Genomic DNA, 144179 nt, shown 5'->3' with positions numbered 1-144179 from the left:
GTGCACTGCTCCGAAATAGACAAATGTGCTAGCAACCTGATGATCTGCTTTTACTGGTGTTGGTTTGGGGGCTAATATTTACCAGAAGTTAACCCGGAACTGGTCTAAACCTGAATCGCCTGTGCAATTTTTTTCCCCTTCTGTATTCTTCTTTTCAAAACACAAAAGCATTATTCACGGATGATTTATTGATGTCTTAGACAGTGTTGAATGCTTTGCACATGAATCAAAGCTGAAAGAATAGGATTGCACGCCTTGTATTTTCACCTCGCATTGTCTGTTCTGTACTACTTGGCGACATTGGAATGCATACTCACGGTGTTCTTGGTGAGCAATGTTTGTTGAGATCGACAGCGCCTCTGTAAAGCAATGTAAACAGTATCGGCTTCTCTTCCAAAAGCCAAGGCTTTTCTCAACCGATCAGAGATGCTGGAAATCTGACGGTTAATGCTGTGAAATTTTGAGTGACGGGCTTGTTGTTCTGATCTGTGACACACAATAAAAGTCATGAGCCAGCAAGCGAGCACAGTGGGCACCCAGGAGCGACAGTGATGAAGTAGCACTTTCCATTGTTCTCTTGTATCCTGGTGACTTAAACTGAGCAATAGCATAACACCATGCTACTATGCTCTGCAGACGGACAGAACCGCCACTTCATTTGACTACCATTTCCATAGAGTGACTCAGCGTGGGAGGAGGCTATTCAACCCATCATGCCTGCACTTTCAAAGAACTATTCAATTATTCTGCCCGTCCTGTTCTTTCCCTAAAGCATCTTTCATGACAGTGAGATGTCCCCAGAACACCCAATTTGGAAAGTACTATAGCTGTTGTACTTAGCATGCCTCATTCGTGCACAGCATTATACCCAAAACAAGCACATGAAAATTTATCAGATTAGGAGGAGATTGTTTGCATACTTTATCATGTGTTAGTAATCCAGAGGCCTGGCTAATGCATTGGGGTCATGGGTTCAAATCTCACCAAGGCAGCTGGGTAGAATTTAAATGCAATTGATACGTTTGGAATTGAAAGCAAATCTCGATCATGGTGGCCATCATCGACTGGCATTCAAAACCCATCTGGTTTACTCATGTCATGCTGGGAAGGAGATCTGCCCTCCTTATCTGGTTTAGCCCAAAGTGATGTCATTGACTCTTAGCTACCATATGAACTGGCCTCGCAAGCTGCTGAGCTCAATGGAATTGAGAGTTTGGCAAAAAAAGCAAACATGTCAAATCATGTTTGATACAACAGTGAGGTGAAATTCAGGGAAAAAAGGAATTCTGAAGCAATGAGTAATTGATGAAGAAAATGACTATTCTCAAGAAAGACGTAAATAGCTAAAACGCCTCCCAGAGGTCTGCCAGCATCTGTAGACAGATTGTGCAATTAATATTTCAGGTCCAGTGACCTTTCTTCCGAACTAGGACTGGAAACATTAACTCTGCTTTCTCTCCACAGATGCTGCCAGACCTGAGATTTTCCAGCAATTTGTGTTTACATTTCACATTTCCGGCATCCACAGTTTGTTATTTTGACCATTGAAAATTGTCAATTAGCAGAGCTGACTAGTAAATGATCTTGTTTTCACATTTTTGGGGAAAGCAGAGCTAGATAGAGAAAGTAAGTAGATTACCACCCATGTATACAGTATAATTCCTCTCACTTCCATTTCATAGTCATAGAGTCGTACAGCATGGAAACAGACCTTTTGGTCCAACCACTCCATGCCGACCATAATCCCAAACTAAACTGATCCCACCTGCACACACTTGACCCACATCCCTCCAAACATTTCTTATTCATATACTTATCCAAATGTCCTTTAAGCGTTGTAACTGCACCTGCATTCACCATATCCTCTGGAGGTTCATTCCACACACGAACCATTTTCTGTTTAAATGTATTGCCCCTCAAATACTTTTTAAATCTTTCTCTTTTCACCTGAAAAGTACATCCCATAATCTTGAAATCCACCTCCCTAGGGAAAAGGCTCCTGCCATTCACCTTATCAATATACCATATGATTTTAGAAACCTCTATTATAATGCCACCTTTCCAGCTCCTGCACTGCGGTGAAAAAAGTCCCAACCTATCTCGCCTCTCCTTATAACTCAACCCTGGCAATATCCTGATAAATATCTTCTGAACTCACTCCAGCCTAATAATATCCTTTCTATAACAGAACGACCAGAACTGGGCACAATACTTCACAAGAGGCCTCACTAACCTCCTGTACAACCTCAAAATTATGTCCCAACGCCTATATTCCTCCTTAACTACCCGATCTGTATGTGACGTAAACTTCAAAGAATTACGTACCTGAACTCCTAGGTGTCTCTGTTCTACAACATTACGCAAGGTCCTACTTTTAATTGTATTTGCCCTGTTGCTGTGTACTGCTGTTTAAGGTACTAGACATGGTATTTGTCTTTGCCAGTATTGACCAGCATAGCTGTGATATTATATAGCAGGAAATCCACTGTTTGAGAGCAGAGCCTGTTGATGTTTCTGCCAAGGTGTAGTAATTGTAATACGTTAGCTTGTGAGAAAATATTATCTTTTTAAAAAGGCATAGTACAAACAAAACTAATTCCAGAGGGATGATATTTTCTTTATTTATGATATGTTAGAGGAAGTATTTGAACAAAATTTCCCCTGTAATATTGATCAAATATATACCGATATCTTTGCATAGGTTGTTGGCTGCATATTACATTTAATGTGCAATGTCAATTCTGATCAGAAGTTGTAAAAGGCAGTTGATATACCAACAAACTACTACCGGTGGTTAACGTAAATTTCCTCTTGGCATTTCAGGAGTGTTGTCAGACAGGATTAGATACTGTATCATGAAAAGAAATATTAGGACAGTGAAATTTTTATCAAAGGGGTAGATTGTAAGCAACATCTTCAGAGTGGAGACAGAAGTAGGCAGAAAGGTTTAAGGAAGGACTTCTAGAGCTAAAGGCCTAGATGGCTGAAGTGATGGCCGCAAATAGTGGGGCAAGGAAAATGGGGGATGTGCAGAAGGCAGAGGACATCAACAACAAAAGACGAATTCTCAGTTATGAAGTAGGAGGAGGTTACAGAGATGTGGGAGTTCAGGGATTAAGATGTTAGAGGTTGGTGAGGTACAGGATAAGGGGAAATTGCAGGTGCTGGAAGAGGGTACAGAGATAGGATAGACTACAGGGGTTGGAGGATGGTTTCTGCTCAGAGAAGGTTATGGAAGTTGGATGTGGCTACTAAGATAAGGGGAGGATGTAGGGCCTGAAAGAGGGGGCAGTAGGACTGGAGAAAGTTGACATTGGAGGGAGACATGAGGCAATGGAGGAATTGGAAGTGGGATTTTGACGGCCCAAAATGCAACAGCACAAACAAGTGATGTAATGAATTGAGGATGGAGTAAGCAGCGTTTTGGATAAGCTGAAATGTTTACACAGAGTGGGAAGCCAAACAAGAGGCTTGAGGCATATAATCATTTGGGATGTGGCTGCTTAATTCCCATTCAGAGACTGTTGGTTGTATGTATGAGTTCCCATCACACTCAGTTCTTTCAGATGAACTTTGATCTCACCTGGTCGTAACGTTTAGTAGCCCTGGTATAGAAGTCGCATTCATTTCTTGAGGCAAAATGAAGAACAGCTGACTGAGCCCCTTTGTTTTGTTTGAGTTAAGGAATTATTGACAGTCAAAGGCATGGTCTGGAGTGAAGATAACCCTATTTTATAGATAGCCACTGAGAACATTGTGGTTCGGTCTGTTACTCCTTATTGTCTTATAGAATGTACAATAAGATGAAGGTGGTTAAGAGTGGGGCTGTGCGTTGGAGATGGAGAACGTAGATGTGTTTCTGCTCATAATTGCAAAAGCCCATTATCAACTTATTGAAGATTGCAGCTAGATTTTTACCAGTAGTCGATCCATAGATGTACCACCTCAAAAATCACCATTTTACTTTCTTTCATTACATTAGATTAGATTCCCTACAGTGTGGAAACAGGCCGTTCAGCCGAACAAGTCCACACTGCCCCTTGGAGCGACTCACCCAGACCCATCCCTCTATAACCTACACACCCCTGAACACTATAGGCAATTTAGCATGGCCGATCCACCTAGCCTACACATTTTGGACTGTGGGAGGAAACCGGAGCACCCGGAGGAAACCCACGCAGACACTGGGTGAATGTGCAAACTCCACACAGACGGTCGCCCAAGGCTGGAATTGAACCTAGGTCCCTGGCGCTGTGAGGCTGCAGTGCTAACCACTGAGCCACTGTGCTGCCCCGAATGGATGACTTTGTACGAGTGCAAGGCCAAAGTTAGTGCTACCCATTGTCTTCTGAGCTCCACCGAGATTAAATGTAGCACTTGTGAGGCTACTGAGTCATACAGAGCAGGAAGGTTACGTACAGCCTGACTTCCGGCATTGTTGTTAGGATCAGCTCCTTTATGGCGAGAGGTATTTTGTGTCGACCCGTGACTCCAACAGTGAAAATACAGCAGACATTAGGACAACACTGTGTGGAGAGGAAGCAATGTAGGATTGGACAGTGCAGGAGTCAGGGAGGTACTGTTGTGGCGGGGGTCGGTTGGGGGGTGGGGGCGCGGGGGAAGACAAGAGTACAGGGCAGGGGTGAGGGAAGAGGGTCAGGCAGATAGTGAGGGGGAGGGTGGAGACCTCAGGGGGACCTGATTGAGGTCTACAAAGTCATGAGAGATATAGACAGGGTGGATAGCAAGAAGCTTTTTCCCCAAGAGTGGGTGACTCCGTTACTAGGGGTCACGATTTCAAGATGAGAGGGGGAAAGTTTCAGGGGGATATGCGTGGAAAGTTTTTATATGCAGAGGGTGGTGGGTGCCTGGAACGCATTGCCAGCAGAGGTGGTAGAGGCAGGCACAATAGCGTCATTTAAGATGTATCTAGACGGTTACATGAATGGGCAGGGAGCAGAGGGATACAGATCCTTGGAAAGTAGGTGACAGGTTTAGATAGAGGATCTGGATCAGCGCAGGCTTGGCGGGCCAAAGGGCCTGTTCCTGTGCTGTAATTTCCTTTGTTCTTTGAGACGGTCAGGCAGATGCAGGGAGGGGGAGTGGGGAAACGGTCAGGTGGATACAGTGAGTGGGAGGGTGGAGACCGTTAGGCAGATACAGTATGGAGGAGCAGGGAGAGGGTCAGGCAGATAAAATGTGGAGGAGGGAGGTGTGGGTCGTGGATACAGTGTGGAGGAGCTGGGAGAGGGTCAGACAGATATAGTGGGGATGAAGAGGAGGGTCAGGAAGATAAAGTTGAGGGGAGTGGGGTAAAACTTGCTCTTTCCCAGCCAGTGCAGGGACGATTTCTACCAGGCCCAGTTTTGACATGGCCTGCTACAGCATGGTCCTGTTTTTGCATCCTGGGGCCTCTCTGATGTTCTTGGCCATTTGAGGCCTGGTGTTCAATGTCTGTCATAACTGACACTGATATTGGGCCCCTGCTGTAAAGCACTGTTTAAGAAGTGGGGTAGTTGGAAACAAACCTGCATTATTGCAGCCCCGGTTGGCGCTGGGCCCTTCGATGCAGCCTCTCAGCCTAGGCAACCACTTCCTGGTTTACTGTGAAATTTTCGTGTTGTTTTACCGAAGTTGTTCAAGGTTTTGAGTCTTTCCAGCGTATTCAGTGCTCCAACCAATCTTTGACGACATTTTAGTCACTAGTATCACGTGGTCTTTCACTCATCTTTCATTTCCTTCATTCCATCAGGTAGTGGCCTGGGCCCTCAGCTCTGGAGGTCCATTCCTTAAACCTGCCTGCCTACTTCAGGATACACCTTAAAGTTCATCCTTCCAACTTGACTTTAATCAGCAGTCCTGTTTACCAGGCATTCAAAATTAAGGTGACTGACCACTGAATTGTGGAAATATCAGACACTTGGAGCAACTATACTCCAGAATTTTCACCAGCCCCTGACCAACCTTTTCCAGTGTGGCTACACACTTGAATATATCCAGCATGTGAGATGTGAAAGAAAGGCCAACGTTCCATTTTCCCTCCATGTTGCCTGCTTGAGATTCATTGAGATTTTGCGATTCATAGGTGAGCATCCCGTAATCTCCCTATGCTGTAGCTTCCTGCAGTCTTTCTTTAAACATCTAAATAATATTTTGCTCCTCTCCTCTTCCTGCAAAAGAGAATACTGTCACATTTCTCCATATCATTAAATTCCATCTTTCTGCTTGCTTAACTGGACTGTACCCCTCTGTGTGTCAGCCTTATGACTTCCCTTCGCACCCTTTTTTTTATTCATTCACAGAATGTGGGGTTCAATGGCAAGGCTAGCATTCAGGTATCCATCCCTAATTGACCAGAGGACAGTTAAGAGTCAACCACAGTGCTGTGGGCTGGAGTCACATGCAGGCAAGACCAGGTAAGGATAGCAAATTTCCCTCCCTAAAGGACATTAGTTGCCCAGATGGGTTTTTCTGATAATCGGCCATAGTTTCATAGTCATCATTGGACTCTTACTCATTAAAGGATCTGGAATTATAAAAATGGCAATGTCTTGCTAAAACTAGACAAATGTAACAGTCCAACCAGAGTTGTGAACACTTTCCTTTATTTTTTGCCTAACTTGGCTACAGTAGATTCACTTATAGGCATGCTATAAGATACTGATTAGAAGACAACTAAATAAGGTAAGAGCCCATGGTGTCGGAGGTAGTATACTAATGGATTGACCTATTGTTACGTGTACCGAAATACAGTGAAAAGCTTTGTTTACGAGCGGTACAGGCAGATTACAGCAAGCAAGGATGTACAGATCAAAAAGACTTGGAGGCATACAGGTTACATTGCAGGTTCCGTTATTTGAGTCTAGAGTCCGTTCAGTAGTCTGATGACAACTGGAAAGAAACTGCTTGTGCATGCATTCAGACTTCTGTATCTTCTGCTTGACCGAATAGGTTGTAGGAGATCATTACCGGAGTGCAATGGGTCTTCCATCATGTTGGCCACCTTTCCACTGCGAGCTGTGTAAATAGCGTCTATGGATGGAAGGTTGGCTTCCATTACGTTCCAGGCTGTGAACGCCACCTTCCGTAGTTTCCTACAGTTCTAGGCACTGTAGTTGCCAAAGCAGGCAGTTATGCACCCAGACAGTGTGCTTTCAATGAAGCATCTGTAGAAGTTGGTGAGGCACCTAATGGACATGTCAAATTTCCTGAACCGCCTGAGGAAGAAGAGGTATCGTTGTGCCTTCTTGACTGCATCATCTATGTGGGAAACCCAGGGCAGGTCATTGGTTATTGTCACTTTGAGGAACTTGATGTTGTTTACTGCCTCACCCTCAGTTTGATTATTGTAGATCGCGGCGTGTTCTCCTCCTTTTCTTTTGGAAGTTCACAATTAGTTCTTTAGTTTTGCCGAGCCAAGCTCTCTATCTCCCTTCTGTATTTTGACTTGTTAGATATCTGTCCCAGTACGGTGCTGTCATCAGCAAACTTGTAGACAGTGTTCTTTTGGAATTTGGCAACACAGTCGTAGGTGTACAGAAAGTACAAGGCTGAAGACGCATCCCTGCAGGGGGCCCCAGTGTTGACTGTGATTTATAGAGAAGGTGCAGTTGCCTGTCTTCACTGATTGCAGCCTATGGATCAGGAAGCTGGGGATCCAGTTGCAGAGGGCAGAGCTGAGACCTGGAGGAATCTGACAGGGGTGCCGTTGTTGTCCAGATGTCCCAGGGATACGTGCGAGGCTAGGGATATGGCATCCTCCGGTGGACCTGAGGCTGGTTGGGAGACTGGAGTAGGCGTGGGCCACGACCAGCCCTTCGAAGCACTTCCTGATTATTGAAGTCAGAGCCACTGGACAGTAGCCATTAAAGCATACTGCTTGTGCTTTTTTGGGTTGGGGATAATGGTGGTCTTGAAGCAGGTGGGGACTTCAGCTTGTAGAAGGGAGAGGTTGAAGATATCACTGAATATCTCTACCAGTTGGTCCCTAACAGGACCTGAGTTCTCGGCTGGGGACACTGTCTGGGACTGTTGCTTTCCTTGGGAAGACTGATCCAACTTCTGAAGCGATGACAGCTCCAAACACACCTGTTCCCCCTATCAGGGCGGGTGTCACCGTGCCGGTGGTATTCTGCTCACAATGAGCATAGAAAGCATTGACATTGTCCAGGAGGGATGTGTCATTGTCTGCCATCTTACCCAATTTCGTTCTGCATCCTGTAATGTCATTTTGGCCTTGCTATAGACAGCAGGAGTCTGTTTGCTGGGTCTGGGCCTCTAACTTGTCCAGTACTGCCTCTTGGCCTCCCTGATGGTTTTGTGGACATCACATCTGGACTTTCTGTATTGGTCCGGGTCACCTGACTTGAATGTTGCACATCTGATCTTCAGTAAGGAATGGATTTCCTGGTTCACCCAAGGTTTATGGTTGGGGAACACTTAGATTGCCTTTTTTGGTACTTAGTTCTCTACACACTTGCTACATATTAGTATGGATTGAGGATTTGCAAACTATTAGAACACAGTTACGCTAAAGTTGCGGCGAGCGTGCATTTTCAGGATGGCAATCTCTAACTAATGATGTGTTACAGGGATTAATGCTGGGGCCACTATTATTTGTGATTAGATATAAATGACTTGAATGGCAAGGTGGTGAGGTCGAGACATCGAGAAATGCAGACAGGCTAAGCGAGCAGGCAAATTCTTGGTAGATGAAATCTAGTGTGGGAAAATGTACTTGATTTGGCACGAAGAATAGAGGCTGTGAATATTATTTAAAATGGAAAAATACTGCAGAAAACTACAGCACTCCAGTTTGGGAGTCCTTGTGCATGAATTACAAACAAAAACATGCATCCAGGTTCAGGGGTGATAAGGAAGGCAAATAGAATTGTTCCAAAGACAATGGAGTTTAAAAGTAGGCAAGTCTTTTGAAAACTACACAATGTAGTGGTTTGACCATAGCTGTGAATAGTTTTGGTCCCCTTGTCTAAGGAAAGATATCTCGGCATTGCAGAGAAGGTTAACTAGAATGATTTCAGATATCGAAGACTGAGAGGGACAAATTTGTAATCAGCAAGAGAATCCAGGATTATAGTGGAAAAGGCAGGAAAGTAGAACTGAAGATTATCAAGTTGAAGATAGCCATTTCAACACACCACCCTGTTTGCTGGCCAACGTTTCTGTCTCAAGCTTGCTGCAGTGTTCCAGCAAAATGCAGCGCAGGCTAGAAGAACAGCACCTCATTTTCCACTTGGAAACTCTACAGCCTTCTGGACTCAGTATTGAGATCAACAGTTTTAGGGCTTGAGGCACTTTCTCCCATGTCCTGGGCTGACCATTATCCACTCTCTTCTGTCTGTTCAACTGCTCTTCTCTGTCTTTTGGGCTCTATCTGCACCTATCATTTACTCCTTTCATCCCTCCCCATCCCACCCTGTCTTCTGCATAAACAACATCTTCCTAGCAACCATCATTCTGAGGAACGGTCACTGGACCCAAAATGTTAACTCTGATTTCTCTCCAAAATGTTGGCAAACCTGAGTTTTTCCAGCAATTTCTGTTTTTGTTTCTGATTTCCAGCATCCACAGTTCTTTTGTTGTTTTTAATTGAGCATTATCAAACAATCTAATATGTAATTCAGTAGTTCAGCAGGCTCAGTGGGCTGAATTGTCTACTTTCACTCTTTCATCTGGTGGCTATGGCCAGCAACCGTCCTTGCCCCTTCTCTCTCCTGCCTGTTGCATCAATTTTCTAAATATTTTGCCCAAACATTGTCTTTCACTCTGAAAGCCTGAACAAAATGCCCTATGTATAGTGTAAGCACACGTCGCATCTTTTGAGGATGGCATGTGGCTGTGTGTGGAAGGTCTGTTTGGATCGGTGGTTGCAATATTTGTTTTGTGGGCTTTGCTGGAAAAACAGTATTTCTGTCAAACAAACTTGGTCATGAGAAGTGCATCTAAACTCTCCACAAAAGGCTCACTGTGCCCCACTGAACATCCAAGCAGCTTTGCCCACGGAGTGCTGTGAATTACAGCCCAGTGGCTTGTGTAGCGAGCATTTTGTGTTTTGTTGCCCAGTCTTGTGGATTTTGGCTTTCACGTTTACAGGAAAAAGCCCAACCTCTTTCCCCCCACCACCAGCATTTCTGAATACTCCACAGAGGAGCCTGTGGTCCGTTATGACTGCTGTATAGTTTCCCTCTGAATATCTAGGCTGAGGCCATGGACAGTACCACTATTCAGTGTGGTGTGCTGGGTGGGACCCCCTGACTACTGAAGACGCTTGTTCCTTACCAAATGTTGAAGTCAGTTTCTCATAACTCAAATCCTCTAATTGCGAGGACTGTGGCTGGAGGTTAGTTGTGTAGAATGTATATCCTGTTGTGGATGGATTGAGAGTTTGTACAGTTTCCCTGGTGGTGAGGGGTACGTTCTTATTGCCACTATGTTTATTAGAATTCCCACCTGCTCTTGCTTCTATGTGCTACCCTTCAGTACGTATTGAACAGCGTGACAGTGTCGATCTGTACTGGCATCTAACTGAGTGTTTAGTTTTGATGAGCACTATATTAAGACCTCCGAGGGTTCTATGCTTCAAAATCTTGATCTAAGAAGCTGGCATTCACAAGTTAGGACTTATTTTCCATCTGCCAATCCCTGTCTGGGCTCATCTTGCCAACTTCTGTGTCTTGCGTTCAAAAAAACTCTTCTCCATGTTCCAACAGGCTGTTTTTACACCCGTCCTTGCCTTTCCTTTCTCTGTCTCCACTCCACTTTATCCTCTTAATCTTGTCTCACTCTCAGTCTCTGTCCATCTTTCTGCCTCCCTCTCTCTGTTTTCCTCTGCCTCCCTCCCATTCTCATCCTCCATCCCTTCCTCCCTCTTTCCTGCTGCTGCTTCTGTTCTCTCTCACTGACCCAGCCTTGATTCAGTGCTACCTGGTCATCCTAGCTGCCTACTCCTGGTTGGTTTTAGCTCCATCAAATACTCTCAAAGTTGTGACATCAAGTCTGTACAAATGCGAGACTTTGATGACTTTGCCATTTGTTTGATTGATGTTACCATTGGTGATGACAGAAACCCACAGTGCTTCTTAGCGTGAGATGGCAACTAGGTGAGGCACAAGACTCAATGGATCTTTGTTGAAATTTTTACCTGCCTTTCTCTCACTGGTAAAGAGCCCCTCATTTCACCAGGTAAAGACTACCTGTTGCCATAGGTATCAGAAAGCGCCAACACCAGTTACCTTCTTTCTAGAAGGAAATGACAAGTGGAGGGCTCTTGTGGCATGGTGGTAGTGTTCCTGCCTCTTGGCTAAGAGACCTAGCTACTAGGCACGGTGGCTCAGTGGTTAGCACTGCAGCCTCACAGCACCAGGGATCCAGGTTCGATTCCAGCCTCGGGTGACTGTCTGTGTGGAGTTTGCACATTCTCTCTGTGTCTGCGTGGGTTTCCTCCGGGTGCTCCGGTTTCCTCCCACAGTCCAAAGATGTGCAGGCTAGGTGGATTGGCCATGCTAAATTGCCCGTAGTGTTCAGGGTGTGTGGGTTATAGTGGGATGGGTCTGGGTGGGATGCTTCAAGGGGCGGTGTGGACTTGTTGGGCCGAAGGGCCTGTTTCCACACTGTAGGGAATCTAATCTAATCTAATCTAATCCCACCTGCACCAAAGCTGTACCATTACGTCTGACCTGGTTGGTAGAGAAAATATTAAATAAAATTGACAGGTAACTGGTAAAAGATGGCAATGCTAGCACTTCTATTACTTTGTACTTTTACCCGGTTCACTGGCATGGAACTGATAGGTCAAAAGGCTACTTTGTGTCTTGTTAAGATTCATAACTCCCTGGCCTGTTAGGGCTGAAGGATTGGCAGATGTTGGGACTGTATGAATGGACAGAGAAAGTTTACTCCAGTAATGCGCACAGTCCAGTGTCCAAAATGCACGGAGGCATGTGGCACATGACCGTCCCAGAGGAGAAACTGAAGTCTAAACAAAACATTTAAACTTGCAAATGATTGTATCAGTTGTACAGGTCCTCAAGTTTGAGTATACAAGTCAGACCACAATGTCTCATTCTCCGGTTTTACTTGTTTTTAGAACTCTGGAAAGCGTGAGATACCTGCTCTGAAATTAACACTGAAACTGATTTCCCTCTGCGACTCGCTGACCTGACAAGGAATGAGTTTGGTTGTTGGCAGTTTCTTATCCTTGACCGTGTTTCTTTCTCTATCTTGTGGGCTTTGGACTTTACATGACTTGCCAGGGGCCCTTCATGTAGTGGTTTCGGCCCTAACTTGACCAAAAGCAGCAGTTCCCTGTAACTGGCAGCTTTGAAATGGACACTGTGGCAAATGGTGACTGGCTATCATTTTTTGGGTGGCCTCAGCTACGATCTGATATAAAGGTAGACTTTTGAAGTGATGGGGATTGTGATTGTCGACTCCATGTTGCTTTGTTGAACATTTGTGAGTGATGGGCAGAAGTGTTACAGCACAGGAAGAGGCTATCAGTCTGCCTTTGTCTGAACTGGCTCTCTGAGTACCTCACCTCGTGCAAATCCTCCGTAACCTTGCACTTTGCTCTTATGGTTTCAAATAATGATTTAATCTCTTATTAGATTCATTAATTGAATTAAACAGGTTGAGCCAGCATTTACTGCCATTCCTAATTGCTGCTTGATTCGAGTATCTTGCTAGGGCCATTTCAGAGGGCAGTTTAGGAGTCAATGACATTGCCCTGGGTCTGGGGTCACATGGAGGTCTGACCGAGTAAGAACCGGTAGTGAACCGGATGAGTTTTTAACAACAATCGAAAGTGATTACACTGCCTCCATTAGGCCAGCTCCTTGTTCAGAATTAATATTTTATATTGAATTCATATTTCAACATCTGCAATGGTGGGACTTAAATCCATTTCCCCAAAGCATTGGCCTGAGTTTCTGGATTACTGACCTGGTGACATTACCACTACACCACCACTTATCCTTTAGAATACCTCACTTGAACTATAGTTCATTTCAGACCCAACCATACTTTGTCTGAAACATTTATCCTTATAAAATCTTGGCTCCGTTTACCACTTACTTTAAATCTGTGTCCCCTCACAATTCCAGAGCTTAGGACCTGGGACACTGAAGCTGTGACCACCAGTGGAGATGTTATGAAAACTGGACATATGCAAGAGGTCAGACTTGAAGGAGTAAGATGTTTAATACAGGTTGTTGCTGCTTCATTGGAAAATGTATGGAGTTTTGAGCAGATGCAAGTTAAACTATTAGAAGCTCAATGGGATCAATGCTAACAGAGGCAATTTGGTGACTGTCTCCAACTCTTCAAACTTCCTTTCAATCTCTCTCGCTCTGCCACACTTCTGACTTCAGTGGTTCATTCATTAGTGTGAATCGTTCTCGAGGAGGGACTGTTTTATGAGAAAGGTTAGGTAGATTAAGCCTGTATTCAATGGAATACAGAAGAATGAAAGGTGACCTTATCGAAACATGCAAGATTCATGGAGGACTTGACAGAGTAGATGTGGAAATGGCGTTTTCCTTCATGGGAGAATCTAGGAACAAAGACCATAATCTAAGAACGCAATTTAAGACAAAGATAAGGAGGAATTTCTTCTCTGAGGGTAGTGAATCTGTGGAAGTCTTGACCCTTAAAGGCAGTTGAGGGTGGGTCATTTCAAGGCTGAGTGGGACAGATTTTTAACCAATAACAGAATTGAGGGTTATGGGGAAAAGGCAGGAAAGTGGTGGATGATCAAATCAGATGTGATCTTGTGGGCAGAGCAGGCTCGATGGGTTGAAAGGCCTACTTTCATTCCTCCATCTTACCATTGGTTTGCTCCGTGGGAATCTCGATATCTGCATGGAAGGACAGTGCTGGTTAACGCTGAATGTCAGTCAGAGATAAAGATGTCTTCTCTGCTGGAGCCTGAGTTAATGGCAGAGTTCATTGTTTTGTAAAATGAAATAATAGTCTGAATATCTCAGACTCGGTCAGTTGGCCAGTCCTTGATCAGAAGATGAGAGCTGCCAAATCTATTAAATGTGGTTTGAAGCCGAGCCCCTGAGCTGTAGCTTAGCCTGCTCACTCATTGTTGACCAGTCCTGGCATCTTGTGTATCAGTTCAAGTTACACATGCAATTAGATAGAACCCTATATTATAATAGGATGTTCCAAATGCTTTATAGTCAAAGGAGTACTTTTGAAGTGCAGTTACTGTTGTAAATCAGGTATTTTGAGGTTTATTTACAACACTGATTATTTACAACATTTCAGCATCACAGACTTAAGTATACAGTCTTGGTCCTGTGCTTACTGTTGCTAGATAAAAATAACTGACTACAGATTCTTAGTTGAGCAGTTAAACCCATCAAATTGCATCAGGAACACAGTACCTTAGCAAGGAGTGCCTGAAGGCGAGATGACTAGCTTTATACTGGAACATCATCTTGTGATGCCATATCATTGTCTTCACGGCAGAGTTATGTCTGTTCTGGAATCCATGCCATAGTGCAGCAATAATCACCGGAGAATCTGGCGATGTTAGTTGAGGGGCCATTATTAGTTGAAATAGCTGCGAACTCTCTTGCTGTTCTTCTAACAGTGCCAAGGAATATGTCTTGTCCAGTTTCAATGTCCAGTGAGGCCTCAGTTTAATATCTTATCTGCAAAACAGCACCTCTGATAATTCATCACCCGCTCGAGTGTAGGTCTGTATCTTTGTTCTCAGGTCTCTGGAATGCACCTTGAACCCACAACTTTTTCACCAAGCTGAGTGTGTTACTGGCTGAGTTGGTACTTTAATCCCGAATGAACTTGTTCAAAATATCTTTGCTTGTTATGAACCAGACCAAACCCCCTCAAAATATATTAAGATAGTCTAAACTCTATACCTTTCAAATAAGAAAAAGTTAAATGTAAGATGTTGCACTTCCAATTCAATTCAATTGGTCAAACTATTTGATGTTAAGCAAAACACAATTTATTCATCCACTATAATTAAAAATGCAGTAAAAGAATTGGCTTAGCTGTAACTCTGTTGGAAAACCTAACAGAATAATAGTTTAGTTAGCTACTAAACAGTAACTTCTAATGTAGTAACATCCCATAAACACACACTTGGCAAATGGCAAATTCAATAAAATAGATTGTCTCTCATGCAACTTCAGCCCAGGAGTAAAAACATCAAGAGAACTCTCAGACGGTGTAGCAGGGAGAGATGTACTACAGCACCAATTGCTACTGAAAAATGAAGAAACTAAAAATCCTGGTTCTGTGGGAACTTGACCACACGCATTCGATCTGCTTATATTGTTCCAACTTATAAAAAAACCCAGAACCCCAGAACTGTTTGCTTTATTGACTTTCCAAGTAGATAACTCATCAGTTCTGTCTTAAAACCTCTCTCCTTTTTGGGGGGAAAAAAGAAGTCAAAATAATCTCTTAAAACCACTGTATCATCACGCTGTATAATGGGAAAGTTGATTGTTAAATGTGCCCTCGCCAAGCCCCTTTAATTTCCCTGTGCTGCTCACCCACTCTCTGAGGGAGAGATGGTCTTCTTCATCATTAAAATGGATTGCTCAGTCTGTTTTGTTTTGTTTGACTCCCAATCCACAAGTGAAGTAGCATTAGAGAAACTCTAGTCGCAATCTGCTATGGTTTAGAAGGCTAACCCCAGCAAAAAAACCCGTTGTGTCTGGTAAAAGTAGTGTGTAAATCTTTAATTGCTCTGAGCAGGGTATGACGGGCTGTCTGACAGTCAAACCTGTTCAACCCTCACTTGTTTCAAAGAGCTAATCACCAAACTATTTATGGCTGCTGGTAACATATTACAGTGCTTGGGGCTAGGAGCATGGAACATAGCAAAAGTGGACCATTGAACCTTTTGTGCCTACTTTACCATCAAACAACCATAGGAATTAGGAGCAGGAGTAGGCCATTTGGTCCTTCAAGCCGATCATTCAATATAATCATGGCTGACCTTGTATCTCAATGCCACTTCATGCCTTTTAAATGTGTGAAAAAAAACTTTATTAATAAATATGGATGCAAATGATTGATTATTTCCCATTCTGTCATTTCTTCCCAAATCCCCATATTCCTTAATGTCATTAGTCTTCAGAAATTATTAGGCTAGGCTGGGTCTTTGCTCACTGGAGTGTAGGAGGTTGAAAGTTGACCATATATATGCTCATAAAATCATGAGGGATATAGATAAGGTTAATGGTTATTTTCCCTAGAATGAGTGATTTCAAGACTTTAGGGCATATTTTTAAGGTGAAAGGAGAGAAATTTTAAAAAGGGCATGGCAATTCTTTTTACACAGAGGGTGTCTCGTGTGGAGTGAACTTTCAGAGGAAGTGGTGGATGTGGGCATAGTACAATGTTTAAAAGATACTTAAATAAGCATGTGAATAGGAAAGGTTTTGAGGGATATGGGCCAGGAGCAGACAGGTAGGACTAATTTAGTTTGGGATTATGTGTGGCATGTACTGTTTGGACTGTAGGGTCTGTTTCCATGTTGTATGACACTAACTCTATCCATTTCTGTCCTGTACTTGTTCAATGATTGAATTTCCAAAGCCCACTCTGGAATAGAGAATTCTAAAGATTCACCGGCCTCTGAATGAAAGAATTCTTCCTTTTTGCAGTCTGGAAAGGTTAGTGTCAGCAGAATATTCTGCATGGAAGTTTAAATACAAATTGAAATCCCTAATCTTGTCAGGGCTGCACTATGGAGAAATGGGGATAAAGCCTACAGATGGATTGAGAACGTGAGACTGTGAGCATGTCTCTATCTGTGAGTGGATTTGCTTTTGTATGTGTGAGAGGGAGACCCTAGCAATTTTCCCACATGCCTGGCATGCTTCAGAACATTAGGAAAGGCCTAGCAGATGGTCAGCAGCCTGCTCTCTGGTAGAGGACTGTTGGGTTTTGTAGGGTGAAAGGAAAGAAAGAAGCTAAGACATGGAGGAGGCAGAAAAAGCAACAGAAAATAACTTGTGTTGAACCAAGGCTGTAGAATACAATCCTCCCTATTGAGCTGCTAATTCAGATTGCTCTCTGCCAAAGACTGAGGACATTGTTGCAATAAGAAAACAAGCCTTGAAGTTTATTTTTGGTATTTAGTTTATCACAGCAGCTGCCAAGTGGCTAGAATATCGCTTGATAAATGGAGCACAGAGTGTATAGACTCGCTCATTAAAGAACTTCCATTGTGTAATCGCAGCAGGTTTATGGACTGGTTCTGAAAGCTCTTTTTAAACACTACAAGCTGCCTTATTCTGTACCTTTCCCTGTTCTCTGAAAACCACCTGTTCACCCAGAAATGAGCGAGAATAAAATAAGCCTTTTTCTGGAGTGAACGCGTTTGTCATTTCCGCTTTAAAATGTGGTTTCCTTGTGACATTCTTCAAAGAGGGACTGGAAAGTATTAACCAGTGAAATGATGTGCAAAAGAAAACATTCCAGTAATAGCTGTAAATCAGGAGGTGGAAGGGAGAGAGGAACTTTTTGAAATTGCAGTTATGTGGGAAGTGATACTGAGCAAACGGGTGGAGCAATGGGCTATCAAGACTCCAGATCGAGAACCTGTAACATTGGTTGTCAGAGTGAAGGGTGGTGAGTTCATCTGGGTCTGATAATCTGGGCTGGGGGCTCAAGGCAGACTGACTGACTGACTGACTTCAGCCAGGCAGCTGTTAGCGAGGAATAGCACCAGGAGTGGTGATTCCTGTCCATGACCCTATCCATTGACATCGTCAGTGGATTGGAATAAGTTTCATTAGCATCAGGAAAGGTTCTATCCAGGCTGGAAAATAGCAAAAATGACTCCTCTGTTCAGGAATGGAGGGAGGCAGATAACGGGCATTAATAAATCAGTTAGCTTGGGATCTGTTATCGGGAATCGGTCGTTAAACAGATCATAGAATTCTTCCTAAGAGTCCAACCATCAGGAAGGGTCCAAATGGAAAGGGATATCATGATTAACCTACTTATTGGAGTTCTTTGAAGGAGTAACATGCGGTGTTGTTAACAGGGAGCCTGTTGACATTCGTACTTGGATTTCCAGAAGGCATCTGTTTACAGTGCCATGTTAAGGGTTACTTTGCAAAGTAAGAGCTCATGATGCAGGGTGGAGCGTATGAAAATGGGTAGAAGATTGGCTGGTTTGCATAAAACAGCCTCCAGGCCAGGGCTACATCCAGAGAGATAAGACTTTAAAATCTAGGCTGTTTCCTTTTCTTTTGGATAAGGACTTCAAGATCTGAATGTTTTTCTTTTCGCTCTGTTTCTTTTATTTCTTCAATTTTTTAAAAAAGTTGTGGTTTTTGTACTTTAAGCTGGTACCAGAGAACAGCAACTTTTTACATTTTCACTGTACTACTGCACTTGAGTACATGTGACAATAAAATGATTCCCATAAATCCGTCTTTTTCTTAATGGCAGAATATGACGCATGGAGTCCCACAATAGTCTGTATTGAGGCCTCCGCTTTTTACAATTTGTATCAATAATTTTAGAAGAAAGAGTGAAGGTGTTGCAGCTAATTTTACAGATGACAACACATTAGGAAAGTATCAGTGATAACGGGAACTGCAGATGCTGGAGAATCCAAGATAATAAAATGTGAGGCTGGATGAACACAGCGGGTCCAGCAGCATCTCAGGAGCACAAAAGCTGACGTTTCGGGCCTAGACCCTTCATCAGAGAGCCTCTCTGATGAAGGGCCTAGGCCCGAAATGTCAGCTTTTGTGCTCCTGAGATGCTGCTGGGCCTGCTGTGTTCATCCAGCCTCACATTTTATTATCTTACATTAGGAAAGTATGTTGTGTAGAGGATATAAGGAAGTTGCAGACAGACATTGATAGGTTGAGTGATTGGTCTAAAGCCTGGCAGGTGGAGTACAGTATGGAAAAATATGAAGTTGTTGATTTAGGCAGGAAGAATGATAGAGATTTATTTAATGGAACGTGACTGACTGTGTAAATCCAAGGTACACTGGGATCTACGTGTTCCTGTTGATGATCCACAAAACATTTGTAGGTAAGGCCATTGCCACCCATATTTGAACCTGTAAAATCCCAGTTGCCCTTCAGCTCTGTGTTAGCTGATCTAAGTTGGCAACCCATGCCCATTCTGATCTTCCATCCCCATACATCCTCTCACCGAATTCCTCTGTTGGCATCCACTTGGATGTTCCTCCCTTTCCTTTGCCCCCATCCTACAGGGTGTTTAATCAGCTGCCTCCCATGGTTTGGAACTCTCTCTGTGAATCTGTCGGCTCTCCACTTCGTTCCAATCCTCTAAGATCCTCCTCAAATCACAAATCATTATCCCAAATTTTAATTCCAGCTTTGCGTGACATATGTTTTCCTTAAGCCTTTAAGTGCACCAAGGCTTTGGGAACTCTGAATGTTGCTGGGTCCACCTTTTGAAGAATGTTCGGGTTGACGCAGTTGTAGTTTCAGATGGTGCAGGGTTCTTCTCTATCACTTCCAGGAATGCTTTGGGCAACAAGATTGGAATTATCCTTCCAATTCCTCTTCACTATCTTTCCCAACTCCTCTGTTCTGAGGAAGGATCACCGGACCCGAAACGTTAACTCTGTTTTTTCCTGCACAGATGCTGCCAGACCTGCTGAGCTTTTCCAGCAGCTTTGTTTTCATTCCTGATTCTTTTGGACAGTTCTTTTGGGTTTTGTCCCCTGTGCTTTCCTTGGGATTCTTGAGGAAATTAATCAAATTTTTTTCTAAAAAGACAAATTACATCAGGATTATCTGTGCTAATAATTAAAATTTAAGCTGTCACCACCCAACAAGCCATTGGCAATTTCCTTTGGAATGGCTTGCTGTTGTTCGTATGTTCCTTCCCCTCCATTCCGTTGGCTGCCCATCCTGATCAAACTTCCTTATCAAGCCAAGCCTGCACTCCTCCCCCGCCACCCACCTCATCCCCCCCCCTTTGCCCCGCCACCCACCTCGTCCCTCCCCGACTCTATCTTGTACAGGTTTAGATCTGGGTGCAGACATCAGTCACCAACGGTTCCTGATCTTCTAATAGTTTTCACTCGATGGAGAATTCTTGACACGATCAGTTCCTGAAATGCAGCAACTGCTGAGTAGGGGGTGGAGAGAGGGAGGCAGCTGTACGAGTCTGGTTCCACTGTTAAACAGCTGATAGAGTCATAATGGGTGTGATATATTGGCTCAATGCATTATGCCAGCAAAATCGTGCAGTAATGCTATTCCTCAAAGTGTGTGCAGACTTTGTCACATCACATGTAGCAAAACTGGACATCAAATGCTATCTTGAAGATGAGATAATGGGAATTACAGATGCTGGAGAATCCAAGATAATAAAGTGTGAAGCTGGATGAACACGGCAGGCCAAGCAGCATCTCAGGAGCACAAAAGCTGATGTTTCGGGCCTAGACCCTCCTTCAGAGAGGGGGATGGGGTGAGGGTTCTGGAATAAATAGGGAGAGAGGGGGAGGCAGACCGAAGATGGAGAGAAAAGATGATAGGTGGAGAGGAGAGTATAGGTGGGAAGGTAGGGAGAGGATAGGTCAGTCCAGGGAAGACGACAGGTCAAGGAGGTGGGATGAGGTTAGTAGGTAGGAAATGGAGGAGCGGCTTGAGGTGGGAGGAAGGGATGGGTGAGAGGAAGAACAGGTTAGGGAGGCAGAGACAGGCTGGGCTGGTTTTGGGCTGCAGTGGGGGGAGGGGATGAGCTGGGCTGGTTGTGTGATGCAGCGGGGGGAGAGGGGACGAACTGGGCTGGTTTTGGGATGCAGTGGGGGGAGGGGATGAACTGGGCTGGTTTTGGGATGCGGTGGGGGAAGGGGAGATTTTGAACCTGTTGAAGTCCACATTGATACCATTGGGCTGCAGGGTTCCCAAGCGGAATACGAGTTGCTGTTCCTGCGACCTTCAGGTGGCATCATTGTGACACTACAGGAGGCCCATGATGGACATGTCATCTAAAGAATGGGAGGGGGAGTTGAAATGGTTCGCGACTGGGAGGTGCAGTTGTTTATTGCGAACCGAGCGGAGGTGTTCTGCAAAGCGGTCCCCAAGCCTCCGCTTGTTTTCCCCATGTGGAGGAAGCCACACCGGGTACAATGGATACAGTATACCACATTGGCAGATGTGCAGGTGAACATCTGCTTAATATGGAAAGTCATGTGGAGGAAGCCACACCGGGTACAATGGATACAGTATACCACATTGGCAGATGTGCAGGTGAACATCTGCTTAATATGGAAAGTCACATATGTGACTTTCCATATTAAGCAGATGTTCACCTGCACATCTGCCAATGTGGTATACTGTATCCGTTGTACCCGGTGTGGCTTCCTCCACATGGGGGAAACCAAGCGGAGGCTTGGGGACCGCTTTGCAGAACACCTCCGCTCGGTTCGCAATAAACAACTGCACCTCCCAGTCGCGAACCATTTCAACTCCCCCTCCCATTCTTTAGATGACATGTCCATCATGGGCCTCCTGCAGTGTCACAATGATGCCACCCGAAGGTCGCAGGAACAGCAACTCGTATTCCGCTTGGGAACCCTGCAGCCCAATGGTATCAATGTGGACTTCACCAGGTTCAAAATCTCCCCTTCCCCCACCGCATCCCAAAACCAGCCCAGCCTGTCTCTGCTTCCCTAACCTGTTCTTCCTCTCACCCATCCCTTCCTCCCACCTCAAGCCGCTCCTCCATTTCCTACCTACTAACCTCAACCCACCTCCTTGACCTATCCGTCTTCCCTGGACTGACCTATCCCCTCCCTACCTCCCCACCTATACTCTCCTCTCCACCTATCATCTTTTCTCTCCACCTTCGGTCTGCCTCCCCTTCTCTCCCTATTTATTCCAGAACCCTCACCCCATCCCCCTCTCTGATGAAGGGTCTAGGCCCAAAACGTCAGCTTTTGTGCTCCTGAGATGCTGCATGGCCTGCCGTGTTCGTCCAGCTTCCCACTTTACTATCTTTAAGATGTTTGTGATGTGGATCGGTTGACTTTCTAATCTGGAGCATTGGTATGGAATGGGAGAGGTGCAGTAATGGGGCAAGAACAAAACTAATCTGAAAATTTTGGAAATAAGCAGCAAGCTCTTTAACAGTTGCCAAGTGGAAAGGCAGGAAGTGTTTTGGGTTTGGATACGTCATTAGGACTGCAAGATAACAAATTGTTGTACCATACTAGTAATGGAGACTGACGGAAATTGCAAACAACTGATCAGAAAGATGGGAAGAGCTCATATTCACCTCCCTTTGTCAGCACTCACTACCCCCTTGTGGAAAAGAATGGTTACACTTTGCCTGAAGGAGAGGGTGAGGCTGATTCAAAAACTCTGGCTTGACAGTTTCAGCATGATGAAAGGGGGTGAACGCCTATCAGTACTATCATGTGGAGACTTGTTACAAGCACACAGAGTGCCAGACTGTAGTGTCACCGTGGCACATGATCTGGGAGTGCCGTCTCATCCCGTTTTGATAGAGATTGGTGTTTCCTACAATGTGCAATGTTTGTCTTTTTTGGAACCTTTAAATACATTCAGCCCCCAGACAGTCTCTGATGCCTTTCGTCTTTATCACACAGCACACATACCTTTTCCAACCCAACTTCCCTTCTTCACTAGTTAATCTTTGCCTCAATCGCTCACCATGCATTCTGTGACCTCATCGTTCTCTGGGAGAAGTTCCCCTTGCTCTGCCTTCTAGATCTCCCACCATGGCATTTGGACTTAACAGCAGGACAGTGATTACTTCTGTCTAATATTTCTCATTCTTATTATATCATTCTGTAATCTGTGTCATCCTAATGAAAGCAGGTTAGTTTATTCAAGTCCTTCATGTTATGCATTTCCTTTTACCATGTGACAGAATCTTCACTGGACCCTGCCTAAAACTACATCATCCTCATTTTCATTCATTAACAGGATGTGGTCAACACTAGCTGGGCCAGCACATACTCACTACCGCTAAAGGTGATGATGAGCTGCCTTCTTGAACCACTGCTATCCATGTGGTGCACTTCACTGGCAGAAGGGGGTTACCAGAACTTTAAGCCAGCAACTTGATAGAATGGTGAAATATTTCTAAGTCAGGAGGTGTGTGGCTTGGAGGGGAACTTTCAGGTGATGGTGCTTTCATAAAGCTTGTAATTGCCCTCATCATTTGAGGTGACGAAAGTCCCGGGTTTGAAAGGAGTCTTGAGAGTAGCTGCAGTGAGTGCATATTGCTGCCATTGTGCGTTGCTGGTGAAGGGAATGAACTTTGAAGGAATTTTAGTGCCGGTCAAGCAGCTGATTGTATACTGGATGGTGTTGAGCTTCTTGAATGTTGTTGGAGCTGCACCCACCCAGGCAAGAGGGGAGCATTCCATCACATTGTTGAATTATGCCTTGAAGATGGTGGACAGGCTTTGAGAGACAGGAAGTGAGCAGTTCTGGTCTCTGAGTGATAATGGAAACTACAGATGCTGGAGAATCCAAGATAACAAAGTGTGGAGCTGGATGAACACAGCAGACCAAGCAGCATCTTGGGAGCACAAAATCTGACGTTTCGGGCCTAGACCCCACTTCAGAGATGATGAAGGGTCTAGGCCCGAAATGTCAGCTTTTGTGCTCCTGAGATGCTGCTTGGCTTGCTGTGTTCATCCAGCTCCACACTTTGTTATTTCTAGTCTCTGACTTGCTTTTGCAACTACTGTTTTTCTAATGTAATCCAATTCAGTTTCTGGCCAATGATAACTCCTAGGATGGTGGATTCAGTGATATTAATAACTTTGAATGTCAAGGTGTGATGACTGGATTCCCTCTTGGTCCTATCGTGTGGAGGCGTTTATGTGGTTGATATATTTTTGAAAAGAAGACTTGATTGGTATTTAATTTCCAGGAATTGCAGATTACATATTTCAAGGCATGGCTTATAAAACTATTGGAGAGGGACTCCATAGGGTTAGTGATCAAAAATTAAGAACCCTTTTATATTCAAGTACAGATTTTACAATCACAAGTAATCCCTCAAATTTGCTCAGATCAGTATATGCACCTGCAGAATATGATCCCCCCCCCCCCCCCCAATATGCCACTGAAAGATCTTGCTTAGAAGTACAGACTTTTCCTTCCGACAGTCACTGTCAAGCAGTAGTGCTGCAAGAGTTGCGAGTCAGCAGTATTTCTTCTCCATTTCAGTGACTGTGCATTAGTCCTCAGCCCTGGAGGAAAAAGCTCACCAGTAACAACTAGACTTGTTTCACTTGTCCAGAAAGACCCTTCAGTTTCCCCAATTCTCCAAAGCCTCCTTATCCTACCAATTCCTCCTCAAACCCCCACCAGCTAATCCCTTTATTATGTTTTCCAGGATTTACATGCTGTGCAGTTCTGTTAACAAAGCAGATTGCCCTGGAGGGGAAAAGCTAATGATCGAAAAGTTCAAACTTTTTACAATGTGCTTTTTTCTTAGCTTTTTTCTTAAATGGCTTTTGGCTTCCTTAATTCTTGCATAATAAGGAAGCCCTATCACTGCAAGATGTCGCCTGTGGTTTGAACTGAAATTGATAGGTGTCCATAGCTGAGTGCCTCGTCCTGTGGCTAGTTCTACGTATTGATCTTATCTGTGTTATTTCAGTTTTATCTGGTTAAAATCAATATGGTGGGTAGTTAGTAAATCACTGAATGATGTACCTGGAGCTATAATCAAGGTGGGCCTGGGGCTGTGGGGGAGGGTCAGGAAAACTTGTGAAAATCATATCTGTTTCCTTGCCAAGGCCAGCATTTATTACCCTTGAGATGGTGGTGCTGAGTTCAAACTGCTGCGGTCTAAGTGGTGTAGGATCACTCACAGCACTGTTGGGAGGGAGTTTTGGGATTTTGACCCAGTGTTAGTGGAAGAATGGCAAAATATTTGCAAGTCATGGTGAAGCCTTCTCTACCATTTCGTGGGTGATCTAATCGTGGCTTTAACTCCTTTTTCCTGGCCGCGCTCCCCATAATCTCTTACCAATCAAAAATGTCGCTCAGCGCTGAATGAGTTCAATGATCCGGTCTCCAAAGCCGGATGGGTTGAATGATCTACTTGTGCTCATATTTCTTATGATCTTATATCTGCTTTGGAGAGGCATTAGGGGGATGTGACGTCTCCAAAAGTGCCCACATGGACTTGGCCTTTCAGCAAGTAGAGGCTGTGGCTTTAGGAGATATGGTAAATGTATGCAATCAGCAGCCGGTCAGTTTATCACACAGAGGAGCAAGTGTTAATGTTGCTGATTTTTTTTGTTAATCTGTTTGTCAGAATCACCGGGCAGACCCTGAGGGACTGTTTACCAAACTGGAGCGAATAGGAAAGGGGTCTTTTGGTGAAGTCTTCAAAGGAATTGATAACCGAACACAGCAAGTAGTTGCAATCAAAATCATTGACCTCGAAGAAGCTGAAGACGAAATTGAAGATATCCAGCAGGAAATAACTGTCTTAAGTCAATGTGACAGTCCATATGTAACAAAATATTTTGGATCATACTTAAAGGTAATGAACAACTTGATATATTTGATTACAGTGGAATTGTTGACATTAAGTATTAAAGGAGACGTTTTGATTCATCATGCTTTCAGACTGGACATACCTACTGTAAAACCATTTCCCTGTAACTTCTCATTCTTTTTTAAATAAATAAAAACTGGGAGTGGCAGTTTCCCAAGACTGCTCCACTATTTAATGATCTCCTGCTGACCTCATCTCAGCCTCAGTTCCACTTCCCTATCTGCTCTCCTAACCTTTCAACCCATTACTAATTTAAAAATCTGCCTATCTCATGTTTATGTTTACTCAGTGTCCCAGCATCCACCACATTCTACAGTAGTAAATTTCACAGATGCCTAATCCACTGAGAGAAGTAAGTTCTCCTTATCTCTGTTTTAAATCTGCCAACCCTTACCCTAAAATGGTGAGGCTTCATTGTAGATTGCCCCACATGAGGAAGTACCCTAACTGTGTATATTTTGTCAGTCCCCTTCAGCATGATATTTACGGTAATTAGATTTCCCCTCATTCATCTAAACTCCACAGAGGCTTAAAAAAACAATATTTCTTTTTGGAAATCGTGTTTTAGTCTTGGAAGTGAACCATAAGAGCAAAGGTAGACCATTTAGCCCATTGCGTTGGTTCTACCATTCAATGAGATCATCGCAGCCTGATTAATCCTCATCCCTACCTTCCTACTTTAACCCTTGATTCCCTTGCTGATTGAAAATCTGTCTTTCTCAGTCTTAAATATGCTTAAAAACCCAGCCTCAACAGCCCTCTGCAATAATGAATTCCATTGATTCACTGCCCTCCAAATGAAAAATTGCTCCTCATCTCTGTCTTAAATTGGCACCACCATTCTCAGAGATTGTGCCATCTGGTCCCAGGCTCTTGGACAAGGGGAAACAATTTCTCCACATCTACCCTGTCAAGTCTTCAAAGAATTTTGTGTTTCAACAGATTTTCAGCCATTCTTCTCAACTCCAATGAACACAAGCCCAATTCATTCAACTTCTCTTCATAAGAAAATCCCTCCATCCCTAGGATCATCATAGTCAACCTTCTTTGGATTGCCACCAATGCCAGTAACATCTTTCCTTAGATAAGGGAATCAAATGTGTTCACAGTAATCCAGCTATAGTCTCACTAGTGCTTTGTATAGTATGAGCAAGACCTCCCTATTTTCCAATACTTCATTCACTTTGAAATAAAACCAGCATTGGCTTTGCCTTGCCTATTACCTGCTGAAATTAGACATGGACTCCCAAATCCCTCTGTACTGTACCTTCCTGCAGTCTTTCTCCTTTATGCACTGTTCAGCTCCTGTACTCTTCCTGCCAAAGTTACCCTCACATTTTGCCATATTATATTCTATCTGCCAAGTTTTTGCCCACTTACCTAGCCTATCTATATCCCTTTGCTGATACTGCAGGTCATCCTCTCTGCTAGCCTTCCTACCTAGTTTTGTGTCATCAACAAACTTGATAGCAAGTTCACATCCGTCATCCAAGTCATTCATATATATTGTAAATAATTGTGGCCCAGCACTGATTCCTGTGACACTCCACTAGTTACAAATTATGATTCTGAAAATACCCCCTTTATCTGTACTCTGTCTCCTATTAGCTATCAATCCTCTATCCAGGCAATTTACTACCTCTAACTCCATGGGTTCTTATTTAGTAGTCTTTTGTACAGTACCTTATCAGATGCCTTTTGGAAATCAAATTATATTACATTAATTGGTTCACCTTTATCTATCCTCCTTGTTACTCCCTCAAAGAACTATGATAAATTTTACAGACGTGATTTTCCCTTCGTGAAGCCACACATGACTCTGCTTGATTATGTTGTGTTTCCAAATGCTCTGCTATTACATCCTTTGTGACAGAATGTAACATTTTCCAATGACTGATGTTAAGCTAACTCTCCTATGGTTACCTGGTTTTGTCTCCTTTTCTTTTTGGATAAGGATGTTACATTGGCAGTTTTCCAATCCTCGACTTTTCAGAATCTTAAAGATTTTTGGAAGATTACAACCAACAGGAGCAGGAGTGGGCCATTCAGTCCCTTGCATCTTGTCCGCCATTCAATAAGCTGATCTGTGTTTTGATTCCATGTACCTGCCTTTGGCTCATATCCCAAACATTTCTGCTTAAAAAAAATTAACCATCTCCGATTTAAAATTAACAATTGCTCTAGTATCCATGCCCTAAAAATCCTTGGATACAACCTATCAGACCCAGGAAACTTATCAGCTTTTAGCCCCATTAGTTTCTCTGGCACATTTTTTCTCCAGTGATAGTTGCTACGTTCATTTCCTTCCCCCCCTCTCTGTTCTCCCTCCCCCACTTTCTTTTAGCCTGTTGATTATATAGTACTTTTGCCATGTTATGAGTATCATTTATAATGATGACATTCAAAATATTTGTCCAACTCTTCTCTCATTTTTTGGTTCCCCATTATCATTTACTGTGCTTCATTTTCTAAGGAGTCTATGTTCCCTGTTGCCTCTAGTTTGCCCACATAGTTTATTTTTTTCTCTCTTTAGTATTATTTTGGTCATTTTTTATTGGCTTTTCAAGCTTTACCAATCCTTTGATTTATCACTAATCTTTGACATTTTTTATATTATCTTTCAATATCATACTGTCCTTTATTTCCCTGGTTTATTGTGGTTGGTTATACCCTTCCTAGAATGCTGCTTTGTCACAGGGATTTACCTTTGCTGTGAGTCATGAACAATGTTTTAAGCATCTGCCACTCTCCTCTTTTCTTCTATCACCATTCCCAGTCCAATCTCCAAACACCCTGCCCTCATTTAATAATAACACCCTTACTTAAGTTTAGCCAGTTACTTTTGACCAAAGTTTCTCCAAATCAAACTGAATTCTAAATTCTACAACGTTATTGCCACTGCTCCCTAGGGGACTTTTTATTCAGAAATAATTTATTAAACCTGCTTCTCTATGCATTACCAGATCCAAAATAGTCTGATCCCCGGTTGGATCCACAACACACTGTTCCAGGACATTATCCCGAATTCACTCTCTGACTTCTTCCTGATTACTTCTGCTGACTTGTTTTTCCTAATCTACATGAAAATTAAAGTCACTCAATCAAAGTACTACCTTTGTTTCATACCCCCAATTATCTCCTGATTTAGTCTCTATGCTAAAGAGCAGCTATTGCTAAGGGGCCAATAGAATACTCCAATCATGGTTGCCTTCGCCTTGTTATTTCTTGTTTCCATCCATACGGATTCAGCATGTTTCAAACCAAGACATTTCATGCTAATTAATTCTATCACATACTAACAAAGTCACCTCACCACCCTTCCCTTCCTGCCTGATCTTCTGAAAAGTCTCATGACCCTGCATTGATAATTCCCAGCTGCAATCTACTTGTAACTGTTGTCTCCATAATGGCTATAAGATCATACTTGTTAACCTCTCCTTGTGCTATTAATTCATTTATTTTGTTTTGAATATGATGTGCATTTAAATAATAAGCTGTTAGTTTTACCTTTATAGCTTGCTTGACCTTTGACCTGATCTCCAGTTTTTTAATCCTTGTACACTCTGTCTCTTCCTGTTGCACGCTGAGTATTGTCATCAAAATAGTGCTCAAATATGGAAGATCCTGTGCAGCAGATGTACAACTTTGAAACCATTTCTTCAATTACAATCATGCATGCTGATTTGGGCACCTGGTTGTCAGAAGGATGTTCCAATCACAGAAAGCAGACTATCAAAATTCACTGAAATATCATGAGGATCAAGGAATTAAAATTAAAAGTAAAGACTGAAAGGAATGGGAGTTTCTAGGAGGAGACAAGAAGGTCAAAGCGAATATCTTAATGGGAGGGCACATATTCATAGAATTCCTGCGGTGTGGAAACAGACATCCAGCCCATTGAGTCCACACTGACTCTCCAAAGACCATTCCACCCAGACCCGTTCCCCACCCTATCCCTGCACTTCCCACGGCTAATCCACATAGCCTGCATATCCCTGGGCATAATGGGCAATTAGCATGGCCAGTCCACCTTACTTTCCAATCTTCGGACTTTGGGAGGAAACGGAGCACCCAGAGGAAACCCACGCAGACACTGAGAATGTGCAAACTTACCACAGGAAGTCGCCTGAGGATGGAATCGAACCCGGGTGCCTGGTGCAGTGAAGCAGCAGCGCTAACCACCACGCCATCCATTCATTATGCCTACACTTCACCACAAGCTTTGGCTTAACTCATTAGACGTCAATATCATTACAGTAGCTTCATCTCTTTTGGAGATCTGGGACCTGTATGATGAGGGTAAACCGCTGAGTATCTCCTTCAACAATCAGAGAACCCTTTCTGAAACGAGTAAAAGCAAAATACTGTGGATGCTGGAAATCTGAAACAAAACTGTGAATACTATAGAAACTCAGCAGATCTGGCAGCATCTGAGGCGAGAGAAATGGAGTTCATGTCCAAAGATGTACAGGTTAGACAGATTGGCCGTGAGAAATCACCCATTGTGTCCAGAATGTGCACGTTGATGGTAGATTCATATTAGAGTTTTCAAATTTTTATAGGCTGCATCATGCTGTTTCCAGGAGTATCTGCGGGCTGCTCTTGGGTGCTTCAGCTACCATTTCTCACCAAGCGAAATAAAGGAAATTCCATTTTTGTAGCCCTCTTCACCATTTTGAGAGATGTTTTAGGTCTTTAAAGCCAATGAAGGGTTTTGAAATGTAGTTGCTGTTGTAAAGTAGGGGACATGGCAGCCTCTTTCAGCAATGTTGGCGAAGGAATAAGTATCCCCAGGACACTTGGACAATGTGAAGACATTGTCTAGCCAAGAGAGTAAACAGATTTAACTTCTCATTTGAAAGTCAGACAATGTAGCATTTCTTCAGTACTGCCCCAAAGTGTTGGTGGTCTCAATGATCTATTGAAGTGTCTGGCATAAGGTTTGAAACTTTTGATCTAAGAGGTGAGAGTGCTACATACCTACTGGGCTATAACTGATCCCAGCCTCCAGTTTTGTGGAGAGGCTAGATTCGGGGCAGAGAAGCTGAAGGGAGATTTATGGAAGTGCTTAAAGTATTAAAGCTTTTGACAGAGAGAATGTGTTCCACAGGCAGGAGGGCCAGTAAACTGGACACAGATTCAACGTCACGAGGAAAAAAGGTTTTGTAAATTGCGGAAGAAAAACAGTAATCTGAAATCCATTGTTTGAAACAGCAGCAGAAGCAGATTCAACACTGATTTTCGAAAGGGAATTGGATAGATTCTTGGAGATTTCAGGATCATGAGGAATATGCAAATGGCCTGAGACAAATTGGTCAGCTCTGTCAAAGAGCTGGCACAAATGCAATGTGTTGTGAGTTCCCTTCTGTGCTGTGTATGATGGTGTGGTATTCACTACATCACAAATTAGGGTGATTGCGTAATTAGCAGCATCAAACTTTTTGATTTTTGGGCTCCCTCCGTCTTCCTTCTTCACTTGGGCTTTGTGTCTTCAGTTTTTTATTTAAATGAGGAATTGGTGCAGAGGAAGTGTTTTACATTTCATCAGGTTGCCCTGAGTGTGAGACATACACAGCTATGAGCTCGTCATTGAACAAGTGTGTTGCAAAGCAAAGGAACTCTCACCTCCCATCTCCAGGATCCTGATCTGCAGTAAGATCATGGGAATGCCATCACCTCCAAGTTGCCCTGCAAACTTCACCATTCTGACTTGGAACATGATTCCTTCCTAGAAATCTCCCCTACCAGCACTGTGGATCTAGCATTCGCAACAGTGCTGTGGCTTTGTTTGTCAAAGCGCCTCCCTAGTTAGGAAGAGATCTTGTGTTCAAACCCCATCGGTGCCTGTACCTCACTTGAAAGACTCCCGATTAAACTTCCTAGGTATGCCATTTTAAGAGTGGCACAGTGGCTCAGTGGTTAGCACTGCTGCCTCACAACGCCAGGAATCCAGGTTTGATTCCACCCTCATATAACTACAAGTGGTGTTTACACGTTCTCCCCGTGTCTGCATGGGCTCCTCCCCAGATGTTCCAGTTTCCTCCCACAGTCCAAAGATGTACAAGTTAGACAGATTGGCCATGAGAAATCACCCATTGTGTCCAGAATGTGCAGGCCCAGTGGATTACCTGTGGGAAATGCAGGGCTACAGGGATAGGGTAGGGGAGTGGGTCTGGGTGATCTGATCTTCGGACAGTCAGTGTAGACTTGATGGGCTGAATGGCATGCATCGACACTGTAAGGATTCTGATTCATCAAGGCACCTCACCGCTACTTCCTTCAGGAATGTTATGGATGTCAATGAATGTTCTCCTTTCCTATAACGTTCATAGATCCCAAGAATGATTATTGTTTTGAAAACAGCTATTGGTTCTGTGTTCGGTATTGGGTTGTTGATGACTGTACAGTCATGCCATTGTTAGGATTAAATATGCTTCATATGGCTTGCAATTAACACTCTAGTACACATCTGAGTTTACATTCCTGTGCAATACTGACAAAGGTGTGGTCTTTCAGATTAAGCATTGAACTGAGGCACCATCTGTGTTCTGGCCAACATAACAATTCCAACAGCACTATTTTGGTGTAAATTGACAGAGGATAATTTGCAACAAGACCCGGGTGCCCTTATACACCAATCACTGCAAATAAGCAGCAAGTGGTGAAGAATGCAAAAGGTAGGTTAGCCTTCATTGGAAGAGGACCCAAATACAGCAACAACATCGTCTTTCTGCAGTTAAACAGGGCATTGGTGAGGCCGCTGTGCAATATTGTGAATTAATTTTATTGCCATGGGCACTTGAATGAGTATAGTGAAAAGTTTGCAGTGTCACTGCTTTTAGTGCCATCTTGGGCACAAGATACCTAGGTACAAATATATTAGTATTTGCTACATAAAGGAAAGAATAATAAATAATAGTTCAGCCTAAGAATATAAAGGAAAAAAACACTCAATTTACTGTCCTTTGACCCCAATCTGTGCCAGCAGCGAGCCTCCAGACTGCAGTGGGCCAAATCCACAGACATCACTGGGCTTCAGAACTCAAGACCTTGCCTCCAGTCTGCAAGCGACACACCACCTTGCAACAACCTCTGGTCTGGGATTCACCCCCTCCCTCGCGACAGCCTCCAGTCTGCAAGGGACCCAAGCCCGCACCCCCCCCCGCGATGGCCTCCAGTCGGGACCTGCCTTCCCGCGACAGCCTGTAGCCCGACAATGGCCTCCTCAATGACGGCCACCGGGTTTTGAGACTCACTCCCTCGTGATGGCCTCCAGTCTGGGACTCTCATTGCTGCCTCCACGGCCTCCAGTATTTAAAAAGCTACTTGAGAAAAGGAAAAGAGAAAAAGAAAAGGAACAAGAATGGGCAGAGCAGAGGAGGTCTGCCTAGAACATCCTAGGCTGCCGCCATCTTGGACTGATTATGTGCAGTTTTGGTCTCCTCAGCCAAGGAAGGATAGTCTGACGACAATGTTGGATGACGGCAGTGCCTGGAGGAGCAGAGAGGCTGAAATCTACAGTGGGAAAAACGAAATTTTGAAGCTGTTTCAGGTTTAATGATATAAATTTAACATTGATTTATTTAGCATTTTGCCATTTACATAATTTGTTCAGTAAAGTATTCTGCAATCCAAGATGGTGCCAGAATGTGGCGACATTATCCACCTATCACTACCTAGGTACAAGTGACAATGCTTTAAATAAATCAAGATAAATCTGAGATATTTTGCTATAGAGGGGTTTATCAGACTGGTTCCTGGAATAGCAGGACTTACATGTGAGGAACAGTTTAATCAGTTAGGATTATATTTGCTGGAGTTCAGAAAAATGAGGATAGAAACCTGTGGAATTTGTGCAGCACTCAACAGGATAGATGCAGAAAGGATGGTCCCTATGGCAGAGGGGTCTACAACTAAGGCGCTCAGTCTAAGGATATGGGGTATACCACTTAAGACTGTGAGGAGAAATTTCCTCACCCAGAGAATGGTAAGCCAGAAGAATTCACTACCACAGAAAACAGCCAAGGCCAAAACATTGTATAGTTTCAAGAAGGAGTTGGATGTAGCACTTGGAGCTAAAGAGATTAAAAGAACAGGTTATTGAGTTGGATGATCAGTCACGATCACATTGAATAGTGGAGCAGGCTCAAAAGGCCAAATGGCAGCCGCCTCCTAATTCCTGAACTACTATTTGTACTTGATCTGATGAGTTTTTTCTGTGGGTCCCCTGAGAATATTCTTTCCTCGTCCAACGTCATCACAGTTTCAACAATGGCCACCTGGCTCATTTCCCTGGGAAAAAGATGGTCATGCTTCAGAAAGAGTCCAGTGGACATCCTGAGATTGTGAGAGGTTACTCTGTGAATTTACGACCGTATGACATTGGAAAAGAAATAGACCACTCAGCCCAACAAGTCTGCTCTACCATTCAATGTGATCATGGCTGATTTGATAATCCTCAATTTCTGTTTCCTGTTTTATCCACATAACCTTTTAATTCCCTTCCTGATTAAAAAATCCATCTGTCTCAGCCTTGAATATACTGAATATCTCAGCCTCGACAGCCCACAGAGGTAAAGAATTCCACAGATTCACTGCCCTCTGAGAGAAGAAATTCCTCCTCATCTTTTTCTTAAATTGGCGAACTTATATTTCTGAGATTCTATGGTCCAAGTAATGCATTGTATGGTTTCAGCCAGACATTCTCGCTACCGTGCTTCAATAAAGAAATTAGAATTAGATCAGATTCCCCACAGTGTGAAAACAGGCCCTTCGGCCCAACAAGTCCACACCACCCCTTGCAGCATCCCACCCAGACCCATCCCCCTATAACCCACATACCCCTGAACACTACGGGTAATTTGGCATGGCCATTCCACCTAGCCTGCATATCTTTGGACTGTGGGAGGAAACGGGAACACCCGGAGGAAACCTACTCACTCACAGGGAGAACGTGCAAACTCCGCACAGACAGTTACCCGAGGCTGGGTTCGAACCCGGGTCCCTCGCGCTGTGGGCTGCAGTGCTAATCACTGAGCCACTGTGCCGCAAAGTGTCTAATGATGACCATGAAACCTTGGCTGGTTATCAGACAAACCCATCTGGCTCACTAACGTCCTTTAGGGAAGGGAACTGCCATCCTTACCCACTCTGGCCTACATGTGACGCCAGGCACGTTGTAATGTACTTGACTCTTAATTGCCCTCTGGTCAGTTAGGGATGGGCAATAAATGTTGGCCTAGCCAGAGAGGCCCACATCCTGTGAGTGAATAAAACAAAAATTTCATTTGAGGTAAAGGCCAGCATTGCATTTGCCTTCCCTGTTTCTGATGTGCTTGTATTGTTTTGTGACTTTTGCACAAGACCCCTCTGGGATGCAGTTTTCTGCAATCTGTCTCCATTTAAGTCATGTTCTGCTCCTCTTTCTTCCTGCCAAATTGCATAACCTCACATTTTCCTGCATAATCTTCAGTTGGCTTTTTGCCCACTCACTTAACCTGTTCCTAGCCTTGTACAGATTCTTTGTCAACCTCTGTTTAACTTCCCACCTATTTTTGTGTTGTATATGAACTACAAGGTTATTGTCCATTTACTTCCATCATCACTGCCATTAGTGTCTAATTGTACATTACTCCACTAGTTAGTTACAAGTTGCCAACCTGAAAATACCGGTCTAATCTCAACACTCTGATTTCTGTTAATAGCTGTGAAGCCTCTGTGTTATTCACCTGCAACTTATTCTGGAGACAGGGCGATTATATTGACAAAGTTGGGACCTTTTCAGTGCTGTGCCCATCTGTTAAAAGAACCCTGGAAAGAGCTGGCAGGGTGCAAATGAAACAAAAATAATTATTTGCAATGTAAAAGGTGAGAAGATGCATGTAAAGAGAACAGTATCTGATGAAAGGGAGTCACTTTGCAGTGTCTGCTAGCATTTGGAGCTGGGATACAAACTTGGGTGGCCAGCAGTTTGCTGGGAGCAAGGGGTGGGTCTCATGGACAAGCTGGACTCAAGAGCACAAGAGGGACATTGAGGGGGGAACTTACGAGTATATGAGGGGACTTAGGGAGAACTATGACTTAGGCTCAGAAAAGGGTGGGTGTGGCAGAGGAAGCTGAATTATTACAGCCATTGTTAGTTCCTTGTTTTATTTCTAAATTTGCATAAACTGAAGCAATCTAAAATGAGCAGAAGAACTGAGTGTCTATTTTTAAGGATGATGTAACGGCTGGGGGATGAAGGGACTCGGGGTGATGATTTTCACAGAATTTGATGAAGTTTCGGAGTTGAGACGTCTTGTTACGGCTGTACAGGACATTGGGTTAGGTCACTTTTGGAATACTGCATTCACTTCTTGTGTCCCTGCTATATATGTTGTGAAAATTTGCCAGGGTTGGAGAGCTTGAGATATAGGGAGAGGCTGAATAGGCTAGGGCTATTTTCCCAGGAGTGTCAGAAGCTGAGGGGGGAACCTTTATAGAGGTTTATAAAATCATGAGGGCCACGGATAGGGCGAGTAGTCAGGTCGTTTCCTCCGGGTAGGGGAGTCTGAAACTAGAGAGGAAAGGGTTAAGGGGGAGAGGGTAATTATTTAAAAGGGATCTAAGGAACAACTTTTTCACAGAGGTTGGTTTGTGTATGGAATATGAGGTGTGATGGTAGCTGGTGCAATTTCAATGTTCAAAAGGCATCTGGATTGATGTATGAATAGGAAGGATTTAGAGGAATATGAGCCAAACGCTGGCAAATGAGACTAGATTAATTTATGATATTTGGTCACCATGGACAAGTTGGACCAAAGGGTCTGTTTCCATGTTGTATGACTTTATCACTCCAAGTACCATGTAATAGACATGTAAATATGAGGTAGTGGCAGTGTGGAGCTGAAATTTGCAAACAGGGTTTTAGTGAAGAGTTGTTTATCAAACTAGAGGGAAGTATGTGGTGGCGTTCCCTGGTAATTGGTATTGGAGCCAGTGTTCTCTAGTATGTTTTAATGTAATACGTATACACCTGTCATTGACCTGGCATCAGACATGCCAACTTGTCCAGCTGAAAGTAGCCAGCTGGAAATATTCTATGAAAGTGTTTATGGGAACAAGCTGGGTTTGCATTGGCTGACGGTTCCTTTCCTTGTTTCAGTAACCCCCTTTAGATTACCTTGCATTCAGAAAAGGATCACCTGACAGAGTTCTCAAAATACATTGGAGAGGTGGGGTGGGAGACAAATGCGCTCTCAAGATGTCCAAAATGCGCAAAAACTTTACTCACTGTGGTAACTAATGGGGAAAAACTCAGTTCGTGTAGTAGAATGGAGAGAATGTCTGAATGATTTATTTACCTTCCTTCTGTAATGACAGGCTCATTGTCTCTCCCATTTGCTGCAGATAATTTCACTCTATTTATTATATGGTAATGTCAAGGAAAAAAGAACTTTCACAGTCATCCAAAGTGCGCTATAAACTCATGAGGTGCTTGTGAATAGTCACTTTTATAGTGTTGGAATCGTATAAGCACAGTAAGCTCCCACAAGCATTACTGCTGCAGTGAACAGATAAGCAGCATTAGTAATGGAATAAGAGCAAAGAATAATACAGCACAGGAACAGGCCCTTTGGCCCACAAAGTCTGTTCCAATTTCTCATCTTTAATTGGACCTGCTAATTATTGCCCATGCACAGTTTCTGTCCCTTCTTATGCCTCCTGTTCATATTGCCCGCTTTTGCCACCTTCACTGGCAGTGCATTCCAGACATCCCCCACCATTGGGTGAAGAATGTTCCCTGCACTTCTCCCTTAACTTTCCCCATGTTACCTTGAACATGTGCCCTCTTTCCACCCAGTAATACAGCTTGTGACTATCCATGTTCTGAGGAAGGGTCACTGAACTCGAAACGTTAACTCTGTTTTTTCTCTTCACAGATGCTGCCAGACCTGCTGACCTTTTCCAGCAACTTTTGTTTTTGTTCCTGTGACTATCCACTTTGTCTATGCCTCTCATAATTTTGTCGACCTCTATCAGGTCACTTCTCAACCCATGTCTTTAAATTGAAAACAGTCCAAGTTTATCCAACCTGTCCCATAACTGGAACCCTGCAGACTAGGCAACATCCTGGTAAACTGTCAGTGCACATTCTCCAAAGCTGGTAGTGTGGTGACCAGAACTTCTCTCAATATTCCCATTAGCCAGGCCAGCTGGAGAAATCCTTCTGTTCTTCCTGATAACGTGGACAGATCTTGGTGAGAGTTTTTCTGAGAATATAGATAAAGCGTCCATTTAATATCTCACTGAAAACCACTCCTCACTACTGCACTGAGATCACACATATAGATGATGTGGGTCCACCTACAGGACATGGACTGCAGCAGTTCAAGAAGGCAGCTCACCACATCACCTTCTCAAGGTCAGTTAGGGATGGGCAACAAAATGCTGACCCAGCCAGTGATGCCCAGATCCATGGTTTGAATAGAGAAGTGGCAGATGTAGGTACGTTTAGAACATTTAAAAGGCATTTGGACAGGTACACGAATAGGAAAGGTTTAAAGAGATATGGACCAAACACAGGCAAGTGGAACTAGTTTAATTTGGGAAACTTGGCCGACATGGATGAACTGGGCTGAAAGGTCTGTTTTTGTGCTGTATGACTCTGTAACCTTCTCGATCAGAAGCGAGATTGCAGGCCATTGAACATAAAAATAAGAATTAAGACCCAGATGGACCATTTGGCCCACCAAGCCTGCTCTATCAGTCAGTAACTGGTAGATGTTCTATTATTTCAGCTACACCCTCCCATAATAACCCTATGCCTTATCATTCTTTCAGGATACAAAAGTTAACTTCTGTCCATTTTGAATTAACTTTGATTGAGCTTCCCCAACTGAATTCCAAGATTTCAAACCTTTTAGTGAAGACAGCATCCTTCATCTAAGTCCTGAAGTGTCAGCAACTTATTAGAACTTAGAACATGGGACAGTACAACACAGGAATGGACCCTTTGACCCACAGTGTTGTGCCGAACATGACGCCAAATTAAATTAATCCCTTATGCCTGCCCTTGGTCCATATCCCTCCAATCCTTGCATGTTCAAGTGCATATCTAAAAGTTTCTTAAATGCCTCTATCGTATCTGCCTCCACTACCACTCTGTGTCAAAAAATACTTGCCCCTGACATCATCTTTGGACTTCCTCTCTTGCCCTATTCTGGTGCTATAACCTCAGTCCTAGACTGCCTGCCCGAGAAAGCTGCCCAGCATCGACCTCATTGAGGCTCTTAAACATTATGTTTGTGTTTCAGTCTGTTTTGAAAATAAATTTATGTTTCCAGTTAATTCCTGAGAAGGATAACGCAGCAAGATTTCTCATTTTGAAACATTTACTGTTTTTAGAAAAAACTGACTAAGAAGAAATTGACTAATGGTTTTGTATCTTTGAGAAACTTAAACTACCAAAAGAACCATTCTTTTCGTACTCAAAGGTCATGCTGTCCATGGAGGTGCTCCCCTTACAAGCAAGCAAGACTCCAGTGAGTTGATATTATTCCCATCTTCACCAAGTAGTAACATCACAAGCCTACCACTGAGTGTTCCACATGCTTTTCAGAAAGTTTCATAAATCTGCCTAGGGAAGGCAATGGCCTGGTGGTGTTATTGCTAGACTATTAATCCAGAGAACCAGGTAATATTCTGAGGACGTGTGCTCAAATCCCACTGTGGCAGATGGTGGAATTTGAATTCAGTGGAAAAAAAAAATCTGGAATTAAGAGTCTAATGATGATCATGAAACCATTTTCGATTGTTGGTTCACTGATATCCTATGGGGAAGGAAACTGTTGTCCTCACCTGGTCTGGCCTATATGTGTTTCCAGTCCCACAGCAAAGCGGTTGACTCTTAACTGCTCTCTGGGCAGTTGGGAAATGCAATAAATGCTGGTCCAGCCAGTGATGCCCACACCCATGGATAACAGATGAAAAAACTGTCCAAGTGCTTCTTCCTCATCTCTGGCTATATCAGAACTAATTCCTCAGAATCCTTAGATTGCTGTGACAATGTTACTTCTCCTATTCTACATTCAGATGTGATGGTTTACAAAGCCTTGCAGTCTTTTCTGTCTGCACTCCAGGCAAAAACTTTTGCCTCCCTGGCGCACGTACTGAGGGAGTATGAGAGTTTGTAGGGCGTATGTAACCTGATCGCAAAAATGGCTTTCATTATCCCCCTCTTCACAGCCACATGATACACGTTGGCCTTGCCTCCAAGTTGTACTGCCATTGTGTTATAGTTGACCCTAATGTGCTTTTATCTTCAAACTAAGTGGACTGTTCAGCCACAACACTGGGATTTTGGAGGATTGACTCTGCACTGGTAGCGCACAGGCTTCTGTTGTCATCTCTCAAGTGCAAGGCCCTCTCACCTTCTCCTCAGTAAAACAGCCTAAGTCTTATAATTTCTAACAATCAACCCATCCTAGTTTATTATCTGTCAGACTGAAATTAAAAAATGTGTCCCAAAACATTATCTGATTACACTGACGATTGTAGCACATGTTTCAACAGGAACATGTCATTTTCTTCTGGATTCTGGAGAGCATGGAAAATAATACAGGTGCAGAGAATCTAAGATAAACTGGAAAAAAAGGACTGAAAATGCTGGAAATGCTCAATGGCATCTGTGAAGAAAGAGAATCAGAGTTAATGTTTCAGTTCAGTATTTCTCAATTTCTCACTAATTTCTCCACATTCTGAGAATCGGTGCAATCTTTCTAAAGAAAATATATCCTCACAATAGGAGTTCAACATCTGTCATGGCATTCCATCTATGGTATTTCCAAAGCACTATACAATTGTAGTAAAATTATATTACTTCTGTACTCTAATGAATGAGCAGCCTTAATGTCTGGGAAGAATACAGCGACTTTTCCTTACTTAACCATCTTTACAGAGACACTTACCTTCCTAACTGTTAGCCTTCTGTGATTTGTGAATAGAACTGTTCAGGCCCCTTGAATGCTGGCAATGCCTACTCCCACACCTTTTTAAACAAAAAATACTGCTTTTTCTATCTGAAGTACAAAACTTCACAGTTCCTTACATTGTATTTCATCTGTCACATTTTCATTGATACCTGTAATCCCACAATATTTTTTTTTTGCAGCCTTCTTACATGTTAGCTTATCAAGCAAACACAGAATGCTGGAGAAACACAAGTGATCTGACATCATGTGTGCAGGGAAAGAGTTACTGTTTCAAGTCTGGTTATTACACTTCTTCGGACTTGAAAGGTGTTGAATATTGCTGTTTTCTAAAATTATATTTTTGACAGAGACAGAGGAGGAGCAAGAGAGCAGGTGGTATAGAGGTCTTGCAAATGAGCAATTTACTTAGCGTGGCATGGTGGCTCAGTGACTAGTATTGCCACCTCATAATGCCAAGGACCCAGGTTCGATTCCACCCTCATGCGACTATGTGGAGTTTGCATGTTCTCACCGTGTCTGTGTGGGTTTCCTCTGGGTGACCCATTTTTCCTTTTTCAGTTCAAAGATGTGCAGGTTAGGTAGAATGGCCATGCTATCCAGGGATGTGCAAGTTAGGTTGATTCACCCTGGGAAATGCAGGGACAGGGTAGGGGGATGAGTCTGGGTGAAATGCTGTTTGGAGGGATGATGTGGATTTGATGGGCCTATTGGCCTGCTTCCACAGTGTAGTGATCTGTGATTCTATGGAAAGACTCCAGAGTTGATTTGTTAATGGTGGAAAATAGAGAGATCTAAAATGGGTGTAAGTGAATGTGTGAAATGGAGAGAATGTGTCCTGCCTACTGAGTGCAGAGTAAACAAGGTGAGGGAAGTAGGAGGACAGGAAAATACAGAACAGACATAATGCAATCAGTTTCTGAAGTTAAATATTCCAATATGGAGACCTCAAGGCTTTGCAATGCTGAAGAGGAAAATGAGGTAATTCTCCTCGAGCTTGTGTTGTACTTCTTTGGAGACAAACCCAGCTGTGGTTTACCTGCCAATGTGAGGACTTCAAGCACAATTCAGATCCCAAGGCCAAAAGAGAAATGGTAACAGAAATATCATAGATCACAGCTTATAAGACAACTTTTTTTGTGACACCAAAATGCGTGCTTGGCATAATGAACAGTCTATAAGTCCATCCCCAAATTCAGCCAGTCAAAGCATCTTTGGTGTTATACATACATGGGAGTTGACTTCCATATTTGCAGCTCATAAATACATGTTTAGGGGTATTTTTGACCATAAGCCAGTGCATGGGATCAAGCACTGCGATTCAGGCCCTGTTTCCAGAAAGATGTGATGACGTGCAAGGCCCAGTGCGGAATGCTAATGATGACTGATAATCAGAAGTGTAACCTCCTGCATCAACACCTGATGGACCACAATTTATATTTTGTGCATCAGTCGATAGCCCCTCATTTTTGGAAGGATCATTTTGAAGGTACCAAGATTTCCCTCTATACTAAGATCTACAGTTGCCTTCTGAGGTAAAAGGATCAAAAACTGCAGTGCAACCAAATAAACGGCTCATAATGTCACTCACTGCTGGTAAAAAGGGGCAGAATGTGAACACCTGGACTCTAATATGTGTCCCACCTCTGATTCTTCCAGCTAATTATTTATGTACCTTTCTCTTTACAGGGGACAAAGTTATGGATCATCATGGAATATTTAGGAGGTGGTTCAGCTTTGGATTTGGTAAGTAATTTATTAATTATATTTGTTATAATTTATTAATTTTTCCATTGATCATCACGGAAGGTCTGTATTGGAAGTCGCACTGGATCTGATTAAAGCTACTCTGCATTTGGAGACAAGGGAGAATGGTACTAGAGGAACCTCTCATTTGGAGATTCAAGATTAATAGGCTGAAAGGTCTCCTTCTGTACGTATCAGTGCAGTAGCTTAGTTATCTCTGGCACCCTGGCTACATGCTAATTCCCCTCATGGCTTCTTTCCACCTAGTCAGTGCCCTCATTAAATCTGGGGGTTGCAAAATCATGGAATGTTTCGAAATTTGGAGAATGTTGATTATCTCAATGAGTGTAGATTGTTTGACTTGATTCAGAATTTTATTGTACCTGCTATGTTTTTTATTGCTGAGTATGACTCAAGTAAAAGTGCCTTGTATTGCCTTACCAACACTAGTTGGACCATTTTCCAGCAGGATTTATCACATGACCACCCATGATTCCCTCCTCCTTTGAGCTCCTAACATAGATGCTCAATTTATCAATCAACCAATAATGGATGCTTTATTGCCCACAATCCACTGCATTCCAGAACCAACTCTATCCAGCACACAGTGTGGGTGCAGCAACCAATTGTGCACCCTGGCATTGCAACAGCCCCTGAAATTTGAGTATCCTACTTGCTTACACCTCGCAGTGTCTGATAGCTAAATCATTAGTTGATTTGGTCACACTCTAGAACAAGCTAGGACGTTATGCGACCCAAGAGTCTCTGCATAAGATCAGGACAAATAAGTAGCTTGTGTTTAAGGTGACAACCTAAGGTTTTATTACACATTGGAAGTCAGAATAGATTGCACGTTGCTTCCCCGATACTGAAACCTAGTCTCCACACACTCTGGTATCAGTTCTGATGAATAGTTTGTGCTCCTTCCATTTTATTCCAATCTTCTGTTAGTGATTATGATCTGACTGCCTCCTGTCTTTAGCACATGATGGTTCCATGTTTCAGTTTGCTCTGCAGGATTATGAACATGACAGTGTGTTTTTCATAATCTCAGGCCCTCCTGCAGCCTTTACATCTATCCAAATCGTCCTGAAGTGCAGTCACTATTGTAATTGAATCCCAATGGTCAATGTTACACCCAACAAGGTGCCAAATGCGATGACAACTTAATAATCTGTTGAGTTGACTGAAAGGCAAACATTAGCCAGGACACAGGGAGTATGTCCTCTGTTCATTTAAGAAAATGTTGCTATACAGTCTATTACATCCATTCAGGGCCTCTGTTTAACCTTGCATCCAAAAGGCAGCACTTGTGACAGTGCTGTAGCCCTTTAGTGCTGCAGTGAGGCATCACTCCTGACTTTAGGCTCAGGCTTCAGGAAAGGGAGAGAGCATCATTGAGGGATGACTCCAGGAAGACATTTTCCACTGTTGAGAGAAGGCTCGGATCGCTGCATGAGCGAACTGTTTATCGTTCATCCTCCATACGTTCTGTCCCATTACCAACTCATTGGAGCTTGATGGTTGACCATGTTCTATATGAATAGAAATTGTTGTCATGAATATCCCCTTTGAAGTCAATGGTAGCAGTTTATCTCCCTTTCATCCCTCCTGTTGTTCTGCCTCAGTTTTTGATTGATACATGCAGGACTCAATGATGTTCTGGACATTGCCCTATTGTAGAGCACTTTTTACATTGTAAATGTGAGAAGTCTATAGGCTGATATTTCCTTTCAGGAGGAACCAGGACCCCGCTGATTAATCCCTCACAGAAATCTGTGAATGTAGAATGACGCACAATGTGACAGTATCACACGGTAAACCTCCAACTCACTGTGAGCAGCACAGCTCAGCCGCTAGCTTTTTATTTAAACAGTGAGAAGTGAAGCTGTCAGCAGGGAGTGGCTTGATGATGTGATAGAGCCTGTTCCTGTGAGGAAGACGAATTTAAGTGTAACACGGGTTTGTTTAAGTACATTCAGTGATGATGATTGTGTTCACACTGCTATCAGTGTTTCATCAGTTTCCCCAGACCCCAATGAATCCCATCTAACAGACAGGAGTGATAACCTGTCTGAGTTAATGGCTCATTTCCATTCTTTGTAGCTGTTAAATGGAGAGTGTGAAAGAGGGTTGCTGATGGCGAAATGAGAAAAAAGAACGAATGGTAAGACACCCTTTTAATTAATGGCGGTGTCCACCATATCAAGTGAAGAATTGTAAACCCTGAAGATATGAAACATGATTATCTCAATGCTCGTTTACCTTTGACCCTGTCTAGTTTGCCGTTATGCAGAAGGCTTTGTGTGTCATGCGCCAACTTGTGGTTTCTTTAGTTAGTGTGCAGTGGGCTGTGCTGGATTTACGTTGACAGTGACAGCAGCTTCTCTATTCTGTGTTGAAACCTGGCTTCACCGCAAAGTCCTGTTTTGGTCACACACTTGACTGCTCATTCAGCAATGATAACAAGTTCAAAGGAAAAGCTACTTGACACTTCCTGCCCTATTTTGGCCATTTGAGCTGTGCCTCCTGTTGAGCTTTTTAAACTGAAACTGTTAGTCTTTCTTCCTCTTTTTGCCTATTTGCATTTGAGTACTCGAATTGACATGAGTACAGACAGCTGCATGAAGACGGAATTGTCTGACATTTCATCTAACACCAAGGCAGTGGAAGCCAATATAAAAGTGAAGATAGTGTGTTCATGCACATTATCATTTATTTTGGCGTTAGCTGTACAATGCCCCAAGGTTTCTCCCCTTATAATTTGCAGGTCTCCGCACAACAGCGGAGCATTCAGATGTCTGCCAGAAAGAGATGACCTTAGGTTCCCTAACATGAAACAAAGAACTGCAGAAACAAAAGCATCATTTGCAGGAGAAGCTTAGCAGTTCTGGCAGTGTCTGTGGAGAGAGAAAGCAAAGTTAACATTTTGGACTTCATGATCCTTCATCTGTTCAGACTCTGCCTTCTCACCACAGATGATACTGAGTTTCTCCAGCAATTTATCTTTTGGTTTGGTTTAATCACTCTCCAGTATGTGTAACCCTATTTAGGAGTGAAATCTTTTGAACCAGGAATAAACCTCTCCAAGGAGTGTAGGTGCAGTCTTGCAGCAGTGCATCATCACCTGAGGAAATTAGACCTCTTGCAATGCAGGGTGGCGACGCATTTTAATTTACAGAGCAAACTGTGATTGTTAACCCTCTGAAACAACTTCAGGTTGCAGGTAGTGGCAGAAGCGCAGTTGATTTTGCTGTCCTGTGCAATTTGTTGCTCACTTAAACTGTGACAGGCCAAGTTTCAGACACTATCCAGAGAATGGCTAGAGAGGACCTCACTCCTATTTCCTTCTCAGAACCAAGTAAACATTGTTTTCCATTGCTCTGTAACACTGCATTTGAATTAATTTGGGGCTTTGTATATGTTGCTGGTCTGTTTTGTGGTCACAGGAGCTGAGGAAATGGCGTGGCCTGTTTCTAATGCATTGTGTAAATGATTGTACGGAAAGATGTTGAGTAATAAATGGAACCGTTGTGGTACTGCTGTTTAAAAGCTGCCCTGTGTTTCACTGGCTGTTTGAGGGTGACTGCAGGTTTGCCCCAGGGAAGTTAATTGAAGTCAACTCTCTCCCTTAGCAGTGCTGCAGTGCATTCCTAGTGTGCTGTGGTCTTTCAATTGCCTGTAGAGCTGAGTTTGAAATGTAACAGGAGCATCAGTGACTGTTTGTTTGAGCTGCTGAGTTAATTCTTTCTCACAATGCAGTGCTCAGTCCTTTGCTTGATTTTTACCAATGTGATTGTGAAGTTCCAAGCTAGAATCTTTGCATGCCCTCTAGCAGTGAGTTAGCATAGTGAAGCAATTGAACCAAATCACCCATAGTATTGGAACAAACTGGCACATGATGCTGAACCGTCAAGTAAATTTCCACTGAGACATTCAGAATTAATTTTATACTACTTTCCATTTCAATGCAGAAATTATGAGTGAATTATGCTTCAACGTTTGCTGATGACTTAAATGAGACCGTATTTGTGAATTCATTCCACTGCCACAATGCATTGAATTAGTGATATTAACTACTTAAGGTGCTCCTAATCATCTTTCCGAGTGGAGTGTAGCATCTAGAACTGTGGTTGAAGACTGAGAGTTTTATGGATGACTTGTTTCTTGACGTGGTCATTCTGCAGCTTAGTGATGTGCCGGCAGAGGGGGAATAGATGCTGACCAGAACAGGCAGTTAGTGCAGGACTCCCCAAAGTGTTGATGACTGTCCAACCTGTATTCAGTTTCTAATACTGCTGACCACAATGGTTCCTCCGGGCTCGGTTGTACAGTAGGGTGGATGTAGCAGCAAGATTGGATAGGCAACAGTCTCAGGAGATTCAGTAGCTAAATGAATGTTAATGTGCTGCAGACCTGTATCCAGGAGCTGTATTAACTACTGATCCTCGTGTGAGGACATCACGGAGTGGCTGCAGAACTCTTGAAGAGAGAAGTGCGATTAGCCAGAGATTGTGGTCTGTATCACTATCAATAATATGGACAGAAAGTGGGATGAGGGGTTGCAGGCAGGTTTAAGGGACCGTGGATGTCATATTTCCCATGCCATTTGTATGTATGTATAGAAGGATGTTGCTGGGACTGGAGGAGTTGAGTTATAAGGACAATCTGGTAGTTTCTCCCTGGAGTGTTAGAAGCTGAGGGGTGACCTCATACGTGTTTATAAAATCATAAGAGGCAGCGATAAGGTGAATAGCCAAAGTCTTTTCCCAGGCCAGGGGAGTCCGAAATTAGAGGACATAAGTTTAAGGTGAGAGGGGAAAGATATAGAAGGGATTTGAGGGGCAACATTTTCACACAGCTGTTGGTGGATATATGGAACGAGCTGCCAGAGGACATGGTAGATAGAGGCAGTTACAACATTTAAAAGGTCAGAAACACAAGGCACCAAGTTATAGTCCAACAGGTTTATTTGAAAACACAAGCTTTCGGAGCGCCTCGTCCTCCAGTTGTTAGTGAGAGAGATGGCATCAGACACAGGGTTTCTAAGCAAAAGATAGAGTTACAGAACTGATGAGGATGAATTGAGCAAACCTAATTTGCTGTTAAATCTTTAAATAGTTAGAATGTTTTAATTGATTAGCATATATATGTAAATCCCCAAATTTTTTTCAAGTCACTGCCCTGAGAGAACCCTAAAGGTTTTAAAGAACGTTTTAGGTCAGACAATGCATTTTAGGTATGAGGCCTTGTTCAGATTTATTCTATTTTGTTCAAAAAGCACACAATTTGTAGACAGTCAGTCAATGTGGTGTTTTATAAATTCCTAATTTAGAAATAAAATCTGCCTGACTCCAAACCAAAACACAGATTCTGAACAAGACCTCACACAAACCATAGAAATTACTAAAGGTTGAATAGTAACATAATTTGAGTACACGAAGCGTGCTAACTTTGGACAGCTGAGTGCATGACCACATCGAAGCTAATAAATTCTTGAAATTCTCTTTCCCAGAAAGTGAGGAGATTAGATTATTATACTTATTCATGACTAAATTAGATTTTGATAGACAAGAGCATCAAGAATAATGGGTTCCGAAAGGGAATTGAAGTTGGAGCAACAGCAGATCAGTCATGATCTTATTGAATGGTGGAACAGGTTTGAAGGTCAGAATGGCCAATCCTGCTCCAAAGTGCTATGTTGACGTATGTTTGTTGTGCAAGGTGTGACAGTGATGGTGTGAGAGAATATTTCCAGATCTCTGTGGTCCATTTCCAGTCATGAGATTTTTTTAGTGGCTAATCTGTTAAGCTAGTGAACAAGTGCCCTTCTCAGTTTTGTGAGCGCTTGGCTCCCGTCTCCCACTGTATGTACATTTTGAGCCCTGTATAATGTTTTGTGAAGACCATCCCATCAGATCTGCTGGGATTCCTTCAGTTGATGTTTCCACATTTGCCTCTGAATCTTGTAAAGGATTCTAACCCTTTCACAGTGAGATTCAGATAGATCTGCATATTTAAGCATTTTAGCGGGCAGGATTAAATTATTCAACAAGTTGCTGGTTTGTAATGAGTGTTTCTCTTTCAGCTCCAAGCTGGGCCCTTCGATGAATTCCAAATTGCAACCATGCTGAAGGAAATCCTCAAAGGCTTAGATTACCTGCACTCCGAGAAAAAGATCCACAGGGACATTAAAGGTAACACTGGGTTCACTCAGCTCTTGGTCCTACGTAATGTGCTGTGAAAGGTTTCTCAACCCTTCTATATGTTGTCTTTTGCTCATCCAGCTGCCAACGTCTTATTATCGGAGCAAGGTGACGTGAAGTTGGCGGATTTTGGTGTGGCTGGTCAGCTGACTGACACGCAGATTAAACGGGATACTTTTGTCGGTACTCCTTTCTGGATGGCACCAGAGGTCATTCAACAATCTGCTTATGACTCCAAGGTAAAGGTGGTCCAACAGCTCAACACCCCTAAATCAACAGACCCCTTGCATCTGTTATGGCGATTCAAAGCTGAATCCTGCTTTCTTGAGTTGCCCTTCGCTCCAAATATTGAACCATTTTGTCATTGTTCATTGCCAAATTTTGTTCACGCCTCTGCCCTCCAAACTCTGCTCATCGATCCACATTGAATTCAACAACTACTTTGTTTCAACATCCCCTTTTTTTTTCAAGTCCATTAATAGCCTGGCCCGTCGCTTCCTTAATAATGTTGTCCATCCCCACAGTCCTCCAACATCTCTGCAGTTGTTCAGTTCTGGCCCCTTGACTATCCCTGACTGTTGCTGCTTCACCACTGATGGCTGTAACTGCCGAGGCTCCAGGCTCTGGAAGTCTTTCCCTAAGCCTTGTTTCCTGTGTAGCTTATCTTCCTATTTTGAGGGTTTTTTTTTTGTTCAACAGCTAAATCATTCACCTTTCCTAATATCTGGGATGGCGTGGTGGCTCAGTGGTTAGCACTGCAGCCTCATAGCACCAGGGACCCAGGTTCGATTCCAGCCTCAGATGACTGTCTGAGTGGACTTTGCACGTTCTCCCCATGTCTGCGTGGGTTTCCTCCGGGCACCCTGGTTTCCTCCCACAGTCCAAAGATGTGCAGGCTAGGTGGATTGGCCATGCTATATTGCCCATAGTGTTCAGGGTATGTGGGTTATAGGGGGATGGGTCTGGTTGGGATGCTTCAAGGGGCGGTGTAGACTTGTTGGGCCGAAGGGCCTGTTTCCACGCTGTAGGGAATCTAATCTATCTAATCTCCTGATGTTATTCAGCATTGCATTCTTTTAATGATATTTCTGTAGTGCACCTTGGAATGATCTTGGAATTGTCAAAAGAAAGCACTGCTTCAGTACAATGGCCATTACAGGGTCTTCACCAATCACTTATTGTAGAAAAGCATTTCATGTCTTGAGAATCGTTGGCAAAATAGAATTTCTCTGAATTTCTGTTTCTCTGAATCGCAATTTTGGAAAATAACCTGTCTCGCCACTGATTCCAAGCCATTGGAAGTCATCCGACCTTTGTTCATTTTAAAATCTCCAAACCCCAACCTCCTCCAACTTCTGTTCTTGGAATGATTAGATACAAAAGGCCATTTCAGGACAAGTACCTATTGATTTCGCCGAGAAACTAATAACTCGAAATGAATGAATGAACTTGTCAGTACAACCTCAGGGAGCCTTATGTTGATTTATGAACAATTATGTTGTCTTGAAGCACAAGTCTCTGTTGTAATACAGTGGTCGATTGCACAGCAAGATTCCACAAAGATCAGTGAAATGAACAGCTTATTTTTCTGGTGGTGATATTAATTGAGGAGGAAGGAATTCAAACATTACCAGATTACTGATTGTGAAATTTCTATGCTCTCAAACGAAAGAATTAATACAGCAAGGAAGGAGGTCACTTGGCCCATTCGGTTTAGACAAGCTCTTTGGAACAGCCATATTCCACTCCTCAGCCTTTTCTCTTCTTCCTTCTAATTTAGTTTCCAGCCCAAAGGCAGGTCTGACCCATAGTGCCATGACCTTCACCATGGGCAGGATACGAAGGCAGATCTCAAACCGCCAAAGCGAGAATGGGGATTGAACCCCTCGGAATTTTTCCCAAACTGATCCACAACAGTCTTCCGACCAACTGAGCTGACTCGCCCACTAAGGAATCCGAGTTGCCTTGGCAACATAGACTTCCATGTGCATGTTGTACTTTGGAGCTATGCATATTGGTAGCAAAGGCTTCAATATCTTTCCATCATGTAACTAACCAGTAATCTCTTCCATTCTCCCCACCTGCCATTGTGCTTGTGTGTGTGTTTGTGTTGAAAAAATTTGTAAGGCGATACTGAACCTAGTATAAAAACCAAGTTGTGAGAGTATCTGAAAATCTGAAATTAAAACAGAAAACACTGAAGAAACTCAGTAGGTCTGACAGCATCTGTAGAGGGAGAAACAGCACTAATGTTTTAAGTGCAGTACGACCGATCTTCAGAAGCTTCTCCAGCACTTTCTATCTTGTATTTGATGTTATGAAAGCACCCTCAGTGACTTCAAAAGTTCTTCAGTGGTTGTAGCCAGTTCTTGGGATTCCAATTAATATCAGCTCTCTTTTTTTTCTATTTCTATCTTTCACATGTTTCCCTTTTCTGTCATTCTTGCAGTGCCTATTTCTCTGTGGCATGCTCTGCCTTTCGTTTGTTTTCACCCCTCCTCCTTTTTCTCTTCGTGCATTAGGGTTAGGCCAGCATGATCTCTGCATACCTCTGTCATTACATTGAGCCACAGTACTGCAGTGTCCTTATGTTATGTTGAATTGCTCAGCATATCAATGTCTCTCTTCCCACTTTTGCAGGCAGACATCTGGTCATTGGGAATCACAGCCATTGAACTGGCCAAGGGTGAGCCACCCAACTCAGACATGCATCCGATGAGGGTCCTGTTTCTTATACCCAAAAACAACCCGCCAACTCTCAGTGGAGAGTTCAGCAAGTCCTTTAAGGAATTTGTAGATGCCTGTTTGAATAAGGACCCTTCTTTTGTAAGTATCTAAGTCAGTGCTTCTCTCTCAAGATTCCCTGGGCACCTCTAAAGGATTCTGTGGATTTTTCATGTCGAGCTGAACGTTATACTAGATCTTTCAACATTTGTTTTTCTTACGTTGAATGTGTGCACTTTGCACACTGGATGCACTGTAAGAATTCTGTGATGTTTGCAGTGGGAGAAGAGGGGGTAGAGGGTGTTGGAATTCCATGATGTATTCCGGGGATCCTTACCCAAAGAAAGATTGGTAACTACTGATCTGAAGGCCTGGATTCACGATTGAGTGCTGCATTCCTGCAATGCCACATCTCTCTTTGGAGAAATACTGCCATTCCTGACAGACCTGTATCCTTCGTGTGCTCGGATATGCCTTGTGGATTTTGGCTGTTGCCTGGCTTAAAACTACAGAAAGCAGTAGATTTAAAACCCTGATTCTCACAGTCCCCTCAGAGCTGAGACTTTGTATTCTTTGCAATGGTGAAAACAATATAGGCATAATAATGCCCAGAATGAATGCTTGCATTTACATCTAGCTTTGTGCATAGACAGATTTTTTTTTTTTCTGAGGGGTTGCTTCACACAAAGCCATCAGGCTCTTAGTATGGGTCCTTGGAAGTGTTAGGCTCTGTCAGTACACGTTCCTAGGAAGTAGAGTCTGTTTAACCATCAATCTCTGTTTCCATATTTGTTCAGCGTCCAACAGCAAAGGAGCTGCTCAAACATAAGTTCATCATTAAAAACTGCAAGAAGACCTCATATTTAACAGAATTAATTGACGGGTACAAGAGGTGGAAAGCAGATGAACACAGTGATGATGACTCCAGTTCAGACGAGTCAGATTCGTAAGTGCTTTTCACATATCATAGTGTCATAGAGATATACTGCACAGAAACAGACCCTTGGATCCAACTTGCCCATGCCAACCAGATATCCCAAATTAGCATAGTTCTATTTACCAGCATTTGGCCCATATCCTTATAAATCCTTGCTACTCACGTACTCATCCAGATGCCTTTTAAATGTTGTAACTGTACCAGCCTCCTCTGGCAGCTCATTCCATACACACACCACCTTCTGTGTGAAAAAGTTGTCCCTTAGGTCCCTTTTAAGTCTTTCCCCTGTCATTTTAAACCTTTGCCCTCTAGTTTTGGACTCCCTTACCCTAGGAAAAAGACCTTGGCTATTCACCATAACCATGCCTGTCATGATTTTATTAACCTCTATAAGGTCACCCCACAGCCTCTGATGCTGCAGGGAAAATAGTTCCAGCCTATTTTAGCCTCTCCCTGTAGCTCAAATTCTCCAATCCCGGTAACATACTTGTAAATCTTATCTGAACACTTTGACGTTTGACAACATCTTTCCTATAGCAAGGAGAATAGAATTGAATGTAGTATTCCAAAAGTGGCCTTACCAATGTCCTGTACAGCCACAACATGGTGTGCCAACTCCTACACTCAGTGTTCTGACCAATGACGGCAAGTATATTGAATGCCTTCTTTACTAACCTGTCTACCTGCTCTCAAGGAGCTGGGAACCTGCACCCCAAGGTCACTTTGTTCAGCAACACTCCTCAGGACCTTACCATTGAGTGTATAAGTATTACGGGAAGTGCAGTGGTTACATTACTGAATTAGGAGCTCCGACTGATCAGTTAGCAAACAAAGATTTAAATCCCACCTGTCCCACAGTCTTAAGAATTTGAATTCAATTCAGAATTAACTCTGGAAACAAATGGTCACTCCTCGTAGCAGCGACTGTGACACTGTCAGGGCCTTTGTTAAAACCCAATGGTTTTGCAAACCACTGGTTGGGAGGGAGGCCTGTTGCCCTCAACTGTTCTCAGCCTGTAGGTAGCTCCAGACTCTCCACAATGTGACAAGTTGTTTCCTTAACCTGACTGAAAGAATCGCTTATTATCGCAAACTACTGCAAAGTAAGTGCCTCATGATGACTTCCTCTGGGCTGATTTAGGAATGACTTGGTCATTGACAGTCATTATCTGAGAATTATTTCCTTTTTAAATTGCCTCAGATCTGTTGGAGTCCTCATTCTAGAGTCCAGCACCACTTCTCACTCTCCCAACACCACCCAAAAGAATTGAGAACAAGCAAGCACCTAGGTTTAATCTGAGTTAGACCTCAGTGCTGTAATCGTTATCTGATGAGGTATGTTGCGTCTTGATGGTGATGGAGGATAGGGCTTTGCGGTGACTTTCTGCAAGGTGAATTAGCTGCTGATGCTGATGTGCACACCTCTGCAGGAATTGGAAAGGGAGCCATTGAATGCAAGGTTACTGGAGACTGCTGTGTCTTCTGGAATCAGGAGTTGAGTGAATCAGGAAATCCAAATGTATTGTTTGGAAGATCCACCCAGGCTCATTTCAATGACGCAGTAGGGAATTGTCAGGAGAAGCAAGCTTTAATTTTGTGTGGAGGTGGTGGCAAAGATATGGAGGCCTGCAGCTGGGAAAGGCTGGGCCAATTTGGAAAAGGACAGTACGGATTCAGGAATGAGCTGGTGCACTTGATTAAAGAAGGCTCATTTATTCAAGATAGAGCAAATAATGAATATTAAATCAGACTATTGTTTTAGCTGTAAAGTTGTTCTAGAATGGGATAGTGCTACTATTGCAGAAGAGGATATAAGGATTTTTTTTCACTAAGTCTTTGAATGTACCAAACTTCTGTACTAGAAACTATTTTACGGTTTAGTCAGTAGGAAATTAAATGATTACAAGCGTAAGATGCCTGGGAAGTTGAAACATAGTAAGATTGCAGAGTTTAGCAGTGGACTATGGGTGTGTGAGCTAATCCAGTGGAAAGTATCTGCAGCTGATGCTAACTCTCGGTAGTCAGATATGAGGAAATGGTAAAGCATTGAGATGTGACTTAAAGGCAATTTTCAATGCCACCCCTTCCCAGCTATGCCAGTAAATGTAGGATCTGGAATGATGACAGCAAATGAGAAGGCCAGTTGGCCCATCATTTCCATGGTGGCTGTCTCCAAAAGTGTCTCTGCCAGTCCCAGTCCTTGGCCATTTTCCTGTCTTACCTTTGGGAACAGGGTTGGGAAGGGGGTCGCCGAGAACAGCAATCCATAACTTGAGATACCAAAGTATAATAGGGCCCCAACCCAAAGCGGCAGCTTTCCTGCTCCTCTAATGCTGCCCGGCCTGCTGTGTTCCTTCAGCTGCACACTGTGTTGTGCCATACTCTGCCATGTCTTAGAAAAGAGGTACTGACTAAAAAGTCTTCCTGACACTGTTTAGCATCTTGAATTTGTGCGGTGATTCAGAGTTCTCAAAAAACACTTCTGTGCCATTTGTTAATGATGTTGCTTTGCCTGAATGTTGATGTGTTATCAATCCAGGTTAGATAGTTGGTGCAAGATAATAAAATGTGAGGCTGGATGAACACAGCAGGCCAAGCAGCATCTCAGGAGCACAAAAGCTGACGTTTCGGGCCTAGACCCTTCATCAGAGAGGGGGATGGGGAGAGGGAGCTGGAATAAATAGGGTGAGACGGGGAGGCGGACCGAAGATGGAGAGAAAAGAAGATAGGTAGAGAGGAGAGTATAGGTGAGGAGGTAGGGAGGGGATAGGTCAGTCCAGGGAAGATGGACAGGTCAAGGAGGCGGGATGAGCTGGTAGGTAGGAAATGGAGGTGGAGCTTGAGGTGGGAGGAAGGAATGGGTGAGAGGAAGAACAGGTTAGGGAAGCAGAGACAGGCTGGGCTGGTTTAGTGAAGCAGTGCGGGGAGGGGACGAGCTGGGCTGGTTTTGGGATGCAGTGGGGGGAGGGGAAGAACTGGGTTGGTTTTGGGATGCAGTGGTGGAAGGGGAGATTTTGAAGCTTGTGAAGTCCACATTGATACCATTGGGCTGCAGGGTTCACAAGCGGAATATGAGTTGCTGTTCTTGCAACCTTCGGGTGGCATCATTGTGGCACTGCAGGAGGCCCATGATGGACATGTCATCTGAGGAATGGGAGGGGGAGGTGAAATGGTTCGTGACTGGGAGGTGCAGTTGTTTGTTGCGAACCAAGTGGAGGTGTTCTGCAAAGTGGGCCCCAAGCCTCAGCTTGGTTTCCCCAATGTAGAGGAAGCCAAACCAGGTACAATGGATACAATATACCACATTGGCAGATGTGCAGGTGAACATCTCCTTGACATGGAAGGTCACTTTGTGGCCTGGGATGGGGGTGAGGGCGGAGGTGTGGGGGCAGGTGTAGCACTTCCTGTGGTTTCAGGGGAAGGTGTCGGGTGTAGTGAGGTTGGAGGGGAGTGTGGAGCGGACAAGGGAGTCGCGGAGAGAGTGGTCTCTCTGGAAGGCAGACAAGGGTGGTGATGAAAAAATAGCTTGGGTGGTGGGGTCGGATTGTAGATGGCGGAAGTGTCGGAGGATGATGCGTTGTATCCGGAGGTTGGTGGGGTGGTGTGAGAGAACGAGGGGGATCCTCTGGGGGCAGTTGTGGCGGGGGCGGGGTGTGATGGATGTGTTGCGGGAAATGCGGGAGACGCGGTCAAGGGCATCTTGACCACTGTGGGGGTAAAGTTGCGATCCTCGAAGAACGTGGACGTCTGGGATGTGCAGGAGTGGAATGTCTCATCCTGGGAGCAGATGCGGTGGAGGTGGACGAATTGAGAATAGGGGATGGAATTTTTGCGGGAGGGTGGGTGGGAGGAGGTGTATTCTAGGTAGCTGTGGAAGTCGGTGGGCTTGAAATGGACATCAGTTACAAGCTGGTTGCCTGAGATGGAGACTGAGAGGTCCAGGAAGGTGCCGCCATCTACAATCCGACCCCACCACCCAAGCTATTTTTTCATCACCACCCTTGTCTGCCTTCCAGAGAGACCACTCTCTCCGCGACTCCCTTGTCCGCTCCACACTCCCCTCCAACCTCACTACACCCGACACCTTCCCCTGAAACCGCAGGAAGTGCTACACCTGCCCCCACACCTCCGCCCTCACCCCCATCCCAGGCCACAAAGTGACCTTCCATGTCAAGGAGATGTTCACCTGCACATCTGCCAATGTGGTATATTGTATCCATTGTACCTGGTTTGGCTGCCTCTACATTGGGGAAACCAAGCTGAGGCTTGGGGCCCACTTTGCAGAACACCTCCACTTGGTTCGCAACAAACAACTGCACCTCCCAGTCACGAACCATTTCACCTCCCCCTCCCATTCCTCAGATGACATGTCCATCATGGGCCTCCTGCAGTGCCACAATGATGCCACCCGAAGGTTGCAAGAACAGCAACTCATATTCCGCTTGTGAACCCTGCAGCCCAATGGTATCAATGTGGACTTCACAAGCTTCAAAATCTCCCCTTCCACCACTGCATCCCAAAACCAACCCAGTTCTTCCCCTCCCCCCACTGCATCCCAAAACCAGCCCAGCTCGTCCCCTCCCCGCACTGCTTCACTAAACCAGCCCAGCCTGTCTCTGCTTCCCTAACCTGTTCTTCCTCTCACCCATTCCTTCCTCCCACCTCAAGCTCCACCTCCATTTCCTACCTACCAGCTCATCCCGCCTCCTTGACCTGTCCATCTTCCCTGGACTGACCTATCCCCTCCCTACCTCCTCACCTATACTCTCCTCTCTACCTATCTTCTTTTCTCTCCATCTTCGGTCCGCCTCCCCCTCTCACCCTATTTATTCCAGCACCCTCTCCCCATCCCCCTCTCTGATGAAGGGTCTAGGCCCGAAACATCAGCTTTTGTGCTCCTGAGATGCTGCTTGGCCTGCTGTGTTCATCCAGCCTCACATTTTATTATCTTGGAATCTCCAGCATCTGCAGTTCCCATTATCTCTGATACTAGATGGTTGGTGCAATACTGTTTGTCCTGAACTGCTGGTTGTTAATAAAATTGTTCTGACTGACTAGCAAGCTGGGATTTCTGCTGCAGCCAGTACACATTAATCATGAGAAAGCTATTTTTTTAGTTGAGTCAATTTCATCCTTGAGAACCATTATTAGCTAATATCATCTGCATGTTTGGCGTTGGTGAACAGGATACCTTTTAATAAGGAAATTCATAATGCAATCACAGTAATGACCCCGATGTCGCCTTCAGTCCTTCAACTACAGATCTCCACAGACACATAAGGATACACACGCACAGACAGACAGGCTGAGGCAGATAGGCAGGCACAGGCACATTCCACATTCACAGGGACACACACAGGCAAGTACATGCTTGCACGTGGAGACGGGTATGCACTCACGTGCAAGCACACAGGGATAGGCACACATACGCAGTCAAAAACACAGGTGTGTGCGTGTACACAGAAGCAGACACATGCACGCGCACACCAGCATGCGCACAGACACACAGGCAGGCACATGGACAGGCAGGCACATGGACAAGCATGCGCACGCACACGCAGACACACAGGCAGGCACATGGACAAGCATGCGCATGCACATGCAGACACACACACAGGCAGGCACAGGTACAGACTCCCAGATGTATACAGGCACAAACACATGCACATGCGCGCGCACTCATGCACAGATGAGCACTCACATAGATATACATACGCCCACAGACAGACGCACAGGGACACACGCACAAACAGGCAGGGACAGGTTTGTGCACAGTCACATGCACACACACAGTGGCAGGGACAGACATGTGCACAAAAGACACAGGCAGGTACAAAGTTGTACACATCAGTTCTTATTTTTTATTCATTTGTGGGATGTGGGCGTCACTGGCTGACCAGCATTTCTTGCCCATCCCTAGTTGCCCTATGAGAAGGTGGTGGTGAACTGCCTTTTTAAACTGCTGCAGCCCTCCTGATGTGAGTTGACCCATAATGCTATTAGGGAGGTAGTTGCTGCTCATTCTTGTTGTAGTGTGTGCTACAAGTACTGTTGGCACCATGAGTGTTTAAGGAACAGTTTTCTGAGCTAAGCAATTTCTTAACAGTAGCAGAGCTAACAGTTGGACAGGTTGCAGGGCAGAGCTTCCTGCTATCCTGGGCATATTGCCATGAAAGCCTTTACGTGCACTCGGGTGGATAGACACACCCTGGGTTTAAAGTCTAATCTTAAGATGTCACCTTGCCAGTGCAGCACTCCCTCACTATTACACTGGTTACGTTGGCCTGGATTTTGAGCTGAAGCTGCTGACATGAACTCTGTGTCAGAGGTCACAAGTCAGCATTACCCACTGAACCATCGCTGACACCAGGCTCCAAAATCTTTGAAAAGATGTGATGGAGAATGATTCTTGGGAAGTACTTTCTCCTGTCAGGAAGTTGTCAACACTGCACTCCCCCAACAGTGTGTATTGGTACAAATGTTGGTGTCCTCTCAGTTGTGAGGTGCAAGATTATCCACAGTACAAACTGGAATGTTCCTGTCTCTGGGTCGAGTAGTGGCGGACTGGATAAATTCATGTACTGCACTGTGACGCACAGGAGAGGGAGTGAACAATTCACTATGGCAACAGTGGTGTGTTAGTGCAGTTTGAGTCCCGCTGCTGGACAGCAGGAACAAAACCAACAGGTATTCATGCCAGAGACATTCCTATAGTTGAAGGGTTTGGCTTGTAAACTAGAAGTTAACACTGACCCTTCTGAGGACAAGAGGGTCTGTTTTCCACATCATCTGTAACCCTCTGCTCTGTCTTCCTTTAGTGGAAGCAATGACAAGGACAACAAAAATGCCAAACCTATCGAGTGGTCCTTCACCACAGTCCGAAAGAAACCGGACCCAAAGAAACTGCAGAATGGAACAGTAAGTAACCAAGAGTTTTCCACAGTGGCTACTCCTACCTCTTCCTTTCTTCAAACTTCCTGTGAAACAGGGTGGTTTAGTTTATGGAAGTAGAATAGGCTGGCTGACTAGGTTTGGGGGAACAACAGGATTCTGCCAAGCGCTAAGCCATGTGTCCATCAGTTTTTTATTTAATTCGTTCACAGAATAAGGGCGTCACTGGCTAGGCCAGCATTTATTGCCTGTCCCTAATTGCCCAGAGGGCAGTTAAGAGTCAACCGCATTGATGTGGGTCTAGAGTCACATGTGGGCCAGACTAGGTAAGGACGTTAGTGAACCCAATGGGTTTTCCAAACAATCCACAGTGGTTTTGTAGTCATCATTACACTCTTAATTTCAGATTTTTTCAATTGAGTTTCACTCCTGCAGTGGCAGGATTTGAACCCAAGTCCCCAGAACATTACCTTGGTCTCTTGGTTAAGACCATAAGACATAGGAGTGGAAATAAGTCCATTCGGCCATTTAAATCATGGCTGATGGGCATTTCAACTCCATGTCTCTGCACTCTGCCCATGGCCCTTGATTCCTTGTGAGATCAAGAATTTGTCGATCTCTCTCTCTCTGCCTTGAAGGCATCCAATGTCCCGGCCTCCACTGCACTCCGTGGCAATGCGTTCCACAATCCAGTGATAATGCCACAAGGCCATTATCCCCCTGTCTAAGCAACTGGTGAATCTAATCTGTTTACTACAGGGAAGACAGCAACCAACATGCTTGCAGCAAGCCCCACTAACTCAAATGGGATTACAATCAGCAAACCTGAGTTAGCAATGTTCCTTGAGCGATGAATACTGGTTGGGAGGCTAGGACAAAGTCCTCTGTTGTTCTGTAAATAGTGAGGTGGATCTCGCTTCCAAGAGAACATCCCATTTGAAAGATAGCGCTGTCACCAGGGATTTTGTGCTCTGGATTTTGGAGAGAGAAACACGAATGCCAAATTTCATGCTCGATAGTACATGAAGTGTGAAAGGGATTATGGAAACAGAGACAACTTTTGCTCTGCATTCATGGTTCAAAAATTACATAACAGATGAAATAGGAGCAGGAGTAGGCAGTGTGGCCTGTCGAGCCTGCTCCAATATTCAGGAAGATCATAGATAACTTTTGCGTGGACTCAGCTCCACTTATCTGCCTGCTCACCATAACCCTTAATCCAATTACTATTCAAAAATCTGTCTAGCTTCGCCATAAAGACATTCAACAAGGCAGCCCCGACTGCTTTGCTGGGCAGGGAATTCAACAAATTCATAATTGTTTGGGCGAAGAAGATCCATCTCAACTCAATCTGCTCCCGTTTGGGCAGCAAGGTGGCTTAATGGTTAGCACTGCAGCCTCACAGCGCCAGGACCCGGGTTCAATTCCAGCCTCAGATAACTGTCTGTGCAGAGTTTGCACATTCTCCGCGTGAGTTTGCACATTTTCCGCGTGTCTGCGTGGGTTTCCTCCGGGTGCTCCAGTTTCCTCCGACAGTCCAAAGATGTGCAGGCTAGGTGGATTGCCCATGCTAAATTGCCCATAGTGTTCAGGGGTGTGTGGGTTATAGGGGGATAGGTCTGGGTGAGATGCTCCAAGGGGCGGTGTGGACTTGTTGGGCCGAAGGGCCTGTTTCCACACTGTGGGGAATCTAATCTAATTTACTTTGAGCCCTAGTTCTAGTTTCACCCGCCAATGGAAACAACCTCCCTGCTTCTATCTTATCTATACTTTTCATAATTGGATATCTTTCCATAAGATTTCACCCAAACCCCCACCCCCACACCGCATTCTTCTAAATTCCATGCTGGTCCAACTTAGGTGCTGCCACCAGGCATTTTCTGCTGATATAAGCAATTGTTAACATTTGGTGTTCTTCCACTGTCTAGGACCAAGATGTCAAGACGTTATCAGCATGCTTGTCAACTGTGATTGCTCCTCTCTTTGCTGAGGTGAGTCAAATGTGCCACCTCCTGTTCAGGGTGCCTGATTTGTTTTGTGAGAGAACGTACTCTGACCTGAACTAAAGCCCACACCCCTTTCTCCACCCAGCTTAAGGAACAGGAAAGAGGCAATGCAGAGAAAACTGGAGCAATAAGTGAACTTGAGAAAAGCATTAACATGGTGGAAGCAAGCTGCCCAGGCATCACAGAGAAGATGATAAAGAAGTTAATAGACAGGTTTCAAAGGTCAGTACCTCTAGGGAGATGGTTAAAATACTAACCCTGTATTTGCTAATGATGTGCTATTATTGTGTTGAATAGATAATTTTATTCAGAAGACTCACAACACCAGGTTATAGACCAGCAGGGTTTATTTGAAATCACAAGCTTTCAGAGCGCTGGTCCATTCATCTGGTGAAGTTTCCTTCACTCCACTTCACGAAGGAGCAGTGCCGCAAAAACCTATGCTTTCAACTAAACCTGTTGGACTATGAACTGGTGTCACGTGATTTCTAACTTTGTTCATCCCAGTCCAATACCAACACCACCACATCATTGGTAATTCATTGAGATACTTAGTGAGCTGCAGTGGTATGTATTTGTCTGTATTATCTAATAATTTAAAACATGAATAATTCCATGTGATTTACAGGTAGACAGGGTAGTGAAGAAGGCAATTAGTTCAATTGCCTTTATTGGTCAGTGCATTGCGTGTATGATTTGGGATTTCATATTGCAGTTGTACAGGACATTGGTTAGACTACGTTTGGAATACTGCATTTAGTCTGGTCTCCCTGCTATAGGAACGATGATGTGAAACTTGAAATGGTTCGGAAAAGATTTACAAGGATGTTGCTGGAGTTGGAGGGTTTGAACTACAGGGACAGACTTAATGGGCCGGGCTACTTTCCCTTGAGCGTTGGAGGCTGAGAGGTGACCTTGTAGAGGTCTATAAAATCGTAGGATGAATAGTCAAAGTCTTTTCCTCCATGTAGGGGTTTCCAAAACTAGACAGCATAGATTTAAGGTGAGAAGCAAAAGATTTAGAAGGGACTTGAGGGCCATTGTTTTATGCAGAGGGTGGTGCTTCATTGGAATGAGCTGTCAGAGGAAGTGGTCGAGGCTCGTATAAACACAACATTTAAAAGGCATCTGGATGGATAATATAAATGGGGGAAGGGTTTAGAGGAATATGGGCCAAATGTTGGTATATGGGACTAGATTAATTTAGGATATCTGGTTGGCAAAGGGCCTGTTTCTGTGCTGTACATCAGTATGTTTTTATATGAGTCATTATCTCACTGAGGCAGTAATATTTTAGAATTAGTTCCCAGCTTCTGAAATAGTCTTTGAGTCAAACTCAGTTACCACCTCCAGCACTATAACTGCGTACTCCATCTCCAGCCCCTTACACATGTTCACAACTTGCACTGACAACTCTCCCTTAGCGCATAGTGCCTTGGGATGTCTATATTCCCTCTCCAACCCTATCAGTTCAAGCACTGGCTCACCAAGATTAAAGTCTCATACTTTTGTGTTAAACTTTGACACTGCGGCAGATCACCTTTACGTGTCTCTCCTTGCTGAAGGCACCATATCAATGCAAATAGTGTTATTATTATGCAGGTTAAAAACAGCAAGAAGATGTCTCACTGTATCTCAATAATAGGATTCTCTTTGTTCCGTGTTCACTTTGCCTGACTTGGCCAGATCTTGTAAACACGATGAATGCAAAATCTCCTCTGCATCAACAAGTCACACCACAGCTGAGTGGTTAGGGATTCCCCCGTTGAATAAATAACATTTCAGAGGGGGAGAAAGTAAAAATAGTCACTTCCTACTGTTAGTTTTTTCTGCTCCGGTGCCAGGAATATTCAAGTCAATCTTTTGTCAGCAGTAGTCAGATTCCAGTGTCTTCTTTTTTGGGAAACTCCTTTTTGCACTAGTTCAGTTTCATGGCCTCAGCACAGAACACCAAGAGTGGTAAACTGCCGGTTTAACGGCAGCACAACACATTGTGCGCTTTGAGATAATACCCACGTCCTCACAAATGATCAGATTTTCCATGTTAATAGGAGCAATGCCATAGAGGATCGGTGCACAGAAATAAAAGAATGTTATTTTCGACCTCTAGAAATGAATGGTAATCAATTTCATCAATAAGCAATGTTTCCCATTAGTTGGCTGGGTTCATATTCAAACTGAATATTTTCTGCTGTTTGACTCCTGAAACCTGGTTGATGCATCTCAACATCTGTTGCCTGAAATACCCATGATCTGCTTACCACTCTGGCATTTTTCTGTTCAAACCTCACTCCAAGCAGTTGAGCTTCCGGGGCAGTACAGGGGAAGTGCCGTTGTCAGAGGTACTCACTTCCTGATGAGATGTTAACCCGAGGCTTTGCCTGCTCTCTTGGGTAGATGCAAAAGACCCTGTAGCACCATTTAAAGAGCAGCATTCACATTCTCCTTGGTGCCTTTCTCTATTGTCTAACTTCACGAGAGATGATGATCTGATCATTATATCAATTCTGGTTGTTGTGAGCAAAGCTGTTGCCTCACTTCCTATATGACCACAGTGTCTACACTTTAAAAGTAATGTATTGTCTGTGATCTACTTTAATCTGTCTTGAAAGGCACAATATTGATAAACCTCTGTCTTTGCTGTTGCAATTATTTATAGTGATTGGTTGATTGACAATTCTGAGTGACATCCAGATGGGTACATGATTGGTGGGAAGGGTTTAGAGGTGTATGGGCCAAATGCTGGCAAATGGCGCCAGATTAATTTACGATATCTGGTTGGCATGGAAGAAGCAGACCGAAGGATCTATTTCTGTGCTGTACATCTATATGACGCTATAACATTATTGAAAGGCGAGTTTTCCCCTACAGTGCTCTTTGTGGATCCCAGGGACCCCAGGATCTCAATGGTGCCTCAGAACCGCCCACTTGGCCATTCCAAGTGCTGGACAGGCCCATTGAGTTAGAATGCCAAGTGTTCCGATGCTGTTGACTCCTGTAAGGAATACTGGATGACTTGTTTCTCGTTCTCATTTCTGATCATTATTTTTATCCGTAGTTTATTCCCAGGCAATGAGGTAAAAACAATGATGGGAAAAATATGAGAAGCCAACCCGATGAGGAATATGTAATTTGTAGCTCATGACCTTACAAGAGGAGTGTGTCTTTTGCACTAAGTGGTGATCCCACCGAATCGAGGGGTAGAACTGAACTGAGACTGTGGCCAAGTCTACCCAGCCAATGGGTGGGGGGGTGGGGGGGTGCAATGATGCAGTGGTATTGTCACAGAGGATACGGGTTCAAATCTCACTATGACTGATAGACAGCGAAAGTTGAATCATTGAAAATCCGAAATAAAAACTGACCTCCTAGTGACTGTGATCAGTGTCGATTGTTGTAAAATCTCATCTGGTTCACTTAATGCCCTGTAGGAAGGGGAAATCTGCCATTCTTTCCTGGTCTAGTCTACAGTGACTCCAGAGCCACAGTAACCTGGGTCCCACGTCACTACCCTCTGAAATGGCCTTAGCAAGCCACTCATGGCAAGGGGTAATTGAGGATGGGTAATGAATACTGTCCCAGCCAGGGGTGCCCACATTCCACAAATGAATAAAAATAATGTACGAGTGACCTTCTGTAATTGGTGGAGTTGGGCGAGCTCGTAAAACCTTACCTTGAGTCCTCACCCCACCTAAATCATCATCTCTGTCAGGTAATCCCCCTACTGCTGCTGTTTAGCCATCAAGGAGAGAGTCTGCAGTTCTCCAATTGTTTATTTTACTTTGGAAAATGGGAAACCTAACAATAAGGTGCTGCCACAGAATGAAGGGACTGATTGTAACCATGAATCACACAGCAGCTGGGTTCTATGACAGTGGGATTTTCACAATCTCATGACTTCTGCTCCCTTGGAGTGATCTTGTGCTTCATTCTTGTTTACTAGAAATTATAGACTGTGTGCAGATATCTGTAGAAACAGTTTTGTTCCGTCAGTGCCCACAAGAGGGAGAACTACTGGCTCCAACCTATCTGTCCATTTACTACTGCACTTAAGTCATGATCACAATCAGACGGAAACCAACAAAACTTTAAGCGCATGCCTGAAAGATTATTTTCTTTTAAATTCATGCTTGGGATGTGTAGTGTGTGTGTCACTGACAACAGCAATACTAAATTACTGGTTGCCCCACTTGCCTGGGAGTCAGCATATGACAAATTCAGAAGCAAGGAAAATGTCAATCACATTGAGTTTAGTAAAATTATAGCAATATACTGTGGACGCTGAAAATCCGAAACAAGGACACAAACTCAGCAGGTCAGGTAGCATATGTGGAGAGAGAAGCAGAGTTAGTGTTTCAACTCCAATATGTCTGTTCTTCAGAACTGAAAGGTGTTGGAAAATAGATTTTTTTTAAAAAATACTTTCGACAGAAGCAAGAAGGCAGATGATACCGAGGCCCAAATGACAAATAGGTAGCTAATGGTGGTGAACAAGAAATAGGATGTAAAATGGATGGTAAATTAAAATGTGAAAGGGAGAGAATTGGCTCTCTACTCAAAACAAAGTAAATAAGACATAACAAAGTGCGGAGCTGGATGAACACAGTAGGCCAAGCAGCATCTTAGGAGCACAAAAGCTGATGTTTCTGACCTACACCCTTCATCAGATAAGGGGAATGGGGCAAGGGTTCTGAAATAAATAGGGAGAGGGGGGGAGGCAGACCAAAGATGGATAGAGGAGAAGATAGGTGGGGAGATAGGTCAGTCTGGGGAAGACAGACAGGTCAAGGGGGCGGGATTAGGTTAGTAGATAGGAAATGGAGGTGCTGCTTGAGGTGGGAGGAGGGGATAGTTGAGAGGAAGAACAGGTTAGAGAGGTGGGGACGAGCTGGGCTGGTTTTGGGATGCATTGGGGGGAGGGGAGATTTTGAAGCTTGTGAAATCCATATTGATACCATTGGGCTGCAGGATCCCCAAGCCGAATATGAGTTGCTGTTCCTGTAACCTACGGGTGACATCATTATGGCACTGCAGGAGGCACAAGATGGACATATTGTCTAAATAAGCTGGTCAAGACTGTGAAGGTGAGAGAATGTAGGAAAAATGGACAGCAGCCATCATGAAGTCAGTGTCTGAAGTTATGCAATTCAATATTGATACCTTGAGGCTGTATAAAGTGTTTAAGTTTGAAATGAGGTGTAGTTCCTCAAGTTTGCATTCTGCTTCATTGGAACATTGTAGCTGGCTCACGACAGGAATGGGAGTAGGGCAGATTATTGAAATAGCTCTGAGTTTAGGACTGGAGTCACGTACCAGACAAATTTGGTAGGGACAGTAGGTTTCCTGCCTTAACAGGACTTTAGTGAACCAGCATTCACAACAGGCCAGCAGCAGTGACATAGTCACTTTTACTGCTCCTAGATTTGCACTTGAAGATTATTTTGAAAATTAGAAATTCTCTTAGTCAAAATGTAAACCTTCTTACCTTGGTTTGTTAGTCCACTGATATAATCATGACATTGTACCCAGAGTCAAGTGGAGCATTAAATGACAATAATGAACAACAGGACCATAAGAAATAGGAACAGGACTAGGCCATTTGGCCCATCACACCTGCCTTGCAATTTGTTAGGATCGTGTCTCATCTGACACTCCTCACGTCTACCTTTCTGGCTTTCCCCCATATTTGGGCATTGCTGGCTGGGTCAACATTTATTGTCCATCCTGAACAGAATGTTGATGAAGGTCAAGGAAAATAGAACAACTGCAAATTTTAAGGTGTCGGGCCACCCGCAACACAATTGGAGATGGAGATCCGGGAAACTGACTCAGCAGTAAAGAAGGAATGGGAATATAGTTCCAAGTCAAGAAGTGACATTGCAGTTTTATAAAACTTTGGTCAGGCCACACAAGAATATTGCATTCAGTTCTGGGCGTCACATTACAGGAAGGATGCAGAGGCTTTGAAGAGGGTGCAGAAGAGTTTTACCAGGATGCTGCCTGGATTGGACGTTATAACCTGTAAGGAAAGGCCAGATAAACTTGGGTTGTTTTCTCTGAAGTGGCAGAGCCAAGGGGAGACTTGATAGAAGTTCATAAAATTATGGGATGCATAGGTAGGGTTGATAATCAAAATTGTTTTCCAGAGTTGAAATGTCTAATACTAGACGGCATGCATTTAACACTAGAGAGGGAAGTTCAAAGGATATGTGAGAGGCAAGTTTTTTTTACACAGAGTGGTAGGAGTTTAGAATATGCTGCCAGGGATGGTGGTAGAGGTAGATACGATAGTGACATTTTAGGTACTTAAACATGAATATGCAAGAGGTGGTGAAATATGGACCAAGGGCAGGCAGAAGGGATTAGTTTAATTTGGCATCATGTTCACACAACATCGTGGGCTGAAAGGCCAGTTCCTGTGCTGTGTAGTTCTATGATCTGTGTTCCAAGTTAGGGTAACGTACGGCTTTAAACAATGAAGTAGTCTGAAGAAGCTTTGCAGGAACATTAATCAGACAATATCTCATGGAGATATTAGCACAAGCATGATCAAGGAGGTGGATTTAAGGTAAGCAATGAGTTAAAGCAGAGGAAAGAAGCAGAGATATTTAGGAAGGGAATCCTAAAATGTAAAGATCAGGAATCTGGAGGCTTGGGCACCAGTGCAGAGAAACTAAAAATCAGGAATGTGGAAGTGGCCAGAACTGGAGAAGCAGCAACATCTCTGAGAAGTGTCGGACTACATAGAGATAGCTAGGTGCGGAGGAATTTGGAAACGAAGCTGAAAATGTTACAGTCGGTGAACTGGGGATTGGTGTAGACGATTGAATCTTGGATGAGGGCAATAGGGGAATGAATCCTGATGCGAACTAGAAAGCAGACAGCAAAGTGTTGGGCAGCTTTTATAGAGAGACTGTTGTTCTGCATTAAATGCCACCTTTCCTTCTAATTTTATGATCTTTTGACTGTATTAGGTTTTCAGCGACTGATGCATCCTAAAGACATCACCCACCGATTTTGGATTCTTTTATCAGACTGAACTGTCCAAACTGAGCTCCGAATGACACCGCCAGAAATGGAACAGAGGTGTCTTCTCGCCTCCTTGCACCTTTATTCTCTCCCAAAACCTTCTGAACTCTTTGGAATTTTAAACAACGAGCTTTGTCAAAAAAAAAAACACCTGGTGAAGAAAAAGGAAGAAACTCCCAACTGACTTCAGGAAAGCCTGAAATAATTGATTTTTGTTTTAAACCGAGAAGTTTGTCATCCTGGTTGATTATTTAAGTAGAAATGTCAAACTCTAGTACTGACTTAAGTGCCATTCTTGATGGTGATGTGTGTTTAGGAAAATGTCAGGCATTGATTTTACATTAATACCCCACAAAACCCAATTGTAATTAGTTGTAACGCAGCTAGGTGCCTTTTAAAAATGAGGGGGTTTATTGTAGATTGGAGAAAGATGCCCATTAATCCGAAGAATGGTACAGATATTTCCTTTTTCCTCTTCTCCCAAAATGTCTTGTTTCTCTTCATGTGGGTCCAGTGGGAAAGTATAAATCATGCAAAAGAGGTATAATGATTAAGATCCCCCACTCTGTCACCTTGCCTCATGGCAAGACAAGCTTTGTGTGATATGAGTGTTTACTCCTAATCCAATCATCTTGACTATGGGTAAAATCAGTAGTTATCTTAAGCCGAGGACAACAGCTGGAGATTCCTGAGTTTTGGAATGTGTTCCCAACGTATTGACCCAATGTGCTGACAGCTCTTTATAACATCTTATAGTTCATTACTTGGTATCAGTTCACATATCCTGTTGAAGATTAAAGTAAATCTTTAATAGGAATGGAGCATTGCTGCAAAATAAAAAGACATTGTCAGAGCTTTCTTTTTTTTGGTTTGTACTTGTCAGGACAGACGCAAGATTCCCAAATTTCAAAGGGAACAACAATTTAGACAGTATGGGTAAAGAATGCTAATTGGTTGGAAGGTTGATTCTGATTGGCATTAATGGAGAATGTACTGTACAGTTATTGCAGTCCCTCCTCCCACATCCCCTTCACCCTTTCCCTCCTGCCTTTCTCTCCTCCTCCTTTCCCACACCATCCCTTCACTTCTCCTTCTCCCTGCTTTTCTCCCCATCCTCCCCACCTCTCTGCCCTCCATCTTTCCTTCCCACTGCCTCCAGTTCTCCTCTTTCCCCCCTCCTCCTCCTCCCCTCCACCCATTTTACTGTTCTTCCTCCTGGCCTCAAGATGCTTTTAATTTGAAAAGTGCACAAATACTATTGCTGCAAAGGGCAGGTCCTTGCAAAGGAATGTATCTGCCTTCTATTTAGCGTGAGTGCTGTACATTGCAAATCTGGCTGACGATCTTAAATTGCTTGTTCGTGTCTTTTGCACATTCCTGTGTTGTCTGGAAACAGAAAGGGCATGGTCCGGTCTTTGTTGCCTTTTTCTGCATTAACACCATGAGGGCAGGTTGAGTGATATTTCTCTGGTGCATTGGCTATGGAAATGCTTTGACCAGTCAACGTGCTGACCGATCAACATGGAAACCAATCTGGACGCTTTCCACATTTAGTGTAAATTGTTGCCTCCCTTTTTGAAACTTGGCATTCTTGCATTTGTCCTGATACGTGCAAGACCAGAAGCTGTGACAGTTTTGCCTTTCAGCAATGTTCGGAGCTCTGTATGGCCCGAGCAAATAACTTTGGGCATTATTCAGACGAAGCTGACATCTCTACTTCTGTGCCCGTGTTTTATGTGGCTGCACAGCTCATGTGCGGAAGCCAACTTCTTTTTACAGGATTCTGCAGTCTCTTTGGAACTGTCTTACATTCTGCCTCAAGAAAAGGCAAGAAATTCTATTTAAAACAGCAACATTATCACTTCCTTACAAAAGCAAAGCAAGTTACCCTTTCACTCGCTCCTTTCATACTTTTGGCCATACTTACTTGAACTTTAGGCCTCGAGTCCCTACAAAAATAGCCTCAAAATCAACCCCCGATTGAAGAATGGGATTGAAAGAGAGAGAGACAACACTGTGTTTGTATGTATTTCCTTGCCAATCATCCTGTTGCTCCACAGCAATGCTCTTCCCTATGCCCTCCCAAACAGCTAGATTTGAGGCTCGTGTAATGAAAGCTATTTTCTGTGCCTTCAAGAAGCACCACCCTCCCCAGTTGTCTCATTCTATAACTCGATTTTGCAATGCCTGCTTTGAAAGGGAGTGGCCTGCTCTGTGTCCCCTTAATGATGCAAGAAATCTGTTGAAAGTGGTCGTATGAAAAGGCACAGTGCAGGTAAAAGGCTACTTGCAGACTGTTCATCCCAGTGCATGAGAAGCAGGAGAGGCCAGTGGAAAACCAGAATTAACAGATTGTCCCATCATTCATGGCAGCGGGGGCGCATTGAGGGAGTTGATTGGTGGTCAAGAGGGGAGATGGGAGACAATTGCTGAGCAATCCATGACAAGTCAGGAAGGTATGTCCACAATATGAGCTTGGATGAGATTCGACATTTTTCTTCTGTGATCTTGTCAAGTACAGTAGCTGAGCTGCTTGCTGCTGCAGTCTTCCTTCACAGCAGAAGGAATGCAGTAAATTCTATGAAAATACCTTTTATCAAATCTCTATAAAGTATTAAGAAGTCCTCTTCTCTTCAGGTCCAGTCTCCGTGTTAACTTCACTTGCTCTCAGTATATTTGTAGACCCCTTGGAGGCAGTTGGTGGGGTGGGGGGGGGTGCAGTCACAGTTGTTTCTATCTGTTGTCAATTTGTAACACCACAGTTGTGCCCAACATCTTTTAAAAGTTCTTCAGAATGGCATCAGAATAAAAGGTCAGATGCCAGCTGAACACAGGTGACCAGTTGCTCTTGACATCCAGGAAGTGTTTGAGGCAGTCTATGTCTTTAGATGCAAAAAAAATTATTGGAAGCCAGTCAATCTCACTTGTTTGTAAAAATATGATGAAATATTTCCAATTCACTATGGATAGAGGAGGGCTGGCATACCAGTGATGTCTCCAAAATATTGGAAAATTGAAGGTCTCTTTATTGCCCCTCTCCCACGAGTTACTGTCCTTTGTCAGAACGCCCATCAACCAGCAAAATGGCTATCCCATTCAACAGAACTAAAAGAACAAAAGCACAGAATTGAAGTGTAAAGCCGCAGTCGAATATAAGGGGCTCTGTTCCGTTCTAAGTTCTCAGTGTGTGCTGAAATAATTTGGGAAGGATTTGCACTCCCCAAATTGGTGGATCTAGACAGGACTCCCAGGAATGGACAGGTCTAGCCTGAGAGAGAGAACTGCTTATGTATATATTTTGTTGCCAACCATCCCAGGATGTTTACACTTTCCTTCTGCCTCTTTAGTTCTGTTTTGTGTGCAGGACACAATGTAAAGATATACCATTGCCTCCTGCTTTTTTTTTTAAACCTGCTCTGTAAATTTTACCTTTGTGCAAAATTTCTGTTTTGATATACAAATATATATATATATAGTTCGCTTAGTCGTATTTTGCCAAATATTTCAACAAGTGATTGGTTTGTGCATGGTAATTAGGCAACATATCAATGGCAGAATAGAATTTAGATGCCACTCGAGTTCTGACGCACATCATTTCACACACTGAAGTTGGAGCCTGGCATAAATCACAGTTTGCCAAGTATTACACTTTAGCCAGTACCAGTTGCAATAATAATATTTACCCAGTAAAATCAAGCAACTGTTCATCCTGAAAGTGACAAATTCAGACCAATTTTTTTTCTAGGTTTAGACAGAAATTATCATTTTGGAGGTAATTTTGTAAAAGCTTTAATTAATATCTTGATTGAAAGCAATATTTTTGTAAGTGTGTATAAAAAAATGGTAGCGGTGTAAATATAGAAATATGTGAGGAGGGTTGAGTGATCTGTGTTTGCAAGATCTGTGACCATTAGTCTTGTAAATCTTATTTTGTAGATAACATTTGTTATTCTTAGTCATGGGTTTTGAATGGTTTTATGAATAAATATTTAAATGATCCTCATTCTGTATTTTGAGTGCTTATTAGAAATTGTGGTGACTGTTTTGGAATGACAGTTTTCAGTGATTTCTTTTTTTCTTTGCCCAAAAGAAGTTAGAAAGCAGAGTAGTCATTCAGCCACAGAAGTGGCACAGTGGTTAGCACTGCTGTCTCATAGTGCTAGCCAAGTTCAAGTCAACTAGTCCAAGTTCACTTCCACCCTCGGGTGATTGTCTGTGTGGAGTTTGCACATTCTCCCTGTGTCAGTGTGGGTTTTCTCTGGATGCACCTACAATCCAAAACATGTAGGTTAGGTGGATTGGTCATGTTAAATTGCCCATTATGTCCACAGATGTACAGGCTCGGTGGGTTGGCTGTGGGAAATAGAGTTATTGGAATAGAATAGCACATGAGATGTCCTTCAAAGGGTCAGTAGGCCAAATGGCCTACTTCCGCACTATAGGAATTCCAGCTCTTTGAATTTATTCTGCCTTTCAATTGATCACAGCTGATCTGTACTAATTTACTTGCTTTGATTCATTTTCTTAAACTCCACATTTCTTAAACCTTTACCTATAAAAAATCTGACACTCATTTTGGATTTTCGATTGACCTAGCCTCAACAACTTTTTGGGAGGTAATTTTCCAAATTCCTTATTCCCTTTGTGGAGAGATGCTGCCTTGTGTCACCTTGAGTAGCCCTACTATAATTTTTACCACTCCTCCTTCTGGACTTCATCCCACCATAAAAGAAAGAGAATTAATTGACAATTGATCTCCCATAGCACCTAAATTAGATCACCTCTTATCCTCTATATTCTGGGAAACAGCAGCCCAATCTATACCCAAGGACAGTAAAGTCCCATTAAGACTGCACGGTAAGTTGGTCATGACCATTGTGGAAGCCAGTCAAATTTCTGTCCCTTCTGTGCACAGATTTGTCGCTAGGTTCCTACATTGACTGTAAAACACTTTGGGATACCTGTGATCTGAATTGTAATAGCCCATGATTTTATGAGCGCAAGGTGAAACTCTCAATGGCAACAATATAACTCAAGCCAGGGTACACTGGAGAAACAGTTGGGTTTGTAAAACAAGCCAACAATTTTACGGTCACTTGAACAGATCTGAGTTTTTTTAATTAAACTTAGTTGAGTTTGCATTCTTGGTGGAGTTGGAACTTTCACTCAGCGGAATACTAATAGCATGTCTTTGAGGGATGTGTGAAAATCACAACTGCTAAAGAGGGGGAACAAAAGCAGCAATTTTCAAATAAGCCCAAAAAGATACTGGATGCAGCTGGCCAGCCTGTGATTGTTGTGGCAGAAAGTTTATACAATAGTATTTACAAAAGGAAACCTCAGGCTAAAGTAATGGCAATCTTGTGCCTGTGAAACTGTGACCCACACTCATCAGTTAAGTACTCTGTGTTATGTTGGAATGAACGTGCCAATCTTGCTATGACATCTTGCATGGGCAGTTTTTCAAAACATTTGCTGCAACCTAATAATGGATTCCATGAAGCACATTTCCTGAGAAGGGGTAGAAAGAAATATAGATCCTTCCCTCTTATTTTTCCTTCAACTGACTGTATCCTTTTCAATGATAAGATCTGGGACCAACTGAATTGCTCTGCAGAGAAGTGACATAGTGTCAATGGACTGAATGAGTCCCATGCCATAATAACTAATCAACTTCTGGTAAAGTGCAGTATTGCATATACATTATACAGGGTTACACCATTACAGCGCTCCCTGCAAACTGTTACATATGTGGCAATTATACTAAAGTGTTCACATTGATACAGTCATTTAAGGATGGTTGCGAATGGGAGTTTAGCTCAGGACTCCGTTTGCACATTAGAACACGAACTGTGACATTGCTGCCTGGAGGTTATCCTGCAACACTTCAGATTTTCAGCAGGTGGAGTACAATATCGACAATAAAGCATTTTCTTTGGACCACTTTCGTGGGTCAAACATGAAGTTGTAGGTTCATGGTCACATCATATGAGATGTGTTCATGTCATGGTCACATCATATGAGATGTGTTAAGCTGATGGACACTTGTAGTAGCTAAAATGAAATGTGGACACTCATCTTGACAAAATAGATTCCTTTGGTTCAGGCGAACTCCTTTTTGAAGTTTTGTTTTCACTGACAGGAACAACCTCATGTCCTGATATGGTGTGGATGGCAACATGGCTCAGCGGTTAGCACTGCTCCCTCACGGCACTCGGGACTTGGGTTTATTCCAGCCTCAAGTGTTAGTCTGTGTAGAGTTTGCGCGTTCTGAGTGGGTTTGCTCTGGCTTCTGCCCACACTCCAAAGATGTGCAGGTTAGGTGGACTGGCCATGGGAAGTTGCCCAGAGTGTTCGGGGATGTGTAGGCTAATGGGGTTAGCCATGGTAAATGCAGGGTTATGGGGATAGGTCTGGATAGGATGCCTTTTGGAGGATTGGTGTAGACTTGCTGGGCTGAAAAGCCTGCTTCCACATTGTTGTGATTCTAATGTCTCTGGAAAATAAAATGTAAATAGCCTTCCCAGATGTTAGCAGTTGACCTTTCCATTTCAATCGAAGAGACTTAAAACATCAATGTCCGTTGGATATGCTGGCCCCACAAAGATTAACATTCAAATAAAAATAGTGAGAAGGTTACTCTAGACAGGCATGTTAATGTTCTTCATTGTGTAACAATTATCTGCCATCACCCATTTGCCATTGTAGGAATATGCCACTACTGTCACATGACTGAAACTGATTTGAAATGGCCAATATGTTATTAATGGACAAGGGTAATCTAGTAACTCAGTTTTCCTTTGATCTTCACATTCTAGACTATCTGTAGACCAACACAGGAGAGAACACCACCATAAGGGTCAACATAAACAAATAATTTGGGTTTGTTTGTTCTACCTTCCAGAAAATAGTTCTTAATTGTGAGACAACTTTGACCTTGTCTGGAAAGCCAGAAAATTGCTGCTGTTTGGGGTGAACCTGTGTGAATTCTTCACCAGAAACACATGGCCTTCATTTCTCCCCAGTGTATTGAGAGAATTCTTCAAACCTGCAATGTTTCAACTATTATCTTGAGAGCTAATTGAAAATGATGTTATTCTTGTAACTGTCAAATTTAAGTGCAAGTTGCACCTTTTAGAAATATTTTCTTATACTATATCTGAGTATCCAAAATATGTTTGTTGTGATCACATTTCAGATGATTGCAGAAATAGACATATATCCTTGCCAGAAAGACTGCTTTGAGTTTGTTAGTTCAAAACACAATGTGCAAAAGGCTAAAGCATTCCTTGTCTAAAAATGCATCCTGGTACAGCCAGGAGAGAGGGGAGCAAAGGGACAGAATGATCCCACATGCTGGCACAGTGGCTCAGTGGTTAGCATTGCCACCTCACAGCATCAGGGACGTGGGTTTGATTCCCCCTGCGGGCGGACTTTGCACATTCTCCCCATGTTTGCATGAGCTTCCAGAGTTAGAGTAGGAGGTGTGGGTCTGGGTGGGATAATCTTTGGAAGATCATTGAGACGAACAGCCTGCTTCCACACTGTAGGGATTCCATCATTCCATGATCTCTCTCATGTGTCACTACAACTTGTGCTGAGGTAGCCCTGCAAGTATACTTGACATTGACCATGCAGTACATTTCCACAGCTTTTATCCATGCCGTAGCCTTTAATATTTCTCTATTTCACGTTTTGTGGCAGCATAAGAGGAACTTGCATGTACCTACCGTGAATGATGTGAAATCTGTTGCTACAGCAGCAGACACAATTGCCCTCTAGTCAATAGTAATGCTGGATAATTAACTAAGTCTAACTCCAAAAAGGATCAATAACATCAGGTGGTCGCTGTTTAACAGAGGACAGCAAGATTCCTGATGCACAAGTTATCATTCAGACAGTAGATGAGTGAATTGTTTAAATAACCAAAATTGTGCACAAACTACATGGGGCACGCCCATCACTGTTGACAACATAATAATGAAAGAGAGACTAGGGAGACTCCGGCACACAATTTCACAGGTCAGGTCATTTTCTTATGGAGATGTTTACAGAACTCCAACAACAGTCAACTCGTGGTCAGGAGTAATGGCAAAGACAATGGTTGGGGATTGGTAATGGGGCAGGAAGCTGTAAAGGCGGATCCATCCCAAACTAAATGAAATCGGTGTAGATCGTCAGGTGTCCGAGCTTGTCGGCACAATTCCGATCGAATGAGGCTACTTCGTCTGACTGGACGCTGGCTGACGCAAACTGACCTCCCTTCGGTGCGGGGGATCGAAGAGCTTTACCGAGTGGACGCGGATGGAAGTAGGGGCTGATAATTTCCGAGTCTGAGTCGCTGGACTCTGTGCCACTGCTGATGTATCGTTCTGTTGTCTGCAGGACCTCTCTGCGTTGCAGCATCCTGTGCACTAGGTGCACATGACCCAGTTTACCAAGAGCTTGTCTCCGACCCAAGGGCAAGAAGTGAGTTTTGGGCCTTAACTCCGGCGCATGGACTAGGCCGAGGATCTTCACATCAGACTGGCTGCGAGATCTTTTGGAAGGCAGTCGAGTGTCATCCTGCTGGTTCTCCTCCTCCCGTACAGCGTTCAATGTACTGCCGTAGCTCCCCCTCATCACAGCCCGCTGGTAGAGCCCATAATTGGCTAAGAAGCCGGAAGCGGGCAAGCTGACTGGGCGGGCTATGCCCGAAAGTCGAACAATTTCTTCGTCTGTCCACATGCAGCATGTCGGTTGGAGAGAACCGTCCGTTAAACTGTCCGAATTGGGGAAACTATCGCCAAGGCATTGGCTCCCTACTGTGAACTTGGGTGAGTCCCCACATGTCAAGTCTCCTGGATCCGTTTCCTTCGTAGTACGGTTAGTCAGAAACTCTAAGCTGCTTTTTTGCAGTTGCCCTGGATTTTTCTTGACCTCAGCGTCGCTGACAGAGGGAGCAGAGAGATCGCGGCTGGAGAGAATGTCTAATGCTGGGTCCGCCTCGGGCTTGGACCTCTCCAGTTCAGTGCTGAACACAATCTCCACTGCCGACTCCTTCCTCCGTCTCTGTGCTGCCCTCGGCCCCACCTTATCCAGGACGTCTCCTAATTGCCCAACGCCCCAAAGATCATGTGGCGATCCCTTGTCCTGAATAAGACACAATTCCTCAGAGATTATCAATGAAGCAGAATGATTGGAGGCAGGGGTTGATCTTGACTTTGTGTGTTAACGTAAATGGGCAACCACAAGTTGGCAGCCCATTCAAATGGGAACTAAAAACAGGGAGTATTGGGAAGTGGGCTGCTAATTATCACCCATTTTACAAAAACCATGCAGTGTCATGTTCGATAATGATAGACGTTCAAAGAAATCAACGCTATTTTGTGATTAAAATATGGATTTAGAGATTATACCAATCTGGGATATTGTCAGAAACACCTGCAATCCAGACCTCAACCAACTGAATGCTTTTAAAAAACTTTAAGCGGGAGTAAGCCTCACACAGAACGATGATATGGCCAAGTCAAAAAACACTTGCTGATGAGCTAATCTCCCACTCAACAATGCCTTCAAATCCCAAGTACAACCATCCACTCAGTTGCACTTCCTCTGAGATACTCAGCATTACCACCTGATCTTTAGATACAGTAGAATAGAAAATAATCTATTTTTTTCTGGTCTTTTTAAAAAGATCCTCAATGACCTGGCCTGAAGCCACTGCAGTTCACGATGAAAATGGAAAAATTTCATTGACAGCATGCGTTATTGTTGTACTGATGGGCAAAAGCTCTGGAGGGTGTCTCTGGTTCTGCTCTCTTCTGTACACTGATCTCTGCTCAGTTTGTAAGATTGCGTTCCTGAGCCTGCTTTGGCTTTGATAAAAATGAGGGCAATGCATGTTTCTTTGGGTTTAATTTCAGATTTGTCAGAGAGTGAAACCTCTGACCCTATTCGGGTCTTACACTAAGTCACAATACATCAAAAACTAAATTCCTCAGAATCATATCTGGCTATTTGACATTTTGGCTTGATTTTTGAAGCAATCTTTATAAATGCAACAGTGAATTGATCACACAGTCATTTTAGAATCATTACTTCACTGACCTGCATCCCCACCTCAAGGCCCGTTCCTGCTGAATCTTCCTCAGATTGTACATTACAATGCTTCCTGAAAAACACAGATGAAGAAGACAAACATAATCATAAAGGCACAGGATTTGTACGAACATCATGCCCTCCTCTTCAAAATAACTCCATAACATCTTTTATGTCCATTTGAGAGGTCATTTGGATCTTCTGTTTAACTTCTTTTCTGAAGGATGCCCCATTAACAACACAGCTCTCTCTCAGTGCTGCACTGGACTGCTAGCCAGGATTCTGGGTTATGTTTTGAAAGTTTCGAATGGAAGGTTATCTGTCTCAGTGCTGAAAGGTCAACCTAAGTGGCTAACCTGTCTGTTTTGATGGTGTTTGCCTTGGGGATAAATGTCAGGCAATGATGCAACAAGATCTCTGATCCACCCCCTGAGCAGGAAAGGTTTGTCTTTGTTTCATCTGAGATCCAGTGGGTCTGAGTCCTTCAAATGCTCCGCTGTCACTTTGAATGTCTCCCACTTCGCCAACCATCTAGCTGAGGACCACCTGGCACTTAATTAGAGCAGGTTGAGAAGCTATGCACTGTGAAGTTCATGGAATCCCTTCAGTGTGCAAGCAGGCCGTTCAGCTCATTGAGTCCATGCCAACACTCTGCAGAGCAGCCCACCCAAACCCACCCCTTCCCTGTAATAATAAGGTGTAGAGCTGGATGAACACAGCAGACCAAGCAGCATCAGAGGAGCAAGAAGGCTGGCGTATCGGGCCTAGACCTCTCTGTAACCCTGGGTAACAGCATATTTAAACATTTGTGATGAGGTTTTGAATAGATTCTCCATCATATGCAGGCAAACCTATGAGGGATCATAGAATCATCACAGTGGGGAAACAGGCCATTCAGCCCATCAAATCCATACCAACCCTCCGAAGAGCATTCCACTCAGACCCACACCCTTACCCTATCCCTGTAACCCTGCATTTCCCATAGCTAATCCACCTAGCCTGCACATTCCTGGACATCATGAGCAATTTAGCTTGGCCAGTCCACATAACCTGCACATTTTTAGACTATGGGAGTAAACTGGAGCACCCGGAGGAAATTCATGCAGACATGAGAAAACTCCTCACAGACAGTTCCACAAGGGTGGAATCAAACCTAAGGCTTTGGCACTGTGAGTCAACAGTGCTATCCTCTGACCTACCGTGCCCCCCTATTACAGTTGATGGACAATTGTAATCTATGGAGCAACTGAGACCATCCAGACAGTAAGGACACATAGAACTCACTCGCACCTGATGTAGTTGAACCAGTTGAACAGTACAGGTGGCTTTAAAGAGAAGCCAGGTAAGCAGATGAAGGAGAAAGGAACAGGATGATATAATAATATCTGATGGACAAATGTGGATCCAGGGAGGACCATGGGGAGCCTCATCCTGCTGGACTGATTGACCAGGTTCAATGATCATCAAAATGTCATGTAAGGAACAAGTGATGCCTCTGAATTTTGAGATGGACAGTCTGTTGAATCTTACCTTTGAAATGGCACCTTCTTAAAATCTCCTTTGCTAAGATAGTCAGCCAGTTGCTTTTGAGTTCTTCCACTGAAACAAAGTTAAAGAGGAAAAGTTACACAAAGAACTTCCCTTTACATATCACCTTTCATGACCTAGGTATCCTTCACAGCGCACCCCCCCCCACCACTAAAATACCTTTGCATATCAAGCTGTCACAGAAATGTGAAAAATAAATAGATCTTCTGTCTTCATGATTCTGCTTGGTAGGAAATTACTGGGCAGAGTGGTAGGGAGAGCTCATAGAATCATAGAATCTCTACAGTGCAGATAGAGGTCATTTGGCCCATCGAGTCTGCACTGACTCTCCAAAAAGCATCCCCATCTAGCCGCTCCGCAGCATATCCCTGTAACCCCGCATTTCCCATGGGTAACCCAGATGTCCAGCGATGTGCAGGCTATTATATGCAATCTAGCATGGCTAAGCCACCTGACCTGCATATCTTTGGACTATGGGAGGAAATCACAGCACCCAGAGGAAACTCTTGCAAAGGTGAGAAGAATATGCAAACGCCGCACAGTCGCCCGCGGGTGGAATCAAACCCAGGTCCGTGGTGCTAACCGTTGTGCCACCATCTTGCTCTTCCTCCAATTTGTGCCATAGGATCTTTTGCATCCACTTGAAGGGGCAACGGAGCTTTGGTTTAACATGTCTCCTGAATGGCTTTCAGTGCTGTGCTGAGCGTGTTAACCAGGATCCTGTACAATCGTCAAAAATTACAATACAGAAGGAGGCCAGTCAACCCATTGTGTCTGTACTGGCTCCTAAAAGAGCTACTCAGCTAGTCCCACTCACCAGCCCTATTTCCATAGCCCTCTGGATTCATCACTTTCAAATATATATCCAGCTTTCTTTTGAAGCCTCCTATGGAATCTGCCCCCACCACTCTCCCAGGCAGCTCAGTCCAAATCCTAACGACTATCTGATTAAAGAAGCTTCTTCTCATCTCACTACTAGCTTTGCTGCTGGTAATCTTGAAATTGTGACTGCTGGTTCCTAACATACCAGCTAGTGGAAACAGAGTTTGCTTCTTTACCCTGTCAAAATTGTTCATAATTTTGAATGGCTCAATAAGGTCGCCTCTCAATCTTTTCTGCTCCAAGGAGAATAAGTCCAATCTTTCTAATCTTTCCTTGTATCTAAAAGCCTCCATTCCTGGTACCATTCTAGTAAAAGCCTTTTGCATATTGCCCAGGGCTTTAACATCCTTCCTTAAGTAGGATACCCAGAACCAAACCAATGTTCCAAATGTGATCTGACCAATGATTTGTAGAGGTGTAGTGTCACGTCATTTCATTTATACTTGATTTATAAACCCAAGAATCCCATAAGCCTTCTTAATAACTGTTTCAATTTGCCTGGCCACCTTCAGAGAATCATGCACGTGAACCCTGAAGTCCCACTGTTCCTGTACTGCCCTCAATGTTGTACCATTAAGCCTGGATGTCTCTCCATGTTTGTTCTGCAAAATTGCATTATGTCACATTTCTCTACATTGAATTTCATTGGCCCAAGTGTCTGCTCATTTAGCCAATTTGTCAATGTCTCTCTGAAGTCACTCAGCAACATCGTCTCAATTCACTATTCTGCTTAGCTTAGTATCATCTGCAAATTCAGGTATTTTGCCCTCAACACCCTTTTCAAAATTGTTTTTATGACTCAAGTGTCCCATCACCTGTCCTTGGAAAACAGCACTTTCAACTCATCTCCAATCTGAGAAATGCCCATCTATGCCTACCCTGTCTTCCAATTTATTGACAATTTCTAATCCATGCTACCAAGGACCCAATCATTTTTAATTTGCTAACCTACCTGCCATGTGGCTTTCGGAAAATCCAGATATACAACATCCACAGCACTCTTATCCATTGCCTGTGTTACCTCAACAATGAAATCAATTAAATTTGTCAGACATGGCCTGCCCTTGACTGTCTAGTATTAACTTACTTTCCTCTGAGTGTATATTTAATTTATCCCACATAATGGCTTCCATCATTGTTGTCAAGCTGACAGGCATACCTGGGTATAGGAGCAGAGAGGTCCTTCTGCAGCTGTACAGGGCCTTGGTGAGACCACACCTGGAGTATTGTTCGCAGTTTTGGTCTCCAAATTTGAGGAAGGACATTCTGGCTATTGAGGGAGTGCAGCGTAGGTTCATGAGGTCAATTCCCGGAATGGCGGGACTATCATATGTTGAAAGATTGGAGCGATTGGGCTTGTACACACTTGAGTTTAGAAAGATGAGAGAGGATCTGACTGAGGCGTATAAGATTATTAAGCGATTGGACACTCTGGAGGCAGGAAGTATGTTTCCGTTGTTGGGGGAGTCCAGAACCAGAGGACACAGTTTAAAAATAAAGGGTAGGCCATTTAGAACAGATTTGAGGAGAAACTTCTTCACCCAGAGAGTGGTAGATATATGGAATGTTCTGCCCCAGAAGGCAGTGGAGGCCAAGTCTCTGGATAGTTTCAAGAAAGAGATAGATAGAGCTCTTAAAGATAGTGGAATCAAGGGTTATGGGGATAAGGCAGGAACAGAATACTGATTGTGGATGATCAGCCATGATCATAATGAATGTTGGTGCTGGCTTGAAGGGCCAAATGGACTACTCCTGCACCTATTGTCTATTGTCCTGGGTTGTCTTTGCATCTTTCTTAAACAACGGTATCACATTTGCAATCTTCCAGGATATCCAGGACGTATCCCATTTGGGCTTGGCGACTTCTCTATCTGGACTGCTGCCAGCTTTTTTAGCTCCTCTTCTTCATCTATCACTGTGCTGTTCAGTTGCTCGATATTTATATTTTCAACTGAATCATTGTTACCATTTTCTAATTTGTTAAAGATTGCAGAAAAGTATTCATTTAGTACCTTCTGCCACACCCTTTACTTCTACGAACGTCATACTCTGCTTGTTCCTATGGACCACGCTCTATCCTTCACTAATCTTTTCCTATTAATATATTTGAAGAAAGTTTTACTAATTGTTTTAGTGCAGCCTGCCAGCCTTTCCTTATGTTTCCTCTTATTCTTATGCATTCCAGCCTTAGCCTGTCTTCTGTGTTTGAGATAGTCTTCCTGATTTCTATTGCTGAATATATTCCATATGGATCATACGCCTCCTTTTTGTTCCTTATTTTTCTCATCAGTATCCTTATGTGTCGTATTCAATGGCTCGGTTTTTCTGTGTTTGATAATGTAATTTGATTTACTATTGGTGTTTGTCATCCTTGATTACAGAAGCTTGAAGATGGACTCAGAGAAAAGCAAATTTTATTTATTCATGGGAAGTGGGCATTACTGACTGGGCTAGCATTTGTTGCCTGTCACTAGTTGCCTTTGAGAACGTGGTGGGGACTTGTCTTCTTGAAATGTTGCAATCCATGTTCTGTGGATAGGTCCACAATGCCATTAGAGAGTGAATTCCAGGATATTGACCCAGCAACATTGAAGGAGTGGCAATATATTTCTAAGTCCGTAAGACCATAAGATATAAAAGCAGAATTAGGTAGCCCATCGAGGTTTCTCCAACATTCAATCACAACTGACACATTTCTCAACCCCCATTCTCCCCATAACTCTTGATCCCCCTCACCGATCAAGGACCTCTCTATCTAGGCCCTCCGCTTCTTCCTGTCCCACAGACCCGACCAGTCAGCCTCCACCGACACCCTCATCTGCCTAGCCGAACTCATCCTCACACTCAACAACTTCTCTTTCGATTCCTTCCACTTCCTACAGACAAAGGGGGTGGCCATGGGTACCCACATGGGCCCAAGCTATGCCCGCCTCTTTGTAAATTATGTGGAACTGTCCCTTTTCACCCCCAAACTGGCCGTAAATCCCACCTCTTCCTCCATTACATTGATGACTGTATCGGCATCGCCTCATACTCCCAAAGGGAGATCGAACAGTTCATCCACTTCACCACCGCCTTCCACTCCAACCTCAAGTTCACCTGGACCATCTCCAATGCACCCCTCACCTTCCTGGACCTTTCTGCCTCCAGCTCAGACTACCACCTACAAACTGATGTCCATTTCAAGCCCACCGACTCCCACAGCTACCTGGAATACACCTCCTCCCACCCACCTTCCTGCAAAAATTCCATCCCCTATTCCCAATTCCTTCGCCTCTGCCGCATCTGCTCCCAGGATGAGGCATTCCACTCCCGTACATCCCAGATGTCCTTGTTCTTCAAGGACCGCAACTTTCCCCCTGCAGTGTTCGAGAACGCCCTTGACCGTGTCTCCCGCATTTCCCGCACCTCATTGCTCACACCCCGCCCACACAATAACCACCAAAAGAGAATCCCCCTAGTCCTCACATACCACCCCACCAACCTTCGGATACAACACATCATCCTCCAACATTTCCGCCATCTATAATCTGACCCCACCACAAAAGACATTTTTTCAACCCCACCCTAGTCTGCCTTCTGGAGAGATTACTCTCTCCGTGACTTCCTTGTCCGCTCCACATCCCCTCCAACCCCACCACACCCAGCATTTTCCGTGCAACCGCAGAAAGTGCTACACCTGCCCCCACACCTCCTCCGTCACCCCCACCCCGGCTTTCCACATCAAGCAGATGTTCACCTGCACATCCGCCAATGTGGTATACTACATCCGCTGTACACGGTGTGGCTACCTCTACATTGGGGAAACCAAGTGGAGTCTTGGGGACCATTTAGCAGAACACCTACGCTCAGTTTGCAATAAAAAACTGCACCTCCCACTCGCGAATCATTTCAACTTCCCCTCCCATTCCGCAGACAACTTGTCCATCCTGGGCCTCCTGCAGGCCCATAATGATGCCACCTGTAGGTTGCAGGAACAGCAACTCATATTCCACTTGGGAACCCTGCAGCCCAATGGTATCAATGTGGATTTCACCAGCTTCAAAATCTCCCCTCTCCACACTGCAACCCAAAACCAGCCCAGCTCATCCCCACCTGCCTAACCTGTTCTTCTTCTCACCTATCCCCTCCTCCCACCTCAAGCCACACCTCCATTTCCTACCTACTAACCTCATCCCACCCCCTTGACCTGCCCATCCTCCCCAGACAGACCTATCCCTTCCCTACTTCTCCCCCCACCCCCATACTCTCCTCACCACCTATCTTCTCCTCTATCCATCTTCGGTCCGCCTCCCCCTCTCTCCCTATTTATTTCAGAATCTTCTCCCCATCGCCCTTTTCTGATGAAGGGTCTAGGCCCGAAACGTCAGCTTTTGTAGTCCTAACATGCTGCTTCGCCTGCTGTGTTCATCCAGATCCACACTTTGTTATCTCTTAACCTATCTATCTCTGACTTGAATATACTCAATAACCTGGCCTCCACAGTCGTCTGTGCAAAGAGTTCCACAAATTCGTCACCCTCTGGCTGAAGACATTCATCCTCATCTCAGTTCTAAAGGGTCATTCCTTCACTCTGAAGCTGTGCCCTTAAGTCCTAGTCTCTTCTACTAGTGGAAACATCTTCTGCACATCCATCCTATCCAGGCCTCTCAGAATTCTGTACATTTCAGTGAGGTCCCCCTGCATCCTTCTAAGTTCCATCCAGTACAGATCCAGAATCCTCAACCACTCCTCATATGACAAGCTGTTTCATCTCGGGATCATTCTTGTGAACCTCCTCTGGAACCCCCTCCAATGCGAGCATATCCTTCTTTAGTTATCGGGCTCAAGTCTACTCATAAAATTCCAGATATAGTCTGACCAAAATCTTATACGGCTTCAGCAGTACATCTCTGCTGTTGTATTCCATCCTGCTTGAAATTGCATTAATGTTTCATTTGACTTCCCAAATACCAACTGAAACTGCTTGTTAACCTTAAGAAGCAGGACCTGAACTAGAACTCCATAGTCCATTGTTACTTCAGATTTCCAAAGTCTTTCCCTGTTTGAAAACAGTCCACAATTCCATTCTTCTTACAAAAGTGCATTACTTCACACTTTCCCATATTTTAGTCCATCGGCCACTTTTTCGCAGGATGGTGAGTGGCTTGAAGGGAAACTTGCCAGTCGTGGTGTTCCCATGTATTTGCAGTCCTTGTCCATCTAGAAGTGATCATGGGTTTGGAAGGTGCTGCCTAAGGAGCTTTGCTGAATGTCTGTATTGGATGTTATAGATGCTACACACTGCTGTGACTGAGCACTGGGAACAACTAGAAGAGCCAAAGTGTGTTTTAGACAGGATAAAACATTGTGAATAAATAGATCGATCTAGTACAATCTCTGCATAGGTCTGAAATGTAAGATATTCTATGTATTTGATTCTAAGGAGTGGTGTTTGAACTGCGACCTTTTAAATCTGAGGCAAGAGCTATGTCTGACATTATAGACTGAAATTTGTTCCTGAACAGCCGAATTTAACATCAGAGGGAAATGTGATATTTCAATGCAATAAGAAACAGTATCCTTAGGGACAATTCTGCGCAGTACCTGTATCGAAAGTTGGAACCTTTGCTGCAAAGTATAGGCTTGGGTTTTGATTTGGGTTCTTCAGGGAGCCTAAAGAAAGCATGATATTCAACACAGGTCTTCCAGAACTGCTTGCACACATTACGACTTGCCATCAGAAATTCCAAAGAATCCTTGCATGAGGCAGTCTGTCATTGTTGAACAGAGGGCATGTTATTAGACAAGGCATCACTTGATGCACTAATCTCAAGTGATGACTGAAGTAAAAGCAAACCTTACAAAAATGTTGGAGTGGAGCTTGATAAAGAAATGTTTCTTCTTAAAACTCAATTTGCGTATTTTGGCCCAGTTGAATGTATTGATCTTTGTCTTGCCCTGGAATGAAAGTTGGAAATATAAATCCACCCTGTCACAACAGCAATTTGTATTTGTAAAGGATCTTTGTCATTGTAAAACATCCCTCAGCACTTCACTGGAGCTTAATGAGGTAATTAGATACAAATGACTGAACACTTTAGCAAAGAGGTAGATTTTGATCAGACTTACAGACATACAGGTCATAGACTTGTACAGCATGCAAACAGACCCTTTGGTCCAACTTGTCATGCTGACCAGGTATCCTAAACTCATCTTGTCCCATTCGTCAACACTTGGCCCTCTAAATCCTTCCTATTCATATACCCATCCAAATGCCTTTTAAATGTTGTCATTGTACCCACCTCCAATACTTCTTCTGGCAGCTCATTCCATACACGCAGAACTCACTGCATGAAAAAGCTACTCCTCAGATCCTTTTTAAATCTTTCCCTTCTCATCTTGAATCAATGGCCTCTAGTTTTGGACTCCCCCACCCTGGAAATAAAAACCTTGGCTCTTCCCCTATCTATGCCCCACATAATTTTATAAACTTCTACAAGTCACCCCTCAGCCTCCAAATCTCCAGAGGAATTAGCCCCAGCCTTTCAGCCTCTCTCTACAGCCTAAACCCTCCAAACCCCGCAACATCCTTGTTAATCTTTTCTCCACCCTTTCAAGTTGAACAACATCTTTCCTCTGCCAGGGAGACCAGAAGTGAACACAGCATTCTAAAAGTAGCCTAACCAATGTCCTGTACATCTGCAACATGACCTCCCAACTCCTTTATTCAATGCACTTACAATGAGAAGAGAGAATTGTGAGGGAGAGAAGCTGCATGGCACACAAATTGGGCATGGCTGTCGACCACTTTATGCCTTAACTGTGCTCTGCCATTCAATACTATCACAGTGATCTGATTACTCCTCATTTCCACCCACCCCTCGTAACCTTTCACCCTTTTTCTTATCAAAAATTTAGAGAGGGAACTTTAGCATTTACCACTAGAGGCAGAGCCACTACGGTGTGAAGGAACAGGAATGGGGGATGTGGTGCTGGTGGCAGACAAGAGGCTGGAACTGAGAGGGGCAGTTTTCATTGGATTCTAGGTTTGGGATATCCTGCAGGTGCACAGGAGCTGAATGTGTTGGCATGGGTTCCAGTTCTGTTTTGAGGATCTCAGTTCAATATTTATGGTTAGCCTTTGTTGGTTAACAGGAAAACAAATGACATTTTCTGTCCACGGGACTCTAGGATCTTTGTCAGTGTTTCAGAATCTAACCCTGTCTGATTCATCTGGATTCCATGAAAATTGGTATTCAACAACCTTTGTTACAAACAGCCTGAACAGAAAAGCTCCTCTATATAATGAAACACAAGAACATCCAACATAACAATTAGGACGTTCTAGTCAGACACTCAAGGCAATTCATGTCACACATGAAGAACATTTCTCTTCACAATGGCTTACAACATTCACTGGGTTTAACCTACCTGAAAGACCAATATGCCCATGTGTAAAACAGCCAGATTGATCTGTGTTCCCTCACCATCATTGGCTGGATGGAGCCTGACACCATACATCTCCAGCTTCCGTGCTGTGTCGAGAAGGCGAATGTCAGAAGTTGCTGAGGTCAGCCCTCTGTGCAAAGGTCAAATGTTCATTCATTAACAATGAGCAAAGTATCTCACTAAGACTGCAGAAATCCTGAAACGATGGGATTGCATGGAGCCTGTTACAAATTGAATATCAGACCCGAAATAGATTGGTTTGAAAGTTGTGAGCATTCCACGTTCGATCTCGATCGAAATATGTTTTGTGTGTATTAGTCCAGTGAACCGGACAAGTCAGTTTTGGTGAAGCAGAGAAGATTTTTGTCAATTCATTCTCAGATATGGCTGAGTTCATTCTCTCATATGGCCAATCTTTATTGGCCATTTCTAGTCATCTTTGGTAAGGTGAAGTCAGGGCTTCCTGTGAAGTCGATATGTAGGTTTTTCCAATTTTTAATTCATTATTAGATGTCTCACTGACAAGGCCAGAATATTTGCTCATTCTGAATTACCCTTGAAAAGATGGTGGTGAACTATTTTCTAGAATCATCCGGTATATATATACCCCAGACCTATTAGGGAGAGAATTGCAGAATTTTGAGACTGTCACAGTGAAGGAACAGCAACATATTTCTAAGTCAGGATAGTGCAGGACTTGGAGGCGAAATTGCAGATGGTGGAGCTCCCATGTATCCCTTGTTCCTCTACTTGTTAAAGGCCATGAATTTGGAAGATATTGTTGAAGGAGGTTTGATGATTGTTATAGTGCATGTTGTAGAAGGTACACAGTGTTGCCAATATGCATATATGGAGAAGAGAGTGAATGATGAAGGTGATGAATGACAATGCCATTGAATATTGAGGAGAGATTGTTAAGTTTTGTGGTATGAATGTTACTTGCCATTTATCAGCCCCAGATTGATAACTGTCCAGGTCTTGCTGCATATGAACTTGGTCTGCTTCTGCAGCTGAGGAATTGCAAATGGTGCTGAACACTCTCCAATGATTAAAAATCATCTCCACTTCTGACCTTATGATGGAGGTCATTAATGAAGCAACTAAAGATGGGTGGGCCTAGGACACTACCCTGATGAAGTCCTGGAGCTGAGTTGACTGACTTCCAACAAACAGAACCATTGTCCTTTGTACATGCCTGAAATGGTTGACACATTTTCACTCTGAATGCTGCCCTTACTGGGAATCATCATTACCATGGCTGATGAGGGTAACGGTTCCTGAGATATTAACATGTTTCGTTCATTCTACTGATACTACTCACAGTCTGTGAAAGGAAACAAGATGTTCTCTTTCAGCTTTCAGAGAGAGCAGATATATCTGTACCACTTCTGTAAAGTCCTGGTAATCATGCTTGACCAAATCCAAGTGTAATTATTTTGAGCATAAGCTAATTTTTGATATCTAATAACAGTGTCATCTGTACACATTCTACAGGCATGTAACTTCTACAACTAATCACTGGATAGGCCCAAGACAAAGGAGAATTGAAGACAGCAAACTATCTGAAACAGTCCTTATCCAAGTACTACAGACTGATACCAAATACAAATGCCACAAGGCACCAACAGTTTTCATCTTGGGAAACACCACGTGGGTTGCAATGGTTTAAATCTGATGATGACCACATGAAAAAACAAAGAAAAAAACAGAGAAAAGAAGAATAAAATCAAGCAAGTTATTTACCACTTTAGGAGCATTACCACTTTAGGAAAATACTGACAAACAGACAGCAGTTAAAATTGATCACCAAAAGGGAAAGAGAGCTCTTGATGTAGAAGCAGCAAAAAAAATCAAGCACAGCGCTCCAAAGGCAAAATTTCATTTGGGAGTTGGTAAGAAGCACTGGAACAAGTGTGTTGATGAGGAAAAGCCAGCAACGCTTAGAAAATGCAGAGACCTTAGTGAAGAAGGCTCTTAAGGAATACGTGAAGACTTTAGATGATAAGTTAGAGATCCTCACAGTAAAAGGGAATAAATTTGTGAAAAACAGCATGAAGATACACAAAAAAGTGTCCTTTCAGATGGAGTAACAGGCAGAAGCATAGAAGAGCTATCAGTTAAACTGCAACACGATACATATAAAAGAGTTGAAAATGAATAGTCTTCATGATTAACCAACTCACTTTTGAGCCTGTACATATGTCACAGCTTCAACTTCCTTAAGATAATTGAAGGCATTTGACTGCCTCCAATGAACAACTGGTCCAGAAATAAATGGTTTCCAAGCAACTAATCAACGGGAAATCAGGAAAAGATTTAATTGGATTTTCTGGATTCCTGATACAATCCAAAAAGTGGAAAGAATTTGTTGGTATTACTATAGTGACCTATGAAAAATGTTTTATAACTCATAATTTATCAATTTTTGACTCTATGTTTAGCTTAGGATCACGTTCAGCATGGACTAGTTGGACCAAAGGGTCTGTTTTATTGATGTATGACTCTATGTTGAAGGATATCCAGGCCAAAATCCAATGAGTTAGTTGAGAATAAAATTTTTTGAGCACTTACAGCATTGCACTATCATGGATGATTTACTAATGAGTGACAAAAGATAAGTTATTTCAGTTTCCCTTCAGGAGGATTGAAATTAAAACTATTGTCAGCAATATTGTCATAGAACATAGAACAGTACAGACCCTTCGGCCCACAATGTTGTGCCAACCGATTATCCTACTCTAAGATCAAACTATCTTGCATTCCCTACATTTTACTATCATCCATATTCCTATCCAAGAGTCACTTGAATGTCCGTAATGTATCTGACTCCAGTACCACTGGCAGCGCATTCCATGCACCCCACCACTCTCTGTGCAAAGAACCTACCTCCGAAATCTCCCCTATGCCTTCATCCAATCACCTTGTAATAGTCACTTCCGCCCTGGGAAAAAGTCTCTGGCTATCCACTCTGTCTATGCCTCAGATCATCTGAACACCTCTATCAAGTCACCTCTCATCCTTCTTTGCTGTAATGAGAAAAGCCCCAGCTCCCTCAACCTTTCCTCATAAGACCTGCCCTCCAGTCCAGGCAGCATCCTGGTAAATCTCCTCTGCACTCTCTCTAAAGATTCCACACCCCACCTGTAATGAGGTGACCAGAACTGAACACAATATTCCTAGTGTATTCTAACTAGGGATTTATAGAGCTGCAGTATAACCTCAAAGCTCTTAAACTCAATTCCCCTGCTAATGAAAGCCATAACACCATATGCTACTTAGCCATCCTGTCAACTTGGGTGGCAACGTTGAGGGGTCTATGGATGTAGACCTCAAGATCCCTCTGTTCCTCCATACTGCCAAAAACCTTGTCATTAACCCTGTATTCTGCACTCAAATCCAACCTTCCAGAATGAATCACTTTACACTTTTCTGGGTTGAATTTCATTTGCCACTTCTTTGCCCAGTTCTGCAACCTGTCAATGTCCCATTAGCACCACTGGTCACCGAGACCCAGGCTGAATACTTTCCATCTACTACCGCCCTCTACATTACGTTGGACAGCCAGTTCTGTATTCAGTCAGCCAAATTTCCCTGAATGCCAGGCCTCCTTACTTTCTGAATGAGCCTATCATGGGGAACCTTATCAAATGCCTTGCTAAAATCGATATACACCATATGCACTGCTCTACCTACATCAATGTGTTTTGTCACATCCTCAAAGAATTCAATAAGGCTTGTGAGGCATGACCTGCCCCTCATAAAGCCATGCTAACTACTTCTAATCAAACTGTGCTTTTCCAAATAATCATAAATACTAACTCTCAGACTCTTTTCCAATATATTGCCCCCTACAGAAGTAAAACTGACTGGTCTATAATTCTCAGGATTCTCCCTCTTCCCTTTCTTGAACAAGGGAATAACATTTGCCACCCTCCAATCATCTGGTTCTACTCCAGTGGACAGTGAGGATGCAAAGATCATCTCCAAAGGGTCAGCAATCTCTTCCCTCAGTTCCTGGTTACTCCTACTACAAATCAACTTATGCCTCTACAGCATGCAATAAACTGTCTCAAAACATTTCATAGGGGCAGCCATCAGATTTAATGCCAAATAGTTGATGTCTTAGGACTTATGGACCTGGTGTGATGAAGGAGAAATGAATCTTTGTGACCATGGTATGATGCCCCTCCTCCACCCCCACCTTAGTTAAACAGCCCACAAAACTATCAGGGCACACAATGAATCATGGATTCTTGGGCGATCTGCCAGATAATAACATAGCCCTTGGCAAAACACAGCCTCCCACCCCACCCCCAACCACAGGAAGCCAATGCTGTTGAAATTAAAGAACGATCAATAAGTGAGTATAGTCCTCACTGCACAATGGTGACATACTCCATTTGTAGATAGAAACTATCTCCATTCTCATTGAGGTGAATGACTATGACTCACTGGGTCCCTACTTGTCTCCAAACAAGACGTTTGTGGAAACAAGCCCCAACTAAACACTTAAGCATGAATTTTAGGCCAAGGCACCTGCACTGTCTTTCAAAAAAGACATGAAACCAAGGTTCACCAACCCTCTCGGACAGATGTAAGAGGCCCTTCAGCACAACTTCAAGAATTTTCCCCACTGCCAATGTCAATATTCATTCCTCAGGTAGCGCCACCAAAACAGATTATCGTCATTGAGCTTGCTGTGCATAAATGATCCATTACATTACAATTGTGACTGCACTTCAATGTCTGCAAAGCACTGTCTGATGTCAAGTGAGGCACTACATGAATGCATGTCTTTCCTCCTTTTCAAGCAGTTCTTGGTAAAAAGCCTAGAAGTGCAGTAGGTGCAGATGAGGAGAAATCTGTTTTTCTGTCACAAGTTGTTGTGATTTGGAATACACTACCCCGAGGAGTTAGGGAGGCACTTTCAAGATGAACTCTCAATAAAGAAGTGGATTCATACACAGAAACTTTAGCAAGGTGGCAAGAAAAGGAGACAGGCTAACTGCACAGGCCTATCAGGGTCACTTAGGCATTGCTTGGTGTGCAAATAGGGCTCAGTCAATGGTCAGGTGGCTAAAGATCTAAAAAGGGGCTGACGGTCTCAGAATTAATTGTGGAAGCTTTAAGCACAGAGCCAATCTGAAAAAAAACACTCCTGTACATAGGTGTCAGATCGGATCTTCTGATCTGCAAACAGGTCAGAAGATAGAACGCAGCGAGGCTCATGAAAAGAAGCCAATGTTAAGAACACAAATGAGCAGTACAACCCACATGAGCTCATCTAAAAATCTTCAAGCACATATCATTCAGGCAACAGAACACTTTGAGGGACAACTTGATACAACAGAATTGTCAATTTCCACATCAAAGATATGGGAGATATTGTGTGAGAAATTTCCTTTCTGACAGTGACTGAGAGTTTGAGAAAATCAACTTCATCCTAACTATGAAAGATGACTGAAAACGTCCAGCATCATCAACAACTCAAAGGAGATGAGTTGCATATGACCCCATAGGACCCTAACTAATGCCTACATAAAAAGGAATGGCAAAGAAGAAGAAATTTTCTGGTCTAAACATCCAGATAAAAAGTTTCATCCAATTGGAAAAAATATTGACTGACCCAGAATTCTACGAGAATACAATGAATTTGTTTCAACATGTCAATTATCTTTGATGATGCATGGTCATGATATTAAAGGACCCCCAGATGATGATATGACGCAACTACCTGAATGACGGTAATGCACCAACAACAATGTGTACAAAGAATCATATCCTCCATAAAGTATCTCCAAGAGGTAAATGATTTTCTAATTGAGAAATGATCAACAGTCCTTAAAAATCATAGAACCATACAGTATATAAGAGTCCTTTGGCCCATTGAGTCTGCACTGTCAAAACTGTGCTAAATCTCCACAAATGGAATGGTAGTAAAATAGCAACATCTCTTCCAACTCAGGACAGAGTGCATTCTGAGGAATGTGTAAACCGTCCAGACTTTTCATTTGTGAAGGCAAACTTTGGGGTTGGGGGAGTGTTAGGTGAGTTGGGATTGTGCTGAATGTAATATTGTTATATCCATAACAGTATAGTAGGTTACCTATGGGGGGAGATAGCAAAGAAAAGCTTGCAGATGGTGTTGAATAAGCTAATAGTTCTGAGTGCACTAATATTAATGTTACATTGACTCTAGCCAATCTCCTGACGTCATACTCACAGTACATGGGTGAAAACAATGAGTTATACTCTAACTTTGGATGGAGAAGATATATCTGTATCAGTTGCTTAAAGGTCCCATAATTATCAAATGTGATTGCACTTGTTGCTATTGTACAAATAAACCTTCTTATTATCTGCCTCTTCCACCATCACTGATCGTTACATGGAACTAAATCAACACAAATCAAAGAGGATTGTGTGCAGGTACTATCTGAATCCAATGTCACCATCTGGTCAAGGTGGAAAATGCCACCAGGTTCTGGCAACAGTTGTCTTCGACCATACCACAGACTTGTCCAAGATTGCACTGAGCAATTGCATGCTTTTGGTCAAGCCTGTTCATCTTTTTTCTCATCTTGTCTCACTTGCTGCATCTTGTAGAAGAGTTTATAAAACTGATCTTCCCAATGAAAAAGACATGACTTGATATTTACACAAGTTCTAACCTAATATAAGTAATAGAGGAAAATCAGAATCAGAAGTAAAATCAAGCCTTGCAGCCACTCAAACTTACTCTGCCATTCAATAAGATTGTGCATCTATTTCAACAATTCCATCTCCCCAACATATCCTTTAATTCTCTTGATGCCAAAAGCCTATCAATTTAAGGCTTGAACAAATTTGACTGTTTATAGCTGCCTGGGGTAGAGATCTTGAAAGATATTAAATGAGGAAAGTTTCCTTCAAGTCAGTCCTAAATGGATGTAAGTAATAAATAAAACAATTTGCTTCCAATTGTTTAGTGACCTTCTCATGACTTTGCCAGGCATCATTCACACAATATCAAATATATCAACAGTCCTAGAATCATCCTGGGTGAATTATTTTTGAAGATTTATGGAGACAAGTATAACATCCAGTTTAGACACAGCAATACCTGTGAACAGTCTGATAAATGAAGTGTTAATCTATTTTTCTAGTCGTGTTAATCGAAGAGTGGTCATTGCCCAGAACTCTGAAATTGTGAACTTTATAAAACATGCTCATGTATTCTTAGACATCCACAGGGAGACAGCAGGTTTGAAATCTTATCCGAGATAGTAGGAACTGCAGATGCTGGAGAATCTGAGGCAACAAGGTATAGAGTTGAATGAACACAGCAGGCCAAGCAGCATTAGAGGAGCAGGAAGGCCAACATTTTGGGGTCTAGGCCCGAAACGTCAGCCTTCCTGCTCCTCTGATGTTGTTTGGCCCGCTGTGTTAATCTAGCTCTACACCTTGTTATCTTGAAATTTTATCCAACAGATTGGACCTTAGACAGACCAGTACTGTAGTGGAGTGTCAGTCCCAATTATGTGCTCAAATGTTTGTGGCAAATCTTAAGGTCTTAAATTTCTAACCAAAAGGCAAGTCATATAATCACAAAATCACAAAAGTAAAGGGGTAACAACTTTCATACTGCTTGAGAAGAGAGTGCTGATTAGTTGGAAAGTGAAGTCTGATTGATAAAGGGGCTGCCGTGGAGAATAGAGGTGTTAATAATGGCAAACAGTTAATTCCCAAATTTTGTTGAAATTTTAAATCTCCCAGGTTGACTCTGATTAGTCAAGGCATTGCCCTGACAAATGAACCTGATTTAAAATTGAAATAAAGCTTGGCAGTTAACTATCAGTTATCACTAACTGATACATTCTCTATAGCAATGCCTCTGCCAATCAGAGGCCACTTGCTGGCCATTCAGCTCTCTCTTCTCATGCAGTATAATTGATGTCTTCCACTTACTTTGGTATTGCTTTCAAATTGTCACGAGGAATCATAGATGAAAACCTTTCACGTAAATGTATCTTTTTCAGCACTGTAAAGTCATAGAGTCATAAAGCACGGAAGCAGACCCATAGGTCCAACCAGTCGATGCTGAACCTATCCCAAACTAAAAATCAAAAGCTAAAGGGAAACATTACTTTTTGTTGACTTCTTTAGTAACTCATTTCACTATACTTCGTACTTACATGAGCTTTTGGTGAAAATTCATTATTTTGTGTACTAGACGTTGTTGGTTTGGAACATATATCTTGGATTGTAAGTGGGTTTGGTCTAGTTCTTCATCAAAATCACCGACTTCAGCTTCAAAATAGAAAATCAAAAAGAGGAAGGGGAGGCAAGGAAGAAGTAAAAAATAAATTATCATATCACAGAATGGGTATATTAATTTGGGCTGACAGTCTAAGAAAGGGTAGGTGGATAATATGCTCCATATATGTGCAGTCTGTTTGTGAAAGGTACTCTTCCAACCCTTAGTTTCACTATAACACAAGGTAAAATCGCAGTTGAGTCAGAACCTTAAATATTAACATGCAGGAACAATATTTCTTCTCTTTCACACTTTCAGTATATCACTCATAGGCATTGTAAGCACTTTTTGCCCGATCATTTGGAGAAGGTAGTGATGAGCTATCTCCTTCAACTGCTGCAGTACATGTACACACAGCACTGTTAGATAGAAAGCTCCATGATATTGACTCAGTGACAGTTAAGGAACAATAATAAAGGTCCACATCAGGATGGTGTGTGGTGTAAGAAGAACTTGGAAAATTCTCATGATATTGGTGTTGAATGTGTAGCTGTATGCAGCCTAACACAGTTTGAGAAACATAGCTGTGTCATGGAAATGGATCACAACTCAGAATTGCTTATGAATACTGACCTTTTAAGTACAGCATGCATTTTGTTTTTAAGGGAAAGGCATTCATGCCAAAATATGGCTGAGAATGTAGATCCAGTGACTGTCCAAAATCCCCATGAGGACATGTAGTTGAATAAAGGGAACTATGGAGCTACGAGGGAGGAGCTGGCCAAAGTTCAATGGGAGAATACCCTAGCAGGGGTGGCAGTGGAACAACAATAGCAGGTATTTCTGGATATAATGTAGAAGGTGCAGGATCAGTTCATACCAAAGAGGATGAAAGATCCTAAGGGGAGGCAGGGGCGGCCGTGGCTGACGAGGGAAGTTAAGGACTGTATAAAGATAAAAGAGAAGAAATATAACATAGCAAAGATGAGCGGGAAGCCAGAGGACTGGGAAGATTTTAACGAGCAACAGCAGATAACTAAAAAGGCAATACACAGAGAAAAAATGAGCTATGAAGCAAACTGGCCAAAAATATAAAGGAGGATAGTAAACGCTTTTTTAGGTATGTGAAAAGAAAAAAAGTGGTTAAGACTAAAATTGGGCCCTTGAAGTCAGAAACGGGTGAATTTATTATGGGGAACAAGGAAATGGCGGAAGAGTTGAATAGGTACTTTGGATCTGTCTTCACTAGGGAAGACACAAGCAATCTGCCAGATGCAATAGTGGCTGAAGGACCTAGGGTAATGGACGAACTGAAGGGAATTATATTAGGCAGGAAATGGTTTTGGATAGACTATTAGGACTGAAGGCCGATAAGTCCCTGGGACCTGATGGTCTGCATCCCAGGGTACTTAAGGAGGTGGCTCTAGAAATTGTGGACATGTTGGTAATTATTTTCCAAGGTTCTATAGATTCAGGATCAGTTCCTACTGATTGGAGGGTGGCAAATGTTGTCCCACATTTCAAGAAAGGAGGGAGAGAGAAAACAGGAAATTATAGACCGGTTAGCCTGACATCAGTGGTGGGAAAGATGCTGGAGTCAATTATAAAAGGTGAAATTACGATTCATTTGGATAGCAGTAACAGAATAGGTCAGAGTCAGCATGGATTTACGAAGGGGAAATCGTGCTTGACTAATCTACTGGAATTTTTTGAGGATGTATCTATGAAGATGGATAAGGGAGAACCAGTGGATGTAGTTTACCTGGACTTTCAGAAAGCCTTTGATAAAGTCCCGCATAGGAGATTGGTGAACAAAATTAGGGCACATGGTATTGGGGGCAAAACACTGAGTTGGATTGAAAATTGGTTGGCTGACAGGAAGCAAAGAGTAGTGATAAACGGGTCCCTTTCGGAATGGCAGGCAGTGACCAGTGGGATACCACAAGGTTCGGTGCTGGGACCACTGTTTACGATATATATTAATGATATAGACAAAGGCATTAAAAGTAATATTAGCAAATTTGCCAATGACACAAAGTTGGGTGGCAGTGTGAAATGTGAGGAGGATGTTATGAGAATACAGGGTGACTTGGACAGGCTAGGTGAGTGGACGGATGCACGGCAGATGCAGTTTAATGTGGATAAATGTGCAGTTATACACCTTGGTGGCAAGAACAGGAAGGCAGATTACTATCTCAATGGAGTCAAGTTAGGTAAAGGGGAAGCACAATGAGATCTAGGTGTTCTTGTACATCAGTCATTGAAAGCAAGCATGCAGGTACAGCAGGCAGTGAAGAAAGCTAATAGCATGCCTTCATAACAAGAGGAATTGAGTACAGGAGCAAAGAGGTCCTTCTGCAGCTGTACAAGGCCCTGGAGTATTGTGTGCAGTTTGGGTCTCCAATTTGAGGAAGGACATTCTTGCTATTGAGGGAGTGCAGCGTAGGTTCACGAGGTCAATTCCTGGAATGGCGGGACTATCATATGTTGAAAGATTGGAGCAACTGGGCTTGTATACACTTGAGTTTAGAAAGATGAGAGAGGATCTGATTGAGGCGTATAAGATTATTAAGGGATTGGACACTCTGGAGGCAGGAAGCATGTTTCTGCTGATGGGTGAGTCCAGAACCAGAGGACACAGTTTAAAAATAAGAGGTAGACCATTTAGAACAGAGTTGAGGAAAAACTTCTTCACCCAGAGAGTGGTGGGTATATGGAATGCTCTGCCCCAGAAGGCAATGGAGGCCAACTCTCTGGATACTTTTAAGTGAGATAGATAGAGCTCTTAAAGATAGAGGAATCAAGGGTCATGGGGATAAGGCAGGAACAGAATACTGATTGTGGATGATCAGCCATGATCATAATGAATGGTGGTGCTGGCTCGAAGGGCCGAATGGCCTACTCCAGCACCTATTGTCTATTGTCTGTTGTCATGTGAAGAATGTCAAGGGAACTTCAGACAGCAAGACTTCAAAGCGTGAGATTCCATTCAAAAACTGAACTGTGACCTTGTGTGCGTTGTATTCTAGATTACAGACATGTAATGATTTGAATGGAAGACTGTTCTGGATGAAAGACATGCTTGTGTTTACTCTTCTAGGAATATATAAGAACATAAGGACTAGGTGCAGGAGTAGACCATTTGGTGCCTCGAGCCTGCCCCGCCATTTATTAGGATCATGGCTGATCTTTTTGAGACTCAGCTCCACTTACCCACGCACTCATCATAACCTTTAATTTTTTTACTGTTCAAAAATTTATCTAGCTTTCCCTTAAAATCATTCAGTGAGGTAGCTTCATCTACTTCACTAGGCAGGGAATTCCACAGATTCACAACCCTTTGGGTGAAGAAGTTCCTCCTGACCTCAGTCCTATATCTGCTTCTGTTTATTTTGAGGCAATGCCCTCTAGTCCTAATTTCACCTGCTAGCGGAAACAACCTCCCTGCCTCCACCTTATCTATTCCCTTCATAATCTTATATGTTTCTATAAGATCTCCCCTCATTCTTCTGAATTCCAATGAGTATAATCCAGGTCTAATCAGTCTCTTCTCATAATCCAACCCTCTCAACTCTGGAATCAACCGAGTGAACCTCCTCTGCACCCCTTCCACTGCTAGTATATCTCTTAAGTAAGGAGACCAAAACTGCACATAGTACTCCAGGGCTGGCCTCACCAGGACCCTATTCAGCTGCAGCATAGCCTCGCTGTTTTAAAACTCCATCCCTCTAGCAATGGTAGACAAAATTCCATTTGCCTTTTTAATTACCTCCTGCACCTGCAATCCTACTTTTAGCGATACATGCCCAAGGATACCCAAGTCTCTCTGCACAGCAATGTGCTGCAATTTTTCACCATTTAAAACATAGTCCATTTTGCTGTTATTCCTACCAAAATGGATGATCTCACACTTATCAACATTGTACTCCATCTGCCACACCTTTGCCCACTCACTTAGACTATCTATATCCCTCTATAGACTTTCAGTGTCTTCCGCACACTTTGCTATACCACTCATCTTAGTGTCATCTGCAAATTTTGACACACCTCCCTTAGTCCCTAACTCCAAATCATCTATGTAAATTGCAAACAATTGCAGTCCCAACACTGATCCCTGAGGCACACCACTAGCCACTGACCGCCAACTAGAAAAACACCCATTTACCCCTACTCTTTGCTTTCTACTGGGCAACCAATCCTCTATCCATGCCAATACATTACCTGTAGTACTTTGCAACTTTATCTTATGTAGCGACCTTTGGTGTGGCACCTTGTCAAATGCCTTCTGGGAATCCAGATATACCACATCCACAGGTTCCCCAATGTCCACTATGCAAGTAATGTCCTTAAAAAATTCCACCAAATTAGTTAAGCATGACCTACCCTTGATGAACCCATGCTGGGTATTCCCAGTGGGACAATTTGTATCCAGATGTCATGTCATTTCTTCCTCAATGATAGATTCAAGCATTCTCCCCACAACCGAAGTTAAGCTAACTAGCCTAGAGTTACCTATTTTTTGTCTGCTTCCTTTTTTAAACAGTGGCATCACATTGGCTGTTTTCCAATCTATGTGAACCACCCCAGAGTCCAGTGAATTTTGGTAAATAATTACTAGTGCATTTGCTATTTTCCCCATCACCTCAATAAACAAGAAAGGAGGTCATAAACCGAACTGTAATCCTTGGTGAGTGTGTGCTAGTGTGCTAGCTTGTGGTTCAGGTAACACTGTGTTAACATGTGCTGCGAAGGGTCACAACTAAGCGTTTCCACCAGACATGTCTGCCTGTGCAGGTAAAGAGAAAAGAGTCTCCCTTTCTCTCCGATTGGACAAAACAAGTCATCCAAAGATTCGTTGTTATAGGAAACTGAACAGATTCCATTCCACTCACTGAACAACTAACAATTCAATGGCCAAAGTGAGAGCTAATGGAACGATCCACCTCACTGGCTGAAAAATTTCACAATTTATTCATCATGGACAAGCCAAAGACAGATTTGTATTTTCTTTTCTTTTGTATTTACTATTTGGACATACCTCTCATCTCTAAGGTGTTTATTTGGGTCTTGCCTTTTCTTTCCTTTTCTCACATTTTTGAAGCTAATAAACTCACTCTTTCTTTAATCTCAAGGAAGTTAATCTCAAGAAGTTAAACTGGGTCTGTTGAAGGCAAAAGTACGTTTGGTCTGGGAGATGGGTATGCACATGGGAGGGGAGTATTTTGAAATGAAAATTTTGGCAACCATTCGAGGGGTATGGGTGGGTGAATAATGAAGGGGAGCTAATTCATGCCTTTTTCCGCAGGATCATGTTGAGATGGAGACCTTCACCCAGAGACCAGTCATGACAACAGTTAAGCCTGCATTCTACTCTTTCTCATTGGTATATATCCATCAGCTATACCCTGTATACATGTTGTATGACTGCAGGAACAGTCTGTGCTGGGCCCATTAGGGCAATCAAGCAGAGACCAAGGAGGAAAAGAACCAACACTTGCTGTGAGGATAATAAAGTGTGACGCTGGATGAATACAGCAGGCCAAGCAGCATCTCAGGAGCACAAAAGCTGACGTTTCGGGCCTAGACCCTTCATCAGAGAGGGGGACGTGGTGAGGCTTCTGGAATAAATAGGGAGAGAGGGGGAGGCGGACCGAAGATAGAGAGAAAAGAAGATAGGTGGAGAGGAGAGCATAGGTGGGGAGGTAGGGAGGGGATAGGTCAGTCCACGGAAGACGGACAGGTCAAGGAGGTGGGATGAGGTTAGTAGGTAGGAAATGGAGGTGTGGCTTGGGGTGGAAGGAAGGGATGGGTGAGTGGAAGAACAGATTAGGGAGGCAGAGACAGGCTGGGCTGGTTTTGGGATGCAGTGGGGTGAGGGGAAGAGCTGGGCTGGCTGCGTGGTGCAGTGGGGGGAGGGGACGAACTGGGCTGGTTTTGGGATGCGGTTGGGCAAGGGGAGATTTTGAAGCTGGTGAAGTCCACATTGATACCTTTGGGCTGCAGGGTTCCCAAGCGGAATATGAGTTGCTGTTCCTGCAACCTTCGGGTGGCATCATTGTGGCACTGCAGGAGGCCCATGATGGACATTTTTAGCTACACATCCCTGAACACTACAGGGCAATTTAGCATGGCCAATCCACTTAACCTGGACATCTTCGGACTGTGGGAGGATACCAGAGTACCCAGAGGAAACACACACAGACACAGGGAGAACATGCAAACTCCACACAGATAGTTGCTTGCAGGTGAGATTGATCCTTGTCCCTGGCGCTGCGAGGCAGAAGTGCTAACCACCATGCCACCCCAAATATAGCTACCACCCTCAGTAAATCAGTGAAAATACATGTACATCTGGCATGGTCATCAATTGGAAGCTTTTATCCATTTAACAATAAAAAATACATTACTGTCATTTTCAGCAGGGATCCCAGATTACGTCCGCTGCTCAGTGAAATATTTAGCCTGTGTTGAACTCCATTGGATGGGTAAGTTTAGCCATTACTCACCCTGGATGACGTGAGACAGTAACAGTGCGGTACTGTTATCATTGCAATGAAGCCTTCCAGCAAGCAGGTCACGTTTTATTTGCTGAGCAAAGAGATACCTGAAAAAGTAACAAGGTCAGTTTGAATATCTCCAACCAAATGCATTCAGGGGCAGTAATGACTTCCCCTTGAGGCATCCCATAGCAAATGCAACAGAGACAGTGGTCATTGAGCCTAATGAATGTGGGTCAACTGCGGATCTTGTCTCTAATTTAGGAGAGCATAGGTTCAAGCTTTGAGTCAGAGATTTGATCATAGAAGCCTAAGAATAAGTAGCAATAGGCCATCCAGCCTGTCCAACCTTCCCTACCAATCAATAAGATCATGATCTAATTGTAACTCTGATAACCTTTCACCCCCTCACTTACCAAGTTTCCATCCAACTCTGCTGTGTAAATATTCAACAACTCTGTTTTCAGCACTTTCTGAGTTCTAAAGACACTGAGAGAGATTCTGAGAGGATAACTGTTCTCCCTATTTATGTCCCAAATGGGCCATTGCTGAGTGACCCATCTTTCGGGATTCTCCCACCATCCTCTCCACAGATCTCCTATGTTTCCTTATTGGCACTTTAAGATGGCGCTGAGGAAGTGAAGCACTGTCAGAGGTGCAATCTCTCAGATTGGATGTAAAATAAAATCCCCACCTGCATACTGGACTGATTCCAGCGGATCTTTTAGCCCAATTTGAAAAAGAAAATAAATTAGTTCACCAAGTGCCTTGGTCAATATTTTAACATCAAGTAACATAACTTAAAGCAAAACATCAGATTACCTCATTGCTGTTAGTGGGAGCTTGCTGTGTAGGGAATAAGTACTGTTTCTCTTGCATGACGGCATGGTGGCTCAGTGGTTAGCACTGCAGCCTCTCAGCACCAGGGACCCGGGTTCGATTCCAGCCTCGGGCAACTGTCTGTGTGGAGTTTGTACATTCTCCCCGTGTCTGCGTGGGTTTCCTCCAGGTGCTCCGGTTTCCTCCCACAGTCCAAAGATGTACGGGCTAGGTGGATTGGCCATGCTAAATTGCCTGTAGTGTTCAGGGGTGTGTGGGTTATAGCGGGATGGGTCTCGGTGGGACGCTCCAAACAGCGGTGTGGACTTGTTGGGCCGAAGGGCCTGTTTCCACACTGTAAGGAATCTAATCTAATCTAAAAAAAATGACAGTAGAGATCACAGTGTATTGGATTTAACATTTGACCAATCCCAATAGTGCTTGAAGAGATGATAGCAAGCTGCCTTCTTGAACTGCTACACTCTTTGGAGTGCCACTGTGCATCAGTGGTGCTTGGAGTGAATGTTTAATCAAGAAGATGGAGTGCTAATCAAGCAGGTTGTGTTGTTCTTGAGTATCATTGAAGTTATGCTCATCCAGGCAAGTGAGGAGTATTCCATCACACTCCTAACTTGTGCCTTTGAGATGAGCTGTTCCAAGGAAGGGTCACTCGACCCAAAATATTAACTCTAATTTTTCTGCACAGATGCAACCAGACATGTTGAGCTTTTCCAGCAATTTCTCTTTTTGCTTCTGATTTACAGCATCCACATTTCTTTCAGTTTTCATTGTGTCTGAGATGATGGACAGTCATTTGAGGAGTCAGGAAGTAAGTTACACACTGCACAATTTCTAGCCTCTATCCTGCTCTTATAGCCAAAGTATTTATATGGTTGGTCCAGATCAGTTTCCAGTTAATAGTACCTGAAAAGATGCTGATAGTGGTGAGACTCAGTGATAATAAAACTCCATTGAATGTCAAAGGGTGATGTTTAGATTCTCTCTTGTTGGAGATGGTTAGTTCCTGATGCTTATGTGGCACAAATTTTACTTGCCGTATGTCAGACCAAATCCAAATGTTGCCCAGGGCTTGTGCTTCAGGAGTTATAAATGTAATGGAACATGGTGCAATCATCAGCAAATAGCTCTATTTCAGACCTAAAGATGCAGGGCAGGCTGTTCATGAACAACTAAAGATATTAGGACATAGGACACATCTATTGGGAAGTCCTGAAGCAATGTCTTGTCACTATAATTCCAGCATCTTCGGCTATCTTCAAATTAAAATACTTTGAGAGAGAAATCCATTTGCATAGCGCTGCTTTGAACTACAAGCCACCACAATGGTATCAATGCTGAATGCTCACTGGCTGTGTACTAGATCTGTCCAACATGACTAGAACTAAGATCAATGTGTTTCTCCCCTTTTAAGACTCTTGATGACAATTGTTTATGTAACTGTGCACAACATGTATATCCAAAAAGGAGTAAGAATGGATCAGCAACCACATTCCAAATGTAGGTGATATGATCTTATTCATATTGGTGATGCATACAAGGAAGGTTAAACACTTTTGCCTTCAAACAGAGAAACTGGCAGTTCTCATATTTCATTTGCGGAGAGTTGTGCCCTTTGAGGGAGCAATTTTCAGATTTTACTAAAAGAAAACTGATAGCAGCCTTGGCAGTTCAGGGATATGTTGTAATAGATTAGTGAGACACTCAGCCTACTTCAAAAATATATACTACATCTCTACCCACAGCAATGAGTTTAAGAGTTGGTTGAGGGGCAAATACTGGAAACACACTGCTCCTCTCCAAAGTAGCCCCATGCTATCACTTATGTCTGACTGATGAAGCCTCAGTTTAATGTTTCATTGGAAAACCAGCACCCCTGTTTTGTGGCAGTGAAGGGTGACCGGGATTTGATGCCAGACAGGGACGCAAAGTTTTGGAGGAATTCAAGTCTACAAAGAGGTAAAGATGGGAAAGCAGGCTGCAGATTAATGGACTATTTGGGTGTGGAGGCAAATGCTGGGCTAGAACAAGGGCTAGGCTTAAGATTAGGGTTAGGGTCAGAACAAGGCCAGGGATGTGTGTGGCTGGAAGCTGGTGATTGACTGGATTAAGGAGTTAGAAGTTTGCTTTAGGCACCGAACACTGTAAGCAATTTGGCTCAGCTCAGGCAGCACCCAGGGAGAGGGGTGAATGCAATGACTCCCGGCTTGTGGTTGCACTGAACGCAATGACTCCAATTAACAGGGATTTCTTCTCATCCAGTAGGCTGTTAGACAAGCAGCAGGTTGGTGGCAGTGAGAGACAGTACATAATTATAAGTGATGCCATAACATTCTGACTCTGAAGAAACACTGTTACCACTGCATCATGGTTAACCATTGTGGATAGTTGCAGTGCTAATACTGATAGATATGTGTTCTTGTTAGTGCGTCCACTCAGGATCCACCAATGAAACAAAAGCTCTCTTATAAATCAAGAATCATGAACTATAAGCGCAAATAAAATTCAGTTGCTTTGGCTTCTGGGGTCAGATTGTTGATGTTAAAAAGTTGCATATGAATTATCATGTTAAAAGTTGTAATTTAGAATATCAATGGCTCCCCAGTAAAATATATCTGTTTTAATTACTTATCTTCATACATTGAGGAAGAAAAATACCTTGCATTTATATAATACCTTCCAGCACTCAAGATGCTTAGCAGCCGCTAACTACTTTTGGAAAGTAGTCACAACTATAATGTCGGGGTACAGCAACCAATTTGTGAATACAATGGTCCTAGAAGTAGCATTGAGAAATGCCACTCTGTTATGGTGATGCTCTTTGCCAGAAAATGTCCTTCCCCTTCAGCCAAAAGGGGATTTTTCATTCACCTGAGAGGGAAGATGGGATCTCAGTTTAAAGACTCATTGGTAAAATGGCACCTCCAACATTTCACTGGAAATGTCATATTTCTGACAGCATGGAAATAGTGAGATAATGCATAAATGCTGCACATTAATGGTAACCTTGAGACAAAAACCCAAATAAGTGAAGCTGTACTTGTTCTCTTTATTTCATGGGACATGGCTGCTGCAGGCTGGACCGGTATTTATTACCCCATTTCCCTTGAGAATGTGCTGGCAAGCTGCCTTCTTGAACTGCAGCAGGCCATGGGGTGTATGTAAACCCTTGTTACTGTTAGGGAGGGAGAATTTTGATGCAGACACATTGGACGAATGGCAATATACTTGCAGGTCAGGATGGCGAGTGGCTTGAAGAGGTACTTGTACTTCTATATGAAAGAGGTCATAGATTTGGGTGGAACGTAATGAAAAGAGAAAATAAGAGGGCAGTGAGTGCGTACTGTAATGTACAGCACAAGTACAATTAACTTGTTCACTTCTATAAATAGCATTCGGTTAATGCACTTTCAACCTCTAAAGCTAATTCCTGAAACATATCTGATTGTTAAGCATTGTGTTAATTGCCTTTTTATCACGAGCAATGATGTCATTCTAGAAACATTTACTGTATTTAGAGAGTTTTAGTTTGAGAATTCCTAAGGAATGACAACAAAGTCATTAAAACCAACCTTCAGATAATTGGAATAAAACAAGATCAGTACTTCCAGAGCCAATGGTTAACAAGGTATAATGTATATTTCCTGGAAACAGAGCTGGTCAAAGCAGCTCTGTTTCCAGGAAATGCACAATATACCTTGTTCACTTGGTCTTGGATTATGACTTGACACTAAGTAGCGATGTAACATCAAGCACTGATAGAGCACCTCTCCCATATTTTAACCTGTCACTTTGACGTGCCTTACGAAGCATGGTCATTTAAAAAGGTGAGTTCCTTTGTTTAAATACAAGTATAGAAATAGCATGACATACAACAGAATTGCTTCTCTGGAAAGAGTAGGCATCAGCTGCCATATTTCAGACTTCCCACTTTCCTACTGCAACTTCCTTCTTTTCTTCACTTCCCCACACTGTCAAAGTGCCAGTGGCTGCAGAGGTTTCCATGGTTGTGAACCTCAACCCAAGACAATCTGAATTGGGGTCATCCAATATAAGTTGGTCAAAAGTGAAGTCAAAGCAGACTTTATGAAAGGACAGTCTAGGGTGTTAATTTAGCTTGTGCATTCCACAGTAGAGAACAGGGCTATACCCACCTTGTCAATTCATCTTGGAGCTGTCCTGGATCAGGTGGAAAGAACTTCACTACAAATTGGAACAGAATCATCTTCTCCCCTGTCAAAGGAACATGAACATTAGTTGGTCATTAAACAAAGCAGAAATAAATTAAAGCAAAATTAAGTGAAAAGCTTGCAGATGGTACAAAAATTGGTGGGTGATAAATAGTGAGGAAGGTAGCCTTAGATTGCAGATTGATACAGACAGTCTGGTTTGATGGGCTGAGCAGTAGCAGATGGGATTCAGTCAAAAAAATGAACAGTAACACAGTCAGGCAGGACAAACAAGATAACAGAATGTATGCTGAATGGTAGGGTCGTGGGAAACACCGAAGATCAGAAGAACCTTGGTGTGCGTGTACGCTGGTTCCTTAGGTATCAGGACAGGTGGATAAAGTGGTTAAGAAGGCATTTGGGATACTTGCCTTTAATGGCTAAGGCATGGCATCATAAATTAAGCAAAAGCAATAAAAAAAGGAACTTGTTCTCATTCATTAAGGAAGAATAAACATTAGTTATTGCAAGTGATTAGAGATAGTAGGAACATCAGATGCTGGAGAATCTGAGAAAAATCTGAAGAAGGGTCCAGACCCGAAACATCAGCTTTCCTGCTCCTCTGATGCTGCTGTGTTCATCCAGCTCTACATGTTGTTATCTTATTGCTAATGTTTATGCTCCTTGCGAGCAGTTTTATTTCCATTTATCCACCCTGTTCTCATATCCGTCGCTAGCTTTACCTTCACCCACCTCTCCAATGTAATCTTAAATCTGATCATTGGATACCAGAGGAACGTGCTGGGGTCTCAATTATTTATAATTTTGACAAGTGGTTTGGCTAAAAGGATCTGTGCATTTCTTCAGATTTGCTGAAGATAGGAAGGCAGGTTAAAAATAAATTGTGAGGAGGATATGAAAAGTATGTAAAGGGTCGTAGATAGATTAAAAGTGGACTATAATATTTCGTGGGAATCTAAAATTATTCACACTGGTTAAAGGAACAGCAAAGCAGAATACTAATTATATGGAAAGGTATTGCAAAATGTCTCAGCACGGTGGGACTTGCATGTTCACTTATACATGAAGCATAAGCATGCTGGCACAGCAAGTAATTCAGAAGGTAATGAAATGTTGCTCTGTACGGCAAGCAGGATGAATTATGAAAGTAGGCCTCAGTCCAACGAGTATGTGCCAGTCAAACCAACCATTTAGCCATTTTAATCCCATTTTCTAACACTTGGACCATAGCCTTGATTGCTTTGGTATATCAAGTGCACATCTAAATGCTTCTTAAATCCTATGAGGATGTCTCTACCACCCTTGCAGACAGTGAGTTCCACATTCCAACCACCCTCTAGGTGAAAAGGGTTTTTTTCTCACATCTCCTTTAAACATCCTGTCCCTTACCTTAGATCAATGGATACTGAGCATTTTTCCCCTCCATCAAGGGAAAAATTTTCTTCCTGTCTACACTATCTATAATCCCTCATAATTTTATCCATCTTAATCATGCCTCCTCTCAATCTCCTCCATTCTAATGAAAACAACCCCAGCCTGTCCAATTTCTCTTCATAACTGAAACTCTCCAGCCCAGCCAACATCCTGGTAAATGCTCCTCTGCACCCTTCCTAAAGCTATTGCATCCTTCCTGTAATGTGGACTTCCAGAATTGCACACAATATTGTACCTTTGACCTATTCAAGGTTTTACGCAGTTCCAGAATAATGTCCCTGTTCTTAAATTCCATGCCTTGGCCATTACAGGCAAGTATCCCAAATGCCTTCTTAACCATTTTATCCACCTGTCCTGATATCTAAGGAACCAGTGTACATGCACACCAAGTCTGATCTTCAGTGTTTCCCACGGCGCTACCATTCATCATATATTCTGTTGCCTTGTTTGTCCTGCCTGACTGTGTTACTGTTCACTTATTTGATTGAATCCCATTTGCTACTGCTCAGCCCATCAAACCAGACTGTCTGTATCAATCTGCAATCTAAGACTACCTTCCTCACTATTTATCACCCACCAATTTTTGTACCATCTGCAAACTTACTGATCAACCTCCTATAATCAAGTCTAAATCATTTAAGTAAACCACAAACAACAAAGGCCATGACACTGCTCCCTGTGGGGCCCTGCTGGACACAGACGTCCACTGTGGAAAACTGACCCCAACCATTAACCTCAGCAAACTGTGAATCCAATTTGCCACATTTCCTTGGATCCTGTAGGCTCCTTTTGTTACTACCAGTCTGCCATACGGGACCTTACCAAAAGGGTTACTCAAATCCAAGTAGATTATATCAAAATCACAACCCTCATCTACGGATCAGGTCATCGTCTCAAAAATTATATCAACTAGGTCAGACACAGCTTCTCCTTAACAAAGCCATGCTGACTATTCTTGATTAATCCCTGCCTCACTAAAAAACAGACTAATTCTGTCCCTCAGAATTGCTTCCGATTGTTTCCCCACCACCAGGGTTAGACTGACTAGCCTGTTGTCTCCTGGTTTATCCCTTACTGCCTTCTTGCATAATGGTACAACATTGACTGTCCTCAAGTCCTCTGGAAGTAAAAAAAATGAATAAAATCAATGGTTCTTCAATCAGTCAGACAATTACTGATCTGGACATCAACTAGGGTGGCACGGTGGCACAGTGGTTAGTGCTGCTGCCTCACAGAACCAGGGAGCCGGGTTCAATTCCAGCCTTGGGTGACAGTCTGTGTGGAGTTTGCACATTCTCCCCATGTCTGTGTGGATATTCTCCGGTTTCCTCCCACGCTTCAAAGATGTCCAAGGTAGGTGGATTGGCTATGCTAAATTGCCTACAGTGTTCAAGGAGGTGTAGATTTGGTGGGTTATAGGGGGATGGGTCTAGGTAGGATGCTCTGTGGTGTGGTGTGGACTTGTTGGGCTGTAGGGCCTGTTCCCACACTGTAGGGATTCTAATTCAACTCCAGCGCATCACCATTATTGCATATCCTTGGAATTGCTTACACAATAGAAACCACCTCACTTTTAAAAGTTCAAATTGATCACTAGGATTCAGTTTAGTAAGTTTTAGGGAGGGTATTCTAGAGCTGAAAGCCTAGGTAGCTGAAGACATGGGCCACCACCATTAGTGGGGCAAAGTTGGAAATGCTGAATGTTTCATGCAGTGGGTAAGGTCGCTTTACACAAAGCCTTAATTTAACAAAAAAAACTACAGTACACCGTCACATAACAAAGATAAACTACAGCACTCAGGAGGCACAGTGAGCTAAGGCATTTCTCCAATCACTCAAGAGGCCAGAAGAACATTAACACAAATGTCTCTGAGGGTTCTGAACCTGGACGAGATTAGAATAGAATAGAATGGAATGGAACAGAATAGAAGAGAATATCCTTTACTTAAGATGTGTACTCCAGTACAGAAGTACAGTGAAAGGTTTGTGCAATGACTGCCATCATCTTAGGTACAAGTACCTAGGTTCAAATCCTTTGGAAAGAAAAGAGGAATAAAAGAAAAAGCAGTAACATTACTTACAGTGTCTAAAAAGTAAGTCAGAAATACAATAGCGGTTACATCGTTAAAGGATTGAAATTACAGTCTGGTAGAGAAATCTAAATAGCAGCAGCTCAGCACACACCAGGCCCTAATCCAATCCTCCAGCTCAAAAATAACATTTCAATCCTTTGATTTTTCAAAGAGTTATCAGTGTCACTGACATTGATGTGTTAAGTCAGCAGCAATCATTGAGTAACACAACTGAACATGTGATAATGTCTCACTTCACCAGAATCCACAAAGAAGAAATTAAGATGGTGAAGCTACTCAGCAAGTTGAACCAAAGAGCTCATATGCTTCAACACAGTTGATCAACACATCAGCAGATTGAGAACAAAGATTTCCTTGAACAAAATAAGATGAGCTGCATGTGAATTCAGAGAAGTTAGATTTACATCCACAGATTCAGGATGTGGTCAAAAAGAAGCCATGGTAATGAAATGTGAGGCTGGATGAACACAGCAGGCCCAGCAGCATCTCAGGAGCACAAAAGCTCTCTGATGAAGGGTCTAGGCCCGAAACATCAGCTTTTGTGCTCCTGAGATGCTGCTGGGCCTGCTGTGTTCATCCAGCCTCACATTTCATTATCTTGGATTTTCCAGCATCTGCAGTTCCCATTAACACTCACAAAAAGAAGTCATTATCTGTTGTGAAAATCCAGGAAACTACAAAGGAGAAAGCAGTTGTTTCTTTGAACAGTTGCTTTCCACGATAGTCATTCATGAGATTTAAGGATATACAACTGATGTAAGGACACAATCAGTCAAGTTGACAGGGAAGAGTTCATTTGTGAAGGGAATTCTAGAGATTAAAGGTCCTCCGGGTAAGGTAATGAGCAACTGTTGAGTGTTGCAAGAACGACATCTTCCATGAAGGATTTGCAAAAGATAAAGGAATCTCCAGTGAAGAAATTCCTTACACAAGTTCTGAATCAAGAACAACAAACCTCAAGCCAAAGACATACCAACTTTCCCAAAGATAATGGGAACTGCAGATGCTGGAGAATCCAAGACAACAAAGCGTGGAGCTGGATGAACACAGCAGATCAAGCAGCATCCCAGGAGCACAAAAGCTGACGCTTCAGGCCTAGACCCTTCTTTTTAGAACATATTCTGAAAAAATTATGAAACCTCCTGATTGTCTTAATTTGTGAGGTCAGAAATTTGAGGATAAGGGGACAAGGTGTAATGGTAAATGTAGAAATAGATCTGTACCTCAATGTATAAATGATGACTTTGGAGCAAAAGCTTGGAGGGAGACATTGAATAAGCTAATAGTTCTGAAAGGGATAATTTTGGAGATCGTACCTGGTTGATTCCATTATCAAGACAATAACAATTGCCGGTCACATCAGTTTCAATGTTGACTATTATAATATGAGTGCTATGTGTGTTTCACACAGAAAGAACCATCTTTCCTTAAAGCTCACACCCGATTAACTTGAACTGATTACAAAACCAAAAAGCAGTAAATAGGAAAACACTGCACAATAACAATAAGATGCATGTTGTTAGTTTTCAATAAAACATTTTGTATTTAAGGATCTTCTACTCCACTTGCATGGCTATAAGAATAGAGCACCCACTCCTGATTGTGATGTAAATGGAGGTAATCTCACTGAAGGTAAGCATGAATCCTTATTTTGTTTATTTGCGATTCTGAAATTTTTGCTTCCTTACTTAAAGAAGGGTGTAAAAATGCTTTGAAAGCAATTCAGAGAAGAATGGGTTCTCATAATGAGGAATGGTTGGACACATTGGCTTGTATCTGCTCGAGTTTAGAAGAGTAAAAGACAACTTAACGAATGATACGATTCTGAATCTAGAACTAGATTATCTTGATAAGATTTGAGAGCACTGGTTTGAAAGATTTTAATGACATTATGCTGGAATACATTTGACATCCTCTGATCTCAATTTGAAAAGCATATTCTTTCCTACTAATGCGTTTAAACAGTATCTTTCCTCAAGATGTATATATCCAAAGGGTGTGAACAGGGTAGATATGAAAAGGATGTATTCTCCTGTGGGAGAGTTTGGAATCAGGCATTAAGGTTTAAAGATAAGCAGTCAGCCGTTTAAAACAGATGACGAGAATTGTTTTTCTCGCAGTGGGTCATATGTCTTTAGAACTGTCTTACATAAAAGGCAGTGGAATCAGAGTTTTTGAATGTTTTTAAAGCAGAGGTGCAGAGATTACTGATATGCTAAGGGAGGGGACGATTATCAGGGGAGGTAGAAATACTTAATAATTAGGCCTGTCGTTACCTTATTTCTTAGTGAAGCAGGCTCACAAGGCCAAATGGCCTATTCCTGCCCCTAATTCATATGTTTGCGTGTGTGCCAAACCTGCTATCAGATAGAATAGCGTTCAGTTGTGGTGCAGTGAATGTAGTCCCCACCCCTGGACCAGGAGGCTTAGGCTCATGTCCCACCTGCTCCAGAGGTGTGTAATAATAGCTACAAAAATGTTGATTAGGTAAAATGGAAGACAGCATTTTACCCACCAAAGCAGCGTGTATTTTCACAAACACACCCAAAATAATTTACAGAAACTGTAACACTTGGTTGACACTGAAATCCTGCAAAGGTTGATGTAGGGTGAGGGAGTTGATGGTGATGGTGCATTGATGAGGTAGAGGCAGTGCTGGACGGAGTTCTGTCAACATCCAGTTCTGCCATCCCTGACCTGGAAAAGCTGAGCTCTTACGCAAAGTTGCTGAGCTGAAGAGTAAGCTGCTCACTGGCATTGACTGCACCCAACTTCAGTAGGTCTAGAATAAAGATACTGGCAATGATCAACATAGCACCAAAATGGAGCAAAAGCAAAACAGTGGTTGCTGGAAAAACAAAGTAAACAAGTATCTTCACTTCAAACCTACTCAAGAAGTAAAGTTGGTGGGCGGTCACCACAGCAGTGATACCAGTTGGTAGCAAATCCACCTGCCCACTTGTCAAAGAGGACTTGGTTTATTCTGCTAATTTGGAATTGGCAGCCCACTCAATGACCAGGAAGAAACAGACTCTCAGGACAATCAATGTGTAACTGTGCAGGGTGATTCTTCAAGCTGTGTAGATGGTAATGTTTCTGAAGAGGATAATTTTCATGTTTCATTTGCTGCACCCGTTCTACCGATGTCACACACAGGCTGGGGGTGGACACAAGGTGTTCTACTGTGGCTTTTGAAGGAAGCAGATCTACCTGGACCAAATCCTTAAGGTCCTGCTAATTTTACATGATCAGATGTGGGTGCATTTGTCATACAATAAACCTTCTCATTATTGTGCCTCTTCTTGTATCCTCTATTATGAATTACTAGATAGACCCAAGAGAAGGCAAAAACAAAGGAGGATTGGTGGCTGGAACTACTTCAAGCAATATTAGAAGCGGTGAATACCACAAGGTATTAGCCATATGATCATCTAGGAAAATACTACACAAGCCTCAGAAGTGCCCTATCCAAAACTAAGGATTCACAACAAATTAGCCCTGAGATATCAAGTTGATTTTTTTTCAAAATAGGAAAACTAGGATGTCATTAAACCCCAAAATGAATACGTACTGAAAATACTTGGCAGGTCAGGTCAGGCCAGGATTTGAGGAGACAAAAGCAGAGTTAACATTTCAGCTGGACGACTCTTCATTGGAAGCGGAAAAAGTTAAAATCTAAGCAAATGCAGAACAATGAAAACGGGGTGAAGGCAAAGAACAGAAATTCTGTGTTTTCAGGAATTAGAATGGAGAACACAATGGTTTAATGACAATGGCATTAAACCTGTTCTAACAGCTTTAGAACCAACTTCTGATAACTGTGTGCCCCCTGGAGATTGCAGATTTTTATTTCAACAGCAACTTCTGATGACAATAAACTTAATGAATCAGCTAAATTCCACCATACTGTTAGTACACTGCCTAATTCCATGTGAGCTAAACTTTAAACTTGTTCTTCTGTAATGATAGCTTAATTGTGGTACGATAGCTCTGTGGTTAGCACTGCTGCCTCACAGCGCCAAGGACCTGGGCTCAATTCCACCTTGGGCAACGGTCCCTGATAGTCTAGTGGTTAGGATTCAGCTCTTTAACTGCCATGGCCCAGATTTGATTCATGGTCAGGGAATAGAAGTCCTGATGTGCTAATTTATCATGGTGACAGCACTTCTGACTGACTTTTCAGGAGTTGGCAGCTAGTCTATTTTGGGGCGGCATGGTGTCTCAGTGGTTAGCACTGCTGCCTCACAGTGCCAGGAATCCGGCTTCATTCCAGCCTCAGGCGACTGTCTGTGTGGCGTCTGCACATCCTCCCAGTGGTTTCCTCCCACAGTCCAAAGATGTGCAGGTGAGGTGAATTGGCCATGCTAAATTGCCCATAGGAATGTGTAGATTAGGTGGGTTATAGTCTGGGTGGGATGCTGTGAGGGTCGATGTGGACTCCTCAGCAGAAGGTAACAAGTTTAAGATGTTGTTAATTGTTGGGCTGAAGGGCCTGTTTCCACACTGTAGGGATTCTATATTAAAAAAATTCTATGGAAAAAAAAACTGTCAGTGTGGAGTTTACACATTCTCCCTATGTCTGGGCGCTGTGGTTTCCTCCCACAGTTCAAAGATCCATAGCTTAGGTGGATTGGCCATGCTAAATTGCCCAAAGTGTCCAGGGATATGCTGGCTAGGTGGATTAGCTGTGGGAAATATATGCTGAGTGTGGGTGGCATGCTGTTTGGAGAGCCAGAGAGGACTTGGTGGGCTTCTGCATTGTAAGGAATTCTACAACTAAGCATGTGAATATGTTTTGGAAGCATAATTTCTTATTCCAACTGTATCTGGCTGTGATTCTTACTTCTACAATGTCCTTGATACCCTGGGGGGCTTTACATTCACAGTTGTGTGTGATACTTAATAAGTTCCTCACCATTTCCTATTGAGAGCAAGGTCAGAGGTACTTTAGAAGTGTGAACATTACTCACCTTTGATTTGTTTTATAACAGGTTTTAAGAGGTCCAACCATACCTGCAATTAGTACAGAGATCTAAATCAGTATGTGTGGCAGGACAGATTGGATACATGTAAACACAACATAGCTGGGTCATTTCACTTCAGAATTTAGGCTGAGTAAAAGGCATGTGTGATGTGTTGCAGGATGAAGGATGGCTTTACTTTAGCTGGGCAATGGTGACAGAACTAGAGCATTCTGAGAGCCACCGTGTCAGCAAAATGAAAGGAGCAGGAACTCAGACCCAACATCTCTTAACCAAGCAGTAGGAAGGTGAATAAAACATATGCATTTTGAGAAATGGATGGTATGTTTTTATTCCAACTGCTGATCCTCAGATGCACAATCTGAAATTTTTCATAGCAGTAAAAGAGGCATCCTCAGCAGAAGGTAACATGTTTAAGATCTCAGGATTCTGACAGGTGGCATTTACCCATGCACTGGAAAAAGCACGGGCAGGAGTTTCAATCCATGATTTATTAGGTTAAAAACAATTATTAGGAATGAAGTCCATTGGCCTTCTAATAACATCTTGGATCCCATCTCCATAGCCAATTGATACTTAATTGGTACATAATTAAATCTTTAGTGCACGCAAGAGGCTCGCTACACCCAACGCAGAAGCTTTTGGAAGTCATTGTCGGTGCTATGCTTCTAGGTTGTTTTCTGTTCTGCCTTGTCCAGTGAAACATAGAGGGAAAAAAAGACCCTCTTTATTACTCACCACTGCCACTGAGGTGGCAAAAGCTTGGAATCTTCTCCATCTGAAAACTCTAGAACAGCACGCACTTCTTGAATAATCTGTGGAACTGTGCAATGCTACCAATCCTTCATTGATGATCACCTCAGCCAGAACATGAAACCTAAAGCCTTCTTCAAGCTTTGGAAGTTTTGTTTAGTCTCTATAGGTTAGATTGTAGCACTGAACATGAGAAAATAGCATGTTATTGTTTTATGATGATGTCCAAATACTGTTCCAGCATTTTTGCCTAAACCCAGCAATAAATAGACAATAAAATAGTAGGCATAACAAGGTGTAGAGCTGGATGAACACAGTAGGCCAGGCGGCGTCAGACAAGCAGGAAAGCTAACATTTTGGGCCTGGACCCTTCTTCAGAAAATTTTCGGTCCAGACCCAAAACATCAGCTTTCCTGCTATTCTGAAGCTGCCTGGTCTGCTGTGTTCATCCAGCTCTACATTTTGTTATAATAAATAGACAATGTTGAAATTGAGTTGGGACATGACCTGACTCAACTGTTAAGTCAGCACAAAGGATTTCTCTCCATACGCATGAAAAGTAGCCTCCTATGGTGGGGTCGGGGCATAAAAAACCAGTGATGTATTTGGGCATGATTCACATGGGCAAAGAGAGGAGGAAGGAACATTGAAAAAAACATTAATATTGTTCTGATGTCCTGGCCAACATTTCCCCCTTTACCAACACTACCAAAGTCAAATATATTGGACATTCAACTTCAACTGCTTGTGGGATCCTGCTGTGCATCATATGATCAACACATATGGTAACAGATGTGTCAGACTATTTCAAAGTATTTGAAAGATTTCCCCCACTTTCCTAATACATGCAATAGCCTGATACGCTAAAACATTTCATACATCTTTTAAATATTTCAAGAGCCCTTTTCATTGAAAAGCCCTATTTAGGCAAAGTAATTATGAATTATTTATTACTTTCACATCACCAAACAAAACACAAAATAAAATAGCTGTTTAAAACTTTGAATTGTTTTGCAAGGACGGTTAGAGGTAATGGAATACAAGGGACAGTATCAACACGATATATAACTGGCTGAGTGATACGAAGGAGAGAGTGGTGGTGAACAATTGTTTGCAAACTAGGGGAAGTGTTATATTGGAATGTCACAGGATTGGTGTTGGGACCCTTGCAGTTTATGATATATGTTGACGTTGGTCTTTGTGTACAGATCACAATTTCAAAACTTCTAGATGATACGAAATCTGAAAGCATTGTGAACCACAAAGAGGACAAAGTAGTCTTCAAAAGGACATAAAAGGTTGATGGAATGGGTGAATAAGTGGAAGATACAATTTAATACTCTGGCTGATTCATTTTAGTAGGAAGAACATGGAGTGACGGTAGAAAAGAAAGCATCCTTCAAAAGGAGTTGCAAGAGTAGCGGATCTTGGTGTATACATGCATAAATCGCTGAAGGCTACAGGTTAGAACATAGAACATAGAACATTACAGCACAGTACAGGACCTTTGGCCCTCGATGTTGTGCCGACCTGTCATACCGAACTCAAGCCCATCTAACCTACACTATTCCATGTACATCCATATGCTTGTCCAATGACGACTTAAATGTACCTAAAGATGGCGAATATACTACCGTTGCAAGCAAAGCGTTCCATTCCCTTACTACTCTCTGAGTAAAGAAACTACCTCTGACATCTTTCACCCCTCAATTTAAAGCTATGCCCCCTCGTGCTCGCCGTCACCATCCTAGGAAAAAGGCTCTCCCTATCCGTCTAACCCTCTGATTATTTTATATGTTTCAATTAAGTCACCTCTCAGCCTTCTTCTCTCTAATGAAAACAGCCTCAAGCCCCTCAGCCTTTCCTCGTAAGACCTTCCCTCCATTCCAAGCAACATCCTAGTAAATCTCTTCTGCACCCTTTCCAAAGCTTCCACATCCTTCTTATAATGTGGTGCCCAGAACTGTATGCAATACTCCAAGTGCAGCCGCACCAGAGTTTTGTACAGCTTCACCATAACCTCTTGGTTCTGGAACTCGATCCCTCTATTAATAACAGCTAAAACACTGTATGCCTTCTTAACAGCCCTGTCAACCTGGGTGGCAACTTTCAAGGATCTGTGTACGTGGACACCGAGGTTGACAGCACAGTCAATAAATCATATAGAATACAGTGCTTTATCAATAGAGTTGTAGCCTACCAAAGTAAATAAGTGACGATCTACTCCTACAAAGCATTGGATTACCCTTAGTTCAGCATCCAGTTCTGAGCACCACCTTTAAGAAGGGTGTGAAGATATTGGGAAAAGATTCACAAAAATATTTCCAGGGATGAGCAACTTAAGTCATGTGGGTATATTAGAGAAGTTAGGACTCTTCTCCTCAAAGAAGAGGAGGTGAGGGGACTAGACAGAGCACATAGGGAGAAATTGTTCCCATTGGCAGAGGATCAAGAACTGGAGGGCTCATATTTAAGGTCATTGGAAAAAAGAAACAACAAAGATATAGCAAGAACTAATTCCGTGCACAGCATTGTTAGTTTCAAGAATGGGCTGCCCGAGAGTGTGATGGAGACAGCTTCTAGCGTTGTATCATTCGAAAGAGGATTGAATCATTATCTTCAAAGCTACAGGAAAATGATGTTTGTGTGAGACACTAAGTGAACTGATCGTGCAGAGAACATGTGTGAATATGGCCTCCTCATGTGCTGTAACCATTCTATTTTTCTGTGATTTTCCATTGCATACTTCTCCAATCATTTTACAGCACTTAAGAAGCCATTCAGTACGTTCTACCTATGCCTCTAAAATAACAAGTGCTGCAGAGTTTGCAAACACAAACACATTGCTCACCACATTCCCATAACGATCGTTGAACTCCATTCCAAAGTAATCTTCCTCAACAAGGTTCAAGTGTTGGCAGACACAATCGAAAAGAGTTTTTCCGGTGGCTTTTTGCTGAGGAAAGGTCACATGAAGAAAGAATCACCTATCAATCTGCATCAGTAGGGCATTGCTAAAGAGCTGTGAGCATTCATTACCAGTGAGGTACTGGCAAGCTTCACAACACCCATGAGGGCATTCACCTGAGACAGCCAGTAGTACCAGATGGATCAATACCTGGTTACATTGGGCAAGCTCCATTCTGGTGGAAAATTAATGTTCTTTGCTGGGGGAGATTAGTTTTATATTAGTAACACAGGCATACTGGTTAGTAGCCCACAAACCCACCAACACACTAAAACAGCAGCTAATGAACTTAAAAGACCCTATACAGACAACAAGCAAAACGAACGTCATCTACAAAATACCTTGCAAAAACTGTGACAAACACTACATTGGACAAACAGGCAGAAAGCTAGCCACCAGGATACATGAACATCAACTAGCCACAAAACGACATGACCCACTATCACTAGTATCCTGACGTACGGATGATGAAGGACACCACTTTGATTGGGACAATACATCCATCCTAGGACAAGCCAAACAGAGACACGCACGAGAATTCCTAGAGGCATGGCATTCCAACCGGAACTCCATCAACAAACACATTGATTTGGAGCCAATCGACCATCCTCTGAGAAAAAGAACAGGAAATGACATCACCAACCCAAGGAAACCTAAACAGATAAATAGAAAGCGGAACATAACACCAGTGCCTCATCGGAGGCTCACTGATGATGTTACCTAGAATGGGGACGAAACGTCTGGGAACGAATCTTCCAGCTCAGTTAACCAGCTTACATCTGGAACAAAATAAAGACCTACTCTTTTGTGGACCGAGAGGAGGAGAGCGTGACTGTGTTGGAGGTGGAAGGAAGACGTCGGGTTGGCTGTGCACCCTTGCAACCAATGGATCTTAATGCTGGCTTCGGCCTAATGCTGGTTCAGGGGAGCAGCCAGCCTGCAATGATGGCTGTGGCGAGTGCTCGTGCCCCGGGTCAGGGGGTCTGGAACACCATCTGTGTTTCCGTGAAGAAGGTGGATGAAGGTGCACCTGTGGACCGCACCTTCTTCATGAAGAGGGTCCTGTCGGACTGTTGCGGGTTCGCTGCTGCGGACATTTACTGCCTGCAGGATTTCCCTGGAGGAGGTTTCTACGATATAACTTTCAGGAGCGCCAAGCTTTGCGAGCGCTGCCTGGAGATTTTCAAGGACAAAGGAGGTGAGGGCCCCCTCTCTGTACTGACCGTCGTCCCGCTGTTCATGATGCCGGTGCAGAGGAGCCTTATGGTCACTGTGCACATGTCCAACCCGCATGTGCCAGCAGCTGATATCCTGACCTTCCTTGGAAGGTACGTGAAGGTGGAAGGGGACTAACCAACATAATGGACCCCTTTGGGATCTGGATAAGTAAGATGCAGGTCAGGGTCACGCTGAGGACGGGCATGGACGGGAACATCATACACCCACTCTCCAGCTTCACGATCGGCGGGAGCAAGGGCTACCTGACCTATGGAGGGCAACCCAAAGTCTGCCATGCCTGTGGTAGGTCAGGTCACGTGGCGGCCAACTGAAAAGTCACCATCTGCAGGAACTGCAGGGAGGAGGGACACCTTGTAAAGGATTGCCCAAAGGAAAAAAGCTGCAACCTTTGCGGGGAAGCGGGCCACCACTATAGGGCATGCCTGCAGCGGGGGACCACCTACGCCCAGGTCGCCGGCAGGGGCAATGCGGGGCAAGCCCCCCCGGAGGAGAGAAAGGCACCGGGCCCCTGGAAGTACCCCCTGAGTGTGCAGGAGGGCCAGGTCGTGCAGGAGGGACCAGCCCCGCAGGATGGACCCGAGGCCAGCAAAGTGCCCCTGCAGGGTCTGCTCCCCCCCGACAACCCGGAGTCGATGGAGGACGCGACAGGTGACCCAGGGGAGTGGACAACGGTCGGGAAGGCGAGGAGGAAGGTGCGCCGGAGGGCCCCAGCTCCGCAACCATCAGGTGGGAAGAGGCAGCTACAGGGGGGCTATAAGAGCCCCTCTGACGAGGGGGATTCGGAGAAGGCCCGCCCAAAGCAGAAGCTGAAGACTTCCACTGAGAAGGAAAGCAGCACCCCGCTTCCGGGGGACGGGAGGCATCCTGAGGTTCCCTCCAACACCCAGCCATGCGCCGCTGGGGCCTGGAACCTGCAGGCGGGAAGCAGAAAACAACGTGCCCCTAACCTGACCCAGAGCCGGAGTCTCCTGCATCCGTACCCCTGACGGGGGGATGCCACCCGAAAGGCAGCACGGACGGTTTCCTGAGCCCGGAGAGCGTCGAACAGTTCGTCCAGGCAATGGGCATGAAGGGACAGATGGAGGGGCTGGACCTTGGACTTGGGGAGGGTACTGCAGTCACTGCCCACAATGGGGGTACGAGTTGCGAGCGTTGATGTGCGCAGCGTCAAGTCCACCACAAGATGTGTGTCCACGTTGGCCTGCCTGACCACCGTCAAGGCAGACCTCCAGGATACCGCACCTTAACAGGTATGGGAAATGGTCGGGCGCCTGGGCCTGTGGGCCTTCGATCTGGTCGGGGGGCAACGACTGTCGCTCCTCAGGCCTGGCTATTCTGCTGCAGGGATGCAACTTCACCATCTCTCAAGTTCAGGAGGTAGTGTGGGGTGCCTCCTAGTTGCTGATGTCACCTACAGGAACGCGCCCCTGAGGCTGATCAATGTGTACGCCCCAGCGGTACGGAGTGAGCGGTTGGCCGTCCTGCAGTGGCTTCGACCCCTGCTGGCTATGTCCAGGCCGGTCATCCTAGGTGGAGAATTCAACTGCATCACTGATACAGATGGCAGATCCGGCGTGGGGACAGCGGGCGGGGGGAGTCAACCGGACGTCACGTCCAGATTCCTGATGGGCATGGTGAAGGACGCCAAGCTGCTCGACGTCTTCAGCACCCCTGCAGATGGAGCGCAGCGGAGATACACCTGGTCGCGGCCAGACAGGTCTATCCAGTCAAGGATAGACTTGCTGTTTGTGTCACGGGCATTCTCGGTCAGGTCCACCGGCGTCGAGCCGGTGTTCTTCTCTGACCACTGCCTCCTGCTGGCCGACTGTCGGTTACAGGATGACCAGCAGGCCGGCAAGGGGACGTGGAAGGTCAACACGACTCTGTTGACCCCAGAGAAAGTCGAGGAGCTTAAGAGGGAGTACGCTGGTTGGAGAACCGTGAAACCCCTCTTTGAGTCTTCGTGCGACTGGTGGGAGACGGTGAAGGAGAACATCAAGAGGTTCTTTGCCCTCAAGGGTGTTCGGAAGGCGAGAGAGAGGCGGGGAAAGCTGTCGCGACTCCAAAAAAGGATGCAGAAACTGCTCCTTCTGCAGTTGATGGGGGTTGATGTCATGGAGGACCTCCACGAGGTGAGGGGCCAGCAAGCCTCGCTCTTCGAGGCGGAGGCCTCCAGGATAATCTTCCGGTCCAGGGTCCACTCCGTGGAGCAGACGAGATGTTCTCGCGTTTCTTCTTTCAGAAGGTGCACAAACAGAGCCCTGGGCTTAGCTGGCTGAAGGAGGACGATGGCTCGGTGCTGTCGTCTTGGCCCGACATTTTGAGGATCAGCAGATCCTTTTATGCCAGATTGTACGACGCAAAGCCCACAGACAGCACGGCTTCCAAGTCATTCCTGTCGTCTATCACGGAGGTGTTAGACGATGGCACGAGGGAGTGGCTGGACCGGCTGATATCCCTGGACGAGCTGACCAGAGCCCTCAAGTCCTTTGAGAGGAATAAGACTCCCAGGAGCGATGACTTACCGGTCGAGCTGTATTCCGCTCTGTGGGACCTGGTCGGCCAGGACCTGCTGGAGGTGTACAATAGTGCGCTTCAGGTAGGGGAAATGTGCAAGTCCATGAGGAAGGGCATCATCACCCTCATTTACAAGAGGAAGGGGGAGAGGGAAGAAATTAAGAATTGGCGTCCCATTTCACTATTGAACGTGGACTACAAAATCCTGGCCAAGGTCATAGCCAACCGGGTCAGGTCTATCCTGGAGTCGGTGATTCACCCCGACCAAACCTGTGCTGTGCTGGGCAGGAAGATCGCTGACAGCCTCGCGCACATCAGGGATACAATCGCCTACGTGCAGGACAGTCGGGTGGACACCTGCCTCGTCAGCCTGGACCGGGAGAAGGCCTTCGACAGGGTCTCTCATGCTTACATGAGGGACGTCCTCTCCAAATTGGGGTCTGGGGAGGGCATCCGCAATTGGATCCAGCTGCTCTACACCAACATCGTTAGCGCAGTCTCGATCAACGGGTGGGAATCGGACAGTTTTCCCGTCAGACCTGGAGTCAGGCAGGGCTGCCCCCTCTCTCCTGCCTTGCTCGTGTGCTGTGTGGACCACTTTGCCGCATCCATCGGGAAGGATGTGAGCCTGAAGGGCATGACTATCCCAGGCAGCAGAGGCCTTCAGGTCAAGACCTCCCTGTACATGGACGATGTCGCCGTCTTCTGCACCGATCGTTGGTCGGTGAGTAGGCTGTTGGACATCTGCGGCCAGTTTGAACTGGCCTCGGGTGCCAAAGTCAATAGGGGTAAAGAGCGAGGCCATGTTCTTCGGGAACTGGGATGACCACTCCTTCATCCCTTTCACTGTCAGGACAGACTACCTGAAGGTGCTGGGTGTTTGGTTCGGTGGAACTGGGGCATGCACTAAGACTTGGGAGAAGCGTATCACCAAATTTAAGCAGAAGCTGGGCAGGTGGATGCTCCGGTCCCTCTCCATCGCAGTTAAGAACCTGGTTGTCAGGTGCGAGGGGCTTTCGGTACTGTTGTATGTGGCGCAGGCCTGGCCTATTCCCTGGACCTGTGCCACTGCAGTCACCTGGGCCATCTTCCATTTCATTTGGGGGTCGAGGATGGACTGGGTCCGCAGGGACACCATGTACAAAGACCTGGAAAATGGGGGAAAGGACGTACCAAACGCCCTGACGGCTACCTTTGTCTGCGGCTGCATCAAGCTGTGCGTAGATCCTCAGTACGCAAACACCAAGTGTCACTACTTACTGAGGTTCTACCTGTCCCCGGTGTTGCAAAGGCTGGGCCTGGCCTCATTGCCGCGGAACGCTCAGAGTAGTTGGACCGTCCCGTACCACCTGTCCTTCGTGGAGAAATTTTTGAAAGGAAACACCTTTAACCACAAGGCCGTCAGGCAGTGGTCAGCACGTAGTATTCTCGAGACCCTTCGGGAAAAGGAGAGGGTGGATCCCGTCATGTGGTTCCCCACGCAGACTGCCAAAGTCGTTTGGCAGAATGCCTCATTGCCAGAACTTTCAAACAAGCACAAGGACATTGCTTGGCTGGCAGTGAGAGGGGCTCTGCCAGTGAGATCCTTTATGCATGCCCGGAATCCCTGTGCCACAGCATGCTGCCCTCGAGGCGGCTGAGGGGTAGATGAGACTGTCTATCACTTCCTTCTGGAGTGTGCCTATGCACAGGAGGTCTGGAGGGGGATACAGTGGTATTTGTCAAGGTTCGTCCCGAGCAGCTCCGTGACACGGGACTCCGTGCTCTATGGGCTGTTTCCCGGGACGCACACCGAGACCAACATCAACTGCACCTGGAGGACCATCAATGCGGTGAAAGATGCTCTTCGGTCTGCCCGCAACTTGCTGGTCTGCCAGCTGAAAGAACTGACCCCAACCGAGTGTTGCAGACTGGCGCACTCTAAGGTCAAGGACTACGTGCTTAGGGATGCGCTAAAGCTTGGGGCAGCCGCCGCCAAGGCGCGGTGGGGAAAGACCACCGTATGACACCCCTCATCCAGAATAGAAACAAGGGCCCTATCTGGTAACTGGGCTCAGCTGGCGCCTTCCCCAACTGGTCAGGGGGCCAACGGGGACTGTGCGGGGAGACGACTGCCAGGGTATTTTCTTTGATTTGTCTTTTTTTCTTTGTTTTATTTTTTCCTTTAGTTGGTGTACGTACCCCCTGGGCTTGCATGACTGGGTAGGTGTATAAATGTTTTTTTTTGTACATTCTATGAATAAAGTATATTTTTTCAAATAAAAATAAAGGTGACGAAACGTCTGAAAACTAACCTTCCAGCTCAGCGAGCAAACTCACATCCAGAACCTCAACCTAGCTACAAATCTTCTCAAAACTCGCTGCTATATATATTTGAATAAGTTACTTCCCAAATCTTGTAAACTATTCACCTAAAATGCTTAGGAAAATTGGGCCATCCTATTATTCAAAAAGCATACCCATTTACACGACATCCATTTCCCTTCTCTCCCTGAAAATAATTTACATCCTCAGGCATTGACTGTTACCAGACAACATAATAGCTGTAGTCTGACTGAAGCCTGCCTCTGCACCAGCCAGATGCAATAAAATATGGTGGCTGATCTATTTTGCCTTTATTGGGATGTCCTAGGAGTGTGTCCATGTCATGTGAGAGTGAAGAATTGGTGGGAGGCTTTTCAGGAGTATATCATTATGGTTCTCATCTTGTTTTGTTAAATGCTGTATTTAATTCAGCCTGTGATCTACGTCAGAACTGGCTTTTCTTCAAGTTGCTGTGTTCGTGTTTAGTGAGCTCATCCATGTCAGCTGGTAACCAAACGAGCCATTAATGTGTCTAAATGAATAATAACTATAATTCCATATAAAGCAAGACGCCTTCGCAAGCTAAACAAAACAGCAGCTATTTATCAGTAATCAGCCCACAGTGGTTGCAGGAACTCCAGCTTAGCATTTTCGAGGGACTCTCTATGTTTCCTTGATGTGTCTACACCCATTACCAGGAGAGATTTGCTACAATGGCAATAGAAACAAAGTGATCCTAATTTTAATGCATTTCAGCGTTTGAAGATAGTAAATCCATTTGAAGGAGTTGAACATGGATTTTTCAAAAGCATACTAGAATACCTAATTTTTTTTAATTTGCAAGTACAATTTACATTACTTTCCTTTACGTTGTTAAAGGCAAGCACTAAGCAATGTTTCTGTTGCATAGAGCTTTAGTCAGTAACCTCTTTTTGAACATCCACCTCAGGAAGGAATTTTTGTTCTTAGAGGGGGCCAGGGAATAATTGCCCAGACTGATAGCAGGATTTAAAGGGTTAAGATATACAGAAGGGTTGCAAATCCAAGATTCATACTATATGAAGACAATAAAATGTGAGGCTGGATGAACACAGCAGGCCCAGCAGCATCTCAGGAACACAAAAGCTGAAGTTTTGGGCCTAGACCCTTCATCAGAGATGGGGATGGGGTGAGGGTTCTGGAATAAATAGGGAGAGAGGGGAAGGCAGACCGAAGATGGAGAGAAAAGAAGATAGGTGAAGAGGAGAGTATAGGTGGGGAGGTGGGGAGGGGATAGGTCAGTCCAGGGAAGACGGACAGGTCAAGGAGGTGGGATGAGGTTAGTAGGTAGGAGATGGAGGTGCGGCTTGGGGTGGGAGGAGGGGATGGGTGAGAGGAAGAACAGGTTAGGGAAGCAGAGACAGGTTGGACTGGTTTTGGGATGCAGTGGGTGGAGGGGAAGAGCTGGGTTGGTTGTGTGGTGCAGTGGGGGGAGGGGACGAACTGGGCTGGTGGGGGAAGGGGAGATCTTGAAGCTGGTGAAGTCAACAGTGATACCATTGGGCTGCAGGTTTCCCAAGCGGAATATGAATTGCTGTTCCTGCAACCTTCGGGTGGCATCATTGTGGCACTGCAGGAGGCCCATGATGGACATGTCATCTAAAGAATGGGAGGGGGAGTGGAAATGGTTTGTGATTGGGAGGTGTAGTTGTTTATTGCGAACCGAGCGGAGGTGTTCTGCAAAGCGGTCCCCAAGCCTCCGCTTGGTTTCTCCAATGTAGAGGAAGCCACACCGGGTACAATGGATGCAGTATACCACATTGGCAGATGTGCAGGTGAACCTCTGCTTAATATGGAAAGTCATCTTGGTGCCTGGGATAGGGGTGAGGGAGGAGGTGGGGGGGCAGCTGTAGCTATTCCTGCGGTTGCAGGGGAAGGTGCCGGGTGTGGTGGGGTTGGAGGGCAGTGTGGAGCGAACAAGGGAGTCACGGAGAGAGCGGTCTCTCCGGAAAGCAGACGAGGGTGGGGATGGAAAAATGTTTTGGATGGTGGGGTCGGATTGTAGATGGCGGAAGTGTCGGAGGATGATGCGTTGTATCCAGAGGTTGGTGGGGTGGTGTGTGAGAATGAGGGGGATCCTCTTAGGGCGGTTGAGGCGGGGGCGGGGTGTGAGGGATGTGTTGCGGGAAATGTGGGAGACGCGGTCAAGGGTGTTCTCGACCACTGTGGGGGGAAAGTTGCAGTCCTTGAAGAACTTGGACATCTGGGATGTGCGGGAGTGGAATGCCTCATCGTGGGAGCAGATGCGGCGGAGGCAGAGGAATTTGGAATAGGGGATGGAATTTTTACAGGAGGGTGGGTGGGAGGAAGTGTATTCTAGGTAGCTATGGGAGATGGTGGGCTTGAAATGGACATCAGTTACAAGCTGGTTGCCTGAGATGGAGACTGAGAGGTCCAGGAAGGTGAGGGATGTGCTGGAGATGGCCCAGGTGAACTGAAGGTTGGGGTGGAAGGTGTTAGTGAAGGGGATGAACTGTTCAAGCTCCTCTGGTGAGCAAGAGGCGGCGCCGATACAGTCATCAATGTACCGGAGGAAGAGGTGGGGTTTGGGGCCTGTGTAGGTGCGGAGGAGGGACTGTTCCACGTAACCTACAAAGAGGCAGGCATAGCTGGGGCCCATGCGGGTGCCCATGGCCACCCCATTTGTCTGTAGGAAGTGGGAGGAATCGAAAGAGAAGTTTTGACAGTGAGGACGAGTTCGGCTAGGCAGATGAGGGTGTCGGTGGAGGGGGACTGGTCAGGCCTGCGGGACAGGAAGAAATGGAGGGCCTTGAGGCCATCTGCATGCGGAATATAGGTGTATAGGGACTGGACGTCCATGGTGAAAATGAGGTGTTGGGGGCCAGGGAATTGGAAGTCCTGGAGGAGGTGGAGGGCGTGGGTTGTGTCACGGACGTAGGTAGGGAGTTCCTGGACCAGCCCAGTTCGCCCCCTCCCCCCACTGCACCACACCACCAGCCCAGCTCTTCCCCTCCACCCACTGCATCCCAAAACCAGTCCAACCTGTCTCTGCTTCCCTAACCTGTTCTTCCTCTCACCCATCACCTCCTCCCACCCCAAGCCGCACCTCCATCTCCTACCTACTAACCTCATCCCACCTCCTTGACCTGTCCGTCTTCCTCGGACTGACCTATCCCCTCCCCACCTCCCCACCTATACTCTCCTCTCCACCTATCTTCTTTTCTCTCCATCTTCGGTCTGCCTCCCCCTCTCTCCCTATGTGGTCATCCTACCTGAACACAGTACACACTATTTCTGCAGGGGAGTGGGGGCAGCTTCTAAATTGCACAATATGGTTCATGGGAGCCGATGCCCTTATTAAACAACTACTGCCTCCAGACATCTCTGGTCTTCAATGGCCTGGAGTAGGAAAAACAAAGAGTGGGGTTAAGACCAGATATGAGCAGGTCTCATCTTTGTGAAATTGCTTCTACTGTCTTGGAAAGGTAATATACCCCTTTGATATGATGATGTGCTAACTTTGGATATGTTTAGTGTCCCTTGGGAGATGTTAAAACTGGACATGAATATGTGTAAAAAAAAAGTACATAAGTTTGTTGGAATCCTAAAATTTAACTGTCAGAAAGAACCGTGAAGCTGTCAAGGCTTTTAAAATTCCTACCTTTAAAATATTTGAAGAGAAAACTGTCTGGAGTTTTTTTTTAATTGCTTTCTTTTAGCCTCCCTATGTTGACATAAACTTAATAATTACCCTAACTGCATTAGTGTCACATGACTAATTTCTGTCACCTTTATTTATCACAGCAGGGTGTCTGCCATTTCACAGTTTGCGTGATTGCGACAACAGATTATAAACTCTTTAAAATGAGACAATTAATACCAATACTTGTTTTTAATTAAGCATTTTGGAAATTCAATTCAGTGAATTTTTTGAAACATTTTTCAACATTTTAAAATAATTACCTCAACTTGACATACGTCTTGAGTTCTCACCAGGATGGCAACTAGATGAGTTGATGTTTTAGGTGTAAGAGTAAAGAATGATGAGCAGAGGGCGTGAGTTGGCTGTAAATTGACATAGTGGCACGGTGCATGGAGAGTGTGTTGGAATACAAGGGTGAGGAAATAAGGGGGAGTTGTGAATGTTGAAGGACTTATTTTTGTTTTACTGCTTTTTAAGAAAATCTCAGACAAGTACCAGAACAGTGAGACTGGCCTTCCACTCAGTACACCTTAACACCTAGTTACCTTTAATCTCTTTCCAGGTTCTTAATAACATGGGTGACACAGTGGCTTAATGGTTAGCACTGTTGCCTCACAGCACCAGGATTCAATTCCACCCTCGGCCAACTATGTGTGTGGAGTTCACGCATTCTCCTCGTGTCTGCCTGGGTTTCCTCCAGTTTCTTTCCACAGTCCAAAGATGTGCTGGTTAGGTGGATTGGCCATGGGAAATACAGGGTTACATGGGGAGCAAGATGGGTCTGGATGGAATGCTGTTTGGACAGTTGGCCAAATGGCCTGCTTCCACACTATAAGGATTCTATGAATGACAGGTCAGTCAGTCAAGCCTTGATGGGTACAAATTCCCAGAAAAATTTCCATGAGAAATATGTCATAATTTAGAAAGATTAATCTAGAATAATCACATAGATTTGGTAAAGGATGTCCACTTTTTCAGGGAGTTTAATAGAAGTCAAAGAAAGTAGCATGATTGACGTAGTACAGAGGGATTTTGGCGTAACGTTTGATGAAGTAACATTTGGCTGACTGATTGAAAAGCTCGTGAATTTTTTTTTATTAATTTGCTGAATGAGTGTTTATTACCTACCCCTGAGTGGGTCTGGAGTTGCATGTTGTTCAGACCAGATAAGGACAGAAGTCTTCTGCCCTAAAGGGCAATAGTGAACCAGATGCTTCTGCCCCCAACAATTGATCATTAAATTCTGAATTCCGGAGTTTTATTGAATTAAAATTCCACATGTGCCGCAGTGGGATTTGTACTCAGGTCCCCAGAACAGCACCTGGGTTGCTGATTTAACAGTCTAGTGATAATACCACCAGGCCATCACCTCCACTTGTGGCAAGCTGGATTCCAATTTGGCTTTGTGTTTGGAAGCAAAAAGTATGTAACCAGGTGTTTCTCTGACAGGAAGACTGTTTCAACTCAGATGCCACATGGTTCAGCACAGGAACCCTCATTTTTCCTGCTGCATTCCAATGAATTGAACCTAAATACAAGGGACATGATAAAGAAGTTTGCAGTTGATATGAAAATTAATGGTGGAGTTTTTGTGAGAAAGAAAGCCGTAGACCGCAGGACTGTAACAGTGGAATGGGCAGAGGGAAAGAATAGAACCAAATAGAATCCAGTCAGGAGAACTGTGAGAGAATGCATTTGGGGAAGACCAACAAACCTTAAGACCATAAGACATGGGAACTGAAGTAGGCCATTCAGGCCATTGAGACTGCTCCACCATTCAAAGAGATCTGATAATCCTTAACTCCACTTTCTTGCCTTTTCCCTATAAACTTTGATTCCCACACTAATTAAAAATGTATTTATCTCAATCTTGAATATCCTTAGTGATCCAACTTTAACAGGCATCTGCAGTAAAGAATTCTGGAAATTCATTATCCAATAAGAGAGGAAATTCTTCTTCATCACTGTCTTAAATGTGTGACATCTTATTCTGAGTTTGTGCCCTTAAGTGCTAGACTCTCCCACAAGGGGAAACATACTTCTCACGTCTAAACTGTCAAGTACCCTAAGAATCTTGCATGTTTCAATAAGGCCACCTCGCATTCTTCTGTATTCCAATGAGGTCAGGCCCCATCCACTCAAATTCTCCTCATAAAGCAGTCCCTTCATAGCCAGTATCAGCCAAGTGACTCTTCTCCAGGCAGTTTCCAATTACAGTGTGTGTTTCCTTTGTCAAGGGACTCAAAACTGTTAACAGTATTCCAGTTGTGATCTGAGTAATGACTCGTATAGTTTTAGCAAAATCTACGTACTGTAGTCCCTTTCAAACAAAGGCCAACCATCCATTTTCCTTCCCTATTACCCACTGAATTTGGATGCCAGCCTTTTGTGATTCATGCATGAGAACCCCCAAATCCCTCTGTGCTACAGCTTTCTGCAATCTTTATCCACTCAAATAATATTCAGCTATACTACTCTTCCTACCTAAGGGCATAACTTCACATTTTCTCACATTATATTGCCATCTTCCAGATTTGTGCCCACTCGCTTAACTGGCCTGCTGACCCTCTGCAGAATCTTCATGTCATTTGCACCACTTGCCTTTCCATCTAATGTCATCTGCAAACTCGGTTTTCAATCATTCGTTCGTTTTTCTGGCAGTCCCTTGTAGACTGTCTTCCATGCTCAGGTAAGTCCTTAGAGGGCTCTACAGAATGATATGACTCCCACAGCCTCTTACAATTGGCACTGCTGCTGGTCATCGGAAGGGGTGAGTGGGGCATTGGTGTGGCGGCATGATCTTTCCGCTGTTTTCACCTGGCTTCTGCTTTTTCTCAATGAAATGTCTCAAGGTGCTCTATGCCTTTCCGAATGCTCCTCCTCCACTTTGGATGGACTTGGGCCAGTGATTCCCAGCTGTTGGTGGGAATGCCACACATTACCAGTGAGACCTTGAGGGTGTCATGGAGGAATTTCCTCCATCCACATGGGGCTCACCTAGCATTTCAAAGCATATAATTGCTTTCCCCATCATCGAGTCAGTAATATAGATTATAAATTACTGTGGCCTTAGCACTGATCCCTGTGTCTCTCCACTAATTATAGGCTGCTATCCTGAAAATACTGCTCTAATCGCAACACTCTTGTATTCTTTTAACTAACCAATCCTGTATCCATGCTGATATACCACCTTCAACAGGAAAGATTGGATAGACAGAGGCTGTTTTCTTTGAATGAAGGAAATTAAAGGGTAGAAAGTTATATGATGCTTAGAATGAATTGCGTGGAGCTAGACCCCAGCCCTGGTGAAGAGGACACTAACTACAGGACACAGTTTAAGATAATTCGAAAATGGATTATAGGGAAGATGAGGCAAAATGTTTCACATAGAGGATGGTGAGGATCTGGAATTTAATGTGTCATAGTCATAAAGGCAGAAGTCATTCTGAGAAAGGGTCACTGGACCTGTAACATTAACTCTGGTATTTTTCTTCACAGATGCTGCCAGACCTGCGGGGCTTTTCCAGCAACTTCGGTTTTTGTTCCCGATTTATAGCATCCGCAGTGCTTTCAGTTTTTAATATGGCAGAAATCCTCTTTGAATTGTAAGAAAATACATGGATACGTACCTGAACTGTAGTAACCCACAACAGGACAGACTACTATAGTTAAAGAATGTAATTAGACTGTGCAGCTCTTTCTCAGTCAGACTGAATGGTTTCCTACTAAGTGGCAGATTTTTCTATGCTTACTAAATTTAACTGAAAACCCAGAAAAGTGCTTGCAGCAAAAAAGAGCATTAAATAAATCGAATTAATCCATTTGAACATTTATTTTTAATACGTAACAGCAGCCTTCTTCAGTACAATCAGATCCATTATTGACAGAGACATGCTGCCGTCATTAGTTGTACCCCATTTAGCAAAATAAAATATCACCAGCTAGTGCCCACTGCTCACCCCACAGTGGCAGCCTGTTCAAAAAGTGCCCAAAGCATATTCATCTTGAGAGCTCTATTGTGTAACCCACAACAAAAGCCAATTCTTTTGGATTTGTGCTGTTATCATTTTTAAATGTGATCAAAGGTTGTACAGGCAGGAATCCAGTGAAGAATATTCTCTGAAAATGTTGCTGTTTTGTGATAAACAAAAACACCAAAGCCGAAAAAGGAAAATGTTTGTCCAATTATTCTCTTTCAGATGCTTAAATCCAACAGTTGGGTTTTTATTCCAGCGAGGTTACTGTCTTCACTTGGAGAAGGGACAGACTAGCATCATGCACATGGCCACAAAATCAGCACTGGCTAATTGCGAAGACCAAGCGCTATAGCGGCGAAGTAGTAGCTATGGGCTGAAGTAGTGGAGACAAGCAAAAGACTCGTCATTCACATACTTTCACAACACACATACGCAATCAGACACACACACACACACACACACACACACACACATACAATCACGCACACACACACACACAATCATATGCAGACACATACAAACATACACAGACACTCACATGCACACACCTACAAACATACACACAAACACACACACACGCATTCTCACACTTACATACACAACCACACCCACTTTCACACACAAACACATACACAATCACATGCACACACATACAAACATACACACACACTCACATACACTCATACATGCACACAGTCTCACACTCACATACACAATTACACACCTACTCACACCCACACAGACACATTCACACGCAAATATATTCACACACTCTCAAACACCAATATATACTCACACGCATGTATAGATTCACACACGCACACACAGCCAGACACACGCTTGCATGCACATGCACACACATGCGCACTCATGCACACATACACAAACTTACACAGACATCACTACATACCCATTCATGCACACACACACAGCGTCACACACACACTCACTCACACACACTCAAACACACACTCTGACTCATACACACATACAGACATACACATTTGCACACACACACTCTCATACGCACATACACATTCACACATACATAAACATACACACTCTCACAAACACCCTCAAACACACATGCATACACACAATCTCTCATACACACCACACACTCACACACACCCACATTTGCACACACATACACAATCACATGCACATGCATACAAACATACAAACACTCTCACACACACAATCTCACACACACACGCACAATATTACTTGCACAAACATACACACTCGCGCACTCACATACAATCTTGCACACATATTTATAATCACACACACTTACACGCACTCATATACAGACTTATATACACTTACACCCTCACAAACACATAAACGCAAACTCACACGTACAAAATAACACACAAATACACAAACACACACATATGTACAAAACAATATACAGTCACAAGCACGCACAGACACACTCACATATACACATTCTCACTCAAACACACATTCGCACACACACACACACACATTCTTGCACACACATACACATTCATGCGTACATAAGAATACACACACAAACCACACACACACTCACAAATACTCTCAAACACGCACACATGCTGTCTCTCTCACACACACACACAGGCACGCATACACGCATATTTGCACCCACACACACATACACAAACACAAACACACTCGCACACTCTCACACACATTCACATACACATTTGCAGACACACATACTCTCACATACACATTCACACATACACAAGCATATGCACACACAGACACACACACTAACACACACTTTCACATACACTCTCACACTCATACAGATGCACTCTGAAAATTATAGGAGTTGTGGAAATGGGGGAGCTGGCTGCTCATCAACAGCTATTACTTTCTCAAGTTTGTACCCCTCCCCCACCATGGACACAGGATACCTTTCAAAGATAGTACCCTCCCTTCCTGAAGTTCTGAGAAAAAGCAGGCAGCATATTCATGCCCACCTCCCCATGTCAACCATATGCCAACAGTGTAATATTGAGATCAACTAAGCTTATAACAAGCTCAATTGATACTTAATTATTCATTAATATAGAGATCTGGTTAATGATTTTGGAACTTGCCCACCTGCTGTCTAATGAGGATGAGCTTGGAATGGATGGGAAGGTGGTGGGTGAGGCACCTGTCCTATTTTACATGCCCCCAAGTTGATTTATAGACACAGACATACAAACACGGGCACGTTCACACTCTCACATGCATGCCTACTTGTAAACAAATGCATTCTTTCACACATACACATATTTCAGCTCAGGGCCATATATACACATCTCTGACTCACTCACACAAATGCACACACACCCGTAAGTACAGACATTTGACTTAGAAGAATATTGGCTGAAGATACTGACTCAATGGACAGCCTTCATCATTAATCAGTTCAGTAATTTGTACAGAATCAAAGAATCACATGGTTCCTTAATTTTACCTCTTAATTCATTCTTGGGATGTAAACAAGACTTGCAAGATCAACATTTATGGGCCACCCCTACTTGCCCTGGAGAAGGTGATAATGAGCTGCTTCTTGAACGACTATGATGCAAGGATACTCATAGTGCTGTTAGGGAGGGAGATAGGGGTTTTGACCCAATGATGGTAAAGGAATGGTGGTATTGTTCCAATTCTGGAAGATGAGTGGTTGAAAAGAGATGTGCAAATGATATTGTTGCCACATATCTGCGGCCCTTGCCTTTCTAGGCGGCAAAGTTTTCAGGCTTGGCGGTTGTTGTAGGCTGGGAAGCTAGGTGAGTTGCTTCTGTAATGGATGGATTCGTCAAGATATGGTTAAGTCGGCTGCCTGTCTTGTTGATCACTTCAGTACCTGCTGTGGAGGCAGTGTAGCAGCTATGCTCATCAGAGCACAGTTTGGTAGTGGCACTGCTGAACAATCAAGCTATTCTTATAAGTGGACATTGAAGTCTCCCACCCAGGGTATTTTCCATGGTCTTGTCACCCTCAGTGCTTCATCCAAGTGGTGATCAAAATGATAGAATGGTGATTTGTCAATGAAGGAAGATTAACATGCCTATAGTTTGGATGCATCATGAGACTTCATGTAGTTTTGAGTCACTGTTGCAGATTCCTAGGCATTTCCCTCCTGACCAACTATCACTAGACCAGCACCTCTGCTGGCTTTAACATTCTGCTGGGAATGGACATACCCAGAGATGGTAATGTTGGGTTTTCTGGCACATTGCAAGACATGATTTGGTAAGCATGACTATGTCAGGCTGTTAGTTCTGAGGAAAGGTCGCCGGACCCGAAACGTTAAGTCTGTTTTCTCTTTCACAGATGCTACCAGACCTGCTGAGCTTTTCCAGCAACTTTATTTTTGTTACTTCACTAGATAAGGGACAATTCTCACATTGCGGCCAAACTACCCAGATGTTCCCCCAGTCTGTTTTCTCTTTCACAGATGCTTCCAGACTTGCTGAGCTTTTCCAGCAACTTTATTTTTGTTACTTCATTAGATAAGGGACAATTCTCACATTGTGGCCAAACTACTCAGATGTTCCCGGAGGAATCCTTTGCTTGGGGGTGTTGGCTGGGCCAGATGTCTGAGTTTATCATATCCACATCTCATACTGAGTGATCTATTGGTGCTGTTCTTTGATCTTTATAGCCATTTGATTCATCTGAGGGGCGTCACTTGACTCGACCATTTGAGAAGTGAGTTAAGAGTTAGGCAGTCATGTAGAAACCAGGTTGGTTAAAGACAGCAGCCTCCCTTCCACCTGTAGGTCATTTGAAAATCAGTTGGGTGAGAAGTTCCAATAGATTTGTGATCACTTTTATAATTTTCAAAATGCCATGGTGGGAGATGAACTGAAAGTTTCTGAATTATTAATCATAGAATCCCTACAGTGTGGAAGCAGGCCATTTGGCCCATCGAGTACCACACTTCTCCTCCAATAAGCACCTCACCCATTTATCTGATCCCTGTAACCTTGCATTTCATATGGCTAATCTATCCAACTTGCACATCCCTGAACACCACAGGCAATTTAACATGTCCATTCCAGCTACCCTGCACATCTTTGGACTGTGGGAAGAAACTGGAGCACCTAGAGGAAACCCACACTGACCTGGGGAGAACGTGCAAACTCCACATCCAAGAGTAGAAATAAACCCAGGTCCCTGATGCTCTGAGGCAGCAGTGATAACCAATGAGCCACCATGTGACTAATCTAGGCCTAGCCCAGAAATACTGTGGCCACACTATCACCACTTAAAATAAATTTCTGTTGCATTTCATTGAACATTGCTGAGAAACCAACTTGAGTCTGATTTACTTGTATTTCTGACAGAAGTTCACAGTTATCCAGCGATTATATTAAAGAGAGGCAGGAGGAGGCCCAACACTGCTTTGGAAGAAAAGGTACACCCCATCCTGTCCCATGAATCAGCGGCCAATACCGTCAAACCTTCAGTGAGGCATCAGTGCTGGTTTTGGGAGGGTGTCAGTCTTTACAGAGAGTCCTACATGTATGTTAGGAGATGTCTTTGCAATGGGTACTTGTAAGTGTACAAATGTTGAAAGGGATTCCATGCAGCCAAGAGTTTGAGCCCGTATCCAAGGTGACTTGTTCAGTGTGCAACGATAGCAATAGCAATTTGGTTAAGCTTTGCTTTTAATCCAGGTTCTAACTCATTAGGTTAAGAAAAACCATTAATCCCTCAACCCCACAAAGAAAAGATTGCATCAATGTCTTTAGTCTTACCTCCACCTCAAATATTTCATGCGTGTCGTCCAGAAGTTGGACTCTCAGTTGTAGCATTTTCCCACTGAGATTCCACCAGGACAAGGTTGACTAAGGTCAGAAATGCCTCTGTGCCTGGATGTCCTTTTGTCTTGCCTGCCCAAAAGTAAATCAACCATGATAAGAAATATACTATGATAATGCTGGGATACAAGCAAATATACTCAAGACAAACTGTGTCAAAATAGTCAAGGATGGAAGTGCCAATTCTGAAAGGAAATGTAGGATATTGAGGTGGCCAATCAGCCCCTTGGACTTCTTCCATTAATCAACAAAACCATGTTGGATCCATGCTCAATTCTCTCACCTAGGTCTATATTTCTTGATAAATTTACCCAGCAAGCCTCGCCTACGTCTTAAAATTTCAATTGACTCTTGGCATCCACCAGCACAGGAAAGAGTTCAGATTGCCGCTACATTTTTATGTGAAAGTTGTTTCTGCTTTCACTCCTACAGCTTTAAGATTCTTCGCCTACATCCCTGACACTAGGGACCATTGTCATGACTGAACTCCTTTGAAGATGCAGCACATACAATGAGTGAGCAAAATTCATCAGCCACTAAAGGATGTGTTCAGGGTTTGTAAAAGAGGATGGAAGAATAATTATTGCCTTAAATACGACAATACAGTTAATAGGTTATTAGAGTCACTGAACTCAGCACAATATCTAATGACCAAGGTAGAGAGATCACGATATCTGTGAATTGACAAATCAAGCTTTTTCTTCTGATGGGAGTCAACACACAGACCTCCCACGTTACATCATCCTATTTGGGACATTTGTTTTATCCTGGGGTAATGTTACCAGAAGCAATCATCCCTCTCAGGCACAGGATGATAAAAGACCCTCTCAAGGCCAAATTTAGTCAAACCATGCTGGAGAAGTTAGGCTTTCATGTCATCAGTGGTTCTGGGGATGGCATTCTTGATTCGAATCAGATCATTTCAGATTCAAGTTGCATTTCTAACAACTCAACCACATAATCCGTCTAATACTTAGGGAGTGCTGCCCTGTTGAATCTGCTTATTTTTAAGTGAGACTTTCTCCCTTTACTTAACCTTCAAGTAAAACTACAATGAAGTGGTCTGATCTTTTGTTTTCAGCAGTACGGAATATTTACATAATACTTCTGCACTGTAACACTTCTGTGATTCTGGATTGGAATGGGTGGATCGCTGTCGAAGCCAGGATTTATTGCCCATCCTGGCCATTTCAGAGGGCAGTTAAGAGTCAGCCACATTGTCAGCAGTCATATATAGTCATCTGTGAAGGAGAAAACAGTTAACGTTTCGAGTCACAAGACTCGAAGCATAACATTGTTTTCTCCTTCACTGATGCTGCCAGACCTGCTGAGCTTTTCCAGCAACTTTGTTTTTGTTCCTGATTTACCGCATCCGCAGTTCTTTTGGTTTTTAATCATATGTAGTCATACCAGGTAAGAAAATCAGTCTTCTTTCCTTATAGGGCATTAGTGAGTAAGATGGGGTTTTACATTATATAAAAACCCTTTAATCCCATTTCTTATTTAATTCAAATACTATGTACCATGACAGGATTCAAACTAACATCCCCAGAGCATTAGCCTGTGTCTGGACATGCCACTATCTATATACTACATTGCTCGCTGTGGAAGCTTGCTCTTTACAAAGTAACTGCTACATTTCCCTACATCACAAAAGGGAATACACTTCAGTAGTACTTTATTGCTTGTAAATTGCTTTGGGATTTCCTGATGCTGTGAAAGGCATGGTAAAATTTGAATTTTTTATTATATTTTGCTGTAGCAATCCACAGATTATAATGTAGCTCAATTAATATTCAAACTGAAACATTGAGATTTGAACCTCTTTGTTAAAATTGACACATTGAACAGTTACAAGAATTTACAAATGGTTTAAACATTTACTATGCCCTGATAAATGGTTCAAACTGATGGCAAAAGATTGCAAAATGCAACCCTGCAGATAAATATTTTATTCGGAACACAATTCAGCACAGCTCGAAAATGCAGATAAGCTTCCTATTTCTTCGAGCCTTTTTGATAATCTATTATTAAGCAAATTAATCTTTTAAAAATGTATTGTTTCTGAATATGTTGCTCCTTAAGTTGATTCACATTCACTTCCCTTGCTGGTTTTACTGTCTTGCAGAATGTCTCATTCTGTTATATCTTCCAGATTCATTATCTCATACAGTTAAGATGGGAAATCAAACAAGGAAGAACTACCTGCATTGGATCCAAGGAATAATTCCAGTGAAACTTCCTGATTTCTCTCAGAACAAAAGGAGGAATCTGCAGCGAAGCTGGTGATGTTTCTCTGACACTGCCTGGTACTCAAGTCTGTGATCAAGAGCTCCAAGAAGAGTATACTGTAATGTAGACTAGTTAGTCACAGTGCTCTCAGTGCAGCCTGCTCATGCTCCAGGTTATAATGTGTCACAGCCCTTTTCAGATCAGCATAGCAAAACGAGGCAGTCCTTCTGTTCCCTACCTTGTCCCTTGAGCAACCAGCTTCAATTACAGTGACATTTTTGGGCCTGCAATATCTATGGTGATAGAATAGGACTTGATTGTTCAAGTTAGATATGGTGGTACAACTTGTCTGCTCAGTTCTCAGTCTGTCTTACAACAATTCACACTGTGCGCCCAAATGTATACAGACCAGCAAATCACACATGATCCTGTCATAGGTCAGATTTAAGGACTGTAGTCCTATGTAACTGGAGATGTAGAATTCCACTGCTAAAGAGCTGTGTGCAATTGAGCACATACTTTACTTCTGCAGAGAATTACTGTTATAATTAGGCATCTATGCCAGCTTGGTAACACTCTCACTTCTGAGCCAGAAGATCATCAGAGGGATTCAACGGCCCCTCACACACAAAGAGCACAAGAGATAGGAACGGGAGAAGGTCATTTGGCTCACTGACCTTGCTCCATCATTCAATGAGATTGTGTCTGATCTACAGCTTCAACCAAAAATCTGCATATCCCAACCTAATCATATTCAAAATTGCACCATCCCTCTGAGGTAGACAATTCCAAACATGCATAATCATTTAAATTTCATAATTTCTCCTCATTTCAGTCCTCTTATGCTCTCTGCGCTATTTCTCGAAATGTGCCATGTGCAATTTTGCTGACAGGTTTCCTACGTTATAGAAGTGACTATGCTTCAAATGTACTGAATTAGCTCAAATATGCTTTAGGATGTCCTGAGACACTGAAAGGTGCTATATAAATGCCAGTCATCATTTCTGTGGTCAGTTAGAAATTGATTGCAATAATGGAAAATAAAAACAAGCTCTGTTTAGGCTCAGAGAAACTAAGCAGGTCGGGGAGTATTTCTGATTCCTCAGGCTCCGCAAGAAACAATATGTATGTGTGACCTCTCCACTTCACTATGGAGATGCTCAGTGCAATCTGCTTCCTCTTGTAGGTAGCCTTGAAGCCCCAGTGCAGAGCGAGGACAGCATTGTCAGTGGCTGTGAAATTAACATGGGCATGAATTCACTTACATTGGGCTCATTCCAGGCTGGAGCAGGGGATATTTCCAAACTGCTGTAGTTCGCAGCCGACAATAAAGGAGGCCATCCGTGCTATGCATGTGATGGGAGTTGAATATCTCACCTTCTCTCTACCCAGAGAGAACCAGGCTGACTGGACTCAGCAGGATTATGGACATCCCATAATGCATGGTGCCAGTGACCACATCCCCTTCTGCATGTGAATGCAAAGAGTTCTTTGTCCTCAATGCCTGTGTGATGAGATGAACATATATCTTTGAGGGGGCATATCTTAAATAGCCGTCAATCACTGCTTATCTCTGGACAGGATGTGATATAGTAGTCCCAAGGTTCCATACTCAGTATACATTAATAAGCCCTAAAGGCTGAAATGTCTACACAGCTTCCCAGTTCACATCTATGACTATAGTTTTATCTGCTAATAAAGAATCCACATTTGTCAATCGTTGCTGAATGTTGATATATTTATGACCAATAGATGAACATAACACGGTGATTTTTGAGAATTCGACTGAGAAATGTACAAGCATCAAATCCTTCACATGTAGCAGAAAAAAGAACTGCAGTAGAAGTGAAAGAACAGTCAAGCACTCACAGCGTGTGAGTGATTCTACAGCGCATACTATATTCACCATTCACTCTTGGGTTATTCCACGTCACACCTGCCAAAAAGCATCAGCTCCCAATAAGATCATTTCAACTTAGAGTCATAAAGTTATACAGGACAGAAACATACCCTTCAGTCCAACTCATTCATACTGACTAGATATCCTCAATAAATCTAGAGGCTTCCTAAATTAGGAGAGGCCATGGCCTAGTGGTATTACCTCTGGACTGTTAATCCAGAGACCCAGATAATATTGTGGCAGATGGTGGAATTTGACAATAAATGTCTGGAATTAAGAGTCTAATGATGACTGTGAATCCACTGTCGGAAAAAACTCATCTGGTTCACTAATACCCTGTAGGGAAGGAAACTGCCATCCTTACCCGGTCTGGCCTGCATGTGAATCCAGACTCACAGCAAAATGGTTGAGCCTTAACTGCCGTCTGCGCAATTAGGGATGGGGAATAAATGCTGCCCTAATCAGTGACATCCTCATCCTATTAATGAATAAAAGAAAAAAAATCTAGTTTCATTAGCCAGCATTTGGCCCAATCCCTCTAAACCCTTCCTATTCATGTACCCAACTAGATGGCTTTTAAATATTGTAATAGTACCCACCTCCACCTTTTCCTCTGGCAGCATGTTCCATTAATGCACCACCCTCTGTGTGAAAACATTGCCCCTTAGATCCCTTTTATATCTTTACCCTGTCCCCTTAAACGTACGCCCTCCAGTTTTGGACTCCCCTACCCTGGGAAAAAGACCTCAGCTCTTCACCTTATCCATGCCCCTCATAATTTCATAAGCCTCTACCAGGTCATTCTTCAGCCTCCCAGGAAAATGGACTCAGCCTATTCAGCCTCTCCTTATAGCTCAAACCCTTCAACTCCAGCAACAATCTTGTGAATTTGTTCTGCATCCTTTCAAGTTTAACAACATCTTTCCTATAGCAGGGAGACCGGAATTGAATGCATTATTCCAATTGTGGCCTAACCAATGTCCTGTACAGCAGCAACATGGCCTCCAAACTCCTATAGTCAATGCACTGACCAATAAAGGCAAGCTTACAAAATGCCTTCTTTACTATCCTGTCTACCTGTGAGTTCACTTTCAAGGAGCAATGAACCTGTACACCAAGGTCCCTTTCTTCAGCAACTCTCTGCATAACCCTACCATACCATGCATGAGTCCTGCTCTTATTTGCCTTACCATCTTGGGAGAGCTTAAATTGTTGAAATCTTTCTGCTGCATAGTTTGTGCAGGAAATGATATTTCATAGCAAACTCCAGGAATTAAAACAAAATTTCACACAAGGAAGAATTAATTTCTGGTTCAGACCATTTCTTCACGAGACTGAAGGAGATTAAACCCTGGACGCTAGGTTAGGGAAGAAGTGCCCATTAGCTAACAGCTCCCAACATTTCCGAATAGCGTTAAGGAGGCTATAAAAATTCTTTTCTCACTATTTTAATTTTAACTTTCAAGCCTGCAGTCCATTTTCACA

The 144179-nt window shown here is 43.6% G+C and overlaps 2 protein-coding genes across 2 annotated transcripts in view; one reads left to right on the top strand and one right to left on the bottom strand.

Annotated features, from left to right (window-relative positions):
• Nucleotides 1-72077, top strand: part of stk26 (serine/threonine protein kinase 26) — a 117998-nt gene extending 45921 nt beyond the window's left edge. The window contains exons 2-11 of the mRNA XM_048544478.2: nt 25321-25551; nt 42225-42281; nt 48370-48478; nt 48569-48726; nt 51128-51313; nt 52009-52157; nt 58967-59066; nt 60968-61030; nt 61131-61267; nt 68020-72077. Coding sequence (XP_048400435.1) covers nt 25321-25551; nt 42225-42281; nt 48370-48478; nt 48569-48726; nt 51128-51313; nt 52009-52157; nt 58967-59066; nt 60968-61030; nt 61131-61267; nt 68020-68044 — 1215 coding nt within the window. The 3' untranslated portion in view covers nt 68045-72077. The remainder of the gene's footprint in view (nt 1-25320; nt 25552-42224; nt 42282-48369; nt 48479-48568; nt 48727-51127; nt 51314-52008; nt 52158-58966; nt 59067-60967; nt 61031-61130; nt 61268-68019) is intronic.
• Nucleotides 72078-75983: 3906 nt separating this feature from the next.
• On the bottom strand, nt 75984-140929 carry LOC125458943 (FERM domain-containing protein 7). The gene is made up of 13 exons (XM_048544799.2): nt 140768-140929; nt 138500-138634; nt 119889-119993; nt 116273-116315; nt 107740-107818; nt 102758-102855; nt 96190-96304; nt 87998-88145; nt 86429-86524; nt 86171-86337; nt 79685-79753; nt 78164-78227; nt 75984-77206 (listed from the first exon to the last, which is right to left on the bottom strand). Exons 2-13 carry the CDS (start codon nt 138554-138556, stop codon nt 76229-76231), a joined length of 2019 nt encoding a protein of 672 aa, XP_048400756.1. The 5' UTR covers nt 138557-138634; nt 140768-140929; the 3' UTR covers nt 75984-76228.
• Nucleotides 140930-144179: the final 3250 nt, after the last annotated feature.

This window comes from Stegostoma tigrinum, chromosome 15, assembly GCF_030684315.1.
Source record: "Stegostoma tigrinum isolate sSteTig4 chromosome 15, sSteTig4.hap1, whole genome shotgun sequence".
In the NCBI taxonomy this organism is placed as follows: domain Eukaryota; kingdom Metazoa; phylum Chordata; class Chondrichthyes; order Orectolobiformes; family Stegostomatidae; genus Stegostoma; species Stegostoma tigrinum.
This window is presented reverse-complemented; position numbering and strand designations above follow the sequence as displayed.

Bases quoted from the DNA above. Each gene is read 5' to 3' on its own strand.
- LOC125458943 (XM_048544799.2), bottom strand. From the start codon at position 138,556: ATGCTACAACTGAGAGTCCAACTTCTGGACGACACGCATGAAATATTT. The intron at 88,146-96,189 runs GTAAGTACGAAG...ACCTTTGCACAG, and splicing joins AATTTTCACCAAAAGCTCAT to AGGGCTGACCTCAGCAACTT. The intron at 77,207-78,163 runs GTCAGTGAAGTA...TGTCTTATTCAG, and splicing joins GCCTTGAGGTGGGGATGCAG to GACAAGGGATCGCCACATGA.